The sequence below is a fragment of the Excalfactoria chinensis genome, chromosome 10 (genome assembly GCF_039878825.1).
Source record: "Excalfactoria chinensis isolate bCotChi1 chromosome 10, bCotChi1.hap2, whole genome shotgun sequence".
NCBI lineage: Eukaryota > Metazoa > Chordata > Aves > Galliformes > Phasianidae > Excalfactoria > Excalfactoria chinensis.
In genome coordinates this window covers 716,934-860,286 of record NC_092834.1, presented here as the reverse complement: position 1 = coordinate 860,286, position 143,353 = coordinate 716,934, and the positions used below count along the sequence as shown (strand labels likewise).

At 51.3% G+C, this 143,353-nt stretch overlaps 1 protein-coding gene and 1 long non-coding RNA gene across 3 annotated transcripts; both read right to left on the bottom strand.

The window, feature by feature from the left end:
- Positions 1 to 12,231: 12,231 nt before the first annotated feature.
- LOC140256949 (uncharacterized) lies at positions 12,232 to 18,683 on the bottom strand. The gene is made up of 3 exons (XR_011904885.1): positions 18,606 to 18,683; positions 13,986 to 14,079; positions 12,232 to 13,370 (listed from the first exon to the last, which is right to left on the bottom strand). It is a non-coding gene; the product is annotated as an uncharacterized lncRNA (long non-coding RNA).
- Positions 18,684 to 62,457: 43,774 nt separating this feature from the next.
- Positions 62,458 to 133,666, bottom strand: UACA (uveal autoantigen with coiled-coil domains and ankyrin repeats). Of its 2 annotated transcripts, XR_011904888.1 has the most exons (20): positions 133,541 to 133,666; positions 122,748 to 122,881; positions 122,272 to 122,360; positions 122,131 to 122,195; positions 121,214 to 121,271; positions 121,025 to 121,095; positions 120,817 to 120,923; positions 119,663 to 119,844; positions 119,174 to 119,211; positions 118,562 to 118,648; positions 117,385 to 117,492; positions 116,589 to 116,621; positions 116,010 to 116,108; positions 115,791 to 115,827; positions 114,909 to 114,958; positions 110,551 to 113,340; positions 109,794 to 109,946; positions 108,959 to 109,024; positions 108,117 to 108,263; positions 62,458 to 62,523 (listed from the first exon to the last, which is right to left on the bottom strand). XR_011904888.1 is itself a non-coding variant. In XM_072345904.1 (19 exons), the coding sequence occupies exons 1-19, from the start codon at positions 133,595 to 133,597 to the stop codon at positions 108,192 to 108,194; spliced, it is 4,296 nt and encodes a 1,431-aa protein (XP_072202005.1). In that variant the 5' UTR covers positions 133,598 to 133,666; the 3' UTR covers positions 106,386 to 108,191. The 2 variants fall into 2 exon arrangements, 1 of the variants encoding a protein (XP_072202005.1); XM_072345904.1 differs by lacking the exon at positions 62,458 to 62,523 and having other exon boundaries at positions 106,386 to 108,263.
- Positions 133,667 to 143,353: the final 9,687 nt, after the last annotated feature.

Sequence of the window (143,353 nt, the reverse complement as noted above, 5' to 3'; positions counted from 1 at the left end):
CTTTCTGCATCCCTCTCCATTTCTGCACACCCCATTAATCGTGCAGGACAACGCCAAAGGCTTCAATACAGATCCAGCCGCCCACACCAATTTGCCATTAGGATGCAGGGACAGCAGCAGGGGAAAGGAGCAAGGTGCCCACGCACAGCCCAGCAACACTGCCCTCATCCCCCTCCCATTTCTCTCCCTTATGGAACAGATGGGCCCACCAACACGAAGGCAATGAGCTGCTTTGTCGCTGCAGCACACTGTGTTTGCACTGTGGGTCACACTCTGCCCTCCGTGCTGGGCTGGACCCTGCTACCAAATTTCCTTCAGCTTTCAAGTTTATCTAAACAAGGATTTCAGAGCAGGGAAGGCAGCGAGATGCATGCTAACAAGGAGGAGAGCTGGGGGGAAGGGGGGGGCTATCAGCAGGTTTGTTTTGCTTGGGGGGATGCTTGGCTTTATCTGCTCTTGGCAGGGAGGTTCTGCAGGACGGGCTCCATCCTGTGCCTGCATCTTCCAGCAGCCAGAGGGGTCACATCATGGCACAGGGGTGGGGAAATCAGTGCCATGGGGAAGCCATAGCACTTCAGCCCTTCCCATTGGGGTGTGCAGAGCAGAGCCACACAGCAGCACCACAGCTGTGCATCCTCCTTTGTCCTCTTCGGAGCAAATCCTTTCAGGTGTGACTTTTCTCTGCTCCACAGCAATCAATACTAAAAGAAGCAGCAAGGGAAGGACGTGGGGTTTCCCACAAGGAGAGTGCAGGAGTGTGAGCAGAGCTGTGCATTCTGCCCCGCAGAGGCCACACATCCCCGTGTCTCCATGTGCAGTCCCAGCACCAAGAGCCAAGGGAGGTTTTGGGCCTGGTGCAGCCCTGTGCATGGCAATGAACCGTGGCCTCACAGCAGCAGCACATGGGCTGTGGTGTTGCTTCCACCATAAAAACTTCCATAGACCTCAGTGTGCTCCTTGGGATGCCTTTGGGCAGTGCCGGTGCTGCCCCACAGGGCCTTCCTCCCCATTTCCCCACCCTTGGCACTGGAGTGGTGAGCAAAGGGTATGGCCATTGGTAGGGCCAGTGCTGGCTTTGATGGGGAGGTTCCAGACAGGTTCCCATGGGTCGCGACCAGCACTGGGAGGGGATGGAGGTTACTGCTGGGTGCTGCTGGGCGCTGCTGGGCCAATTGAGCACCCCCAGAGCAGTGCCCATGGGCTCTCAGCCCCCCCAGCCCCCCACCTGCCCTCCCCTCCTGGGGTGAGCAGCTCAGCCCTGGCTTTTGTTGGATCCTGTCTAATTATAGATATTATATCGCAAATGGCTTTTGGGCCTGCTAATGGTATTACTGGTGTTATTCTTCTACTTGTTAATTATAACCAATTTGTTTGGGATGCCTTCCCAGTTTTCTTCTGTAATTGCTCTCCCCGTTCCCTGATGACTGTGACTCAGCAGAAACCCGGCAGTTTCGCTCAGGGATGAGATTACTCTTCATCTCTGCTGCCAAGAGGGCTGCAGACACGCGGTTGCTGCTGTGGCCTGGGGCAGGGGACCCGGGGGCAGCCCAGGGCTGCCCAGCTCTGTGCTCTGCTCTGCTCTGCTCTGCAGCCTTGCTTTGCAACCCAGTTGTGCAACCTCAGCCCTATTTTGCTGCCCTGTTCTGGAGCATGGTTCCACATCCTTGCTTTACAGCCTTGATTTGCAACCTTGTTCTGCAGCCTTGCTCTGTATCCCCGATCCCTGTGTCATAGCTGTGCTCCGCAGCCTCGCTCTGCATCCCTGTTCCAGAGCTCTGCTCCTCAGCCTTTCTTTGAAGCCACACTGTGCAGCCCTTCTTTGCAACCTTGCTTCACAGTCTTGTTCTGGAGTCCCATTCTGCAGCCCTTCTCTGAAGCCTTCTTCCAATGCCTTGCTCTGCAGCCTTTCTTTGCAACCCCTGTAGTGCAACCTTGCTCCGCAGCCCTGTTCCACATTCCTGTTTTGCAGCTTCACTCTGTATCCCTGTTCCACAGCCTCGCTCTGCAGTCTTGCTCTACATCCCTGTTTTTCACCCCTATTTTGCAGCCCTGCTCCGCAACCCACGTTGCAACAGGGCAGGATGCAGCTCCCAGGCCCGGGGATGCTCATTGGTGCATCCTTGGGGACACCATGCTCAGACCCCAGGACAGCCCCACACCCCGGGATGTCCCCAGCCCCTTCATCCTCCTGGGACCTTCCAGCAAACCCCCAGGCTTGTTGATCTCAGGAAGGCAGCTGTGGGGATACACAGGGAACGGGTCACCCTCCCTGCACTGGAAGAAACTGCTGCACACAGCCATCCCAGCAGCTTGTAGCACCTTTACTTGTGCTCACTCTGCTGGGGGCAGAGGACCCGTGTGCAACCAAAGCGGTGCAGTCAGTGGGGTCTGTGCCTGCAGGATCCCAGCACGGCTGCAGCTCTGCAGGGGCCCAGCGCAGCTCGGAGCCATCGGGGTATTAATGAAATTTATGAGTCAGAGCGAGCGAAAGAAACTGTTTTCAGCTGACTTCACTCACCACTTCCTCCCCGCTGCTCGGCTCTGCTGGCAGCCCACTTATCTTCCCCTGGAGCGCTGCCCACCTCCTCGGCCCCGATACGCCCCTATCGCCGAGCCCCGAGCGCTCAGCACCGGCGCTGAGTTTGCTCACTCACTCACTCGAGCACTCTCAAGTTGTTCTCTGTGGCTAATCAAATGTCAAAACAAGCTGCCCCTGTGATTTGGAGAGCTTTTAAACAGGAAGACATTTACCACTGATACATGAGAGCTGCGCGCGTTGGCTGGGGCCGAGCCCAGGACGGGTCGCAGCGATAGAGGCGCTGGATGCAGCTGCAGAGGTGATGCGCAGGGTGGGAACTGCTCTGTGTTTTGGATCACCAAACCAGCAGTCGGTGGGCACCAGTGCACATCCCGGTCTGCGGTGTATGGAGGTCAGAGTCCCACGGGAGGGCCGCCCACAGGACCCCCATCCCACTCAGCACTGCCCAGCCCTGCAGTGCGTGGGGAGCAGTGATGGGGTTGGGATGCCCCAGCGCACTGGCAGTGCCCCAGCATTGTCTGTGCCCCATGTGAGCACCAGCTGGAGTGTGAGGCTGAGACAAAGGGTGTGCCAGGCCCTGGCAACCCACAGCGCCGGGCACTCAGCACAAAGAGCTCTGTGCTGCCCACAGGCAGTTGTCAGGACTGGCAGCCAAACAGGAGGGAAGGGGGAGATGGAGACCGTGGGACCACAGCACTGGTACGCACAGGTGGCTCACCCCAAAACAAGCTTAGGGGACCCAAATCCATATGGTGCAGGGGCAGCAGCACCCTTTGCCCTACAAACCATTGCCTCTCCCAGCTGAATGCGTGCTGCTCTGCTCACCCTGTTTCCTGCTTTCATCCCGGTGCCTGACCAACAACAACAACAACAACAACCCCTCATCTTCCTGATGGCTTCGCAGCAGAGAGGTGCTTCTGTTGCTCAAGCTGTTGCCGGTCTGGAAATGAAGCATCTCACTCTGGAGAAGCACTCAGTCAGACACACAGCCCAGCAAATGCAGACTGGGGCAGCCTGCCACCGACCACAGCCATGGGGACACAGAACCCTGGGGGCTGAAAGGAGGGTACGGGGACATTGTATGGAGTGATAGAGGGGGGTGCAGAGACCCCACAGAGCCTGTCTGAACTTCAGCCTCATCACCTTCTGCCCTCCTGCCTCCAAATCTGCCCAACCTTCAGCTTTGAGGCTTTGCTCTGGGCTCTCAATTAAGCCCCCACCCATTAGCACTGGAGGGGCGAGGGCAGCAGCGGGTGCCCCAGTGCAGGGAAGGGCTCTGGGAGCAGACAGGCACAGGCTTTGTTCCAGCCCGAGACAAGGAGAATGCTGTTGGTTTGCTTTGAGACAAATGAATGGATTTCACTGTTTGACCAACACTCATGAGAATGCCAGTCAGCGCGGGTTTGGCAGGAGGGCTGACACTTGTCAGCTTTGGTTTATAACCGGAGAAAAGCAGCCAGCTCTCCGGAGGAGAATGACGTGCGCGCGTCGCTCTGCGTGTTTGTTCTCGGAAGAATGTGTGGCAACAGCAGATCAAGCAAATAGTCGGGACTGCAGCATCGTGGAGAGCTTTGTCAGCTCGCCGGGAAGTTTGAGAAGGGCTTCGCGCTGCATGAGGACAGCCGGGCACTGCCTGGGGCCGGGCAGAGGCACAGCGTGGGGTTGTGATGAACAGAAGCCCCTCTGTGCCAGCCCTGTGGCAGCAGCGCGGCTCAGCCCCCCCCTGCTGCCGTCACTGCCCTCACTGGGAGCTGACAAAGCCCTGTGCTGGGGAGCACATAGGGATCAGTGCTGGGGGAGCAAAGGGACCCCCCTGCCATTGGCACGAACTCCGGGGAAGATCTGGCCTCACTGGTGGCCAAAAGTCTCTATTTAAAGATGTCCCCTCGGCCACATTTCCTGTGCTAAAGCTGGAGGCGAGCACACAAGCCACACGTATACAAGTGGCTTTGGTTTGGTTTCTAAGGGCTCTCCCATCTGTGCAGCACTGGGGTTCCTTCATCCCGCACAGCCGGCAGCTCCCCCTGCAGCATCTCTCACAGGGAGTGCTGGCAATGCCCCGGGATAGGGATGTCACTTGGGCTGGGGATCGCTCTCCTTCAGGCCCAGGTAAACTGAGGCAGGGCAGTGCCCAGCCCCATCCCTGCCCCAGGACGGGGGAATGCTCAGGGCTCAGCTGTGGGATGCAGGACCACACACATCCATTGGGAGAAACCCAGAGCCTTGGCACATCCAGGCCGCCGTGATGCTGCAGCAGGAGCAGAGCCCTGAGCCTGCAAAACGGCCCAGATTGAAATGACCAGAGTGCTCCAAATGAATCGTTGCCAGCAGTGCAGTAAATCAGCCCCTCTCTCCAAGGGCAGTAACTGCCTTTTGCAGCTCTCTGGGAGCCGTTCTGATGAGCATCACCGCTGCAGGGGGAAAGAGGGTCAGCCCTGCCTGCCTGCTCCAGACCCAACTCCCTCCCACCCCACTGCAAGCACCTGTTTGGCCCCAAACAACAACATCTCCAAAATGTGTTCCAAATGAGAAGGAGGTGCCTGGAGCTGGAGCTCCCTGTGCCTCCTCTCCCCCTTCCCCATCCCAGGCAGCCCTCACCAGACCGTGGGGATGCAGCCCTCAGCTCCGTGCCCCTGCTCAGAAGGAAGGACAGCAGCCCCCAGGCTCCACGGGCTCCCTGTTTTCCCTTGGGGTGAATCCCCACTGCAGGAGAAGATTTCAGCCCCACTCTGGCTTCCTCCCTGGCTGTGTCCTCCCCCAGTTATCCCCTGTGTGTGGCAGAGGTGGCTGCTCTGGTGGCTGCCATCACAGCAGCATTGTGCTGGAAGGGATCTGCTCCTGAAAATAGCTCCGTATCATTAGTTACATCTAATTGAAGGTGTTTTGAATGCAGCCTCCACAACACACAAACCCAATGGGAAATGACATACCATCAAATGAATGCCCCCAAACCATGATAAATGGCTGGTTGGATGATGAATGCTTTTATTTCTTGCGTTAGCAGAGAACAGCGCTGTTGACCCAGCACTTATCTACACAAGCTATGAAAGGTCACCGAGATGATTGGGATGCTCCCCTCGCTCTCCTGCATCCAGGTGTGTCCTGTCTCCAAACATCCCATGCGGTGTCAGCGGTGGGGGCTGGGGGTGATGCTGAGTGCATGGGATGGGGCTATTCTCTGTCCCGCATCTCCACCACTGCTGGCATCCCACGGAGCTCCCTGCTGCTGGCAGGAGCACTGACAGTGATGGGTTGTGCAGAGGTTGGACATCACAGGGGACCTTTTTGCTCCGCTGTCTGTCTCATTAAATCATTACAAGATACTGCTCCAATAGCTCCACAACATCCACCTTTCATGTGGCTGAGCTGCACCTGGAAACAGCACAGATCCTCTGCCAGGCTCCAAGCACTCTGCCTTGATACCCTGTGTATCATTAGAGATGATTGCAGCCAGCACTCCAAGCAGCCCAAGGGGTGCTGAGCATGGAGCTGACCCACAGCCACGGCCCCTCGTCACTATGGGATGGAGCCGGCCGCATCCTGCAGCATCCCAACAAGGTGCTGTGTGCGGGGATTAAAGTCTCCTGCTTAGTGGCAGGAAAATGCAAATGCTGTTGGAACAAGCTGTTAATTGTTAAACAGTGTTATTTAGAGGTAATCATCGCTGGAACAGCTTGTACTGTGAAAATGAGGCCAAGAGTTCTCTGGTCGTGGACTCCGAAAGGGGAGAATGTGCCTTTGGATGGGCTGGGTGTAATGAATGTTATTAGCAGAGACGTGGGAATGGGGGAAAAAAGAGGAAACGAGTGAAAAGCGAGAGGAGAGGTTACAGGGAATGGCTGCAGTGTGGCACTTCCCCACGTGCCTCCCATGGATGGGCGCTGCATGCATCATAACAAGGAAAGTGGGGCAGGAGGGGGGATCTGGGGATGGAAGATGGGATGCTGGGGATGAAATAAAGTGGCCTTGCTGTGGAAAGGCCAATCCTGCAGACTCAGCCACATGCTGGGTGCTGCCCAAGCAAATGGCAGCAAGGGCCGGGCATGGGCAGCTCCACACGAGGACAGGGATTTCCCAGCTGGCTGACTGTACTGGGAGCGAGCACCCTGTCCTCGTGTCACACTGAACCCCAGTGACCCCACAGCACTCTGCAGCTGTTTGCAGGCAGGCCAGGCCTGCAGGCACTGTCACGGTGGGTTGCCCCGCAGGCAGGGTGAGCCGGCTGCACTCCCAGCTCCGGCCGTTTGCCAAGGCCAGAACCCAGCTCAGCAGCTCCAAGCCATGGGAAATCCCAGCAGGGAGACTGGGGAGCAGAGCCCAGCACTGGGCCATCTCTGAGGACCAGTACCCAGAGCCACTCCATGAAGACAAGAGACGTGTCAATCCAAGCCTCCCATCTCCTGCTGGGAAGAGCCTTTGGCATGAGATGTGCCCTCTCCGTGTCTTCATGGAGCTGCAGGAGCAGAACAAGGCAGGGGTTAACCAAAAAGGGAGTCCCAGCTGCACCATGTCTGGGAGAACCAAAGCATGTTTTAGCTTCATTAGCTCTGCAATGGAGGTGAACCCGGTCGCCAAAGCACAGACCCTGGGTCAGCCCCAGCCCCAGTATGGGACCCAGGAAAGGCAGGACCCGGCTCTGTGCGGAACACAGCGGTGGAACCCCAGGGCTCCCCCATCACTTCCCCAGACCCACTCGCTGCTTCTTGTTCTGACTCAGGGCACTCTGAGAGGTGCCTGCTGGAAAAACCCAGGGCTCTCGCTGCCATGTGCATGTAAATGGGGGGAAATGTCTGCAACGGGGGGGGGGGGGGGGGGGGGGGATCCCACACCCTGGACCGTTTTTGGGGTTCTGAACCACACTGGGATGCTGTTGGGGCAGCCAGCCCTGAGGTGTGCCCATGCTCCCCATAGCATCAGAGCAGAAATCCTCCGTGCTTTGGCACCAGAAGAAATCCTAAACCACAGCCTGGCTGAGTCAGTGGGGATTTATAGGCGTGTGTATTGGTTGTTAATATACAGATGGTAGCAAATGTACAGAAGGAATAAGCAAAGGGAAACTCACCAGAGGTGGTGCCTTGGCTGAAGAAGCTGGGGCAGTCCTCACTGGGGAGTGATCTCCAAGAGATGCTGCCTCAGTGGGATCAGCCCTTAAATGAGGTCTCAGAGGGGATGGAGTCGAGCTCCACCCCTCCCGGGAGCACAGCTCCATCACTCTCACCTGTGCTCCCACAGCTGACCCCACACTTGCCTCAGCTGATTAATCAGAGGTTCAGGCTGTGATTACCAATCTCCCATACAGCGTGCAAATAGCCCGATGGCTCTGTGTCCCCATGGCCTGGGATGGGTGCAGAGGGGGAATGCAGGGACTCCATGCTGCAAACATTGCGTGTGCACCCTCAGCTCACCATGAGGACGTGCACACAAAGGGGGACCCTTGCTCTATGGGGCACTAAGACTCGGTTTGGGCTGTGATGCTCCACCAGGCGTTGCTTCCCCGTGTCATTGGGAAGTCCTCAGCTTCCACCCTGCTATGTACAGGGGATGGGTCACATCACTGGGGCAGCACCCACAGAGCTCAGCACCAACGGGGGCTGGGGATCAGGGTGCCCACTGCGAGGCCACCCCTCAGAGCCTCCCCTGTCCCCATGGCAGTGCCACCCATTGCCCAGCACACCCCTGAAGCCGGATGGGAGGTTTCTGTTAATCAGCTACAAACTATTAAGCCGTTGGCCAAAGAGCTCTCCCGCTCCTTTAGCAAGGAATTAGGCCTCTATAAAATCAAACAGCATGAATCTTAAAGATTTACACGGTGCTTTTTAAGCAGTTTTCAGTATATTTCAATAGTTAATAAAACTAAATGCTGCTTTGTGTAAAAGGTAATAGATTACAATCGGGTGTGTTTTACTAGCACTCAGTGTGTTCTTCTAACACCTCATACGTTAGAGCTGGAATCTATGAAAAGCACTTTGTGGAGATTAAAAGCAGATTTATCACAGATGTGCCTCAACATTATGCTTGGCCTGAACCATTAGACTCCTGCAGTTTAAAGGTTAGGCTTTAATGACTTCAAGGAAGTCGGGTACCTTTTAAAGGTTTAAATAAGCAGCTCAGATAGCGATGCCGTTTACCAAACAAGGAGGACTGGCTAGGAGCCGCTCCGAGGATGCCTGAGTTACCACTTCAATGTCTGCCCCTTAAACTACTTTGAAGCAGACAGGGTAGTTTAACCCTCATGCAAATGAACAACGCACTATTTGCGAGATGAAAGTTCTTCCTTGCAAACCTTGGTGGCAGAGCAGCCCTCTCCATCTGCGCTCCCTGCGCTGCGCCGTATCCACGTGCCCACTGCTGTGTGCCCTGTGCAGAGCTCAGTGCTCAGCAGCTCCCGCAGGCACAGCAGCTGCTGGCTCCTTGCTGCTGGGGCAGTGGTGGTGGCAGCTCCCTGTGCAGCCCTGGTGACATCCCACATGGATGCTCTCCTGTCCCCATGCCCAGCTCCAGCACCCGGTGCTGCACCTCCATGTCCCCAGGGCCATGCCTAATTCCTGGTGACCTGTGAGTACCACAACAGTGCTCATCTCCTGGGAAATCAGACGCTGCTGATGTGCTCTGCAGTGCTGGGTGGAGGTGGAACACATCACAGTGCAGCTTGGCCTGGGAGCAGTGCAACAAGGTGGAACCAGTGCCATGTGCGTGGCATGGAGCAGCCCCCAGCCATGTTTGGTGCATCCCATACTCTGAGACAGAGCCGCCACCACACTGTGACATCACTGACAGTGAAGGCACATTTTCCAGCAGCAGGTCAATGACTTCCCATCCTTGCTCCCACGGGGTGACTCAGCTTGCACTTCACTTTGCTCCCGGATGCTCCCCACCTCAGTCTGTGCCATGTGGGTGCTCCTACCACAGTCCCCTCATCTCCACTTCTGCTTTCCCCTGCCTGCATTCTGTGCACTGAAACCTTCCCCAGAGAGCACCGCAGCCACTGCACGCTGGTTCCCACCAAAGCAAAGCCTCATTGAAATGCAGTGATCCTCATTACCACCTGCAGCTCCATGGCGTGGCCATGCAGGCCCATCTGTGTCCAGGAGCACTGAGATGTGCCCCCTATGAACATGCCACAGTGCATGGCTGGTCCTCTCGGCTCACTGCCAGAAGAGGGGAGATGGTTATGGAGACTTCTCTTGGCCAGCCCTAAAACAACCCAGTTATTGATCTTAATAAATACTTTATGCCCTAACAAGGTGTAGATTGTCATTCCTCCCGTCTCAAGGGCAATGACTCTCATTAAACACTTATAGATACGCTTAAAGTTTAACCCCGGTGACGCTAAGCTGGCACTCAAGGCCATGGGAGCACGGCGTGTTAACGAGGTGCTCGCACGTACAGGATGGGGGCAGGATTGGTGCCACACCCCCAGCCTGCACCACCTTGGGCTGGGACATGGACTGTGTGCCAGGACATGCACCTCCATGGAGCTGAGCATTGGGCACCTGTTTGCATTTAGTGGCTCCGATTTCCTCTATTATTTCTGTTTGCATTTTTCTGCTGGGAACTGATTTATACCGTTTGAATGAGCAGGAGTATCACTGTGCCATTGTATGGATGTTTAAATAGATCACTACAGTGCCATCCACTGCACGGCAGCACCATGTGGGTCAAGGAGAAAGCATGTGGGGTTTAAGGAGAAGGTGAGTTCACTCCATGCTGGCCTCAGCCCTTCACATCCCTCCCACTCTGCATCCATGGCACAATCCCATGCCATCCTCCTGGTGCCGGGTCCTCCTGCATCCCTGGGGACTTCTGGGTTACCATGATGATGATGATGATGATGGTAGACTAATGAAGTCATTTGAGTTGGAAGGGACCATTAAAGACAGTCAGGTCCAAGCCATCATTGGGAACATCAACATCCCCACCAGGCTGCTCAGAGATTCATGCAGCCTGGATGTACCCTCAGATCTTTCAAAATGCATCACATCAATGGGATTGGGGCACAGAGGAAGCCAATGATGAGCTCAAGCACTGGTGAAGAGCACCACAGCATGCCATCCTCCCTGCCCAGACTGGGAGAAGCGTGTTGCTGTCTTTGGATTTTGACTTTCACATCCTTCCTTGCACGCTATTAAGCAAACCCTGAGCTCTGCACATCATTTAATGAGATGAAAGGGATGGACTCAGTGATCCTGATGGGTCCCTTCCAACCTGGGGTATTTTCACTCCACGTGGTAACAGGGACATCGGCTCCCTCCGCACTGGGGTGCCCCTTCCCAAGCCCTGTGCTTTAGGAGCAGCTGCTGCAGGACACTGAGACACCCAACAGGTTGTGCAAACCCAAACGGGAGCGGCCATGTAGAGCAGCGAGCAGATTTTGGCCATCGTAAGGCTTTCATGGAGAAACCTCAAACCACCCCAGAAGTGAAGCCTCTCCTTCAAGCAGCTGCCGACATGCTGCATTTGAAGAGCGGGGGTCATTTGTCTGCTATGTTGGCCCTTCTTCATCTTCCTCATTTTCAAAGCGGTGTTGCAGAACTGCAGGGTGAGGGATCGCCGTTGTGGCCGTAGCTCACAGCCCAGCCCGTGGTCAGCTCAGGGTGCTCCTGGCTGATGCAAGTGGAAACTGCCTGGCCTGTGGTTGCAGCCTGCACTGAGCTCTCTGCTCTTTGATGGGGATCTTTGAAGTCACCCTGAGATGCTGCAATTAGCAAGAAATAACACGCAACGTAACAAGCTTCGCATTTGAAACTCTTCCCAACCAGAATTAACCAGCTTTTCCATTTTGCAATGAGTGCCTGGATTGCAATTGTGAAACATTAACCTTCTCTAACGCCACAACTTCAGACAATGAAGGAAACCATGAGGCTTCTCCAGCAACTGTAAGAAAAGAAGCACCCTCTAAAGTGCAGCTCCTCCAAATATCAGTGGGTTATTTGATGGCAGCATGCATACGTGCCACCAAAGCAAAGCCTCCAGCTGCAGGACTGCTTCTCAGCTCCATCACGCTGCACACCTTGGGAAAGGCTCGTGCCTTGTGGGAAGATGGTCAGCAGCAAGCAGAAATGGGGCTTACAATGTAACTGGGCATCTCTTACCTGTGAGGAGCTGGGAAACAGAACCAGGAGTGCAACTGCAGCTTTTGTTGGTCACCTCTGGGGATTCATCTCAGTGGCGCAGGGCTGGGGGCGGTGTTTGTGGTGATGGTGGTGTGAACACACCGTTATGATCATGTTGTTAGCTGACATTGCCCACAGGGTTGAGGTGTGAGCCATATCTGGCATTAAGGGCAGGGGTTTGTCCACTCTTGGGATGTAGTGTGTGGGAGCAGGGGCTGCCCCCTATATCCCCTCTGCACCCCAGCCCAGGAGCAGCACACCCTGATCTCCCCATGAGCTTCTGCTCTGGGAAGCACCGCTGTGCTGGAGCAGCGATGTCACATTGGCTGTGGGTCCAAACGTCCCCCAGAGGGTTCTGGCAACGGCAGTGCCACAGTGCTGGGAAACGGAGCTTTCACTCAGCAGCGTGGGTGGGAATTTGCATTGGTCCATCATTAGGCGGTAGCTCTTATTTAAGGCAATAAAGGTGCTTAATTTCATAGGGAAAACTTAATGGAGCACTTAGTTCCCATGCACTGCTTCCCTGACATTTTATAGTCTTTGAAAGCATGACTTACTAATGGGCAGGAGCTGCATCCCCACGTCCTCCTGACCCCCTCAGGAAACAAAATAAAGGCTTTTGGTAAAAAGAGCAGGTGTTGTGGAAAAGTCAGAAGATGCAAATTCTTCCTTCTCATTAATTACTGTATTTATTCCATGATTCCACCTGTTCGCATGACGTCCTTCCCTCCCCGAGACTTCTCACAGCAGATTAAAGTGCCCTTTTATCATCATTCTGAAAGGCGTTTCATAAGGGAACATTAGTTCTCCTACATTATTCTTGCATGTTATAAAAAGTGTCTTTTTAAAATATTAGGCAGCAATCAAGATTAATTTAAACCACATCAAACATGCATGGCTGGCTGGCTGGAGCGCTCATCCCTTTGCCACCCGCTGCTCCAGGCACCGCTGCTCTGGCTGCAGCCAGCGCTGGGCTTTGGCACAGTCCTGTCCCTGCTCCCACCACGGGCACAGCTCTGCTGGGACACTGACCCTAGGACAAGTGGGATCCAAGCCCCAGAGGGACTCCAGGCAGGTCCTGAGCATGGCGGCGCTGGGGTCCAAGTGGTGCCATGGTTGGGTGCTGGTTGCTGTTGGGGTCCTGGTGGTGCAGCAGCTGGATGCAGGGAAGGAAGGTCTGGTTCTTCATGTCCTCTCCCCGGGAAGGACAGACTCATTGATGGTCTCAGGACTTGCAGCCCATCTCCGCTGCAGGCGGTGTTTGGACCTTGCTGGTGTGCTGGGATATGGGAACCACCTGCATGTACCGTGGTAACTGAAAACCCCAAGCACCACCAATTCCTTCCAGCCACAGAAACTTGTAATCCTCACCAATTTTCAGCCTAAAATATTTCCATGGGAGCACAAAGTTTACAATGCTTCTAAATATAAATTGGGCCTCCTTTTTCACCCCGGCACTCAGATCCACAGGCACTGGGAGCAGTGGCACTTTATCAGCGCATCGGAGCGTGGCCATCTCCCGTCGCTGCCCCAGGGCCAGGCTCGGCTGCCTTGCTCAGCATTCCAAACACATCCTCCTGGTGGAGGACCTATCAGCCAGATACCTGAAAACACATTTTCAACTCCAGCAAGCAATTGACTTTCAAAGCTCGTGATGCTTGTCAGCGTGTCTCCTAGGGCAACAAACAAACTCCGGAGAGCAGAGCGAGCCCTGCTTCCTGCAGAAGGATAAGAGCACAGAGGTAGAAGAAGATTCTGGTTGCATTTTAAAGCTACTTATGGGCTGCACAGCAGTTGAAGGAAGGAAAAAAAGGCAAGAAGTTAAGTCTGTTTTGCAGGGTGACGTCTTGTTCATAGGATCATAGAATGGCCTGGGTTGAGAAGGATCACAATGACCATCTTGTTCCAACCCCCTGCTATGTGCAGGGTGGTCAACCACCAGACCAGGCTGCTCAGAGCCACATCCAGCCTGGCCTTGAATGCCTGCAGGGATGGGGCATCCACAGCCTCCTTGGGCAACCTGTTCCAGTGCGTCACAACCCTTTGTTGGACCAGCACCTTGCTGCCCATGTGCCTGCAGGTAGCGGGGAGGTGAGGGACCAATACCTGGGTGGGGAGAGAGAGGGACATGGGAGCTGCATTTGCTACTTTAGCCAAAATCTGCCCTAAAGCAAAACCTCAGTCCTGGGGGTTGAGTGCACCCACATCTCACAGACCCAAGACATTTGGGTTTCCAGCTTGGCTAACGGAACAGTGCCCGGACACTTGTCCCATACCTACGGAAGGGATGGAGAGGGCAGCGGGGGTGCTGTTGCTCCCAGCTGCCAACGTACCCAAATCCTCACAGGACTCCTCCTCACCCTCTCCTTTTCCACGATGCATTAGAAACGTCCCCATCGTCAGCCACAGGATGAGCACCGCTGCTTCCTGCGATCGTTAAGACATCAAACAGACACCTTGAGGAGCCGCACTCAGCGCCCGCCTCCCCGATTAGGAGCTCCCTCCCCATGCCCAGCCGTGCAGGGAGGAGCAGCTCCCACGCTCCCCACGCCTTGGCTGTGATCTCCCGTGTCTAATGACGCCCATTTATATGTCAGCGTTGGGAGAAGATTCATCTCCAGGTGACACGCATTCTCTGCCAAGTTCCTGTGATTATGGAAATCTCTATTACTGGGCTAGCCAGGCATGAATCAGATGGAAACTCCGCCGTGCTGGGGGATGAACTGAGTATCTCCGATGGGTTCGGTGGGATGAACTGTGTTGAGCCCTCGGTCACCCCCCACGGGATGGGGGATGCAGAGGGGTCCTAGTGCACTGCTGCCCCAGGACCGGGACCCCTCTGCATCCCCAGGGTGAGTCATTGGGGTCAACGGATGCTGCTGAAACTCCACGTTGAAGTGCTGGATGCGCCAGGTTATTAAAAAATAACAATAATAGCAAAAAAAAACCACAAAAACACACGCAGACGGAGGGAAAATGAACAATTGGAAGGAAAAAAGGCAAGGTTTGCCTTTATGATGCTGCCGGGAAGTGCTGACAAAGCTGCTCCTGACAAAGCCCCAGCGGGAGGGGGGAACTGTCTCTTTGCTCTGCCTGTCTCCCGCTGAACAAGGATCACTTTTAATGGGCTGAATACATACAACATACAGCTGACAACAAAGATGTTAGACTAACCTAACAAGAGAGCGAAACAGAAACAGCACACAGTGAGTAATTAGAATCTAATTAATTTGCATTTCACAAGAGACTCGGAGATGGCAGAGGGAAAAATAAATAAATAAAATAAGAAGTAAATTCCCAGAGATTAAAGGGCTCGTGGAAGGTGAGCGGAGGCACTGGGAGCAGCAAAGGCATTGGGAGCAGCCGAGCCCAAAACGCAGCGACCCACAGAGCCGGCTGGGATGTGCAGGAATTAAATGGGGGCAGGTGTGAAAATGGCAGGGCTGGGAGCAAAGGTGTCCTTGGGTCAGCAAAACGGCAATGAAAATATCCAAACGGCAACTCGTGCTGCCCGACAGCCCCCCCCGGCTCTGCAGCACTTTTCCCTCCTGCTGTTCCATGGCTCCGCAAAGGGATGAGAAGGGGAAAAGAGGATTTGGTGTGGGGTGTGCCCAGAGCTGGGGGCCAACCCCATGCGGAACCCCAGCATCACCAGCGGCTCTCGGTGCTAAGGCAGCTCCTTCCCAACATTAGTGTTTGCAATATGGTAATCTTTATATTCAACACCCTATTTCTTAACACTGGCTGTTCCCGTGAGGCAAGCGATCCCAGATCTACATAACATCAAGGGGAGATTTACAGCTTGTTTCCATAATGATGACACCAGGCAGGAGATTATGCTGTCAGAGATGCCGGTGCAGCCACACAAGCTCTAGGGAAGAAAAACAACTGTCACCCCATGGTGCGATGTGGTCGTCATCACTGCTACGGGCATCCCCAAGCTCAGGTCCTCCCAGTGCTGATGGATGGGATGGGGGACCTGGGATGAGTGATGGGGAAGCACTCTCACCTGTGTTCAACAGCACCAAGCAGTCTTCCCTTCTTATTCAGCCCCATGTTTGCAGTAAGAAACCAATGCCACAAACACGCCGAGGGGGTATTTATTTTGCTTGAAAGCAAAATAACGCAACCTAACATCAGAAAGGAGGCATTCAGCTCAGCCAGCTCCCTTCTTTTGTTGAGAATCAAAGTGGTGATTATTCGAGCAGGTTGCTTCCTGACAGCCCACCACAGTGGCAGAAAATGTACTGCAAGCATTGCACCGGTGAGCAGAGGGCTGGCATGTGGGGCAGTGGTGCTCGGGACACACTGCTGCCATTGCCCACATCCCAGTAACACTCCCAGTTTCTGGGCACAGCACTGTGGCACAGCGTTGGATGCTGATGCGTGCCCTCTGCTACTACTCCAAGCAAAGCATCTCCCAAAATACATCTCCCTGTGTGTGCGCAGCTCCGTGCTTTCCTTCCTCCACAGGAAAAAGCCCTCCCAGTGAAGCCAAAGCCTTTCAGAAGACAAACACACACACTGCTCCTTCTGAAGTCACCAGGCAGCCAGCCACCACCAGGGCAGTGGGATCCAGCCCATAATTTGCAGTGTGAGCACTCGAGCAGCGTTGCCGCAATACGATGAGGTCATGAGTCACCCAACCACCGAAACCATCCAGCCAGCCCCATACAGCACATGGCTGGGAGGCTGGGTCTGCCCTTCCCTGCACTGCCTGGAGAGCAGGGGGTTGGGATGGAGGGAGCAGATGCATCTCCTGCCCCAGGGATGATGGGGAGATGCATCTCCAGCATCAGAATCCCAGGAGCACCTGGATCCCAGCAAAGCATGGTGACAGCACTGCCTGCATGGGGCTTCCTAAAAGCTTCCTAAAGCTGAAAATGCACATCACGGGAGGGGAAGAGGTGAGGGACGTGCTGCGCAATGTGCATGACCCTGCAAAGCCCCAGATCTACCCCCAAAGATACTGCTGGAGAAGACAGCAGAGGAATCCCGCTGCTGCCAGCCCAGTCACAGCCCTGTCCTTCAGGGACGGTTGCAGACAAAACAAAGGAGATGGAAGATGAACGCTGCATTACCCTGACAGCCACGAGTTAGGCTGTGATACATCTCTACCTCTGGGATACGTGACAGATATTATTCATTGTTCCCTTCTCACTTGTCACCGTGCAATCAGGGCTGGGAACCAAGGGAAGTTCACAACTTTCCGCTGCGACTCGCCTGCAGATCTGTCAGTTGACTGAAGACCCAAATTACACAGTTACAGAGCCCAGCGAACTGCTAAAACCTGCACGCCTTGCTGCCGAGATTAGAGATTCACCGTGGTAATTATGTTAATGTTGATGTGTAGACGGATAACTGGCAGCAAGGAGTTGCTCTGAAACATCTATTTATAGATCCGGGGAAAAAAATAAACCTCTCCATCTCCAGGCAAACATATGGGCAACCAAAGCAGACAAATTAAGTGGGAGAAGAGAGGGAAAGAAGGAACAGGAACCGGAGCCAGGCGGTGCCATGGGGCTGGTGCCCATGGTCAGATGCGCACTGAGGACGCTTTGGCAGCACCCCATGCATTCGTGGCACACGGGTGGGATGGTGGCACCTCGGTGGCACTCCGAGCATTTGAGCCACCACTCCAAGGTCAACTGCTCTCCAGGAGCTGTGGATGTGCCTCCACGCTTCCCCCCTCCGCCCCTCACTGCTGTGCACACTGATGATGCTGCGCTCTCCATCTCCCAGCAGGATGTGGGATTTAAATTTGGAGCTGTGTGCTAAATTACACGGGCCGTCAGTCAACTCCTTGCGATGTTTTGAGTAGACAGATTTATACAAACACTCAACACTCAGTAGACCCAGCGCCGGTATCTTTCACACCAGTGAGGAGGAAAGAAATCAAACCTTCCCTCCCCCCCACCCTCACCATGCCAAAATTTCTCCCCGACGCCTTTCAAACAGGATCACAGTAGCATGTATTTAGCAAGGAAACAACTGAAGCTCCCTGAGAACCCAGGGAAGGTGCAGTCTGACCAACCCAAGCACAGGGAGCGAGCTTATTGTCTAAAAACCCCCATAGGAAACACTGGGTTAAACCCAGCAGGGGGGCAGAGCTCAGTGTGCTGGGTGCTTTGGGAGCAAAAGGGCCACTGCAGAGGCTCTTACACCTGAAGAGAACGCTTCCCACCCCCTTATCTATTTTTTAAAGGGAATGCTCTTTTAAATTCCTGGTGGCAAGCTGGCCCAGCAAGCTCTTCCAGGCACAGTGCTGTAGCATGCCATTAGAAAAACAAAGTGCTTTCTCCACTTGATAGCTGGCCTTTTATTTTTGGAACTGATACATGCAATCACAGTAGCATGGCCCCAGCAATTAGGAAGAAAAGTACTTTTCTTCTCCAAGCCCAATTACCCATCCTGTAATTGACATAATTATTATCTTTCTGTTTCCTAATAATATTTATTGAACACTATGAATTCCCATTCTCAGCAAAGCTGCTCCCAGAGCACAGCAATTTCCAAGTCCTGGCAGGGTCAGTGTTGGAGGAGGATCAGTGCAGGGTGTTCCTAGCATGGGGGGGGGGGGGGGGGGGGGGGGGGAAGATGTACCCAGGCTGCAAACCTCACCCTCCTGCTATCAGCTGGATAAACATACAAGATATATGGATTTCAGACAGACACAGTCCTGTATGTAAGGAACAAGGGCCAAGTGGTAGTCTTGAGGAAAGAAGGGAAATAGAGAGAATAGTCAGCCCTACCTGTAATGAAAGCAGGCACATTAAAGTACACTCAGACCTCCCCCACCCTCACCCCCACCTTCTGCTTCTTTTATAAGTTATGATAAACACCTACAAGAAAATCAAGCCCTGGAGAGACTCAACCACAGTCACACCAGGGATAAATCAAAGCCCACAGGGGCTCATGCCCTCAGCTGGAGCTTTGCCCTCAGCACCACTCACCTCTGCAACCACCCTTCCCAGCCACATCTAGCAGATGAGGCACTCCTCCAGCCCTCTGACTCCAGAACACATCACCCCCAACCACAGCTTCTCTTGCATGATCCAGATTATTTATGGCACTGATCTCCTAATCGTCCCAGTGATCTGATAGGTGGAAACAGGGAAAGGGTGGGTCAGAGCAGCTCTTGGCAGAGAGCAGCTGTGCTGGCCATCAGGTGCTGCCTTTTGAGTATCCCCCCAGATGGAGCCTATAACCATTTCTCCCTCGTGATGCTTTGGGAAGGCTATGAACAGCCTTGGATTTACTGTCAAGGAAAATGGCAGTTTCTCATAGAGATGGCTAAGAGCTACCCAATGCATAAAGCAAGCTCTTCCATTATCCCCTGGACAGACTGTTGTCATGAAGAACTGAACAAGCCAGCTTTGGTTGGGGTGGAAAAGAGCCTAAGGAGGAAGTGCTGGAGTCCCCATCCCTGGAGGTGTTCCAGAACTGTGGAGATGTGGCACTGAAGGACGTGGGTGGTGGGGATGGAGGGTGCCAGGGGGCTCAGCCCTGGGGGTTGGCATGGGGTGGCACCACATTGTGGCCCCAGCGCTGTGCTGCAGTGCTGCCCCACACAGACAATGCGCTCATTGTATCGCTGTCTGACTCCTTTCATCTAGGGGATAAAATTAGAAAATCAACCTAATTCCCAGGAGCCTTGTTAAATCAATACGACAACTATCAGGCAGGCAAGGCACAATGCAAGGCTGAGATAAAATTAGAACGAGACCCCCGGGTGGGTTGGTATCAGCTCTGCATTTCAGAATTGGCAGGAGCTTTTGCATAATTTATCAATTACAAACAATTTAATTCATCCAGAAGAACGGCTCACAGGGTACCTTTGGGTGAGCTAAACAGCACCGGGGCTGAGCAGGAACCACCTGCAATGGGGCACAAGGCACAGAACCTAGCTGGGATGGGGCTGCGTGGGCCTTGGGATGCCAGTGCCATCATGGAGCTGACTCTGCTGTTGGTAATGAGATAAACGGGACACAAAGTGAGAAAGGCCAAGGATGGGATTCGATGCTCCCCCCCGCTCAGCCCAGAGCCAAGAGCTGTGAGCGCTATCATTCCGCCCCAGCAAGGGAAACCCCAAAGGTTAAGGGTAGGTTATTCGAGAGAACAGAAGTGATAAAAATCAAAAGCATTTCTTCTGCTGACTCTGAGCCTTCGGAAGGTTATGAGGTGCTTCCTTCCTGCAGCCCTCCTTTGTTCCGCTGCCTACTGCCCGGCTGTGCTGCCCAGAGCGGGTCTCAGAGCAAACAATGGTAGTTTGTTGGGAGAGGGGAGGTGGGAGAGCATGGGAGGAGTGACAGCCCCCTCTGGAAATGACTCCTTCCCTCTATGCTCCCCCCCCCCCCCCCACCATCCTGCTCTCTTGTTTCAACACTAACTCACGCAGCTATTAGAGCCAAGAAGTTAAGTGGTGCATAATTATGGCATTGCTAATTATAATCCCACAATGAAATCAGTGCTTTGCAACGAAGGCCACAAAGACCCGGTGGTTAGCAGCAGGCCCGTTCCTAACTCCTCCAAAGTGCTCCTGGCAGCAAGGAGGATTTGCAAGGAGGATTCAGACGGGGCGAGGCACACAGCAGCACCCTCCTCCCATCGGTGCATCCCAATGGGGCCCCATGGGGGACTCTGTGGTGGTGGTATTGCCCTACAATGCACAGCCCAGCACCGGCACTCCTGGTGCAACCATTCAACCATTCCCAGCATGGCAGCCCGTGGTCGCATTATCCACACACTCCTGGATCCATCCCTATCCGCTACCATCGCTCTATGTAGCAGCCTAATAACACTCTATGCTTTATATCCTAGGTGCTTGATTTATTAGGTAATTTGTTTCTTCTCCGTAGTGCTGGCCTGCTTGTCATCCGTGTAATGGGATGATGGAAGGGCACGCTGCAGACACCAGGCATTAAAAGCTAGGCAAATATGACCCATCTAAACTTGACATCCAAAAATCGATTCACAGTAATTTTTGTGCTTCTGGCTTGCCTGAGAGGGGGGAAAAAGAAAGGCAAAAAATTACAGTGATTCACATGGGGCTGCCCTCCACGGGGAGGTGGGAGGGAGGAGGGTGTTGGGACGCTGCAGGTGGGCACTGTGGGCAGTGGGCTCAGCCTGGTTCTGATGTCCCCATATCCCTTTAGTCTACAACCAGCCCCTGGGGCCCTTGGGGGAGCTGTCCTATGGGTACAGCCCAGGGGTGGTGACTCTCCTGATGCCACTGACCTCCCCGCATCGTGCTGGTAGGAGCTCAATGCCTGCATCCCACAGCTGGGATTCAATGTGCAGCTTTAGGATGGGGATGCAGGAGGGGTCTGCAGCTCCTTCATCAGGATGTTTTCCCCTGCACGGAGCAGAGCTTTGTAACCTGAGCCACCTCCAAAGTGTCTGCAGCGGGCTGCTTAGGAGTAAATGAGGCACTCATTATAGCCCAGGCTAGAAACCACAGTGTGCTCTAATTCACACTGTCATTTATATTTATTAATGTAATTAACCTGCTCAGGTAGCTGTGCTGGCGAGCAGCGTGAATCACTGGACCGGGGACTGAATCCAGGGCCAGGTGTGATTAGTGTGCCTGGGCTGGCTGCATCCAGGCTGCGAGCACCACTTGTCCCACACCATAACAGTGGGGCAGCAGAAGACCCTACTGGGGCTCCCATGTCCTTAGGGAGGAATGGGGCCACGTGGGTGGCCCAAAGGAGGATGTTGCCTATGGCGGTAATGCAAATCTCATTGCAATACTGCAAATCCTGCTGCAATACAGTAAATCCTAAGGAGTCAAAGAGCATGCAGGGCCCCTGAGTTGCGTGGTACATGGGATCCACCAACACCTCCTGGTTCCCAGCCATGTTCCGGCTCCTGGGTGTGGGTCTCAGCGCTGTGCTCATCTCAGACATGAGAGAGGTGGTGGCACAGAGCTGCTCTGCGGTGCTGCTCCTGGGCTGCCTGGGGCAGGAGAGCAGGGATTGCAGCAGCCTCAGCCAGGGCAGCCAAGATGCAAAGGAGGATGGGGAACTTCAGACACTGCAGGGCCATGAGCTGCACCCAGCATCTCCCACACTGATAACCATCAGCTGTTGAGGGTGTGGACGACATTAGCAACTCAAAGGGATTAGGAGAGATGTGCACTGGATAAGGGGATGTGCTCACCTGGAGCTGGCCTCAGCACTGGGTTGGTTTTTAGGGTCGGTTTGCTGATATGGATCATCCTGCAGCACTTGGTGCGGCACCAGGAGTGGTCATGAACTGGTGTTCTCAGCTCCCATGGCCGAGGCAACACCACAGCATCCCCACAGTGTTGCCACAGTATCACCCCAACACACGGCATTGCTGCAGCATTGCCACCATGCCTGCAGTTTCACCACAGCATTGACACGGCATCGTTGCAGCACCTGCAGCATGCCCATAGCACAGGGGCTGCCCCATCCATCCCAAACTAAGGGCAGGAGCAGCCTGGCATGCATGGAGAAAAATAAAAGACAATTAAGGAAGCACCCAGAACACCAAGTTAATGAGCATGTTGGAAGCCATCAGCCAGAACCTGTTTTGGCACGGAGTGCCGCCCCAACGTGCCAGCCCAGAGCTCGGGGGGAGGCAGCTGCTGCCCCAAGGGCAATGTGGGGCTGGAGCAGCACTGGGTTGGTGAGGGGCTGGGAAGCGCATCGGGCAAAACTGGGGGTCACTTCTGATTTCAGCACTTTCTACTTCTTCTTTCTTTCATTCTCATATTTTTTCTTCCTTTCTTTTTCCCCATGTTATTATCTTCGTTAGGCTCTGATTTGGCTGCAGGGCCTCTCCGAGAGAATGGAGTGCGGCGTGGGTGTTACCGGCTGCTGGCGCTCCCCAGCTCCGTGAAGCAACGCCAATTACTAATTTCATGGAGATAAGCCCTTCTGAGGGAGGGGGGAAAAGAATTCTCCCAGCTTTGAAATCCAAAAGGCGCCTTCATTTCTGCATTCCACGAAAGCTCGAGGGGCTGCGGCGACGGCTCCCATCCATCCGCACACGGAGGGACAGAGCAGCACCCAGGGGGCATCGCCCAGAGGTATAGGGGAACGCAGTGCAGCTGTGCACCCACCCACGTGTAACCCCACACGCAGCCCCTTCCCCCCGCTGCTCCCACAGCCCCGCAGCACTCAGGGTCTGAGCGCGGAGGGAGAATGGCGGCGCGCAGAATGAAGCTGGGTGTAGTTTGCATTTTTATTGCTCTAGCCTCAGATTCCAGCCTACAGAAAAGGTTTCAAAAAGGATTAGATGCCATAAAACCTTTAATAATCCTCCCACATCTTACGTTTAATTATTGTTTTTACACATGCGGAGCCAACACGCCTGTAGCGAGCAATCACGTCTCGCATGCCACTCCTCCTGCATTTCTTCTCCCCTGCGTGGCTATGGGTTTCCACGGCTCCACCACCCAGCAGGGCCCATCCTGGGGACTCGCAGCTCCTCCATCCCATAACCACAGCCCTATAGAAGCACACCGCATCTCACAGGGAGCAGCAGCTCCGAGCAGTCGTGCAGGACGTGTGTATGGGGCAGAGCGGTGGGATCTGGGGGGACACTTGCAGAAGGGATGCTGAAATCACTCTTGGATGGGGATTAAAAAAAATACCCTCGTCTCCAGTTCTAACCCGCCTGCTTGGAAGGAACACGTTGTCACTCACGTGCTGCAATCAGAATGGTTACTGGAAGGGAAAATCAGATCTTTTCATCATTTGTTCATCTCGACAGCTTTCCTGAAGCCAACCAGGGCTGGGGAGGATTCAGATGTAGGAAGAGGTTAAGAGTAGAGCACATCCTGGTACCATTTTGGTACCATTTCAGAGGTTCCATTACCCCACAAAGCATTTAAAAGCAGCCCCACAGTCTCACCAAGACCAGGTTCCCACAGGACACCAATGCCAGGGCCGTAGGGACATGGGATGTCCCAGTGGTGTGTGCCTGGTGCCGCAGTGTCCCCAGCTCTGCATCACGTGCCAGGCAAAGGGAGAGCAGCTTTGTGTGGGGTGGGAAGCTCTAGGGCTGTGCTGGGCCCAAACAGGCTCCTCGTGAATGAATGGCTTCATTATTATTATGATTATTACTTATTACTTAGGTGCTGTTTCCCCATTGCCCATGGCACGGCCTTGCTGGGGGATGATTTTCACCTCGCTATTTCTGGGCTGGGGGAACCAAAGCTAGGTTGGCTTTCCTGTGCCCACACTCGACCCCAGACACATTTTGAGGCAAAACCTCATTTCTGGGGCAATGTTTCCCCATTGTGACCCTGGGGACCCCCATCTCCTGCTACCAAGGATGCTCAGAGCTGGGTGCTGGCAGCCGGCACCACCGCTACCTCACGGAGCAGCGTTGGTGCGTGGGCTCATCCCAGCCCTGCTGTGACTCATTTCTGATGAAGATGATTATTATTTTTTTCAGCAGAAAGGCAGCAGCAGGGCGGGCCGGCACCCACAGGGCTGCTCTCCCCTGCATTGAGGCAAAGATGTGCAGAGTCAGCAGAGGTGGCCATGGCCTTGTTGGGGGGAAGTGCTCCCCAAGCACAGCGCACAAGGAGTTAAGGGGCTCAGCCTGGCCGAAGGAAGCCTCCCTCAGCAGGGAAGGAAAGGACAGAACAATTCTTCATTTATTTTGGTCACAGGCAGTGTCCCATTAAAATCTTGCTGCCCGAGCTGTGTGCACATGGCAAAAACCAGAGCACCCGGCTCCCTGCGAGACAAAGGCAGCCTGTGCTCCGGAGATGTTTTATTCATGTGCAGCCTTGGAGCACAAACGAGCCCCACCATTCCAGTTTGCCTTTGTGAGATGGGAATGGCAGTGAGGGGATGGAGCTGCACCCAGAATTGCAGCTTCTTCCCCAGTCTGGCCAGCTCATTGCACTCATTCCCGCACGCCATGCAGGAGCTGCGTGCTTTGCTCGCTGTCCTTGCATTGCATGAGGGCACAGGGACAGTGCTTGGCTTCCAGCAGTGAGGAAAGGCCCCTACAAACAAAGAAATAATGGAGAAGTTGGCCTTCGCCTTCCCCTGATTGGTTCTAATTGAATATTAATACCATCTTGATCTTATTTTAATGCTCCATTTAATCTGAATGTTTGTCTTATTTTCGTTCCCGGCAGAGGATTATGCACACACGTGACATGGGGCCACCGCTACCATGCGCAGAGCCTGAGAGCCATTTCCAAATGGAAGTAATTCCAAAGGGAAAAAAAAAACTCCCAATGGAAACAAACACCTCCCAATAGAAATACTTCCCAATGGAAATACCTCCAAGTGCAGCCATAGGGACCATTGGGAGTGAAGTTCACACACAGAGCAGATCCGTGTTTTGGGGCGTGGATAGCAGCACCCCGTGCCCAGACACGTGCCTGAGAGAGGCAGAGATTGCACATCTCCAGGATGTGAATCTGCCTCCTCCGCTGTGACGGAGGTGTGGGTGGGTCAATGACTCCCAATGCTGCTCTGGGTGGTCTGGGCAGGTTGGGAGCCAGGAAGGTCCCATCCCAATGGGGTGAGTTCGTCTCTGAGTTATACTGAGAACACCATTAATTAAAACACCCTCTGTGATGGCCATCTCACTCACCGAGAGGCAGCTGCGTGGGTGGTTCTGCCCCTGGCAGGAGGGACGTGGGGACAGCACAGGGCAGGTGTCCCTCCATAACTCATAGCGTTCTCTGCACAGAAAAAAAAACCTTGGGAAGCAACAAGGCAAAGTGGGCATGAATTGGAGTGCCACCAGACCCTGTTTCCATCCCCAGCCCCAGCCCAGGACCTGAGGGTGGCCAGAACCGGTGCTCCTGTCCCCGTGCCACCTCATTTTCCTGCCCAGTCCCTCCTTGTTCAGAACTCACAACACGTTTGGTAACACTGAGGTAATGGGCCGGTTTAATCCCTCCCAAAATCACGATAACCCCACAGACGGATGCGCCAGTCCAGGAATGCATTAGTATGGGAGAGCGCAGCAAGTGGCGCTGCTGCCAGAAATACCAGAGGAATTAGCAAATTGGGTTGCAGCTCTTGAGTGAAACCATTTATTTAGGATGGACTGTTCCTTCTTGTAATCCTCTGTCATCAGCACTCACTGCGAAAATTTAACTGTGTCAGACTAAGCCGGCGTGGTAAGCCTCAGCGCTAGCTCTGTGGGCAGAGAGACTCATTGGTTGCCCAACGCTATTTGCAAGTCAAGTGCATTTCTTTCTTTGTGCTGTAATTGCTGAAGACTGCAAATGCCTTACTAAGCAGATCGAGGCGGCGGGCCGGCTGGTGCCAGGGGGGCTGAGCCTTGGCCGTGGCTCTCACCAACCTCATCCATTAGCTTCCATCCTCCTGCATGGTGTGGGGGCACACAGCCTGCTGCTCAGCCCCGGAAGGTTGATGCTTGTTGGAAAGACACTGACATGGACAGTGCTTGGGGTGTAAAAAGCTTACGGTGACATACAAAGCAGAGGCGGACGTTCCTAATGGCTTTTCCAATGCTCTACGAAGGTAACTTTGAAGCTAAAAGAGATAAGTTTAAAAAGTGCTGCAGCACTCCTGCCCCCACTGAACTCCCTGCTCCTTACTGGGGAAAACACTTGTGGAGAAGGAAGCTTAGGAGGAAGACGTAGCAGTTCCCAGGTGTGTGAAGCTTTGGGCTCCCAACCTGAGAGCATCAAGAGTTCAGCTGGGGTTATGTCAGACCTGGTGACACAGAAAGCTTTTCCCTCCAGCGCTTGAGCTTGCGTGCCAACCACTGCTGTGGCTGCTGAACTGTGTTGCACCCCAGCCTCATCCCCAGGACATCACACATCTCCTCCTCCAACCACTTCTGGATGCGCAGCTCTTTGGAAATTTGCTGCCCTCTCTTTGGGCTTTTGATGTACCCCGGGAGCAGGGTGTGTGGTAAGCATTGCTTCACCGCTGTTTGTGCAACCCCGCTGCAGATCCCTTATTATTCACGATGATATCTTGCCACTTGATATGCATAATAGCTCAGAGGTACCGTTGACTACATTTTTCCAGCGCTTTGATGTGCTAGCGATAACTTGTTTCTGTTTCACAGCCATTAAGCTAGGTGGAAATCATTACACTACATTAAGTGTAGGGTTTGTTCTTTAATCAGTGTTGTTCTGGTTCCAGGCTCGGTGTTGCAATCTGTCATATACAGAAAATATCCTCTTAACCCAGGTAACAAGTTTGGAGGAAGTCAGCAGAGCTGAGCAGGTTTTTGCCGAGGTCAGGAGCTGAGGGCACGGTGCTCCCAGTGCCTCCAGCATCCCGGGCTGTGCTTGCTCCCTGCACAGGGCCATGTGGGCACACGTCAGTACCTCTGGGACGGAGCCTATGGATCCATCACCCACGACATCTGTTTGACGTTGTAATGTCGTGTCTGCGAAAGCAGCTCAATGGGCAACTTTGTAGCTCAGGCTTGAAAGTTTAGGGTGCAAGGAGAGGTTGACCTGAACATGGAGGTTCTGGGAAAGAGGGGAGGAGCACCCAGAAGGAAGAAGCCCTGCAGCTGGCTGGGCCACAAGACACCAGAGCTGCTCAGTGCAGAGCCCCTGGAAAGCCAGAACAGCTTGCAAACGAGCGCTGTATTTGCTTTGCAAAACCTCTAACCACCCCTCCCCAGAGTATAGAGCAGAGACAAGTGGGAAGGAGAATATCACAGCCCATTAAGCCCTCAGTGCTGGGATGGGGAGGGCTGCACCCTGCCACGGATGGGGCCACGCCGCTCACATTGGCCCCTGCTCTCACTCAGTGGCTTTGGCAGTGGTGTCTCAGTTTCGTTTCCTGCTTTCTTGCAGCCTCGGCATGTTTAGCTTGGCCTCCTGCATTCTGTGACATGAAAGCCCTGACTATAAATACATTGTCCCGACTCCGAAGCCTTTGTCATGTTTTCCTGCTTTGTCCCCCGGGGAATGTCTGGTGAGGGAGCGCAAGGTCCTGCTCCCACTGCGGCTGCTGGAATCCTTGCACTCTGGGATGCTCCCCATGGCCCCGCTGATCATTGAAACACAGAGTTGCTAAGGTAGGAAAAGACCTCTGTGATCCCCAAGCCCAAGGTTAATCCATCTCACCATGTCCTTCGGTGTCACATCTCCACATTCCCTCCAGAGACAGTCACCCTCCTCCCTGGGCAGCCCATGCCGGTGCATTACTGCTCTTTCTGAGAGGACATTTTTGGATGCTCCCATGCCAGTCCAGGCAGCACTGAGCGCCCACACTGGGGCAGGCATGCCTCGTGGGGAGTAAACATGTGTATGGAAGCTGCCCATAATTACAGCCCTCATTCAGCTGAGCATCGCCGCTTAGAAGGCATCTAAGCATGTGCTCAGAGGTAATTACATGCCTAAAGATCTTCCTGACTAGGCACGGATTTCAGGCTGTGTTTGGTATCTCCTTCCTTAGCTGTGATTCAGCAGCACTGTGCTCTGCCTCTCTGGTTCTAACGACTCACAGCCATCATGAGGTGGCCACAGCGCCTGGCACTGCAATCCGAGCATCCTGCACTTCTCTCCCCTTCCTAGCTAGGAAAACAAGTCTGCTTTTGAATCATGCTGCTGATTTGTGGCCCTTCCCTCTATGCAAGTCAGCAAACTAAAGGCTGATTAGGAACCAGCTCTGCAGAGACCTCATGAAATGGCTTCCCTGACACTTAGGGGGAAAAAGAGACAGAGAGAGAAAACACTTGGTTAGAAACTGCCTTGATACAAGAAGGTGAAGCCGCACCGGGCCCTCAGCACAGTCAGTTTTTCCATCCCATTTGCATAGCAGTTCTGCTTTCACGCAGCCAACGTCGTCTGCTCTGCTCGGCGTGTGAATGGAGCCCACGGCCGCGCTGTGCTGTGCCCATGGCTGAACTCCCTGCAGCGGTGCATCCCGCAGCCCATGCACTGCCACACAGCGGGGTCAGATGCGGCCAGCAGCTGCAAAGCAGGCGGCGAATGATAAGGAAGCCGGGTTGGAACAAAGTGCCCTGGGCTGCCTTCTGCTTTTACTATGATTTCTTTAACAAATCAGAGCAGGCGTTGTCAAGAGGGGAGAATCTCGAAGCAAACGGCTTGGGGTTTTGCTGCTGAAGTTCCCCAGGGAAACACTCCTGGAGCCAAAAGGTGCAGCTGAGGCGGCCGGGCGGCAGAGTCAGGCAGTGCTCTGCGCCATCCCCTCCTGTTGTTCCACACTGTGAAGTCTTCGAGGGTTTTTTCAGCTGAGTTTCTGCTGCAGACACGTGGCGGTGCGTCTCGGTCTATAGCATGAGAATGGCAAACAGCTCATTAGCAGCACGCAGCTCGTTAGTGGGGCCGTTTCTCCATCATGTAACCATGGAGTAGAGCAGGATGCAGAGAGCTGGATCCTAGGGAAGGAGCCAGCAGGTGGGGGGATGCGAGTCCCAAGTTCATCAGCAGCCATGGCTCCTCCATGCGCCTGCATCCACTCTGCCCCACTCTATCTGTGGGATGCAGGTCACCCTCCTGGAGTTAAGGATGCTCCATTCCTGCAGCCAAACCCAAAGCTGAAGCAATGTGCTGGCGTGGTTGCTGCTCTATGGGAAAGCAAATTGGCTCAAAGGAGCACAATGGGCAGCAGGCGGCACCTGCAGGGCACCCAGGCCTGCCCTTCCCCTGCCACCACCTCACTGTGCGACCCCAGCTACCTGGTGTGAGCCTCAGCACTGCGGATAGAGTTATCATCAGCATCTATTAGCAGCAACAAACAATATCTGCTTCATTCATTGTTGTAGGCTGGATTATTAGCGCTGGAAAAACAGCTCCCGGAACACCCAGGGAGCCAGCCGAGATTCATCTGTGTCTAATTAGCAGCGGCTTCCTTCTTTGTTTGTTCAGTTCAAATGAACTGCCTTCCTGGAAAAAATAAAAATTAACAAAAAAAGAAAGAAAAAGAGGAAAAAACAGACACACAAAGCTGACACTGCTGGGAGCGCTGGGCCAGGACTGGGGGCACGGCTATGGGTGACCCAGGGCCTGAGGCAGGATGGGGCTTTCCCAAACCCACCATGCAAACCCAGGGACTTTTGAGTTCGCCTTCACGTCTCCTTGACCCCATGGGCTGGTTGTAAAAGTGCATCTGTTCTTCGTCAGCCTCAGCGTTTGTGTTCAGTTGCCAAAGGCGCTCGGATAGATGTAGAAAAGAAGCCAAAAAAGAACCCCAGATCCCAAAGCCTGAAGGTTTTTTTTTGTTAATCACAAAGAACCAAAAATAACTCAAAGCTGCGGTCACGGAGCTGTGCAGCACCTGCAGTGCCAGGACCTTCGGGGGGGAAACCAAAGCTGCCCCTGAGCCAAACCAAGGAATATGTGGCACCCAAGTGCAGGGCTCGGTGTGCTCAGTGCTAACGAGCAGTGCGGTGACAGCCCTAGGGAGGCACAGAGCATCCCTGCAGAGCAGCAGGTGCTGGGCTGGTGCACACCCTCTGCTTGCTATCGCGTCATCCCAGTATGGGAAAAGCTTCCTTACACCAGGGGACCGAGGAGATGCTGAGTGCTGGGGATAAATGTTGCTTAAGCACTTTATGGCATCTGCGAGAGTCGCTTTGCCGGGGGGAAAAAGTCACCCAGTGAGCACTGCTGGCAACAGGCAGAGGGAGGGAGGTGGGTTTGCAATGGGCTGGAAAAGGGCTGTGCTCTGCTCAGGGCCAGGAGCAGTTTGGGCCATAGGAGGCTGCATGGGGCCGGAGAGCCCCGCTGTGAGCACAGGGGGGACAGAGCTCTGCAGAGAGCTGAAATAAAGGGTTTCTCCTTCTGTGCTGGTTGGGAAAGCAGAAGTCCCAGGCTGAATGAGCCATGCTGCGCTGCTTGGCCGTGTTATTTAGCCGTGCTGGAAATGAAGGATGAAGGTGATAAAGGGTTTATTTTAGCAGGCAGCAGCCACTAACTGCTCTGTAATGCACCGGGGAAGTTCAGCTCTGCTGCCCCGTTTCCCATTCCAGTCACGTGCCCCCAAAATTGCAAATGGAGATTTGTTACATTTCATTTGTTCCTATCCCTGGGAAGCCATTTGCGATGAGTTCATGTCTCCCAGGAGGCTGCATTCCAATCAAAGTGAAAAGAGAGGGGGGGGGGGTGGAAAAAGCCACACTACGCTGAATGACAATGATATCTCACTACCGATCGTCGAGACCCAGCGGCGCTATGCGGGCCAACGCCGGGCAGCAAGTGTGCACTGGGCCAAAGCTGTGCATGGGCACGGGCTGAGCCACGGCCGTACACCCATAGCACTTCTTGGCCCAAAGCAATGCACATCCATACACAGTGCTGCGTGATGCTGCTCACCCAGCTGCAGTTGGAGGGCAAAGCGAGCTGGGAGGCACGTCGGGAGGACGGGTTCAGCATCTGCTACAAATTAAGCAGTTTTTCTCCTGCTCTTTCCCCACTCTCATTAAGCGAGCGCACGCACTCCCAGAAACCAAAAGCAGGGATGGTTGGGGTGAACTCACTCCGAGTTATTCATTTGTTTTTCGTTTTCCCTTTGTAAAAACAAACAAACAAAACAAAAAGGTATAGTTCCCACTTTGGGGCAGATTTTGTGGGCTGTGGTGCCGTCTTATTGCCTGTTATTGCCTGTTATTCTCGGGCAGGAGGCTGTCTGACATACTGCCTGCCTGCTGCTAAATGGAAATCTCCTAATCTTTGCAATCCCTTTAAGCGCTGGCAAATGAAAAGGCGGCACATTGTGGCAAATCTCTGCTCATGGGGAAGAGAGGCAAGAGCTGCCTGCTGAGATGAGGAGCCGCAGGGCTCTGCATGGCATGGGGATGTCTCCCTTTGTGCGGGCAAGAGGTGCCCCGAGCATCTCATGTCCGTAGCAGTGGCAGTGCTGACCCACAGCCCCACCAAGCAGCCTCAGGGCGGTGAGCATCGCTGCACCACAGCAGAGCCCTTCCCAGCACGATGGGGTCAGAAGTGGGTGCTCTGGGGGTGCTCCTGGCCCAACATGCATTGCCGCTGTAATGAGTAAGGAGACAAATGTGCGTTCACAGAGTCCAATTTACACAGTGACGGTCTCAGCAGAGCGATGTACTCAGCACTTCCCAACAAATTAAGGATGCCACAGAGCTAAAGCCTCAAAAAGCTGCAGTTAATCCCTACGTCCCACCCCGGGGCTGTGTGAGGCCATCCCGTCCCCATATGGAGCACTCAGGGAGGGGATGCTCAGCCCCCAAGGCCAGGTGGGACAGCAGCGTGTTACTGTGCCTGGCAGAGTGCAGTGCTAGGAAAAGGAGCCCGTGTTCATTAACCTGCACAGCCAGGAATAACAATTGCCTTCCATCAGGACCTCATGAATAAGTCGCACCATCTGATTTAGTTATTTATATCCTTCCTGCTGGTAAATTAATTAATGTTTCATTTGCAGGCAGCCCATAAAGCTACTTCTGCCTGCTCTCAAAGTGGGCACGTTGCAATGTCATCTGCTTTAGGCAGCATTCTCCCCAGGAAAGTGGCTCTGCGCTGGGTCCCCTCCCCACACAGCAGGGCTGCAGGAGCCCATTGCTTTGTGCCTTCCTCTGTGCACCATTGGCACAACACTCAGGAGAACTCGACAGCCACGGCAGAGATGTGGGACTCCCGCAGCCTTTGGGACAAAGAAGGAAAGCCAGAAAAATGAACAGAACCCCCCAAGTGCTCCAGGATGGTTCCCTTTTTGCTATCCAAGCACCACGCATAGTTGTGTGGCAGCTATACAACATGGTGCTTAATGCACACAGGCCGTGTGGGAACACCAGCGGCAGCTTCTCCCGTGGCACAAACCATCCCAAATGCCACAGACATGCCCCCACTTTTCCTCTCTACATGGGTCACCCCCCAGGCCACATTCCCAGGCAGGGAAAGGCACTGCCTGCAGCCCTCCTCTGCTCTGATTGCTTATGGCAACCTAATATGCCCAATTATATTTCAATGCAGACAGTTGCGGTTCATTTGCTTCCCCATCAGGCAGGGGCTTGCAGGAAGTATTCGAATACCAGCCACGTTTTAATTTCCTCAGGGAATGGCACATTTTCTTCTGCAGATGAGCTTGTATCCAGCCATGGGACCCCAGCAGGTCTCCACCATCACTTAAAGAAAGCAGAACTGCGTGCCCTCACATCGTTTTTTGCTTCTTTTCCCTTCCAAGGCCCATTATCTGGGATGCCTGGTTTGAATCAGGACTGTCCATGTCCAGATCTGGAGTTGTGCTCCCTCAGGCAGTGGTGCCAGCCTGGGGTTTTCCTTCGCTCTTCATTTTTGGGTTGCTTCAAAGAAAGCGATGAATAACTTTTATGCCTCTTCAATATTTACTCAATACAAGGATAAGACAGAATCCTAGACGGGATGGGATAGAATAGGATAGGGTGGGGTAGGATAGAATACAGTAGAGCAGAGCAGAATCATTAAGGTCAAAGAATCAGATCCCCAAACCCAATCCCAACCCATCCATCCCACCATGCCCCTCAGTGCCACATCCCCTCAGTTCTGGAACACCTACAGGGATGACGACCCCAAAACTTTCTCCTTAGGCTCTTTTCCATCCCAATCCTCTCCCTCTGACCCAGAAAGACGCCCCTTGCCCAACCTGGGCACAATTTCAGACCCAATTTCCTTTTTGGGTGCTGCTGCCCATAGGTAGCTCTGCGCGGATGCGCAGCCGCAGCTCACCCTGCTCTTAGCCGCTGCAAACTGCAGTAATAAAGCATGTGCTAGAGAGATGTCACTGGCAGGATTGTTAATGCGTGAGCCTAATGAATATGAATGGTCTCTTCATAAATGTAGCTTTGTGTCATTAAATCCCTTCACACCTCACTGATCGTGGAAAGGTTACTCAGAATTAAATGTAAATCACATATTTACTGGTACGAAACAGATCAGCGTGTCGTTTTTAAAAAACATATAATTTAATAATGGTGCAATCTTCCCCTAACCAGGCTCCTGTGATGGATTCGCGGTGCTCCGGCGCTTGGGGTTTGCAGGGGAAGGTGATACAGATCTCACATTATGGGCAATTTACGCTGTGTTCCCCCCCCCCTCAAACAGTAGACCTCAGTTCTTAATCACATCAGTGGCCCAGAAATGAAAGGAGTTATTTCACCCACGTCACTCCATATCATTAAAAGATTAAGGAACGTCTTCCGCTGTGTTAGAAATTAATGGGCTGAGGGCTGGTTGAGCACCCGGTCTGGGCAATGCGGGCTGCGAGCGTCATGGGGACACGGCATCCCTCCTTGTTTCTGCTCCAAAAGCAAAGGCTGGGCACGTTGAGACCTCATGGTGGGCAGTCTCTGTGTTTTGGGGCATATCGGGGGGCAGCTGCTGCATGGAGCTGCGTGCAGACGGCTCAGCCATGGATCAGGGGGAGGATGTCAGTAAGGAGCTCTGTGAGCCACCCAGCTGCCACCAGCAAAGCCCCCTCTCAGACTGCTTTAAACAGCACCAGCACGCATTAGCTGGTAAGGGAGAGCTGATTAGTAATTAAATGGCTTTTAAAAATAAAACCATTAAGACTAATCCCATCAAATTTGGAGCTTCACCCAGGCAACTCTTATTAATTATTGTCCCACCTTGCAACTTCTAAAGGCTGGGCTGTTGGCAGTTGGGTAAATCAAGGCACTCTTTTAGTGCCGTTATCCCTGCTGGGACACCCAGGGCAAACCCAAGGAGGGGCAGGTCCCATCCCTCCCCACGCACACTGCAATGATGCCACTGCTGCCATATCCTCCACTTCTGCTCTCAGCAGAGCAGCGCTGTGGGGTGAAATAAGAGCCAGAGGGAACCTGAGCAGTGCTATGGGGTGAACCCATAGCCAGACCCCATCTGATGCTGCCACCGCCTGCAGCTGCTCTGCAGTGGAGGGACCCACAGGGTTTGGCCTCAGCGCCTCATGATTTGCCTCAAAGTATCAATAATTTCAGGGTTAAGGAAACAAAAGCCTTCCTGCTTATTTGTATTTTTCCCCTCATCAATACTGGGGCCAGGCAGGCCACTTCCAGACAGTCCCCGGGGCCTACTCAGCTATTAAAGATAGAAATTATATCTTCATAACCCAGGATATTGCTGCTCGCTTATTTATGACTTGCTCCATTTCAAGAATATTTATTCTAGACAGGGAGCCTGATAATTTTCATCCAATCTACTTCTCATAGCTCAGGGCAAAAGAATGGAACAGCTCAATTGAAAGAGCACTTTCCTATTATTGCCAGGTAAGGGCAGAGCAAGCTGATCTCATTTCTGCCCTGAACTCACAGCACCACTGGATTCAGCTCCTTTTTTTTTTTTCCTGCTTTCTTTTTAATTCATCGAGGAATGGCAGCCCACACAACCACTTAAAGGAAGTACTGCATAAATCCCAGTGCAGTAATTACCCATTTGGAAACATGATGCTTTATAGGAGAAGCGGCATCGCGCCAGGATGCTCTGCACGCTACTCCTACTCCAGCTGAAATCCTCCCAGGGCTTGTAGGCAGCAGTTAGCGGCTGCAGTTGCAGGCTCATAAAACTAAGCCATTGCAGCTGGGGCACAGGAGCTGCAGCAGAAAGCTGCCGAGGTGGGAAAAAGCCATTCATGATCGCGGACCAGAGGAGGAACCAGAGGACCTGCAGCCATGGGGAGGCAAAAGGGCTCGTTTCCTCTTGTTGGCCAGCACTAATGCAGCCGCATGGGCACTGCACCCAACCAGCACAGAGCTGCGGTCCTGGATGTGGTGGGAGAGCCACAGTCAGCCCAGCTCTGTAAGATGGGTCAGTGCCCCAAACATGGGTCAATTCTCCACAAGACAGATCAAAAAATCACAGAATCATAGGGGTTAGGAGGGACCTCTAGAGATCAGCAACCTCCTGCAAAAGAGGGCTAGATTGATGCTCTATAAGGCTGATCAGTGCCTCATAGGATGCGCTGACTCCCAATAAGGTGGATCAATGCTCCATAAGACTGATTGATGCCCTGTAAGACTGATGGATGCCCTATAAGATCAGGTGATATCTCGTAAGATGGGTCATAGAATCATAGAAACAGAACAGTTTGGGTTGGAAGGGACCTTCAATCTCACCCAGTTCCAACCTCCTGTTGTGTGCAGGAACATGTCCCACCAGACCAGGTTGCCCAAAACCCCATCCAAGCCATGCTTATGTTACACCATGAACTCATCTCTCTGATAGCATGGAGGTAGACCTGAATGCTGCAAACCAGATGGACTAAACTGATAAACAGATGCAACAAAGCATTGCAATTGAACTTTCCCACTGGCTGCTTGGGAGCAAGGAGCCTGGTCCTGTCCCTGCTTGCACGGCAGCACCACGAGGAGCACCTTCTTCCACCTGCCGTGTGCCTTAAATGTCAAAGCCAACGAAGTGTTGAAGGGCTTTATTGCTTTTTGTGAAGCCGATTAGGAATATCTTCTGCTAGGTAAAGAGTAATATTGCAATGTGAAGGATCGGGGAATTTGGAGGCAGTGCTGTGTGAATTCCCCACAGAAAGCTCTGTTCTCACAGCCAGAACAGTTATCAAAAAGACAATTTAAGCAGCATTGCACTCTAACTAGCTGGAGGACACAGGAGCCGGTCCTGTACAGCAATCTTTCAGCCTGTAGTAAATGAAATTGCAGAAAAAAGAAAAAAGAAAATCAGCTTTCCTCTCTGATCAAAGGGAGGTGAGAGAGGCAGAAGGGCTGGGGTTGTGTTAGCTGGGAGCTCAGATGTGTCCCTGCCAGCAGCCAGAGCTGCCCCTTGGAGCCATGCTGTTCCCCAGCCCCTGTGGCTCACCCACAGCCCCACGCCATGCAGCATCGAGAGGATGGAGCAAACCCACGGCCACAGTGCTTGGGTTCTGCTCCCTCTTCACACAGGTGGCTCCTGCCATCCCCAGCCACCAGCAAGAGACCAAAAAGTAAAGAGGTGCACGTTGCTGCGCTACAAAAGAGGGCTGATGTGACCACTGGGTGCCAGATGTGATGCCCAAATGGTTTCTCTTGTCCTAGGGCAGGGATGTCAGGCTGCAACGTAAGCCCAGAGCATTGCCTCCAACCCTTCTTCTCGCTCACTCACCCCAAGGTGCAATCCTGTCTGAAGAACAGTGCTGGAAAAGCAGCCTGAGTTAATGGCTCTGGCAACAGCATGGACCCAGGGCAGCGTCTGCCAGTCCTTACTGTTAATGGCCATTATATCTAGGGACCACCCTGAGCTCACCCCGTGCTTTGGAACAGCAACACGATGGTCTAACCCAGCTCTGGTGAAGCCTGCGGGAAGCAGAAATCCATTTCCACCCGCTTTGATGGGAGCTGGACTGAGCCCCAGGGCTCTGAGGCCATGCCTGTGAGTGTACAGCAAACATGGCCATTAGAAAAATGAGAGCTTCCCAACTGGAAATCGCTTACAGATGCATCCAGGGGAAAATTCCCTCTATTTATCCCCTGGTCAGGCAGAATTGAAAAACACACTGCAGCTGAAGCCCCTGTGACATCCACGGGACACAAGCCTGCCTGCTGGACCCACTGCCTGCCTGCTGGACCCACTGCCTGGCTCAGGCACAGCAGGATGGTGCTGTTCATCAGCCTCACTGCATCCAGTCTGACCCACCAGCACAGAAATCCAGTCCCAGGAAGGAGCAACGGAGGCAGCAGGAGATGCCTTTTCCTGGGCTTTGGGTGCCCCAGACTCAGAGCTCCCCCAGGCTGAGTGAATTCTCCAGGAAGATGGAGAAGATCAGGCTGGAAGGAACCCCTAAAGCTGGTGGAGCTGCACTGCTTGGTGTGGCTCTGAGGAAGGCTGGAGCAGCATTCCTGTGCTCCCAGCAGTGAGCACGGAGCTGTGTCTCTGCTTGCTCCCCACTCCTTTCCCAGCACAGCCCAACCCTTGCTGACACTATTGGGCAGTTTCAGAGAACGATCCACAGGTTCACTCACACCTCCACCAAAGGGAAAGCTCACTACATAGTCGATCCAAGTAACCTTTTTCCAGAAAGTCAAATTCTTATTAGAGGCAGTAATTAAAACAATAGCAGATCAAAGCACTCCCAAGCATCTCATTTCAGGTAATTCCTCCTCGCCTTGGCCCAGCCTTTGTTCTTGTTGTTCTGAGGTCATCATACCATGAGTTCAGCAGATCACCACCCCACCATCATCTCACCAGACCGCCATCCCATCGTTACTGTGCCCAGTCGCATCCCATGCCATTTCCTGGGGCGAGCAGTTCACCAGTCACTGCCTGTGGCTGCAGGAGCACAGGGGCACCATGCAGACCTCTCCGTGCACACAAAGACAGACCCTCAGCTCCCTCCTCCAGGCAGCCTTGGAGGCAGCCCGAGCTGAGCCACCTTTCCTCCCCCTCCAGGCACTCATGCAGAGACAAATTGCTCCATCTCCACACTGCAGCCTGGAGCAGAGCAAAGCACCTCACCCTGCACGGCCAGCTTAACAGCAGCTGTGATAAGCGACGTGTTCGTCCTTGACCAGCAATTAGCAAGTGCCTGGTGTGATGAGCATCTCCTGAACTCCTCTCCCAGCTGCTGCTTATTAATGTTTGTGTGCGCAGCTAAAGCAGAGGGCAGCCTGACCTGGGGAAATGGGCAAGCTTTTATTAGTGCTGCAGATAATTACATTTAATCAGGACGCTGGCTTTTCCCACACCAGATAGCTGAACCATCAATCTTCCCTTTAATAATAAAACCCTCTCCAACTCGTTTGCATTCACTGTTCCTTTTGCAACAGCCCATTGCACATGTTATTGCCCCACCTCCCAGGGCATACTGCAGGGCATGGTGCGGCCGGCTCTGTGCCCATCTCCTCCCCATGCCCCACATCCCCTCCCGTGTCCCATTTGGTCCCATCCAGCCGAACACACATACAGCACGCAGAACTTCAGGGCAGCTCTGTGTCTTCATGGGCTCCAGAGGAATTTCTCACCTGCCGTGAACTCACACCACAAGGACTGCATCTCCATCGGGAGGCGTTTGCATGGGAATACAGAGGGCTGATTGCGTGTACGTACTTTAAAGGAAGAGCTGATGGGATTTTTAGAAATAGAAATAAATGCTTTGTGTATGCGTGTGTGGGGAAGCACAGGGCCTCTCAGGAGATAGGAAAAATAATGTATAAATGAATAACAGCGCAGCAAACATTCATCTTCAAAGCCAAAATTGAGCAGTAAAGCTACGGGTATTATAAATCCCATTTTGCTGTTGCTTGGCTGCTGCTCAGCATGGCCAGCTCGCGCCAGGATGGACACATCCATGCTGTGCTGCACACATCCATGGCCATGGTTGGGGTCAGGAGCCCCCCAGGCACGATGGGAGCCAAGCAAAGCCTGCGGTACATTTTTTCCCCTCAAATATTTCTCTCCTCGTCTAAACCACCATCTTTCATCTCCCTTTTATTCTTTTCTTTTTCATCGATTCCTGAATGCTGGCAGCAAGAAGCTCGGTTGATGGAGTGTAATTCTTGGCACATCTGTAAAAAAAAAGCATGACCCCCTTTCCCTTACAGCAACTCCCACCCCGACAGGCAGGGAGAAAAAAGAAAGAAAAAAAGGCCAATGGCCAAAAAATACAGCCAAAAATTACAGCCAAACAACCTGCTTCCAGCCAATGCCAGCCCCCAGAAAGCCAAGTAGCATCACACAGCCGTGCAGACACAGCAAGTGCCAGTGATGGAAGAGAGCTGCAGACAGTGGACATGGGGGCTCCCACAGTGAGAGGGCTCACCCAGTGGGAAAAAGCAGAAGTTTGCCACTGGGAAGTGCTTTCTTAGCAACGTCAGTATATAGCAGCTTCAGGAGAGGTTCAGGTTGAAGTTATGAGGGGTGTCAGGTGCATGACACAAGTGCTGGGTGCATGTATTGGTTGTTAATATACAGATGGTAGCGAATGTACAGAAGGAATAAGCAAAGGGAAACTCACCAGTGGTGGTGCCTTGGCTGAAGAAGCTGGGGCAGTCCTCAATGGTGAGCAATCTCCAAGAGATGCTGCTTCAGTGGGAGTCAGCCCTTAAATGAGGTCTCAGAGGGGATGGAGTCGAGCTCCACCCCTCCCGGGAGCACAGCTCCATCACTCTCACCTGTGCTCCCACAGCTGACCCCACACTTGCCTCAGCTGATTAATCAGAGGTTCAGGCTGTGATTACCAATCTCCCATACAGTGCAGGACCCAGGTTCTGGGTGAAGAACCCAAGTTCTGGGCACAGGACCCAAGAATTGGGTGAAGGAGCCAAGGTTTAGGTGCAGGACCCAAGCGTTAGGTGCAGATGTGCACTCATTCCCTCAAAAGTTCCCATCCTCCGCCTTGCTCCATATCTGGCCACGTGCTGCAGATCCCGGGGAGCTGCAGATCTTTCCAAGCAGTGCAGCAAAGGTCATTGGAGGCATAAGTAGTTCCAGATTCAGCACTGCAGTATGCAGAATGGGCCTTCCCCTTGTCGTGTTTGCAGTCAGGTTTTACACAGGGGTATCCACGGCTCTTGTTTTTTCCCCCTTTCCAAAGAGAGTGATTCACACCATATGTTGCTGAGGCTTATATCGAATTCTGCTCTTTAATGAGAGTAAGTGTGGAGTGAGAGGAGTCACCCACTCGGTAGCTGCAGGACACAAACAAAGCAGAAGCCTTTGTGCAATAGCTGCTCTGCAGGAAAAAAAAAAAACCAAACACAAAAACAAAACAAAAGGCAGAAATCCACGCACTGGAATGTCTTTCTTTTGATGTATGGTGAGAAATGAAATGATGGAGCACCACTTGGCAGGATCACCTCTGGCACATCAGCTCCATAATTCCTCCACTCGCCAAGCCCCACGAAGCTCTGCACTCACCCTGTTCTCCCACGGCTGCACCCAATGCATGGTGAGGGTCCTGCACCCAATGCATGGTGAGGGTCCTCCACCCGCAGGCTGTGCCCATTGGGCCATAACCATTTGCACAGCAGTCCCACCCTCAGCACTGCTGACGTTACGGTTCCTGCAGCGTTGCAGGCAACTTTTTTCAAACTTTCTATTTCTGTTCATTAATCATTTAGAGAAATGTGCAATTACTCGAGTCCAATTACAGAAAATGTGCAACTACTTGAGTCCCATTATAAGCCTGGATGAAATGCCAAGAACTTGATTAGAGCGAAACCACCGCCAGCCCCATATACTTTAAAAGAAAATATTGTGTGTTCTCCTAGAGGGTGAAAAGAAATCACAATTTATTTACCCACAAACGTGTCTAACCATTGCTGACAATATGGGAAATCTTTCCTATCGGCCGTAACGTGATTTCAGCGTTCCCTCAAGGAAGAGATGTCTCTCCCTTAATTAAAACAATGCCTGAACTCACTGTAACCCCCTGATTTCATGGTGAGAATCTGCTCTGATTTTTCCAGAGGGGTTACAGCCGCCCCGTGAGCTGGCGGTGGGCCCAGCCTTGCTCCCATCCATGCGTCGGACTGTGGCGATGCTGGGGCAGGAATGGCGCTTCCCATCCATGGGTCTGTCCATGGCGAGACCACGACCCAACGAACCACGCTTTGTTTGTTCAACTGCAAAGACGAGAAGAGCAATCAGAAAGGATGCATGGTTCTCCCGGGGCTCCGGCGGGACCTGGCCTCGCTAATCTTTGCAACCAATTGGCTTTATTCAGTAATCCGTAATTACACGAACTGTCTCCTATGCAAATCATAAACGTCTCAATCAATCAGCGCTAACAGCCCATCAGATGGGAGGGAGCGCGGCGCACAAAGAGCGAGCGCGGATTGGTGCCACATGTGGCTCCCACACCCGTGTTATTTAGGTCAGCATCTCCTGCGCTGCGCCATGGCGGGGAGTGAGAGGCATTACTGCTCATTAGGGATTAAGCCCAGATTTACGGCTCTTCTTAGCGCGGCCGCGCGGCCGCCAGACGCTGCCCGCCACCAAAGCGGAGGTTTTGGAGGAGAACCGCGAGCTAAGGGGCTTAGGGAGGTGAATTAACGCACCGGGCCTCCGCAGCTCATCCGGAATAAAAATCCCTTATAAAAGTATAATTTTCCTCTCGTTACTCGTGATTGCAAAATAATAAGATTGTTTAAAAATCCAATAGAATGGATGTCAATATTGGCAGGAGGCGCAATGGCGAAGTGCGCGCCAGCCTTCCGTGGCTTTTCCTAATTTTAATTAGGATAAAATTTACTAATCTTACAGGGCTTACAGAAGGAGGTTTGCCAAGAGGCCATCAATTGATCTGAATGATATTGGCTTCCTCTTCAGAGCCCTTCGCTGACTGCTATGCAAAGCCTGGGCTTTTAGCTCCTTTCTCAGATCGTCTCTCCGCAGCTTTTTTGGCATGTCAAAAGGCCAGATGTTTTTTATTTGAGAGCAAATTGACACGTTAAATTACATTGTGCAAACAGTAAAGCCAGCCATGAGTAAACAGGCGACGAGGATTCATTGAATTTTATGGGTCGCAATAATGTTTATGTAATTTAACAAATTTATGCTTCGTGTCAGCTTTACCACAAGAGTTATTCGTTCCAAAAGGAAAAGCAACTTACATCGCAGCCCCCATGTTATTCTGCCTGGGAGCCAATCAAAAGCAAAACAAGCTTTAACATGACAATTGCATAGGGGCGCGCGTGTGCGTGCACACCATAATGTATCTCGTGTAAGTTAAACACAGTCTGCGGATATTGCTCGATTTGTGTTTTTTTAATACTAATTTGATTACTTTTCCATCATCCAGCCAGAATGCAAACAATGGGAAAGGCTTCTGCCCAGCCAAGCGCCGCTCCAGCGCTGTAATACAGATATACGCTCGGCGCGGTGCTTTCAGAAGGTCATGTTGATTTTTACCATAATGCATTTTCCAGGTCCCTGGGAACCCACAGCAGATTTAGCAGGAATCCTCAATGAATCAGGCTGTCTGCACTCCCAGTGAAGCGTATACCTAGCCCGAATTTCACTGGCAATGAACCATGCCTTAATATTACAAACTCCTCCGGCTATTTAAATGCAAAATCACAGCAGACTTCGGGACAAGCAGCCGGGCAGGCCACGCTGGCAGCCTCATTGCATCGCTCTCATTAATGCATTTAACACCTCGTGGGTCCGAGGCCAGGCAGGAGGTCAGTGCGGAGCTCCCGGGGGGCCGGTGCAGCGGGGGTTAATGCAGGAAAGTGCTCCTTTTGGAGCAACGAGGCATGCTAAGCTCATCAGCCCTCTAAACTGGCATCAATAATAAATGGCTTTCCACCAACACTGAGCAATTATCAATCGCAGGGGCTGCTGTAGGGCCTGGCTATGGCTGCACAGGCAGCAGAGTGCAGAGCAATGCTTGCTGTTGGCAGCAAGGGAAAAGCCCCAGAGAGCAATTCAAGGCACCTTCCCACCATTCACAGCCTTGCTGAGGCCCCTCCCACATGCAGGGCCACCAGGGAAGGCTGCGGGTGCCACAAGCTGGGGTCACCGCTGCCATGACCCTGCCGTGCAGCACCAGGAACAGGATACAAGATTCAGTGGGTTCTGGTAAAGTGGGATTTTACCCCAGGTGAGAGCACAAGGACATCCTGGGCCCTCAGCCAAGGCAATGGAGAGCTCTGCAGCTCACCCTGCTCACAACACTGCCATCAGCACCGAGAAACCAGAGCAAGCCAGTTCAGGGCTAGAGCAGGGCCCCAGCAGCCAAACTTTCCCAAAGGTTCTTCTCCATGCTATGCATTGACCCACTTGGAGGTCCCATAGCAAGGAATGGCCCCCAGCCCCTGCAGCTCACATCCCAAGGATGATTCCCTCCTTCCTTACCTCGTACCAGCCCAAGGTCATGGCGTGCCCAGTGGCCCTGAGGTTGCACATTAAAACCACCATCACCGCTGGCAGGAGTTATGTGGTCAGCACTCAGGAGCTCCACACCATGCCCTGCAGCCCCCCAGCTGCCCACAGCCCACCAGGGATGCCAGGGGGAGCTTACACTGCTTTGCTTTAAGAAGCACCAAGCCCCAGACTGACATGGCCTGCTGGTTTTGTGAGCACGGTGGTGATGGGACCAGATGATCTTCATGGTCTTTTCCAACCTTAATGATTCTACACTCTTTGCAGACTCCCGGGCAGAGGCTCTACTGGTTCCCGCTCCATCCGAGCACAGGGACGATGCAGGCACTGCCCTCATCAGCAGGAACTGGGCTGAAACCATTCAGTATCTCAATGGCATTTAGAGCAGCCTTGAAGGAGAACTGTGCACAGGATGTGAAGAGGGAGCTAAGGTTTATTGCTGTCAATATAATTAATTTCAAGCTAATTTGAGCATCTGATTAAGTTTAGCATTACCATAAAAACTAAACTGCTATTTAAAGCCAGAGAGGGGTTTATTAAATAAGTGCTGGAATGCAACAGAAAGCAAGATGAAGGTAATAAAGTCGCTTAAAGTAATAAAATTAAGTGAATGCTTGAGATATCCTTTGATGAATCTCTCTTTTACCCTTCCCCAGTAATAGAGATTTTTCCTCCTCAGTCCTCTGAAATTCTTGTGGGTCTTTCCAAATTTCTACAGCAAGAAAGCACAAAAAAAAATTAAAGAAAAAAAATGGAACCTGCTTCATAGAGTTATTTTACTCTGAAGCAGAGGAGGAGACCCAAGGGAGAAGGCAGTCACCTTGTTGGAGCCAGGTGCTTACATAAGGGCACGCATGGCCCTGAGCACCCTCTGCTCCATCTGCCAGCAATGGCACCCAGGGGGGCTGTGGGTCTGGGGTCCTTGGGCTCACCTCCAGCCTGCTGCTGTGGGATGCAATCAAACATCAGCCCAGCGAGAGGACGGGTGGTGAAAACCCTGCAGGGCTTCTACTGCTGTGCCAGCGCCGGCCACAACAACTTGCCCTTCTCCTCCAGGTCTGTGCGTCAGCCTGAGAAAACACTTATTTACTCTGAAGGCCACGGAAGCCTTAAAATACAAAGCCTGAGATAACGCTGATAAGATCACACAGACATCCAAACTAATTTATACTGCTGTCCTAAGCAGAAGTGACTCAGTGATCGCCGGGGAGCTCTGTCCCTCGGGTGAAGGTGGCTGTTGGGGCACTGGGGCATGGCCATGTGGGGCTGGTGCTCACATCCCACATCAGCCTCTGTGCAGAGCTGCCCCAGGGCAGGGAGGATGGAGGCAGCGAGTGCCATGGCCCCACTGTGCCCCACACAGACCCCAACCCTCCTGCACCACCAGCAGGATGCTGACACGTGAGGCATTGGAGCCCACATTGGGTAGAGAGTGAAACCACACCAACGTCGGAGCTGTGGGCACACAGACCAACCTCCTGCACACCACCAAACCCTCATGCGAGACTCCCCAGCAACACACAGCGAGGCTCCTGCCAACACTGCAGCACTCAATGGGGCCCCACTGCCCCCAGCTTTGTCCCCAGGCTGGCAGAGCCCACAGACCTGGAGGAATCTCATCGTCATTCCACGCAGTTTGAACAAACACTGATTCCCATTTTGAGCCCTTCCTAAGATCTCCGCTTGGCAGCGGGCTTTGCTGGTAACTTCCATCGCAAGGCTGAGCGCAATTCAGATTCTAAAATACCACTGCGGGCTGTTTCCTTAATTGATTTCTTTTGTTCCATTCTACTCCTCAAAGATTTGTCAACATTAATTTCTATACACTTAACACTTAGCCAACGCTGGCCAACTTTTTAAAATTAATGAGTTGAGATGGAGATTGAATACCTTCCTTCCCCACCACTGCAGCAGGGAACCAACACAGGGCGAGAGCAAAGTGTGTTATCAGCATTTAATTTGTGAATCCAGGGCGATTGAAAAGCAAATCTGCCAGCAGCCATTGGCATATCAGTGCCAGCGCTGCCGTTCCTCCTGATGGGCTCTTCCTATCTGCACTTTGTAAACAACATAGCACTGTATTTCCCACAACAACGTGAGCCCCTTTGGAGATCTGTGGGTATCCCGGGGTTCGGTCAACACAGTGGTGACATCCTGCACTCACAGTGGCTTCCTGGGAAGGAGGCAGCTCACTAACACTGAGCGGGGTGCCCTTCAGCTGTGATAAAGCATCAGTAACTGAAACCAGCAGAGCCAGCACCAAACCCCACCAAGAGGTGCTCCCAGTGCTTGGACGGCAGGAGCAGGTCATGTGTTGGTTAGAGTGGCTCCGAAAATGCATTTCTGACAGAGCTCGTGTCAAAGTGCAATTACTAATTGGCTCGCCACCTAATATTGAGAAACATGCTGTGACCACCAGATAATGCTGGGATTAAACAAGATGGCAACAGCGACTGCAAAAGGCAACCCAGCAAGCAGCCTGATCACTGCTTGGGTGATGGCTCCATCCCAGCGGGGTTGGGATGTGCAGCACACAATGGGGCCTTTCGGGTGGTGACAGCAAAAGGGCAGTTTGGCACCTACCGAGTGCTGCGTGTGGAGAGATGCTGGCTGTCACCACGGAAACCGGGGATGGCTGGAGAGCCCTGCTGTCTGCCTGCCTGCTGCTGCTCTGGGGAGGGATGTCAGCAGTCAAGTGGCACTCCTGTAGCTGTGAGCTGCTCCAAGGGGTGGGGACACCACTCCAGCTCTGCCCAGGGGCACTCTGCATTCGCTTCCAGGGATGGGTTTGAGCTGCTACCATCTGGATGTGGGAGGGGATATCAGACGCTGGGGGTGGCTGGGAAGAGAGCCATGCACTGGGGGGAACTTCCCAGCCAGCCAGGGATACTTGGAGGTGGGAAGGGAGTGGGAACATCACTCCATCTCCTCTGGAGACTTAACTACCCCTTCACCTGTAGGCTGGATGCATTCACAATGCCTTACCCGCTCCTGGAGAGCTGAGCAGTGTGGTGGTGGATGCCCCATCCGCAGGTGTACCCAAGGTCAGACTGGATGATGGGCTCTGAGGACCTGATGGAGCTGTGGGTGCCCCTGCTCACTGCAGGGGGTGGGACCAGGTGGCCTTCAGAGCCAGTACCCGGTACAACTCCTGCACTACACAGGGCAACGAGCAGCAGGAAATCACACAGGGTTCACCCCCGCAACACAGAAAACCTCACATTTCTCACTGCTAGCAATGCTTTGGACAGCTGATGACAGGAGAGGCTGTGCAGCCTTCACAGGTTTGGCACAGGAGATGCTCTCAGCACTTCGGCCCCAATCTGGATCAAAACCCCAAAGCAGCCCCACGTAAGGCTGGGGCAGTTCAACCCCCCCACCCCCCCAGCCAACCCACTGCACACACACAAACCTCCCCCCCTCTGCTCAGACTTAATTGCATTTATCCGTTTCCATTTTTGAAACAACGGGGAAGTTAGCAAAAGCAGAATACTTAAGCACAGCTAGTTCGCAGCAATATAATTCTCTTTAATCTTTTAAGCATTTGACAGTATTTGCTTGAAAGAAGGAGCAACAAGTACATAATTATTGCACTAATTAAGCTGCCAAAACACAAGCATGCTGCAAGAGCACCTTTGAAGCAGTGAGCTCTCGATTCATTAGCATCTGCTGTAAGCTTATTAATCACCTAACAGGCAATTAGCAAGCTGTTACTGTTTGAGACTAGTATGTAAATAAATTCTTGGGTTAATTTCTTCCTCTGATAATAAAGAAAACATTATGAAAATTAGCTAAGCGACAATGTAAATGATCTTGACTGTTAATTATATGATGGTGTTACATATGCGGCCGCCGTACCCGAGATAAGGGATGCACCTCTCACTTTGCGGATGGGTTTAAAAATAAAACTGTTGACATAGGGAAGAGGGAGGCTTTCTGCATCAGAGTCACAGATGTTTGCCTTTAGCTAACCAAAACGAGCCGCCAAACAACTGACACTGCAGAATTAGCAGCCGGGTGATGTGCAGGCAGCAGCACGGTGTGCACAGCTCAGTGTGCAGGGCATGCAGCCGTGGGCACAGGGCCACCCTTAGCACAGGGAATGGGCACCCAGGACTCTGTGGGGATGAACACTGTTGGAAGTGATGGGAGGTCAGAAGCAGAGCCCCGCCTGCATCACACTGACTGCTATTTCAGAGCAGAGAGTAGATTGTTACTCTCCCCATTTCCAATTTTCCCATCATTTGGTGACTCGGATGAGATGATTTACCTGTGAGGCCACCCGTTACCACTGCCAACACAGGCTGAAGGCATCGATCCATTATTTGCCAGAGTAACAAACTGAGGGCTCCCCTCTCCCAGGGCATCACCTCCTCTGCTCCCATTGCAGCAACATTTGCTCATCCGCAAGGATCTGCCAAGTGGGGCAGCTGTGGGCAGAAGCACAAACCCCACAGCAGGAGGAGCCCTGCCTGTGCCACCAGCCCTGGGATGCAGGCACAGCCCTGTGCTCACATCCCAGCCCAGGCACAGCACACTCCCATCCCCAGCTGTCACAAATCTGCTCCACCACAAGCTCAGCTTGACAGCATTCTCTCCCCAAAATCCTCCCCACTCCTTGAAGCGTGCTCCAGCCAAGCAGAAAACTAATTACAGCGCGCCGTGCACCCGCTCGAGTGAGGAATTACCAGCAGCAGAGGTTACTTAATAATCTTATTAATTTAAACTATTTTATCACTATCTTTTGCCCCATCGTTATGCACACAAAAGGCTGAATGTTTCACAATTAAGAGACTGAAACAGGAAAAAAAAATGAAGATTAAGTGAGGGACGAGGTGCTTCCCAGCATCCCCGGGCAGCATTGAGCTCTCCATCCTCTCCTCCAGCTCCAGTGCCACCCCAGTGCCCTTTTATAGGATGATAGAATGGCCTGGGTTGCAAAGGCCCACAGTGCTCATCCAGTTCCAACCCCCTGCTGTGTGCAGGGTCACCAACCAGCAGCCCAGGCTGCCCAGAGCCACATCCAGCCTGGCCTTGAATGCCTGCAGGGATGGGGCATCCACAGCCTCCTTGGATCCCGGGGAGGAAAACAATACAGATAAAACAAAAGCTGTGAGTAGTTCAGTTCCAAAAGATCATTTTCCATTTCCAGAAATGAGCACCAGAGCTTTAGAACCACGGTGTGAAAGCAAAAGGACAAGGAGGGAATGGCTTGTAAATGGGTCTTTAGTACAAGCAGTGCTTCAGTTTTATGGTCGGTGGCTGGAGATCCCTTCAGAGCAATGTGCTAAGAGGTTATTTTGGATCCAGCTTAGAGAGCGCAGCAGTTTGGCCCATTAAAAAGTAAATTTTTCATGTCAAGAAACAATCTCCTGCAGATGGAGCGCTCAGCTGTGAAAAAGAGCAAAAAATCTGGGTCAGGAACACTGCATGTGCACAGCAGCTCTGCAAAGAGTTCCTCGTTCCAAAGGGATCTGCTTCCTGTGCACATCTCCCAGCACAGGAGCAGGCCCAGCAGCACTGCGCTGTGTGCTCCAACCACCTGTGGCCATCCAGCCTGGCTCTCCAAGGCCCCATCTCCCACCATGGCAGGCTGGCTGCTGCTCCAGCATGGCAGAGCGGAGCTTTGCTAAGGGCCTGGTGATAGATGCGCCTTTGGCTCCAAGCAGCTCCAGCCAAAACCATGCTCCATTGCACATGCAGCACCCAGCTGTGACGCACTGCAGGACGGCTCCTCTCCTGCCCCGTGTTTTCCCTCTGTTCAAACACAGATAACTCCTGCGAGCAGGAGCCACACAGCATCCCTGTGCATCACCTCCTCTGTGTAAGGGAGATACAGCCTGCGGCAGCAAAAGCCGCTCGCTTTGAATCCACCTTCACTAGAATAACACATTTAAATAATAAAAGAGCTCATAAACGCAGCATTGTTTTTTAAAACCATTAATTGAAGCCATCAGCAGCAAAGTGCTGCTCCCACAGCAGGAGCCTGTGCCAGTGGTGCTCAGAGCCGGGAGGAGCATTGAGCAGCACCTCAAGCAGGAAAATGAGAAAACATTCAGCACAGAAGAAAGGTTTGAGTGGAGCAGGGGGGCAGTCGTTGGTCAGGAGGTGCAGACCCCAGAGAGGAACTGGGATGCCACACTCTCCTGCACCATTCCAGCACCGCATCCCTCCCTACAGCATTCACCAAAGCACCATCCATGGGTAGGGATGTGCTGAGCCAGCCCCACCACTCCAAGTCCATGCACCAGTGGCTAAGTGAAACGTCCCCATCCCCAGGAACCCTTCGTCATTGCTGCAGAGGACACCAGGGGTTGGGTGAGACAACAGCAAGGAGGCAGCAGCCCAGAGCACAAGGCAAGGGCTTGGTGCAGGAAACAGCTTTCCATCATGCCCAGCAATACCAGGCCGGCAATGGTTGTGATACAGCCACTGCAGCACCAGGAACACCACGGAGGAGTCCTGCTTAGTGCCCCAGAGGGAAAGATCGGGTGTGGGTACTTGGTTCTACCCAGGGGCACAGAAAGCCTCAGGAAGAAGGGATGTGCTGCAGTGCACAGTGCCTCACCAGTGCCCCACTGCTCGGGAGAGAAACGGGCTTACCAGACCGAGGATTTTCTTTTCCATCAGCTTTTTGAGAGGAAGTCCCTTGGGCAGCATACTCCAGGAGGAGCCATGGATAGCACGCAGCCCAGCTGTGAGCGTGCTCCTCATGCAGGACGCAGCACAGCCTCAGCTGCTGCGCGTTGTAAATCAGCACAAGAAGGGAGAGCATTCCCCAGCAAACACGCCGTAAAGTTTCTCACCTGCAGAAGAGGGAGTGCAGAAGCTTCAGAGCTCACCGAACGCAACCCCTGAGCCGAGCTGTAGCAATGTGGCACCCTGCACCGGCGCTGGCCGATTCCTCAGCCCTTCCTACAAGAGCTTTTTACTCTCCATTCGTCACAGCGGTGGCCGGGGCTGCTGGAGAGGGGGGGAAATGGCCCAGCGCCGCGGGCTGCCCTCCCTCCTATCACCGCGTGGCCGCTGCACCGCCCCCTGCCCGATCCCACCCCGTAGCGCCGTCGGCGGCTCGAAGCCTGCGGTCCTGTGCGGTTAATCCGCTTTTGTAGCGTCACAGAACGGCTCGAGGTGGGAGGGTCCTTTAAAGGCCACCCGGACCCGCTCCCCTGTGATGAAATGGGGGCACCTACGGCTCCAGCAGGTACTTGGAGCCCGCCCAGCCTGACCTCGGGTGTGTGCAGGGATGAGGCACCCGCCGCATCTCTGAGCAAGCAGAGGAGGGTGGTAGGTCAGTGTGATGCACACCGTGCCCATGGGGGTGGGCATTGACAGCGGCGTTTTTGCTCTGTGTGGAGCCTGGTGGCAGCAGGAGTCAGAAACACGAGGGCAGTGCCACGATGGATGCGGCCACCTCAGCATTTCTCTCCCTCCTCAGTCACAAGCAAAGCATTGCCCAAAATGTTGTGCTACGTCAGATCTGGCCGAGTGATACAGCTGCCCAAAGGGGCCTTTGGGGGCAGTTCTGTCTGTGCTGCTCTCAGGGCTGTCTGGCTTTCTTCCAGCTCCGGAATAACAACCCCAGGCCTATCAGGTTAGCTCGATGTTACGTGCTGATACACAAACAAGAGCTCACCTTGTCGGCTTTAGGAATCCATCAGTCTTCGGTGAGATAACGAGGGCCGGTCTCTGGCATTTTTTCCAAGATCTACTGATATTCTGAGCTGCTCTGACCTGCAGGCTTGATTTTGCAGGCAGGCAACAGAAGACTTCAAAGGCAGAAGCCCTCATCTGTTAGGAAATTCCTCCCAGTACCCAGAAGCTTTTGGCACAACGGTGCTGCCAATGAGCCCGAGCTGGGCAGGGTGGGATGGTTTCAGGCCTGGGGCTGTGCTGTGGGGCTGCTCGTCCCCATCCCAGCTCAGCACTGGGCAGAGACACGGGGCAGAGCTGCGGTTCCAAAGGATGAGACTCCGAGCCAAGGCTGTAACCAGCGTCACGCTCCAGCTCCCATGCACAGAGCCTCCCCGAGCTGCTCAGCATTCCCCGACACGATGCAAAGCAGAGAGAAGAGCTCCATCATGCCGACTCCTCGGGGACTTTACCTTGGATGCCCCAAGCGGAGCCCAGCTCGCTGATTGGAGCTCAGCACAGAGATGCAGTGCGGGAGCACAGATTGTGCTACGGAACCGGAGAGGGACTGAGTGTTTTCAGCAAATTACCTCTGTTATGAGCCTGGCCATAAAAATCACCTCGCAAGTGAATTTAGCTTTTCCTCTCTCCATGCCCAATCAATTAGCACATGAGTAATACCAGGCCCATTAGGGCAAACCGATGCCGGGGGTGTTATGTCATCTGCTATAGAAATGATTGCTTAATATACCAGTTGGCTCCGAGGAACTCTTACCCATCGCACAACCCTCTGAAATCGATAGCAACAGTCAAACTATATTGTTTCAAACAAGAGTACTGCTGGGTAGCTAAGTAAGCTCAATATCAGTGCTTGTGATCTCAGACACTTACCGGGCTATAAATAATACAGAGGAACAACAGCAATGGAGAACATTCTACCCAGAAGACGGGGCTGGCACAAGTCGTACAGGGAGGCAATGCAGGGTGCAGGAGGGCAGGGCTCAGGGCAAAGTGTCCCCATGGTATTTGGTGTCCTCTGCAGCTCAGCAGAACGAGCCCCTGCTGCTGCATGCACGTCCATGCACACATCCAGCTCCCAGTGCTGCAGGCAGCAGCAGGGCCACCGTTGCTTTAAAATATGCTTCACAAGCCAGAAAGGAGCAAAGCGCAATGATGAAGGTCGACCTAAAGCAGCTGGACGTGGTGTCATTGTGGGTCTGTTACAGCCAAGCTCCGTTTCCATCACCTCTTCCCTCTCCCAGCATGAATCATCACTGGCTGCTGGGGCTGGACAGGAAAGGCACAGGGAAAGGCTGGAGCCGGTGTGATGGGACCATGTGGCACCAGGCAAATGCTTTGCTCCGGGTAGGGAAAGAGCTAAAAGCAGAAGGAGGAAAGCTCCTCTGCTTACCCTGGGGATGGGAGTTCACATCATAAGCACAGGACAAAGCACTGCTGATATTGGGGCTGCCAGAGGATTTGAATGGGATTGGCCTGGGCTAACAAACTGTGGTCAAAGCTAATCTCTGATTAGCTATACTGAGGAGATTTAATTTAGTTTAAAGCCTTACCTGAAATGCAGAACTGGGTATTATTGCATATCTGACCGAGGCCGCTGTGTACAGCTGAAGTATTTATAGTAGAATTAAAACCTCTCTGAATGCAATCATCCAAGGAGCAGCAAAATTGATTGCAGCGGTGCCGCTTCCAAACATTCGGAAAACATGAGTCAGTCTCCAAAATGTCACAAGATTTTAAAATGTAATATATTTTGTCTTATTTTTATTTAGTTTGCCAGAGCGCTGCTCAAATTTTCAAGCTGCAAAAGGTTGAAACCTGACTCTTGTGCTGAGGAAATGGAGATTTGCACCCAACGTGATTCAGGCAGCCTGGGCTTTAATAAAAGGCTTCTGCAGCACCACTTCCCTGGGAAATCAGAGCGTAGGGGAAAAAGTCGCCTAACTAATTCCTATTAGAGGCGAGCTGCTCTCTCCTCATCTCCTGTGAGTGTTCTTGATTAGCTAATAAATGATTAATTGTGCCAAGAAAAGCCGGCTCCTTCACCTCCTGCTTTCATCCACCCGCTGCCTCCAGGGCATTTCCAATGTCACAGCAGCCCCTGCAGCCCCCCTTGGCCGTACCAAGACCCCCATAGCAATGGCTTCCTTGCTGCAAGCAGGGCTGGAGGGGATCGAATGCATCTCCACGGCCACAGAGCACGAGCACCCTGTGCCCACCCTGCCACCCCCATGTGCCCACTGCACCATCCCCCTGTGCCACCCAGCTGTCCATGTTGCCACCCTGAGCCCACCCTGCCAACCCCGCGCCCTGTCCCTCAGCCCAACATTCCCTCCCCCTGCCTTCATCCCGTGCCCAGCAGTGCCCTGCTGCCCACCTCAGAGCATCTTCCCCCTGCTCTAAATGCTCTGTCATTTACCTCTGAGGAAATGGTGTGCATTGATGCCACGGGAAGCAGCAGGCACATCTCTGGAAGCTGTCGCTCCTGACAAGTGCTCTATTTTAATGCTCCGAACAGCAATTTTTATTCCAGCAGTATGTGAAGGCACTTAGTTTTCTATGCAGTTTTTACTTTTTAATCTCATATACTTCTTGCTGGTGTCAAAGTGTCACCATTTAATAGTCTTACTGGGAAAAAGAGTGTTTCAGATCTTGTTCTATAGTCCACATTGTGAATACATTAGAGAACCACTGAATGATTTAAGAGGGATTTTTATACCTCTGAACACGGAGGCAAGGCTGAAGCATGCGGGTGTACCGGGCCCAGCCTCACAGTGAGTGCTAAAGAGCCGGGCAGCCTCCCCTCCTGCTCCAGCCTCTCCCATGGCAGTGGGGTTCCAGGGCACTCCCCCAGGAATGGCTCACATGGTGCTGCTGGCAGAGCCCGGATGGGGAGCATGGTGCTGGCATGGGGCTCTGCCCAGCACCCCCCATATCCCCTTCTGCCTTCTGGTCTCGTGCTGTGGACATCTCTGAGTGCTGTAAAAGATGCTCCCCTGGCACTTCTGATAATGAGAAGAGGAGCAGACCGTGCAGCTGCTGCACATCAAAGCGCTCCTGCCCAGCCCTGCTGCCTGCAGCAATGCAGCACCCTACAGCCCCATCAGCACCGGTCCCAGCTCCACCAGCAGCCCCAGGTGAGCCCAACCCAGCTCTCCCAGCACACACACTGTGCAACACAGGTGCAGGAGTGCACACTGCAGCCGACAGCAGTCCTACATTGGAAGTACAGCCCAGGGGTTGTGGAAGGCAGCAGCAAGGATGGCGATAATGATGATGATGATGTTGATGATGATGTTGATGATGATTTCAGGTATCATGTGTGTCCTATTTTCTCTCAGCAGGATTTTGCATGGAAGTCCTGGGTTCCAGGTGTGGTTATTGAGATGTGCAGCTGTGGGTTGCAGAGATGTGCATCCAGGACCCAGGGACTGAAGCAGCTGTGTGAGGGCAGAGGAAGGTCCTTGCCCTGCACTTGGGTCACAGACTGTGGAAGGAAAGGAGACAGAATAAAGTCCTTTCTTTAGAAAGGATATTTGCAAGGCATCATTTGCCCCCGGTTAGCATTGGCTGCCATAATGATGCAGCTCCTGAGATTACCTGTCAAGGCTCTGTGAATTTTAAATAAAAGGTAAAAGGGTTTAACTCGAATACAACACCTCTGTGCATACAGAAATAGCTCAGCTGCCGCTTCCCTACAGAGGCAGGTACGATCCAGACCCCGGATCAACACAGAGCATGGCTGCAAATCAAGGGCCAGACATGATTGCAAACATATTCCTCACTCTTTCCTTTCTTCTGCTACAAAGGAGATGGGAGGCACACATGGGCTTTGCTTACATCTCATTTCAAACAAAATATACAAGCATAAATAACGCCGGCTGACAGCTGGAAGGTTTCTGATCGCACCGCAGAGGAGGACGGCAGCTGAGCTGCTCTGCTGCAGCCACAGCCACTGCGGGGCACAGTGAGCATCACCCTGCATAGGGGCAGGGCTCCCAGCCCAGCCCAGTGTCCCCAGCCCCAGGGTGGGGAAGGGGGCTTCAGGAATGGGGATTGCCTTCCCCCCCCAAACACCCTCAAGGAAATGGGCATAGTTAGGAAGTTCCCTAATGATGAAGTGATTTATGCTCAAGGTGAGTATTCGGCCTACACTGGCTGGAGTCATAGCACAGAGAAGCCAAAGAGGGCCACGATGCAGAGCTCAGCATAGGTGCTGTACCCCCATAGCAACAACAGCAACCCCTTGGGGTCTCTGTACTCCAGCAACGGGTGATGGCATGGGTTGTGCCACCGAGGGCTGGAACCCATCCCTGCTCACATGCAGAGCAATCCAGAGTGTGGGCACTGTGCATCCAAACAAAGCACAGCTCCAGGAGTGATGGGGACCGGCAGGAGCTGCCGGACCCTGTACTTATTGATGTGGCACCCATATTAATGTGGCACCTGACTGGATGACGGCGATGTCTTTTTAATGCACCCACATCTGAAACCTGAATGCATAATCTCTCTATTACACGTACACGTAATACATATACGGCCTTCCGGACGGGGTGATGGATGTGCACATATTACATATGCAGAGGTTTGGGATCCCGCTGCACAGTGGGCAATGATTTCTCTTTTCCACAGCTATTTATTTGCATAGCAGCCGCTGCGGATGACGAATACAGAGCGCTGCGGTCAGGGCGAGACCGCTGCTGAAATACAGCCCGGCTTCCCGAGCCCGCTGCACCATTAATTATTAACTCGGTACAGGAGATTTGCCGCTCTCCCAGCACCAGACACTAAAATAGTTCCGTACATAAAAGAGCATTAAGTGAAAGCTCGGGCAAAGCCGATCGCTCTGCACAGAGACGTCCCGCTCGCAGGACCTACTGCTCAGCAGGAAAATTTACAATCCTTTAATTCCATTTACAACGCGGCAACACAAAAGGGAGCTGCAGACAGAGGCTGCAAGCGGGGAGAGAGGTGGGGGAGAATGAAATAACAGGGCTCCAGGGGAGCGGGATCGTCAAATTCCAGCCAAGCTTAAGGGAGAAAGCGCCTGTTGGGCACCACCGTGAGCCTGGAGTTGTATTGAGTTGTAGAGGTTCCATCTTGTCCCTGCTGCTGGCTGAGCACGTTGCACATCTCGGAGCAGCTCCCCGTAATTTGCTTATAAATAATTGACTTCTTGGCGACGGAAGCCTCTGGAGGGTCTCCCGGTTTATTCACAACAAGGTACCTCGGCCTGCCGTGCAAATTAGCCCTTTCAAACCTGTCTCATCTCCAACAGAAACGTTATGAAGAGTGATTTTTTTTTTTTTATCCCCCGTAATAACCTTCAACTAACCTTTAAACTGAAGTGAATAATTTAAATCTTATTTTCATATCAATGGGGGAGTCAAGCCAAGCAATTATCTTTTATCTGTATACTCTGTCGTCAGCGGGAGGCATAATAAAGTTTTCCCAAGTGGGCAGAGCGAAACGGGAAAGAGAGAAAGAGAGAGAGATGCTATCTGACGGCATTAAGGCAGAGATGAATTATTCAGCAAGGAGTGCAGGAGCTGCAGGACAGCCCGGCTGCCTCAGCAGGCAGTGGGAGCAGCCATACCCACAGGGTGCTGGGGGGAATGGAAGAGGGAAAGGGGATGTCCCGCAGTGGGGACGGGCTGACATTCCCCCCTGGGCTCATTAGGATGCTGAGTCCCACCCGAGTCCCACCAGACCGCCTGTGATCTTCTCTGTTAAAGCGTAAAATCCCACTCCTGTGATGGAGGGTGCTGACAGTGGGACCGGTGATGCTGGAGGTGGTTGCAGCCTATGGGTGCTGCCTCACCCACCCGCACCTGCAGCTCCATGCTGCTGGCTGTCACTCAGTGCCCAGGGGCAGCATCCTGCACAGCTGGGGCGGCTGCTTCCCATGGCACCGCTGTGACTGCACCATAAGGGAGGTGGGGGGGTTCTGCTCTGCAGATCTGCGGTGTGAGCAGAGGTTGAGGGTTCACTGATCCTCCAGGAAAACCAGCGGGTCGGAGCCACTCGCCTGTTGCTCCCAATGGGTGAAAGCCTGGAGTGATGCAGGGCGGGCCCACGGAGCACTGCAGCCCACAGAGAGCTGCTGCATGAGATATCTCCCTGTAATCTTTTCACTTAAACCAGTGATTAAACAGATCTGACAGACGATTAAACAAATAAAGATTAATGAAACAAGCAGAGGAATCAAATCTTGATGGGGGAATAAATGCGTGATTGAAAACAATATTAGGACAAATTGTTGAAAACTGATGGGGAATGCGTTGCTTTTGTCTCAACAGCATTTGTTGTGTTCTCACTTCCTTGCAATCAAAATATTTGCTCAAACCAAAGACAGAGCTGAAAAGATGCTCAAATGCAACCAACACTACCCGTATTAGCAACAAGATCTGCACGATGCCCCGTCCTGGAATGCCAGCACCCAACGCAGCACCCAGTGGTGGTACCCAAAGGCAAAACTCAACAGCAGCACTAGGACAGGGATTTGCATTTCTGTCTGAGCAGAAGCAATGGGTTTTAGAGCTGCAAGTCTTTTACTTTCATCAATTTTGCATATGGAAAGATCATGTTTGCTCTAAATAGTTTTGTTTTTAAAGCCTCTTAAATTTTTGAGATGAAAATAACAAAGAGGGGATGGGGAGGAAGGCCGCACCAGACAGACTGTCACAAGGCTGCAGCAGCCAAAGAGCAGAAGCAAACTCCATCAGCAGAGCAGTTAATTAAGAGGGGAAGGAAACAAGGTGCCTAACGCAGAGATAATTGCTCCTGTTCCGCTGCAGCACACACTGCCTGCACACACACACACACACACACCAGCACATCCCATCTGTGGTCCCCCCACCCAGAGCACCCTGAGGATGCTGTGCTGCTCATTGCCCAGATTTTGCCTTTTCATTCAGATGATGCTCTCAGATAAACCTGACTCAGCAGCAGAGGATGGAGCCAAAAGGTTCAACTTGTGCTCCTGTGATGCAGCAGAACAGGACAGCAGTTCAACACGACTGCAGATCCACATTCCTAAAAGCTGCACAGCAAAGGCTCTGCCACCACCCCAGCACCACCACCCATGGCTCTGCATGGCCAGCACAGTCAGTGGGACCAGCTCCCACTGTCCTAAAACATGGCACAAAGAGGGAGACCATGCTTCCCTCACAGAGCAGAACCAAGGTGTGTTGCTCCGTGCCTGGAGGACTCAGGATGTGAATGGCCTTTTGGAAAGTTTGGGCTGCCAGTGTTCTTTCTGGGGTGGAAGGAAGGGCCTGAAGGAAGATGGAGGTGTCAGTGGGTCGGCCTGCTCTAGTGGAACGCACCATGCATCGCATCACACCACATTGCATTGCCTCAAATCACATCACGTAGCACAGCATCACATTGCACTGCAGCGAATGGCCCTGCATTGTATTGCATCGCATTGTGTTTCATTGCATCACACGGCATCACATCACGTCACAGCATCTCGCATGGGCGCAGCAGTGCAGCCAGCAGCAGCTCTCTGCCTGGCGCTGGGGCTGCTCCTTCCATCAGCAAAGCAAGCCGTGCACTCCGTGTCCCGCTAACCCCACTGCATGCAGCCCCCAGCCCTATGGTGGCTGGGCACCTCAGGGAGGGTACTGGCATCAGCAGCTGCATCAGAGAATCCACTGAGTCCATGACATGAATTCCAAGTCTCCCTCTCACACGGAGCCGCCAGAGCAGCTCAGCCATGCTCCTATCTCTCACTCTACCCCCCTTTCCCCCCCTTTTTTTTGGAGACTCATTACTATATTGTGGATATTCTCCACTAAAGGGCATCTCTTTGAATGCATTTGCTTTTTTATTAATGTGTGCTAAGACAAGTCAAGCCTGATTATCATGAAGACAATTGCTGAATTCCCTCCTGGAGAAATCTCATCTAGACTGTGTAGGCGTTTTAATTTCAGAGACCCATTAATTGGCACAATTGCTTAAGCAGCTGCTTTCCGTGTCATTTTAGGACCACTTTATGAAAAACAGAGCTTAAGGAAAAAAAGAGGGAGAGAGAGAGAAAGAAAAGATAAAAAGAAAGAAAGGAAAAGTATAAGACAGGCTGGAGCTCTCTGCGTGGTAGCATAATTAATACAAGGAGCTTCCTTTGGGTGGGAAAGTGACAAAAAGCTGCTCCAGCTCCGCACCGTGGCACATGGCTGCTGCTCTCCTGGGCTGTGTGTGCTCAGGCACAGCATGGGATGGGATGTCTGGTGCTGCCTTGGATCCGTTGGGTTCTGGAAAGTAACAAAAAAAAGCAGAAGGAAATGGAGAAGGCAGCTGGCAGGGATTGGCCACGTGTATTTCCTGTAGTGTGAAGCTGCTCTCCCAGCACATGTCTGGGTGCAGAAGCTCCTCCTGCCTGCACGGATGAGGGATGGGCACAGTACTCTGATGCCCCCTCCCCAGCCCTGTGCCACTTCCCCTTGCCCCTGGAGTACACCACTGTAGCCCCACACTCCTGACCTGCAGCATCTCCACGTCTCCAACCTGCAACATCCCTACACCCCCAACCTACAGCATTCCCACATCCCCAAACTTCAGCACCTTCAGTGTCCCCACATCCCAACCCACAGCATCCCTGTATCCCCAACCTGCCGCATCCCCATGACCCCAACCTGCAGTGGCCCCATCCAGTGAGCTGGGCTCTCCCACAGCCACGGCAGCACATGAGTACCCAAGTATCTCCAGCAGCACACAGAGCTCCCGTGATGAGGTTAATTATGGAATGGCTGAGGAACAAATCCTTCACTCCAGGAGAAGTGGCCGGAGAGAGCCGGGTGCTCTTCTTTGCCATAGGCAAAAATATACATTTCCCCTTATTAATAAATAAAGCCATATCAATGCCCTAAATTATCAGTGGAATATATTTGCTAACCTGAAGCGATAGTAGGAACAATTACTTATTAATAAAGCAATAGCTAAATCTAATTACATCCCCATCAGATCCTGCAAGTAATAAAACCACAGTTGCCTCGCGGAGCCGGGGGACCTCCTGACCCCAAATCAAAGTTTAAACCATCCATCAGCTCCCAATACATTCCCAGCACATCCCGCAATTACCATCACCTCCGCTCCGCTCCCTGGCAGGGGCAGGGGTCACCCCATGCACTGCATGGCTGTAAGCTAGAACAGAGCCTTAGAAATCTCATTATCCTGTTAACCATACATTTATCTGACAAGATAAAAGAGACTAGGTGACCAAGCTATCATTAAAGATTAATAGAAAGTATAAAAAATTCAGCTGCAACCAGCATTACTGTTTAGTGCCTGTGATAGGCCTGACAGGATTATTAATCAGGCAGCCAAAAAGATTTAGGTCTTTGCTCTCGGTTTTTCATTTTAAGCCTTTCGTTTCCCCCACGCCATAGAAACCGCAGGTCAGCGCCGGCTGCTGCTAATTGGTTCTGCGGGGTTTGAATGGGAGCGACTCGGACCAATTATAGGATCACCGGGAGCTGCGGCGACAATGCAGGCTGGGGACGCCGAGCTGTTTACCAGGAAGCCCCCCCTCCCCACCCTCCTTACCCCCTCCCCCGGCACAGGGCTATTAATAAATGGTACAGATCAATGCCGGCATTAATTTTAATAGAGGGCTACAAGGATCGCACCGGTCCCAGGGTGATTTTCCCCTCATTCTTAATTCCATTTAAGTTTAACATGAAAGATTCCCAGGTAACACCTACACAGGAAGAAACGAGATTTCCCTGTTTTTAAGTCTTAAGTATTCTTTTTATTCTGCTTTGCTTTTTCCCTTTTGATCATAAATCAATGTCCTCTCACAAGTTTCCCTGCAAGCCACGTCTGCGAGCAGGCTGTGCTGCGCTGCTCTCCGTTCCTCCACCTGTGAGAAAGAAAAACCAATAAATTAGGGAAGGGATTTGTGAAACCCTGCATGGGGAAGAGAGCCTGCTTTGTCCAGGGAGGGGGTTTGGGATCCTCTGGCTATACAGGGCTCCATGCCTGCCCCCATCCCTCTCCCCAACCCCATCCCCATTGCCATCCCTGTCCCATCCCTTTCCCCATCCCTCTCCCCAACCCCATCCCCATTCCCATTCTCATTCCTCCCCCCATCCCCATCCCACCTCCTTTGCCTTTGCCACGTTCCCCTTAACTCTGATGCATTTTTAAATAAAAAATATCACTAAAAATGTTTTCAGCCCCTGTTGGGACATCTCCAGAAACTGGTCAAATCCTTTTAACATCTCCTTTCTGTTTTCCCACAGAGCGATGTGGCAGCAGGAGCTCAGGATGGGGAAACACTGGTGGTAGGTGGAGGTTGGACTGGATGATCTTGGAGGTCCTTTCCAACTTTGGTAACTCCAGGATTCTGGGATGGCTAAACCCATCACTGCTCTTTTCCATGAAAATGGCACAAACCAGAACAAATCGCTTTCCTGTAAGAACTACTTGCATAAAAAATCAACGGTAAAACACACCTTGCTGTAAAAGCCCTCCAGACACCCAGCAGAGCCCTGCATGCTTGAAGTTCAGCCCAGAACCAGGCTGGCAGAGCTCAGCGTAACAACCCTTCCACATGGCAGCACATGCCATCCTTCCCGGGCTGCCTTATCTGCTGCAAGATCACATTTAGAAGCATTTCCCCCCCCCAGATTATCACACTTCCAATCGACGCAGCACATTGTCTAAGATCCCACAGTTGGGCAATTAATTGTCAAACATAACTGGAATTACACAGAGATCAAACCGGTGCCGCGGAGGTGCTGGCAGAGGGGTGCGTCAGCAAAGCCCTGCATCCCCACAGCCTCCCAGCAGCAAGGAAAGGTTGGGATGGGCAGCACATCTCCCAGCCCTCAGGTCTGCCTGGTGCTGCTGGGCTCTGTGCTCAGGGTGTGCAGAACAGCCCGTGGATGGGCGCAGCCCCACGTCCTGCAGCGCTGCTGCCATGTGAGCAGACGTGCGTCTCAGTTCTCATGGTTTAAAATATATTTAATAGATGCTTCCACACTTCGCTGCTGCTATTCTGGGCATGGCGGCTGGAGTCGATACACAGGCTGCTAATTGACAGATCAGCTCGTGAGCCAAAAGCAGAGTGGTGTCTGCGAGAAGACGTGGGTTTCAATTGCTGATCTGCCACAGCACCAGTCACCAAACCACGGCCCCATAGCATGTCGCCTTCCATGTCACTTTGCCATGTTGAGATGCCATGTCACTGTGCCATGTAGCCATGTCATGGAACCATGCCATGCTGCCTTCTGTGTCACTGTGCTGTGATACTATGCTATGTCACCATACCATGTCACCATACCATGCCACCATACCATGTCACCATACCATGCCACCACGCCATGACACTGTGGCTCCTTGCACTGCAGCATCCCTATGGATGCCCTCACACCATGCCAGGCTTACAGGGTGTCCGAGCTGTGCCAGCACTCACCAGAGATGTCTTCTGATGCTTTCTGAAGGGACAGTGCTCACAGACTTCCCCACTCTTCCATCTGGAAGAAAAAGGCATTGAGACAAACAGGGAGATCCGCTTTTATTTGCATGATCTTTTGCAGTCAAAAGCAAAAAAAAAATGGTGTCATTAAAAAGGGTTTCCTAAGAGCTGGTATGCTAACAGGGCTCTGAAGAACCTGGTTTGCATCCAGCCAGGAACTGCAGTCGTCACTGCTGCAACCAAAATAAATCAATTCCAGTTCTGCAGGATGAACACGGGAGGCACGGGCTGCTCCGCTCCCATCTGCGGCGAGGTACAGCTGGGCTTCACGTCAGCTTTGAAGCTCACAAGGCTGAGATAAAAGAGAAATGCTAAAACCTCGTGCAAGCAAGGAGAGCTGGATGGTGGGAAAGCCAGGCTGCAGTGCATGTCTGAGAGCTGTCTGTCTGTCTGTCTGTCTGTCTGTCTGATGTCTTCTACCTCATCACAAGCAAGTGTAAGGCGGAAGCGTGACCTCCAGCACAGGGCAGCTCAGCTGCACTGTGCCCAGCAATGCAATAAATGCTCCTCTTGGAGCCGAGGCCACATTGACTCCACCCGGTTTGCATGAGCTTCAGAGCAGTTTGGGGCAAAAAGCTGTGAGCCTTTGAAAGAGCATTGCAGCTCTGTAATAGAGCGTGAAGCCAGGCGGGATTCACACGAGCCTGACGGGTTCGGCAGGGGAATGTCGGGAGAAAAGCAAATCCAGATTGATAGAAAGCTCCATTCATCTCAGGGGGATCCAAGCCACAAAGAAATGGATCTAAATGTCAAACATTCCCTGCGCTTTGTGGCATTCCGATCCAGAGGGCTGGGCAGACCCACTGCACAGATGAAAACCAGGTGCAGAGAGCTGTCATGAGGTGGACTTGAATGACGGGCGCAAAGCCTGTGGGTTTCCAGATTGAGGGTTTAATTTCAGGGGCATTTAATTCTAAGTAAATCCATGTGATTCTTGCCTAAAACATTCCATGGCATCCTATGGAGCCAGGTTGGCCGCTCACCCCTATCTGGATGGCAGTGAAATGCTGTGGCTGCCATTAACACATCAGCATTCACCAAACCACTTTCCCGGCCCAATGGCTGCATTGTGCAGACACCCTGGGCCACCAGCTGCCTGCAATCCCAGCAGCAAATGCAGCTGCTGCCAAAGGTGGCACCCAACCCCAACCCCCAGAGCTTCCGAGGGAGCTCTGAGATCCTATTTGGCACCACGGTCCTTTTGCCTCTGTCAGTGCTTCATGAACCAGTGCAGCACAAGCCGAATGCACGCTCACGGCATCCACAACCCTCTGCATCCACAGCTTTCTGCAGAGAAAGCACAGGACCAGGGGGCCCACATGGAATCATAGAATGGCCCAGGTTGGAAGGGATCTCAAGGATCATAAAGCTCCAAGCCCTCTGCTGTGCGCAGGGCCAACAACCTCCATATCTAATAGCAGACCAGGATGCCCAGGGCCCATCCAACCTGGCCTTGAACACCTCCAGGGATGGAGCATCCGTAACCCCTCTGGGAAGCCGTTCCAGCACCTCATCCCAACTCCTCATTGTTCACCAACACTGAGACCTAAAAAAGCCATTTTTCAGCCAACACTGTAAAGCAAAGCTGCTGCTTTCTTTCCACAGGGGCTCGGTGCCTTTGGCAGAATCTCTTTGTGTGGTGGTAGCTGGAAATAGTAGGAGGGCAAATCCAAGCTTTTTTTTTGGGGAGATGTCCGAGGCTGAGAGGAGATAAGGTAGAATGAATTGTTTCCTGACATCAGCTGATGGAAAGCCTGCAGGATGCAGCGGCCCCAATCCTTCCCCTGTTCCTTAGGCTGTGCTGGGAGAGGAGGATGGGGAAGAAGAGCCTAATGATGGTGTCTGCTGATCATCACCGCGAGAAAAATGAACCGCTTCCCTGAACCTGAAAAATATCAAACTGCATAAATAAATCTATTTAAATTATTAATAAACGAATTTACATTCGGAGCCTGAGCAGGAGAATTAATTTCATTTCTTATGCTAAACTGGCCAGCATGGCTGATGACTCAAGAATTAAAAGATGCAGAAATGAAGGGAAAATGAAGGTAGGCCGGCTCCATCAGAAAAGAGATGCAAAGTGGGGATCCTGGGGCCAAACAAAGCCCTCAGTCAAAAGCAAGAGGACCGAAACCAACCTGCAAGCCCAAAGCCCTGGGGGAGCCTGAGGCCCCCTTCACCCCCACTGCCCATGCATCCCATGTCTCTGCCGGCACCTTGGGGGACAACAGCTCTGAGTGCAGAACCCCATCAGCTGGCTGCTCCCAGGGCAGTTAATTAGGAGGTGCTCCCAGCCCCTCGCATTCCTCCTCCATCCCTTCCATTGGGAAAAGACGTTCATGACGGATTGCTTATGAAAACCCACTGCAAAAACAATCCTCTCCTCATCTGCCCTCTCGCTGGAGCCTGTCTGCAGTCCTTCTCCAGGATGTATTGTTATTTCATGCGATGAGACATTCCAGAGAATGAAATAAAATAAAAATAGACATTTGGAGGGGTTTTTGTATGGCTTCTTCACGGCTCCCCCCACTCTGACTCCTGTGAACGCACTTGTCGGGCTGATCCGCCGGCGCTGCCGCCTCGGCTGTCCTTGTGCCGGAGACACTGCTCTTTTAAATTCGGTTTCTCAGAATTAGAAGAAAAACTTGGCAAAGCAACAATAGGGGAAAAGAAATATGAATAATCTCAGAACAGAAATTGCATTATGTGATGTGGTTGCCATGTGGTTAAGTCTGAGAGAGGATCATGCGAGCGCATTGTGGGAAAATTGATAACAGGCTGAAGAGTACGGAGGGTTCAGACCGGAGGGCTGCAGTGCCAACCCTGAGCCGGTGCACAGAGCTCAGTGCTGGGCAATGGGATGGGGATAGGGGCACCTGCACTGGGGTCTGCAGCCGCCGGGGTGCTCAGCTCCAGGATGGATGGGTTCCCTCAATAAACCCCAAAATCAATCAGGGTGTCACACAGCCCATTTCTGCAGCCACTGGAACTGCACCGAGAGCTGTGCCACCCACCCTTGGCTAAGCTGTCACCCCACGTGCATCCTGCTTCATTGTGGACAGTGCCCACAGCTGCCACCACTGTGGGTCTGTGGCCACACTGACCCTAGAGCATCGCTCCCAGAGTGCTGACCGGGGAGAAACACGGATTTCAGATACGTTGGGATTCAGATGGTTTGGGGGAAGTAATCATGAATGATGAAAGCGAATTTTGCTCCCCAAACTGTGTGAGCTGTGATCCATCCCCCGCCCGCTGGCTGTCGTGCTATGGTGGTTTGAGTGGGAGGAAAGTCAGCACTGTCAGCTGAGCGGCAGGAAGCTCAGAAAGCGTGGGGAAGTGCATGCACACACACTGAAAAAGGGGTAAATTCTGTGAAATCAGATCGGTAATGCAAATTCTGCTCTTTTCTTGCACCACGGCTTGCTGGGAGCATGCACGGCGCCATCAGCCCAGCGCAGCACAGCAGAGGGGGAAGCCCATGGTGTGTCCCATCAGTCCCAGCAGGTCCTGCCCCCACCCAGCCCTCTGCAAAGCATGCAAAGTGCGAGGAGGTGAGAGAGGGTGGCACTGCAGCTTTTGGGGGTCTCTAGGACAGGAGGGTGCTGGGGCTGCTTCATTCTGGTGAATTGCTGCTGCTTTCCTGGAGGGCAGGAGGGGATGGAGCATGCAGGATGCTGTCTGTGCACTGCTGCTGCTGTGTGCCTGCGTGCTCTGTGAAGGACAACTGGAGAGATGGGGCAGAGGGGAGGGTAGCAGTGGGCTTGGGGTCTGCAGGGATAAAACGGGACCCTGGACAGTATCCAGCATCAGAGCCCCAGGACAGCCAGGGCTGAGTGCACACAATTAGGGAGCAAGAAGGACAGCGGGACTCCAAATCCTAATTTGGCCCGATGAAAGCTTAGTGATTCCAGCTTGATGACTGCAGGAATGCCCCAGTTTCCTCATTCCATAAAGGCCCCACTTCCAAGGCTCGGGTTGAGCGGACACGCATGGTGCTGCAGCTCCAAGGGGTGGCAGGAACAGAGCGAGGATTTCAATGGCTGAGGCACAGAGAAGGATTCCTGCAAGCAGACGAGCCAGTAATCTAACAAAAGTGTGGAATCAGTGTTTTAATGAGGGCTTCAGAATGAGTAGCAACCTGGTGGCACGTCCAGTGGAGGAGAGCAGCTATTTGAAGGGAAGCAAAGTAAAGCTTGTGGCCATGCAGCACCAGGTCCCTGCCCCTGAGGTGCCCCTGCACTGGGGCTGCACCCCCACACTGCTCCCATGCAGGGTTTGTGGATGGGAATCACACAGCAGTGTGGCTCTGGACCAGCAGTGCAGAACGCTGCTCCTCTCCCAGAGCTCATTGTGATGGCTGCAGAGCTCCATCCCTGGAGGAGACACACAGGAATCCAGCTGATATCTGCATGCAGCTCTGGGACCTGTAAGGCTGCCTGTGTGCGGGGGGAGCGGGGCGGCTGCAATGCGCACAAGGTGCTCTCGTCATGAAAGCATCTTTTGATTATGTTATTGCAGCTATCAAAATATTGCAGAGTTCAGAGCATTCCACAGGGATCCCCGCGCTCTTCAAAGACCAGAGGACCACGGCTGAGGAAAAAGAAGCCTTTAATTACGTCGGCTTCCAAGCTTGTTTCTGCAGTGGAGTTCCTTTAGAAAAAATAGCTTTAATGAGAAGAAACACATATGGCCCATTGTTCAAACACGGAGAGATGAGGCTGACTTTTTTTTTTTAATAGGCAGCAAGTTCCTTTGGGTCTCCTGGAGCTCACACCAAGGGGCTCCGCACTGAGCAGCCCCAGCAGCAGGGCTATCCGTGGGGCAGAGCAACTCCATCCCAGCCCCATCCCACCCATCACCCCATCTGCTCCCTTTGCAGCGCTCTCCTCCTCCCCTGCTCCTTCCAACCACGCAGAGCCACGTGCAGCGGGATCTCAGCACGGCCATCCTCCACGAACGCACTCATTTCTCTCAGATGTTCATTTGAATCCAAATGCGAGAGCTCACTTTTCCCACAGTGTAAATAGCAGGGCTGTGTATGACACCACAGAACGCACGGGACGGCCCCACATTTCAAAGAGCATCTTGAGCACATTTTACTAATAAATAATCCTATCTGGCAAATTTAATTAACGGGCTGCAGTGCATGGTGTAGCCTGCTGGATAGAGTATCTCCATCTGATCTGCGATGCTTTTAGAAGCTTTAAGTATTAGTAAAGAGTGTTTTGTTCGAGAACTCACAAGAGACGATTACAAATAATTGCCAAGAAGGGTGTGTGCCTCATTTCAGTGACTGTGTATTAATAATGATGAAGGATTCAAAAAGAACTCATAGCCATGGAGCACAGCAGCGGTTGCTGCCCCTTGTTCCCATTGCCACCCCTACAAGGGATGCTTGGTGCGATTCAGGCTTCCCAGCCCCGGGAGAGGAGGAACTGAATGGAGGAATGGAATGGCCAATAGGAGACAAAACCCACCAAGGAATCCAAACCCAGAAAAACCACATGAAAATTATCGCACTACAAAGAGTTTCTTCTGGGAATGTTTCCCCATTTTTCCTACCTGGGAGCTATAGAGTGGGGTTTCCCCCCTCCACTTCTCCTAGGCACTGGGATCTCTGTGCAGGATACGAAATCCACAGCAGCCAAACAGTGCACATTCCCTTCCAAGATATCAAGGCAAGGAAGAGAGAAACCTCCTTTGAAACGGCTTCCCAGGGCAGAAGGGTACGCAAAGAGCAGCACTATGGATGCTATATGGTGCTGCAGTGGCACTGGCACCATCAATTTCTTTACACCGCTTGTTTTCAATGACAATGGGGAAGAAAGGCACCGGTTAGACATCCAGCATGCCTTTCTCAGGCTGCAGACAGCAAGAAAGAGGCATCACAGTGCCCAAAGGAAATCTCTGTTGGGACCTAGAAGCAGAGATTAGAAGGGTGCCCACCGATGCCAAAAAGCCCAGCCTCTCAGTCTGGGAAGGACCCACCCCAACCCACAGGAGCTCAGCAGCAGGATGGAGCTCAGCTCAGCAGCCACACAGATCCCCCACCCATTGCCATCTCCCCGTGGAACTGGCAGCAATAAATCCTGCCCGCCGCAGGCAGTGCCATGCCCCCTCATTTTCCATGAGATCCGCACGCAAGGCTTTGGCTCCAAACATCTCCTTTTGATTTCATGGGGAAGGAATGCTGTGAACTTCAGCTTAGAGAACCAATTTATTTCACGCAATTTCTCCTCCTCGTAGAAGCAGCTCTGTATTCCAAGCCGTGATTTTCCAAAATACAAGCAGCAGTTAACCATTGGAGCGGAGCAATCCGCCTCCGCCTCGCTTCCCCTATTGCTGCGTTGCAGAACTTTGCTTAAAAATGGAAAGGGGCACCTTTAAAACTTTAATACCACGTAAATGTTCCAGTCTCGCTGCTGCACCAGATCGTTCAGCAAAGTAGCTAATTAAAAAATGGCTGCTGTGATGACAGACTAGATTAATAGTTTTTGAAGAGCAGCCAGTGCACCAACTGCTCCCGTAGCCATGCTGAAAGCTAATAATGTAGAAAATTCTGCCAATTCTTTTAATTCATGAATATTTAAGCCTGTGAAAAATCTGTCAGATTATAGCACTTTTCTGGTGATTTTCTGCTTAAGTACATTTATGGGCAAATGCCAGTTGCTCAAGAAACTTCAGTGGAATGCAGAGACTTTTATTGTCTGCATCGCCAGAGCCTTTTTCCTCCTCCCATCGCCTTCCAGCAGGTGCCAGGATCGGCCATAGGCACAGCGCTCCCAATGGTGCCCACCGGGATCCCAGGCAGGGACACCCACCTGCATGGTGACAGGAGAAGGGAGGAGCAACAGGTGATTCCTGTTAGAGAGCAGTATGTACGTGTACATTTGTGTAAGAGCACAAGGATCCTTCCAGCAAGGATCGCTCCCAAAGCTCCTCAGGGGATGCACCCAGGTCAGGCGGCCTGCAGCAGCATCCCCAGTCCTACAGCAGCAGGCAGCTCCTCAGCTCACAGCTCGTCCACAGCCCCGTGACTCACCTTACAGCTACTGAAGAAACAATTACAGCAGCTGGAAGCATAACCTGCTCAGCCTTCCCTCACAGCACCAAAGGCCAGAGCTCCCCATGCCTGGTTCCTGCACAGCTGTTCTCCAGCTTGCCACGGTAGGGATGCTCTTTTCCATGAAACTGGGAGCACCACGTTGGGTTTTGTCTTGTTCTCCCAGCAGAATGGATGGAATGGTTGGTAAGGGGCCACAGAGCTGCATCCCCAGCAGTGCCCACAGCCTGAGGATATCCTGCATCCCAGCATCCCCGCGTCACCACTGAACTGCTGTTCAGCTGCACCCATGTGCAGGAGGACCTCATTCCAACGCACTTTGGGACGCACCACGTGTTTCTGTGACTTTGAAACAAGAAGAAAAGAGGAAACTCCAGCAGAACTCAGAACAACCACAAAGCTGAAAAGAGTCTCTCATCCCAACACGGCTGTTATGGAGGGAAGAGAAAACCTGCCCTGGAGCCACATGCTGGGAAAGGTTCAGGTTTTTAAACTCGAGCTCCAAGTGTCCTTCATGCTGCCAGGTCACATCAGCCCCCTAAACATTACACAACTCCACAGTGTAATTAACTGTTTGCAGGGTCTGCAGGCTGTTTGTCTCACAGTTAGGAATGGCTCCTCCAAAGCTCTCAGGTTTGGCACAACAGCTCCTCACACCCAGGGATGGCACATAGCCGGGCTGTGCCAGGACAGCACAGAGTGGAATGGAGCAAGAGGCAGCACCCAGCCCTGAGCAGAAGGTGGGGGCAGGAGGTTGGGGGCCCAGCAGGTTTGGGGCTGCCCCATTGCAAGCAGAGCAGCAGCGAAACTTCCCCTTCCTCTCCTCACCACCTTCAGCCACTCACAATGTCACTCCGTCTGAGCAAGAAGCAATTATGATTTAATTACCCCGATGCTCTTCAGCAGAATTTTTGGCTTCTGTAGCGCCTCATTTACCCTTCTCCTCTTCACCTGCATTTGTTCTGCGTGGTGCTGCTGCCACCCGGCCACGGCCACACAGCCACCTCAGCCCCAGCCCCTGGCAGCACCCACACGGCGCAGGCAGGGCACGACGGCTGCTAATTCATAAATATTTAACACCCAGCTCTGCTGCCTCCTGATAGCTTTTTTCCACAGTTTCTATTCTCATCCGTATTCCACCCCCTTCCCCTCCCTGACGGCCCTCCTCGTTTTTTTCCCTTCCTTCTCGCCAGGCATTAATCCAAGTGCTGAGATGACTGTTTCACTTCCCTGCTGTCATCAGTTGTTTTTATCTTATCTGGGCCGTGGATGCCAGTCAGCAACCCACTGCGGTCTTTCCAGTTGAGTCCTGACCTCCGCAATCAGCCTCAAGATGTCCTGTAACGAGCAGATACAGTTACTCAACTTGTCCATCAGCACTTCTGGAGGGGGGAAAAAAGAAGTACAAACCAGCAAATGGTGGCACGAGGCAGAGCTGCGGGCTGTGCTGCTCCCTGCACTCAGGTGTGCGTGCCCCAGGCACTGCATGGCACCAAGGAGCCTCTGCAAACCAGGCAGGAGTTCAGGCTGCTTGTCCTCCCGCCTTGAGGAGCAGCAGGAAGATGCAGACTGTGCTCCGTGGGGGTCACGCTCACCCATTGCCCCCAGGCAGAGCCCAACACATGGGGGTTGTGTGCTCCATGCCCACGGTGCTGTCCTGCACATACAGGTGCCCACATGTGCTTGGCTCTAGTGTTCAGCAGAGGGAAGAAAACTCACCCCAGCAAACAGAAAATTGCCACCTCCTGCACCCCCGAGCACAGCCGTCCATCTGGCCATCTCATGACACCACGGAGGGCAAAGTGAGGCCAGTGCAGAACCAGACCCACTCTATAGACATCACCCAGCATAAGAATGTCCTGTTGGATTTACCCGACACGCGCTCTATCAACATGCTCCGCTCCAAAGTAAAAGGGCTTTTAGTTACAGCAGATTGGAGGGGGGTGTGGGGAAAGAGAAGGGATGGATTTGGGCTCTGCCAGCAGTTCTGGTTGCTTTTGCATCAACGTCTCTATTTTCTAAGGGAGGATTTAAGACCTCGTTGTGTACGAGCAACCGAGACAGGAGAAACTCGAACGGGGAGAACCGTAAAAGGTTGCAGTGAAAAATGCTATTAGTCTGCATGAAATAAGATTCTTCCTGGAAACATGACACCGAACATAGAAGGGAGGGGGAGGAAGAGCTGTAAAATGGCTGCAGAAAAAAAGGGTTACAAATTAAATATGATAAAAAGAACCCCTTTGAATGAGATCTTAATTTAACCTCAACATCATGACTGTATATTTCAGGAAATTAATCCCTCAGCCTGCAATAAATCCCAAGGACGGTACGACCACTTATGGTTCAGCAATGAGCCATCGCTATGGGTTGCGGATCCTGCAAAGCCATCGTGCCATTGCTGAGGGATGTGCAGAACGACCCAGCTCTGTGCTGTGCCCACGCAGCTCCAATTGCTGTGGTGCTGACCTGTGAGCCAACCTGGACCCGGAGTCACATCTGTGCAGTGAAGGAGTGCTGGGAGCTGCCTATGGAGCCGTGCACCCCAGCACTGCACCAGCACCAAGCACTGTGCTGCTCTCAGTGCAGATCAACCGTGGACAGAATTGCAAACACCAGCACCTCGCAGAGCCCTCCCTGCTCCGCCACGCTCTGCCAGCTTGGCACCCGGCTCTACCACATATGCCCCAAAAGGAGGAGAGGAGCTTCTAATGAGTCGAGACTGTAACCTTGCTCTGAGAGCAAACATATGCCACTGCCGCTCCCTTGGCAGCAGCACTTGGAGCCGGTTGCTGGCACTTCCATTCGGGCTGCAGTCACTTTGGGGCTCTCGATAAGGAGCAGACAGAGCAGGTGAGGAGCGCTGAAGCTTTGTGAGTGTTGGTGAGCTGCTGGCAGAGCTGCTGCAGCCCTGATTCATGTCAGAGGTGGTGGGATGCGTGAGCAGCTTGATTCCTCCTGGGGGAACATCCCTGTGCGCTGCTAAGGGTATTGTTGAGTGCTCTATGGGGTAAAAGGCAGTGCATCCCATGGACCCCACACACAGCCCTTCTCCAGGCAGTGCGAGGCTGGGAAATGCCTTTTTGACATGAGCAAAGTTCCCTACTGAAAAATGAAAAGCCAACTCCAAGAGCATCCTGGGAAGCACCGTTATGAGGGGGGAATAGCCACAAGTGTGATTACTGCTGGGGAACGGTGAACAGCGGGGCAACATCCCCAGCTCTGCACCCCACACCAACCCAGCAGGAGGAACCCCCGGCAGCAGCCAACCCCAGCAGCACGTTCTCTATGGCTGCGGTGGGACCGCAGCACCGATGGAGGATCCCACCTGAAACCACTGCATGCAATGGGAGGAGAAGCGGGCTGGGAACGAGGGGTGCTCTGCTTTCTCATCAGCCACCAAAGTTCCCGTTTGCTGCACAGCCCCGTTCCCAGGCTGCTCGTGCAGTTCATGCTGCAGCGGATGCTGTGGTTTGCTCGTCTGAAATAAATTGTGCAACAAACTCAGCCCAGCACTGAGCAGCATTAGCTGCAGCAAAGCAGCTCTAATAGTGCCGGTCCCGTGCGTCCCGCTGGGGGACTTTCAATTGACAGAGTTACAAGAGATGAAATATTCAGTAGGATTAAGAATTTGGAGGAGGTGGAAATCAAAGTGAGAAAGAAAACAAGTAAAAACAGCTTAATCTAGCCTTCTAGCACTAATTGTCATTGGGATTCAGGCTAAAACAAACACAACAAAACGAGCTGCCAATTTGAAAGGGGAAGGAAGAGGGTGAACGCCATTCCCACCGCATCGAAAGCAACCTTTTATCTCTCCTCCACCGCAGACAGCAGCACGTGGGGCGCGGGGACACGCCTGGGACAGCCCCAACCACACCAGCAGGATCTGAACCTCTCAGTGCCGGGCAGGGCTTTAGCCAAGAGGTCATCACCCACGGCACAAGGACTCCAATGCAACATCACCCCAACGTGGTATCGCTCCCACGCAACACTGCCCCACTGCAACAGCAACCCGATGTGACACAACACTGACCCCAAACCGTGGGTGCCCCACACAGGAGGAGCAGGGCAGCTCTCTGCCCACACGCTGCAGGCGAAGGCACCAGCGAGGCAGATTAGCTTACAGCCGAAGCGGAGTTATCCAACACTGCAATTTAAGTTGACAATTACATGGTAACCGACTTGCACACAAAGAGAGGCTCTGGAAGTATTCCCAGAACGCAGAAGTCTGACAGTATCCACCCAATTTGTTGCAACAACAAAGAATACTGGAATATGTCCTTTCATTTGGCAGAGCACTGTTTTATTTTTTTTAGGCTAGGTGGAGAAATTTAGCCTGCTATTTAAGGAGCTTGTTGTGCCTTGAGAGTGACAAGCCAAGAGTTTCACTAGAAAGCCAAACTCAAACACAAATTGCATCCTGCCACCCGTGAGACTCAATTGCACTGAGGGAAGGAATTTGCAGGGCCTCATCTGCTGCTGGGGTCTGCCTTCCCAGCCCTACAGAGACATCACTGGGGCCTTTCATCGCTCCTTTATACGTTCCCCTCTCGTTGCACAAAGGAAGAGCACGTGGATTTTCTTTCTGAGCATTTCCCCCATAGCAAAGCCGTACTGTTTGCGGGTGTTTGTGCCCACAAAAACTAAAAAGGAGATTTGGTGTGATAGATGATGATATTTGCGGGCTACGGAGACAAAGTCTTTACGGAAACCTATGGCCCCAATGGGGTAAAGCCAAAGGAACCCTGAAAGCAGGAGACGGAAGTTCATCCCAATGGAACAGGAGGCAAGCAGTGGGTACACCCGTGTCATCGAGCCCTCAGCCCCTTCCCAGCACCCATGTCAGAAGGTCAGCAGCAGAGCCATCTCTTGGGACTTCTTTTTTTCTTGTGGCCTCACTTCCGGTGGAAATCAGTCAGCTTTCCATTGCAGAAACCTCAAGCCATAGCCACACTTCTGAACCAGCTCATTGCTGTCACCCTTCCACAAACCACTTCCTTCCTGATTACCAGCAGTCGCCCCGGCATGATGAAGGTGATGGAGCCCTGCACAAGGCCATGGGGAAGGGCTCAGGGAGCTCCTGTGGCACGTGGGCAGTAAAAAAGCAGCAGTGAAGATGTAAGGTGGTGGTGGGGCACAGCAGGGCTGGGTAAGGAGGGGCAGCCAGGCACATGATGGGGCACAGGGAATTTGGTTGCACTTGGGACAAGCACGGACCTCACTCCTGCTTCATCAGCAACCAGGGCAAAGCTCACACCTGCCTGCAGATGTCATCGACCCCCACATGAGGAACAGTCCTTCTGGGGGGCGGTTGGAATTGGGCTTCTGTGGCCTGACAGAGCCAGCAGGTCACAGCCAGGGGGGCCCACATCTGAGCATATGGCAGTGGTGGCTGAGGGCAGCCCTGTCCCATCCCCACCACCCTCACCTGCTGCCAGCCTGGCTCCCTGGATTTTCTCCCCAGCTCAGTTCCTGCACAAACAGCAATGGTGTTTCACAGCCCCCCCAGGCTGTGGGGCAGCACCGCTCTGTGGGGTTCCACTGCGGTTTGCAAACTGCCTCAATGCCTTCCCCTGCCAACTCTGTGCTCCAGGCCTGCAAAACCTTCCTGTCTGCCACAGGCCAAGCAAAACGCAGCACAGCCTTCACAGAAAGAGAGGTGGGAAAACATGCTGCTTTCACCCCAAAACAACCACCTTGATCCTCAGATCCATGAGGACACAGGCAGAGCCTGCAGCCATCGCACTGACAGAGCAACTCCTGCATGCTGGACACACAGGGCTGCAGGGCAGCGTTTGCTCATTTCATGGGCAGGATTTACACATTTCAGCACCAGGCAGCAGCGAGGCCCCAAGAACCATCCCTGGGGTGCAGGGCCGTGTTTGTACCGAGACGAGTTCTCAAAATGACTCACCAGAAACCAGCCCTGCTCTGGTGAGGCCTCAAGCAGCCGCAGACCGGCCCCCTCCCATACTGCAGTTCCCACATCCCAGAGAAGTGGGACTGCCATCCCCACCTCCATCCCCATAACCATCCACAACCCAACTCCATCCCTACCCACATCCCCTCATCCTGGAGGACCCCCATCTGCAGCCATGGCGAGGCAGGAGCAGGACCTGCTCTCCCTACAGGATCAGCTCCAACACAACTGCTTCCAGCCCTCACACAGAGTAGCACATCCCCCAGGCCAGCACCAGGCCACAGAGGTTTGTTTTCTTTAGAGAGAATCCTGGTTTGAAGGAAAATAATAATAACAACACAGAAAAGGAAAAGAAACCACGGCCACATCCTGCCTTAAACTGCTGCTCATGATGTGCCGCCGCGGCTGCACGGAGCAGCTCTGGGGTGGCAGTTCTCTGCTCACCAAGTTAACACTTCAGCTCTGAGTCAATGGGCTGAAGCCGCAAATCCATTAGCTTATAAGCACGAAACCACAGCGAGCCGCGGTGCTCCTCGGGGCCACGTGCGGCAGCACCTGCCTGCACTGAGCTGGGACAGCACTCAGCAGCGCAAAGCGGAGCCCCTTCCCAGCACTCCCACTCGGCAGCGTGAGATGGGCTCCGTCCCGGGCAGGGGCTGCCGTGCTCCCAGGCACCGCTTCCCACAGCTGTGGGGCCAGGCGGGTGCAGCTGCAGGTAACCCTTCCGGCACGCGGGGTGTTGAAAGCCGGCGCTTTTCCCCTGTGGGTTACTATGCGTTCAATGTGGGTGGCTCGTGACTCACCAGCTCCGTTTCAGAACCTACAGGTGCTGCTGGCATGGGAAAAGGCAGCAGCTGGGCACCGGGAGAAGGGGAGAAAGCCCCAAGCTGGTGGAGGCCCTGCAGGACACTGAGCCCGGCTCCCCACAGCTCCCCCCACGCAGCCCCAGCATCCCCCGTGGGAGGGGGCTGTGCACAGTGACACACAGCACTGCTTTACTGCCAGCCAGGGCTGCACTCTGCAATTAAGGGGAGAAAAACAACGACACAGGAGGAGAATGTAGGAGAGAAACAGCCCAGTTCTCGGGGGAGATGTCATCCGCACAGTGGAACTGCCCTCTCGGGAGCTTTGATGGCTTCTGAATTGTTTCACTGTGGCACTGCATCACTGGGGGAAAACCTGCACCAGCAGCAAAGCCACATCCCAGTGCTCAGCTGTGAGCAGGGATGCTCTGCGCCCTCTGGAGCAACGTGGGCATCGGGAACCACAGGACTCAGTCAGAACTCAGGGCCAGGTGACAAAGCAGTGACAGTGTGCCCATGCAGCTGCAGCACAGCACACACCACAAAGCAGCTCCAGGCCCTCCCTCAGGGCTGCCCTGCCCCACACAAACACTGTCACCTCTGAACAGCAGCGAACAAACCTGGCTCCATGGGCAGCCAACCCCTCCAGCACAACAACACCCACCACAGCAACCCCCACCACCCCGTCCTTCAAGTTTTCACATTGCAGCTGGCAGCACCAGCCCCCTCCCCCCATTAACTTTTTTTGCACCATCATTAAAGCAACCCAACAGTTTATACACGGGTTTTTTCCCTCCCTTCCTTCTCCTGTGAGGTTCTCACTGTAATCTGCCCTGAATATTTAACGTGGAATCCCTCGTGAGAGCAAGTAGTGTTTTTATGGGCATTAGAGGCAAACTCTCGCAAAGAAGAAGTGGTAATGAGTACCCCTGAGTACCCTCTCCATTTCACAACCGCCTGTGTTTAAAAACGAGCAGGAATTGGGCAAGTGGTGCTCACAGGGGAACGTGGCAGCCGCCCTCTCCCAGCGATGCGCTGCGCTCCCAGAGCCCGGCTCATGCAAACACCACTTGTTTATTCCAATTGAAGCCGACACCAGAAGCGCTCCGGACCCACCTGATGAGTTTGTGTGTCCTGCTTTATCTCCAGCTCGGATTCACGACACCTCTTTAATTTCTGAGGCCTGAGCAGGGGCTGGTAGTGATGTTCCAGCAGCTCTGTGGCTGTGTGCACACGTTCCCCCATGGCTGCCATCACCACGCGGCGCCGAGCAGCTCTCATCCCAATTACACGGGACGAGCTCGCAGGAAGCTTCTCATCACCCGCGTGCTTCTCTTTCACAGCCCGCTCTCTGCTTTAACACAGCAGGCACGCTCCCTCTCCTTTTCAAAGAGAAAATATTCCTTTTCATTTCCAGAGCCCTCTCCATCATCACCCGGAGCAAACTCTGCACGGAGCTGAGTGGGGATGGAGCGGCACACTGAGCAGTGCAGGGAGCTCCGCAGGGCCCAGCCCAGCACGGCTATGATGGTTGGGCACAGAGGCTCATCCACAGTCATGACATGGGGCAGAGGCAGCCCTGCAGTGCTCAGCGGTGCAGATCTGAGTGCTACATGGAGCAGCAGCCACGCTGATGCAGAGGATGTGATTAGTTCTGCAAGGCTTTGTGGGTTGATCAGCACAGTTCAGCAGGGCCAGAGGGCTCCCTGCACCTGGATATCCCGTGCAGTTTCGCCTTCTTTTGCCTCAGTAGGAGCCCATACATAATTCCTCACCTACACAACAGCCCCAACAGCAACCACATTATCTGCACAGTCCCAGACAGCCACCACACAGCCTGTTTGCAGCCTGGCAAGTTGCATGGCTACTGGTAAGCACTGGGAGCTCAAGGGTGGCCATGGCTGCACCCAGGGTTGCAAGTGGGCTCTGAGAGCAGCCCCAGCCTGCAGAAACCCAGGAAACAGCCCCGGGTTCCCTGAGCTCACTGCCATCCCCACCCGCTGTGCTGCAACAGGATCAGAGTATGCTATTAAAATAATGTCACGTTACCTATCAATAATAAATGACCAGAATAAATTTGCTGCTCTGTGCTTAATAACCCGACCAGATTTCCATTTAAACATCCACACAGCAATGGCTTCTCACTGAGAGCCTCTGAGATGAATGCAGTGCCGTGTACGCAGAGAGCCTGGGAGGAACTGCTCATGTTTTACTGGGAAAGCTTTTGTGCCTCTGCAGGGCCAAACTGCAGCAGAGAGAGGAAGAGGAGCCTGGGATGTGAGATAAACCCAACATCAGCAACGTGCTCCTGCAGGGATGCAGCCTGAGTACCTCCTCCTTCAGCCACCAGCTCCATGCACTGCTGCAGAACCCAAATGCCAACAGGACCCAGCAGCCAACAGGACCACAGGTTTTCACACCAGGGATGGCTTTGTCCAACAGAAGCATAGCAGAGCAGCAATGACACCAATTGAGGGATGCTCCCTTGTCACAAGAGGCAGTCTCAGAACCTCCAGATCAAAGGATGGAATCAACCCACCTGCCCCCATTTGATTACCTGGAGGAAACCTCTCCATTTCTGAGCCCACGCTGTCCTTGGAGATGTTCTGCTCTCTCCTGGGTATGTTTCAGCTCAGAGGACTCTGGCCTCTGTGCTAAAGGTGCTGCAGGCCCAAAAGGTTGTGCTTTGCAGGTGTGTGCTCCCAAAGGATAAGTCCACACAGAAAGAGCACCTGCTTTTTTTCAGCAACTTCTTATTGCAACACTCATATAAAGGCATTGCAATAGGGAGACAACTCAGAGGGGGATGTAGAGCCATGGGAAACTCCTCCCCTTTGGGAACTAAAGAAATGGGACAGGTGCTTTGAATCTCAGCATCACCCACACAGCTGCACTGCATCACCCCAAGATTAACCCTTAGCAACAAACAAGTTTCTCCTTGGTGGTGCTTGCTTCTGGCTGATGGAGATGGGTATGTGGGAGTGACTTTATCTGCTTGCTTTGTGCATGAGTGTAAAACAACCCCAGAGGCAGCACACACCTGGCAACTAATGGCTCTGAGCCCCAGCACTGCACCCCAGCTGTGTGCACTCCCTGCACTGTAGCCCATGCAGATCATGTCCCATGTAGCCTATGCAGACTGCAGCCCAGCAGCCCACTGTGCCTTTGTCTTTTGCTTTTCAAACGCGTCAAAGCAGACTGCTTCCCTCCCATGGCTCTCAGATGTGGTTGCCTTGTTTTAGCCCAAACTTCCCAAAAACAAAGTTTCAACCCGAAGCAGACGTTGACCACAGAAAGCTTTTCCCCCTGAGCAAAAAGCAAAGTTATAAGCAACAACAGCAACAAAAAGGATTTAATAAAGGGTAATATTCATTATTTTTGTGCTCAGAGCTCTGAAGCAAAACCACCTTCTCAGGGCAGACATCCTCCAGCACAGCCTGTGTTGGTGCTGGCTGCCTGCTGACCAAGCACAAGAAGACTGTGCACATTTTCCCCTCACATGGGCACAGCTGCTTTGCCAACCCCCCATCATCACTTCCACTGTGAGCAGAGCTTTAATTTGAAGTGGTCCTCAACACCTTCGAGCTCTTTGTTCTTCAGATCTAGAAAGTAATTAAAGCTGGCTGTGGAAAGATTTCAGATTCCTTTTCTGCTTTTATTGGAAACCATGAGAGAAATACCACGGAGCACAGAAATACAACACAGCTGCTCAGCAATGGAACTGTGAGGAAGGAGCTGTGCAGCACACAGAGTAACAGCTGCACTAAATGACCAACAACCAGCCTGTATCCCATGGCACGGCCCCAGTGCTCACTGCCACAAGCAGTGCTGAGAGTCCAATGGAGGCATCCAAAATAGGAGACATCCTCAGCTCCCATCATGTCACCTTAATGGCAGCATAAGAGGTGAGAAGTGCCCAGCCCAACACAGGGACAGGCTTACATGGTGCATCTGCTGAGTGCGCCCAGGAGATACCCTGCATCCAGGAGACATCACTGTACCCAGGAGCCATGGTGTGCCCAGGAGACACCACTGCATTCAGGAAACATTGTGCCCAGGGAGAAGCCATGTGCCCAGGGGACTCCCTGTGTCCAACAGGCACCACCTGCACAGCCAGCCCCAGGCGTGCAGCCCCGCGGCCCAGGGGAAGGATGTTTCCCCTTGTGTTAAAAGTTACTGATCTGAAAGGCCCCGCAACTGAGTGCTCAGAACAAAAGGATTTGTATCAATCAAGAAATGCAGCCTGTGAACAATGTATCAATCAACATGGCTTCTTTGGGGCTCAACCAAGGCTGTGTGGAGTGCTTAGAAAAACACGATTCACCTCCAGTGTTCTTGTTAAAATCCACTTCAGTTTAATAGACATCAAGTGCACTGATGAGGAGCATCAGGAATAAAGTCTTAACAATATTAATCTGACTCTCTTTCTAAAGAGTAAGCTGATTTATTGTGCTCTAAGCCTAAGGAAGGATTCAGAATGCTTTCTCCACCTCTCCCACTGGGAGACATGAGATGTCATTCACCTGCACTTCTGGGAGGGCCACTCAGTGCTGTGTGTCCCAGTGTGCAGAGCTGGGCATCACCCCAGCCCAGAGGCACAGGGTACAGGGCCCATTAGGGACTCAGCCTTTGCATGGCATCTCCCTGCTTGCAATGAGGCCTGCTGTTTCAAGGCATGTTGCAATGAGGCATGTAAACAGATGCATGCTGCTGCCTCCTGCAGGGAGGGGTGCAGGGAGCACGCTGTGCACCCGCCAGCACACAGCTCCTGCTCACTGCAACAGGCCAGCACTTGTGCTACCCGCATGCATCCTGTCCACTGAGTGCCACACTGTGCATCAACCTGCCAGACAGCTGGATACACACCTCTCAGCTGTGTGCCCACCCGGTGAGCTTCTTGCTTCCCTCAGCAAAGGCCTCTGTAGGCAACTTGCATCAGGTACAGCACCATTGCATGAGGCTGCAGTGGTGCACAAAGCAGCACCCACAGGCTGCAGTAGGGATGGACCAGGAGCAGCAAGAGGAGACCACCAGGGTGAAAAGTGATCTGCACACACAATTAACAGCCGCTTTTGTGAGCACCTGCTCGGCTTAATGAGATGGAGCTGTCCCAACAGCCACAGAGCTGCAGGGGATGGAGTCAGCCACTGCCATGGGGAGCAGGCAGGAGCTGGGAGGGGAGGGCGTGGTGGAGACAGCAGCCATGGAGAGCTCATTAACCACCCAGATGTACCCCGAGCGTCCAGTGCTGAAGTTTAATTTAATTGCAGAGAAAGCAATAAACCTTTCTGGCCTCGTAATGCAGGCACTCAGTTCTCATTACAGTTAGCCTCACGTTGTCCGTGTGAAAAGCAAGAAGGAAAAGCAGCAAGAAGCAGAGATGGCTGTGGGCCATGGCTAATGAAAGCCTGCAGTGCCCTGCCCTCATGCTCCAGCTGGGGGCTTGCAAGAGCTCCCATTGCTGGGTGCAAGGGGTGAGCAGCCTGGCTGTGTGCCACGTGCTGCAGGAAGATGCTTTGTGACCCCACACCGTGGGCACTGAGATTGCCATGGTGTAAATTCAAGTGCAGGTTGAGGCTGTGTATCAGCATCACAGAGAGTTGGTAATGAAAGGCCAAGTAATTTGGGAAGCACTGAGGTTAAGGTGGTGCTGAGGTGACTTAACAGCAAGAATGTCAACTTCTTACAGGGCCACAGGGTAACTAGAACAAACACAGCCAGGCCTGGAGCAGAGCACGGCAATACTCAGCACTGAGCAGGAGAAGAGCAGCCAAACCTGGGTGTTAGAGGGCAGCAAAGGGCCCGGAGCACTGCAAGAAACATCGCTGCTCCCCAGCACCCAGCGTGAGAATAAAGGCAAGGAGAGATGTTACTCACTCCTGAGCTCATGGGTGTAGGCAGGGCTGAGACTGCTGAGCAGTTCCCAGGTGCTGCTCCTGGAGAAATGAGGCCAGCACTCCTCATTACCTTCAGGTCATTGGAACAAACAACAGCAAGCATGTTCCAGCACTGAGCCCATTGCCAGGACAGGGCATGGGGAGAGCCCTGCGTCCCTTTGCTTCTTTGCCATCCCCTGGGAGGCTTGCCAAGTGTCTTCTGCTGCTGTGTGCAGGGCAAGGCAACACACAGCCTCGCTGCAGTGCCCAGGAGCCCCTTCCTGGCTCTTCTCTTGGGTACTGTGCCTGGATGGTGGGGAAGGAGAGGAGTTGTGCACCCCAAGGAGAAGCCTGCTGCACTGAGCTGCACCACGCTGAGCACGGCTCAGCACTGGGACAGAAAGCACCCAACACTGGGCTCCTGAGAATCGCCTTTATTAACCTCACCTGCGACCCTTGAGGCAGTGGACAGCAAGCAGCACTTCTGTGTGTGCACGGAGGGGCTGAGGGACACAGGCCATGTTGCAGGGCAGCAATGTGGACTCTCGCCCTTTCTCCCACCCCAGCAGCACCCGGTGCCAACTCAGATGCCAAACCTGGGTAAAACACACACTGAATTCTGGGGAATGAGGAAATTTCCATTTCAATTCAAATACAAATTAAACTCAGAGTTGTCATCAAAGAAAAGAAGAAGATGAGGATCAAAGTGATGCAACACTCTGGGAAAGGAAAAGATTAAAGAAAGTAAATTGAACAAGATTTTAAAGAGATATTAAAAGGTGTTAATGCAAGCTAATGCAGCTAATGAAGAGAAAGGGAGGCTATTCAATTAACATGTGCAGCAAGGAGCAGAGAGCTTTCCACACCTCCGCTACAACATCAAAGGGTGGATGCTACCCCTTATTAAAAGGGAACATGGAATATTTAAAAGGAAGAATAGATTAAAATAGATTCCAGATAATTATGTCTGCCTCCATAATAGCAACAGTTTATCATTATATTCCAAAAACAAATCTAATAATACGTGCCACATACCGCGGTTAGAAGCACTCTTTGAAGTGCTGCAGAAAAGCAGCAATTAACCCGACGCACAGACGGTCTGCGGGCTGGCTGTGTGCTGGAGCTGCACTCTGCACTGCTCTGAGCCCGCCCTGCTCCCACCCAGCACCAACTCTGCTCACCCAGAGGGACACAGGAGACCCCAGCAGAGCACAAGGATGAGCCAAGAGCCCTTTTGTTGCCCCATAGGGTTCGGGTACAGCTGGGTGCTCGGTGCCCATCCCGGTGCTTTGCACACTGGGGTCTGTGCGCTCTGGGAGGTGTCTGCTTGGGTTTAAGTGATAATTAAAGGCAATTCTGGTGTTTGCAAACACCTCCAACTACATAATGAAGAGTGCAATAGAATTGCCTCGGATCTGGTGGATGCAATGCGGATGGATGCGCTTTACCAGCAGGGAATGCTTGTGCAGCAGTATGCTGGTGCTGGGGTTGTGTTGTCACAAAGCAGAAGCAGAAAGAGAACTGGAAAGTCTATGCCCTGGGAAGTGCCTGTGCCCAGCATGGGTGCAGCCAGGGCAAGGCTGGAAAACACAGCTGGGAAGAGCTGTTTTTCTGCAGGCAAAGTGTTTGCGAGCTCCAAACTGGAATCCCATTGAGAGGCCATATGTGCAGCATCTCACTGCATCTTTCAGTGCTCCACGGCATTCCCTGTGTCCCACTGGGGTCAGAGCTCTGCCTGCAGCCACTGGGGACATCCCCGGGGCCGGATCCCCTCCCGCATTATTCACTGCTCTGCAATGACTGCAGCCCATCCCTGCAGCACCTCCCAGGAGATGCTCACAAGGCAGAATCAAACACCAAAGCTTTTGGAAAGTTGTTTTCTTTCTGGTTAAGGGGAAAAAAACTGTGCAACCCCTCAGGCCGGATGTCTGAGGATTAGCATCCATGTATTTTTTGTCTCCTCCGAGGGGCTCAGCACCACCCCTGGCTCCAGGAGCCTCTGGCTGCCACTCGCATGGCCCTGGGCATGGAGGAGCCCACAGCGCCTGCCCCAGGATCTGGGTGCTGGGAGACCTGGGCCAACTGCTTCTGCTGCTGCTGGAGCTGCCGCTCGGTGCTCACAGAACATCACGGCACTTCCTTGGGTTTGCCTACAGAGAAATGCTGCAGGGAAGTTTCTGCTTTGGGTTTGGTTTGGGTATTGCTGCTCCATTTGATAGGGGTCACAGAACGCAGGCCAATGTGGAAGCGGCCCAACTGCAGCAGATGCCGAGGGGATGCTCTGGTGTGCAGACCCCGCTCTCACACCGCATCTCTGTTGGTGCTCAGCAGCTCTCTGCTCACACAGGAGCACTCCATTGCTGTGCATTTGGTTTCTCGTACCAGCTCCCTCCCCTGCAGCACCACTCTGCGAGGGGCTTCTCCACCCAAGTGGGTGCTCCTGTAGGTCAGGGCACTCCAGCAAAGCAAACCTTCACTCTGCTGTAATTGAGCATTTCCCCAGAACAGAATTAGGTTTTGGAATGCAGCTCTCAGCCCGACAAGCAGAGGAAGGCTGGCTAAGCGAGGGCACATAAAACACACTGAATTAGCACAGCTCATTATTTCAAGTGCCAGAGGATTTTGCTGAAGAGCCGCAGCAGCTCAATGGCACAACGTTAGGCTGCTGACCCGCTCACCTCCAGCACAGCAGCGCAGCAGCACAGCAGCTCTCCATGCAGCAGCACCACGCACTCAGTTAATGACACACCGGGGGCATCCCCTCCTGCCCCACTGTACCCCACGCAGCACTGCAGAGCCTCCACCAGCCCAGCACAGGAACCCTCCTCGCCCTGCTTGGAGACAGCCCCGCTTTGGGATCCTTTTGCAAGGAAATGTCAGCTGCGATGAAACATTTTAATTTTCCCACGGGAGATGTCTAAACAAAACATTAACATTTTGACTTCAAATGTCATTTTGCTCCGCTGCAGCAATTAAAAACAAAATGACATTTCAAGTCAAAACGTCGATTCAAAACTGAGGGGTTTTTTTTTGTTTTATTTTAGAAACCAAAATTGTATTTCAAGGCAGAGAGAGCAGAGCGGGGCTCATTCCGAGGGCTGTTTGCTCCCGGGTTAGCTGAGCAAACTCCTTCAGTTCCAAACAAGCGGATCCAAGAATGATTCTTCATTCAAAAACAGGCAGCTGCTGCCTGCCAGGGGTGGCTTGGAGGGCTCAGTGCCGGCTCCTGGAGGTTCTGCTTCCCCACCTGCAGCAGGGCTGGGGCTGAGCCTGGTGAGCAGTGAGAACCAGACCCAAGGGAAAAGATGCACGGCTCCTTCTCGAGATGTTCGCTTGGCACTTTGCACTGGGATCGTGGTCAGAAGATTGCTGCTCCAGCAGAAACAGAGCCGAACAAAAACTCCCTGAGCAATTTACCAGAGGAATTTAACATCCTCGCCTTGCCTGTTTTGTTCTATACATATAAAATATTATTCTATACGCTACACAAACACTACGAAGCCGCTTCATCCCTAAGCACGACGCGGCCTTCCTCTTCCAGCTGCACAAACATCTCAGCACAGGTTGAGCTTTCCCCAGGAGGGCTGCGGCTCTGCTGCACCTCGTGGCACACACAGAGCCAGAGGAAGATTGCAGGCTGTGACGGTGTCAGAGGGAGTATCCTGTGCTGGGATTTAAGTACTGAATAAGCAGTTACCAGAACAAGTGACCGTATGTTGGAACCTGTGCAAGTGTTCACAATGAACTTGAAACCATGCAGAAATCCCTGGGTTGGGAGCTCCAGGCCTGGGCTATATCCACCACGGGGTGTGCAGGGCCAGCTGCCGGGTGAGCACAGCGTGCTCCTCCCATTGCTGAGCCAAGGCTGTGAGAAATCTCACTTTGCAGTGTTTTCATGTGAAATTCAGTCACTGCAGTTGAGCTGGCTGGGGCTCGGGCTGCACAGGAGCTGGTGGATCCCAGCTGTGCTCCTCTCCTCACATCCACATCACAACTGCACAGCCAGGTTTGGCACCGGTGCTAGGAAATGAGCAGACAGGGGACAGCCTCTGGGAGCAGCACCAGCTGCATTTTGGTGCATGTGGAGCTTTGAGATGAAAGATTGCATCCACGTGGGATGACACAAGTACATACCATGCAAGCTGAAAGTCCTTGGCAGAGCAGATAGAGAACCCTGAGGAACATGGAGGCTCTTGGCTTGGCTAAAGGCACCAGGGTGCACAATGGGGCTGGGGCTGCCACCACCCTGCCTGGCTGGGACATCTCCTGTCCCTCTGGCATCATTCACTCATAATTATCCTATGCACAGTAGCCTGTAGCAGTCCCAGTGATCCCTGCGGCCTCTGGTCAGTGGGTAACCTCCTGCTCTTCCAGGAGCTGACCCAGAAGGGCTGCTCCAGCCCTCCTACATCTCACCAGACTGAGGTCCCTGGAGATGACACCTGAGGGACACCTCTACAGCTCTGCTGTTTGGCAGTGGGGCTCAGGTGAGCTGATAGGACAGGTAATGGGCACTGAGGTGCCTGGGGATTGCTCTGTCAGAGGCACACACACCTAACAGCTTCTGCAGGGTTAGATCACATGTGGAATAGGACCTTGGTTTCAGGTCTGGATGCTCACAGAAATAGGAAAGCTGTATTTAGACGCCGAAGTCATTTTGAGGTTGAGTGAATGTGGTTCCAGGGAAGCTCAGAGCTCGGCTGTGGATACACGCAGACATGGGATCGCTCCAGAGAAATCACTTATAAGGCAAGGCTGGCAGCAGAGCAGAAACAGCAGCCGGGAGCTGCGGGGAGGTTTGCTGGAGGCCGCAGGGAGATGGTGCCAGGCAGGGAGAGCAGCCTGGCCCCAGCTCCCAGCCCAGGCCCCGACAACAGAACCACATCAGCAGGTGGATGACGGGGCAGTGAGGCCAAAGCACAGCCCCAAGCACAAAAAGATGGGGGAGGTAAAACCTGTCCTCACCTTTGGTTGTACCCTCAGCTCTCTGAGCAGGGCATAAAGCAGCACAGCTGAGCCCAGCACTCTGCTAACAACACCACCATTGGAGGGCAATGGCACCCAACATCCTGCATCCCCCCTGGGACCTCTGCACAGACCTGACTTCGCTGCAGCCACATTCCCACAGCCCTGGGACCGGGCACAGCAAGGCACCACAGGCTGAGAGCTTCACCCAGCATCACCTCCACCACAGGGGCTGGCATGGGGAGCTCTGCAGATTTCCTGCCATTACATTGTGTTCCTTCCCCGTGGAGCGAAGTAACTGTCACTTTGCTCTAATTAGCCAATTAGGTCCCCAATTAGCTGATGTAATTACTGCGAGGAAGTGATTTCATTGAAGACAAACCTTGCTCCCGCAGCAGACAGTGCCGTGCGGGCTGCGGGGCCGGCGGAAGCGACATGGGGAACAAACGTGGCATCACCCCCAGCTCTGAGCTGCAGAGCTCCCCATCAGCAGCGTGTTCTTTCAAAAGAGATCAGACCATCTAATCAGCACCGCTCCATCTGTCGAAAAGGACGAGGGGAAAAAATTAATACTGCTTATTTACATTTTTTCCCCTTTCTCAGCGTAACTTCTAGATCTAATCAGCGCCAAGCTGCGCTTTAATTGGAAATATATAGCAGACGTGCATTTCCCTACAGCCCATTTGTTTCCTTATCAAAAAAACCCAACGTCAGTCGGGCAGACAGGACAGCACGCTGCGTCCCAGCACTCCCCTCCTGCTCCCGCCCGGCACAGCCGGTCCCATTGGGTCTTTTGCCTCTATGGAGCAGCCATGGGGTCGGGCACCGTGCTCTGCAGTGACAGCTCCATGGGGCATGGCAGCGCTGGGACTTTGAGTGTGACCCAGAGTCTGTGCACCCCACGGCTGCGGGAGGAGGCCGAGAGCACAGCACGCTGCCCACAGCGAGAGCTGCTATCGCTACGTGGTGATGGGGAGAGCTGCTCTCCACTGAATGCGACTCGACATGCACAATATCTTCCCCAGCCCTCCAGCAGCCTTAGCTGTAAAAGTCTATGCAGATATTGTGACCTTTTAAGAAGGCGCAGCTCTACGAAGTTTAAATAGCACGCCACAGAGACTCCCAGGCAGACAACTCGTGCACTGAGCGCTCACAGAACAGTTTCCAGGTCAGCAGACATGGAGGAAGGACAGTGACCCTCCTTGGGGACGCAGGGTGAGCCGTGGCCTCAGGCAGATGGCACGGTGGGGCGGCAGCCTGGAAGCAGCACTCGGTCGGGCAGCGTCACTCGGGGCTGTCAGTGCTGCACAGCACAACGCAGTTTGTTAGCGACGATCCTGAGCTGCAGTTAGCAGCCAAAAGCTGTTAAGTGCTTGAATTCATCCACACTAATGAGAAAGGGTACGAGGACAGGGATGAGACACCCAGTCCTCTCCGCAGAGCTCCCTATTAGGGCTGCCAGCGATGCAGGAGCACAGGCTGGGTCAGCAGAGGACGGCGGTGTTTGCACTCCTCCTTTCCCACAGCCCCGCTGCTGGCTGAGCCTCAAGAATCCCCCAGACGGACAAATGCTAACACATTAAACTGCGGTCTATGTCACCTAGAGCACTTTGCAAAGTCTCAGTGATCTGCAAATAATTAAAGGAGAAAGCAATCAATCTTGTTGTTCACAACAGTGATTAGCCCGGGAGAACCCAGCCTGTAATTCTGCAGGCAGAGGGGGAAGCTGCCACGCACATAATGAGAGCCGCCGGGCGTCACAAGTTCAAGGACCACGGGGATGTTCTCCGGCTGCGATGGGGATTTCTTATCGCTCACCGAGTCTGTGACATCCTGTATTTCACGAGGACTGTGCTGAAGGAACACAGAACCTGCTTTGCTGCTTGTCAGGCACGGCCCTGCCATGCAGGCACATCCCTGTGGCTCCTCTGGGGGTGTGGGATGCGGTACCCAGAGCATCACTGCTGCAGGCTGCTGCGGTGAGTGGTCCTGCACCTCTTTAGAGGGGCACACAGAGCCTCGTGCACACAGCTGCAGTGCATTGCAAGAGATCACAGCTGTGTCCTGCCTTGGGCATCAGCCTGCAGAGCAGCACGGGGCAGGGAGCAGCCACCAGCACAGTCACCTGCTCCACTCCACTCAGAGGGGCGGGTGAAGCATCACCCTCCAGCCTCATCCATCCCACAGCAGATCCCTGCACAAACACAGCTCTGCTCCTCGCTGGGTGAAAGAACCAAAGAAACCCCCCGCAACTAGGAGAGACCAGCATATGCACATATGTGGGTCTGTGCAGCACTTCCTACCCACCTTCTGTTGTGCATTTGGATGTCAGACTTTGCATCTGCGGCTAAAGCAGCCCACGGTGATTCAAAAGTGATTGCACAGCATTTCGTGCTGGGTTAGGTGGAGATTTCTATTTTGTGTATCGTTACAGCAAGCACAACGGTGGTTTCTCAGGCTTGAATCTAACCTTACCACAAGGCGAAGGGGAAATTGCAATTATTTGTTGATGGTTTTTCAAAGCCCTCATCCAAGCACAGCGCACACACAGCTCCCCTGACACCATCACCACGCAGCCCATAAACTTCCCAGGAGCTGCCAACAGGAGCTCGCTGTCTCCGCTCCGCCGCTCGCCCCACCACCTGCCTGTGTCTGCCCAGCACAGGGAAGCACTGCTGCCAAGCCACGGCCCGGGAACTGTGGGAAGACTTGGCTTGAAACGAAATCCTATTTCCAAACCAAACTTCAAACCAAAAAAATGGGAATAAGGCAGCAAGCTTTTCCCTCAGCCCCCCACGGCTCAGAGCCGCTGGCAGCCAGAAGGCAGCAGCCTGGGCAGGTGAGGATTTCTGTGCCCAGAACCAAACTCCAAAGAAACCCCAAGGAATTCCCACCAGCTTTCCTAGGGCAGACACGTCGCCTCCCTCTGTCCCCACACACCAGCACAGCGCCTCAGGAGCAGCGCCCTGCATGCTGGGGAACGCATGGATGACTGCTCAGCTGTGGTGAGCTCAGAACCAGGACTCGTGCTTTTGGGCCCCTGTTGGGGTTCCCTTCCACAGTGGCACCACTGGGGCAGGACATGCAGGCAGAGCAAGCAGCATGGCACAGGCAGGGAACAGGAAGCCCCCTCCAGGATGGGCTCCTTCCTCCTGCTCCCAGGGAGGGGAGGGGGAAAACAATCCAGAAGAGCTCTGTACACAGAAGCAGCTTTTCCTCCTGCACGGCAAGGTGTGCAGCCTGGAGCAGAACAAAGGTTCTGGTGTGCTGCTGTTCCCCAGGAGGATCTGCCTGGCTGCACAGGACAAGATGAGACAAACAGAAGATGGACCAGGAACCACCAAACACAAGCAGTCGAAAGGCAGGTGAGTTCTCACAGGAGTGCAGTGCCCACAGCTGCAACCCGGACACCCAGCATACAGACATGGCTGCTCACACTGAGCCAACAAGCAGTGCAGGAAACCTCTCAGGGGCTTCTGTGCCCTCATAAGGAACGTGTGGCCCAGCCTCAGAGGATCCCCAAGCTCAGTACAGAGGCTGGGCTGCAGACACAACGCGACAGCACCAATTCACCCATGGGTGCATCCCATGCCTTCCCCACTACGTGAGCACTTTGCAAATGCTCCCGGGCAGGGTGGGCACCCGCTGCCTTGCAGGAAATGCAAAGAGGGATTTGCATATGTGGCTGAAGCTGCTGGGAGCAGAGCTGCTATTTTGCACCGGGCAATGAGAGGGGCCGTCCAAGCAAGAAGGGCCCAGCTGCAATTAGACAGACAATTTTCTGTCGTGTTTTTGTTGGGAGCATTTCACATGCCAGGAGTCTCAAGAGGCAGAATTCATGCCTGCGAGGTTTTGCTTCTCAGCCCATCCCTTTGTGTGATACTTAGTTTAAGCAGTATCTGAAGGAATCAGTCTCTCTTATTATCAAAGCCACAAGCCATCTGGTTCCACTTTCCTAGGGAAAGGGAATAAGGGGAAATCTGGTTTCACTTGGGTTTTCCTTCCCTGGGTTATGGTTTGCTCTATGTTTAATGTTGTTACTGCAATATGATATTTGGGCAGTGGGTGGCCTGTTTCCCCCATTTGAAACTAATTTACAGCTTTGTCTGGCAAAACTGTTGCTTCCAATCAATTAGCACTGACACAGAAATTAAACCATCCCGGGGTCCTGACACATAAGGAAGCAGGTCCTGGTTTGCTGGAAGAAATCCCCTGTCTGGGGGGAGCTGGTGGCTCACCCTCCTTCCACGGCAGTTGGGATTTTTATTATTAAAGATCCAGAGTGCATTCTTAAAAGAGATTTAATAGGCAAGATGGAGCTCTACCATGGATGCTATTTTTGTTTTACAGCCATGACCTCGTTAAGGAGATGGACAAATGAAGCCAAAAATGGAACATTAATAAATAGAGCCTGAATCCATCACAAACACCCACTGGCATCTCAATCGCTCCTTCTCCCAAAGCAGCTGAGGGCTCCCCAGCACCTCTCCCCTCTCCCATCCCTGCCCCAAGCACAAACTCCCTGGGTACCGCACCATTCCTGGCCCATTCCAGACCATTTCCCACGGCTTTGGCTCAGTGCTACCCACAGACATCACAAGGGGACCCAGCAGCAGGGAGCTCAAGGTGCCAGCTGTCCCCCGGCCCCAGAAGACGCTGGCACAAACAGTGAGACAGAACAGGAGGCAGATCAAAAGAAGGACTGATGGCATCATACGTCCTGGTGTGGAGCACAGATGACATTGGTACAAGAGGAGCAGCTCTGCACAGGGGAAAAGAGACATGAGCCTGCAGAGGATGGGAGAAATCAAACCAAGCCCTGGATGCTGATAGCCAGCTGATGGGCATCATGGGGCACTGCCTGCCCCAAGAGCCCTCAGGGTGCAACCAGGATGGTACCTACAGGTTACACATCCCAGGGCTAGAGAACATTTTGTGTCAAGAGTGCTGTGCCAGGGCCCAAGCTTGGCTGGAGCTTGCACTTGGAAAGCTTTGCTTGCTTCAAAGGCAGCAATCACAGCAAAGGAGTGTTTTGGCTCTAGAGATGGAGGATGCAGATTTCCTGGAGAAGAAAGGCTGCCCTCAGACAGAGGGGAGGCTCCACCACAGCACAGGGCACCCCCAGGAGCAGAGCAGGCAGGGCAAGCACCAGGGGATGCACCGGTTTGCAGGGAGATAGCCCAAGGCCCTGGGTTGCACACACCGAAGGGCAGGGCTGGGATTAGCCGCAGAGCGGTGGCAGGGTGCTGGTAACACTGGGCAGGCTCACTTCCTCACATCACTCACCTTCACTCTGTGCTTGTGTTCAGACAGCTCCTTGCACAGTGCCGTGGCAGGGCATCTGTGCAGAACATGGACTATCCCCCCAGCAATCACAGAGGGTCAGTCCCTGCAGCTCACAGTCCGGCCAGGCTGCCTTCCTGCTGCCACCTGGCACCCCCCACCGCTCTGCACCACCAGCACAGTGCGGGAAGGGCAGCTCAGCCCTAAGGGCTCTGCTGAACATCAGCCTGGACCTGAGCCCTTCCGACCTCTCAGCCTTCCCTGCACACAGGCCAGAGCATGAGCTACACACCACTGCTTTGAGACGCTGCCATTTGGCACCAGCCCTGCACAGACAACTCCTGCAAGAGCTCAGCAGCAGCATCTCTCTCCTCAGCCCCAGCAGCTGCTACAGACTGGGGTTTCTAAACCTTCCTTGAACACCCGGACCCTCAGCAGTGCTGCAGAAGTGCACATTGTTTAAAACAAACCAGAACAAAACAGCCTAACCTCTCTCCCAACAGGAAGAAAAACATTTTTTAAAGTACTGAAGTTTTTACAGCTGGTAAGAGACAGCAGCGGGGAAGGCTGCAGGGCAGTCCCGTCAGCAGATTCCAGCCAAAGGAAAAGCACAGGAGAGAACCGAGCCAGATAGGAAACAAAGATGAAGAGGACGAGATAAAAGAGAGAGAGCTGACAGTCCTGTGCCCGTGGAGGAGGGCAGCAGAGCCTCATAGCTGGAGATGCCCCAGCTAGAGCTGTGAAAATTCCCTGGCTTTGAAGACCAGGTCTTCCTGGAGACACACAGCTCTAATCCACACTCCTGAGTAATTCTCTCTTTGGCAACACATCATACCCGCATTGATTCAAACCTCAGGGCAGCTGTACTGGCTTTAATCTAGGTTTTATTTTTGTAAACTACAGTTTCAAGGAGAACGCTCACAAAGTGGATCTGGGGATGGGTGGCAGGGAGCAGAGCCAGAATAGCTAATGTCTGCAGTGGAAACACTTGCGCTTCTTCAAGAACAGGGACCAAATGTGAAAAGCTTTGATCCTAAAAAGCTAACAGCCCTGTCAGGGAGAAAAGGGGTCAAGCTCTTCCACTTTTGCTGGGGCAGCTCCCTCTGCTGTCTTTGCTCACCAGCTGTTACTCAAAGACGCACGTCAGTTCCAGATGGGCCCGCAGCAGTATTTCATCAACATGTGGTCATTAGTCTCCTCTGTAAAGTTATCACCTAGGAAGAAACGAGTCTCCACAGAAACCAAACTTGAAAAGGAAAATGCCATCCCCGCTGCCCCATTCGGCAACCAGCTGGGGAGCCCACAGGATGTAAATTACATCCACAGCCTATAGCAGAGCCAGGCTCAGCCCCAGCCTCTTGAACCGCTCTCCCTTTCACGTGCTGCCTGATCAGCAAGCAGTCAGCAGAGGAATTTGCACGGTGGGCACGCAGGGCATGGCAGGACAGCTGTCACCGAGCACGGTTTGATTAATAAGAACCAGGCCCACACGGGCTGGTTGGGTACTACCAGTGCCCGGCTCACCCAGAGCAGCAGCCATTGGGTCCCTGCTTCCTCTGAGCAGCCCCAGGCAGCACCAGGAAGAGCCTCTGGTCCCAGGGACACTGGAAGAGGTTTCATCCCTTTCAGAAGGAAAAAAGCACGTGTCCTGACTGTACAGCCAATGGGATGGAGCTCATTGAGCACATCACTGCAGAGATAAGGGAAAGGTTATTTCAGCTCTGTGACAGCCGTGAACCAAGACAGAGGTAGCGCTGCTCTGGACATCCTTGTTTTCTCAATGAAACAATTTTGAGAGCCTGTCTGGCTGTTCTCAGCTGTAAGCCAAAGCAGCTGACGCTATTAACAGTGTTAAACGCTCTCAGATAGAGAGATGAAAATGTCACGGAGGCTGTTCAGAACCAGGGGACACACTCATACAAGAACAGAAACACCAGCCAGGACGGGTAGGCGAGCCAGCATACAATATCTTGCACAAAAGACAGATGGTGGACGCACATCTCCTTTCCAAGTCCTTGTCTGCACAGCTTTCTGCTTTCTGCTTCCTTGGCTTCCAGCAGCTTTTTTCTCTCCGAAGGGTTCAGGACCCGGCTCCAGCAGCGCTGCAGCCAACAACACAGGAAAACCATAAAGAATCTGCACAAAAAGTGGCAGCCTTTTCCCCACCCAAGTCTTATTTTTGATGCTTCTCCTGCCTCGAGGTAATATTCTGCACCACCTGAAGCAATAGGTTGCTGTAGCAATTTCCCCCACCCCACACAGCACAGTCGGTACACGTTTCCCTTTGATTTTTGCCAACTTCCCTGTATTATCTTCACTTTACTTCTGTGCTGCTGAGCACAGCACTCCCTCCATCAGCGCCGGGCTCTGGCACCATCTGCAGGCAGCGGTGCCACCCGCAGCTACTCCCCAGGGGTAGGAGCCGAGGTGCAATAGGGAGCAGAAGGATCCTGAGCCTTTTCTTGTGTAAGCACAGCACAGCACCCAACTGATAACTCAGCGCCTGCGCCAAAGCGTGCTGCAAAATGCAGCGTAATTGCCTCTGCCATTAACAGAGAATCACTCCATTGAGCTCATTCAGGGAAGCCAAATAAAACTAATAAGAGCATATATATATATGAAAAGGGCAGTGCGGTGCTCAGAGATGTCAGCAGAGAGCTATCTCTTGGCATTAGCCAACCCCCATTCCTATTACATTCAGTGTTTCACGAGCCTCTAGCTTGTCCATCCTCCCCAGCCCGTGGTAAGACACAGCAGTGCTGTTACCATTAGCACTCAGATGGTAAGCTGAAGCAAAGAGGGATTTGGAGACCAAATCACTGCCTGCCCTCACTACATCCCGAAAGCTGAGCATCTCTCCCAGCATCTCTGCTCCCCACAGAGAGATCCGCTGCCATGGGAGAACCGGGGCTGAATGTTCAGCTCTTCCAGCATCAGGTAAGCAAATATGAACCCCAAACATCTGACAGCATGGGCTCTGCACACATGCACACCTCACAGCAGCATCGCAGTGCTCACAGGCCAATGCAAGTTCAGCACAGTATTGACAAGGCAGGGCTGAAAGATGTCCATGAGGTTCAGCCAGTCCCAGAAGGAAAAGAATGCACCACCTTCTTGAGCACGAAGTCCCCACAGCAAGCCCTGTACAATCATTTTTTGTCCCAATACCACTCTAGCCTCACGTCTGAGCTGCAACTAAACAGGTCACACGTCGATACTTGGCCTGAAGACGACAGCTGGGGGCTATCTGCCCTCTCTAAGCCTCTGCCCACAGCTGCACAGCCCACAGCCAAGCCCCTGGGCAGCACACTGCCACCAAGCCCCAGGCCCACTGCTGCCCTCCTGCCCCAGTACAACCGAGGCTGAGTCCCCCCCCAGCCAAAGCAGGGATGGGCTCTGCAGCACTGCTGGGAGCACACAGCCCTCCCTCCACCAGCTGCCTTCTCGCTCACACCAGCGCCTGGCTCAGCCCCTGCTGACAAGCCACTTATCAGCAGTTATCAGGTCTTGGCTGGAGGTAAGGGAGTTTATTTCCTATTCTTTGGAGAAGGAGTCAGCTGTGATAGTTACAGGGTAGGAATTGTGGTGAAAAGGAAGTACTGGCATGGAGACAAAGAATTCAGGAGGTGGGGAGCGCTGGAAGGCCGGGTTGGAGCAAAGAGATCAGGGCAGCACAGTGGTCAGATGCAGGGTGTGGAGTCGCACAGGCAGTGAGACAGCCCCCAGGTTCGCACAGCTGATGGGAAGCCCAGCTCCCAGGCTCCGGGCCAAACCCACTGCGGAGGGCAGATTCTGATTACAGCAGCTCAAACAGGCAGCAGCTCGAGCTCACACAGCGCAGTGGGTGGGAGCTGGCGAGGGGAATTCTTCACCTCTCTGCAGCATGGCAGCACTGCCTTATCTGCCAGCTCAGTGCCGGTTAAACAGCACCTCCCACAAGGCAAAAACAAACAAGCTGACATGCTTCTGAAGAGCTCTTGGCTCCGGTTTTATCGTGGAATGCACTGAAGGTTTAACCTTTCTACTTCTGCTTTTCTGAACACCTGTAAGCGTTCCCTCAAGAACCTACTCTGCATAGCTCAGTGCTGAGGAAATTCCACATCTGAGACCCGCGCCATCCTGCTCTACCGGCCCAGGTCTCCTTCCAGCGTTAGCAGCACTTCAGTCGTTGCTCTGATGCTGCCTTACAAGAGGCAGAGCGCAAGCAAGGAATGGAAAAAGCCTTCACCGCTCACAGCATTGCCCCGAGAGGGTTTGGAAGTAACATCCACGGCACGATGAGAAATGCCGTGGGGCTGGCATGTTTCCTTCCTGAAGGCTTTGCAAAATGCACTTTTTCTGCTGCGCAAATCAAAGCCAGACTCAGCATCAAACGATTAAAGGTTAACTAAGACTTCAAACAAGCGCCGTGCAATGGGTCGTTCTCCTACGGATTATGGAACACAAAGTAGCCCTCGGTATTAATATCTGCATTTAATTACGGCCGTGTCTGAAGGTGATGAGCAGAAAAATACAGGCTTTGTTACAGATGTGCATTTCACTCTGGAAATTCTTTGGAAAGAAAAATATTGCTGCACCTGTTAGGCACCAAATGCCAGCCATTTCTCAGCACGATGGGGCAAGCGGCCCAAGCTGAGGGCGAAATGAAGCTGGAGTTGTTTTAAAGTAAGCAGAAGAGCCTGCTAAAATAGGGCGCTTTTTCATTCGATGGGAAACAAGGTCCGCTGGCTCAGGATGTGAGGATGCAAACACAAAGCAGGCTGGAAGAAAGCTCGCTGAAGTGTGCTGCACTGCAGTCGGGCTTCTCCCACAGCTCCTCCAGAAACTTGGCCACTAGAAAATGAGCGACTGATACAGCGCAGGGGAAAGCAACATTCCTCCCCCTGGAAACCACCATCTGCTTCCAGACACATCCTCTTCACGCGCCTCTTCATCCCTCACTACAGCCTAATCACAGAAGCCTTTTTAATTAAAAGAGGTGGCTCAACGCATCTTTTTCCTATTGATCCGGAGTCAACAAGAAACCATAAACCAAGAAATTAAAATAATAATTTATAGCCTTTGGCCTGACTGCCTGTTAGCTCTGTTTGCCATATTGTACACAATGGTTTCCTGCCTCTGCCAGTATATAAACTCAATACAAGAGCTCCAAAAAGGGAGAGAAGAAAAAAAAAGAAAAGCAAGCCAAACCCCCCACACACAGCCCTATAAGGCTTCCTCTAGAAACCAGCTCTGGGGAAGGTTTTCAGCTCACCCTTTGTCTGATCTGGGGCCAACCCTCGGTTCCAATCATAACAGAAAACAGTGAAGATGAAAGGCCAAACTCCATTTCTTTCCAACTTGAGCCAGGTGTACAGCTGGCACCAGCAGCCTCCAATGGTAACGTGTTCCAGTGAAGACATGTTAAAGCAATAAAAGGAAAATGAGTAACATGTGGCTAAAAACATCTATTCGTTTCACTTCTTTTCTATAAATGAATTTTCCCAGGGCAGTGGTTGGGGGTTTCTTTAAACAGCGCTCAGTTCCACAGGCGTTACAGGGTTTCCAAGACAGTGTGATCCCTCTGAGAGGTTTGAAATGCCAGCAAGTATGTCTCTTATAAACTAATAGGCTATTATTTACAATTGTGAGTGGCTCAAATAGCTGATTTAAAACCTTCAAATGACAAAAATTCCTCTGAGGCAAGATGCCAAAGTTGAGCAAACAATTTGTACGGTATGTTAAGTGTAGGGGGAAGCCATAGAGCTTGTAATGAAGTCGTGTCTTGTGTTTCCAATCAGAGGCAGGCAGGACGAAATGCATTATGGCAAGCTACTGAGTGCAACAACAAACCACGGGGGGTGGGGGAGGAGGAAGGGGGAAGCAAGGTTGGATTAAAATATAATTTCTGTGGCTTGTTGAACAACATGACGTAGCTAGTCCTTGGTATGCAGAGGTTGGGTGCTTGCAAAGAGCACAGAGCCATCTGCTGCTCATCAGATTCCAAAGCAATTACAGAATCTGTGTGTTTCGATTGGTTTTTGTGGGTTTTCCCCCCCCAATTTCTGCTGCCTGGTCTATACAGCAAAGCCCACAAGCAACAGCATGAGAGAGAGCACTGAAATGGGGGCAACCCCCAACCGACGTTTCAGAGCAAGGTTCAGAGAGCAGCTGACATGATGGAGCTGAATGGGAAAGCAGAGGAAGATCTCACAGAGACCATCGCCCCCGTCAGACTGCATGAGGCTGCCCACAAGGGCTGCGGGTTTGAGGTTTGGTTTTGGGGAGGGGGGTTGTGGTTGGATCTCTGTTTTGAAATAAGAACACTGATTCCTCTAAGGACAACAGCTGTGCTTCCAGACGGCAGCTGATGCCTCGCCCTGGGAACAAGCTGGGATGAAGGCAGGGTACGAGAGGAAGGTGCACAGAGCAAGCACTGAAGGCGCTGTACCAGCTTGCTTCCAACACACATGGATCCTCTGTGCATCAGCGTGGGATTGCTAAGAGATAACAAGGCAGGCTGTGAGGAGCACACCCCGAGGAGATGAAGCTGAGTCACTGCCAGAGCCCTGGGAGAGCCTCACCACCCAGAGAGCAGTACGAGCATAGAGGAATGCAGGCAGCAAGCACTGAGAACAGCGTGTCTGTGTTGAAGGGCAACAACGGTGTGAGACCACAGTAGTCCCAAAGCAGCCAGAAGCCAGAACCCTTGAATTAGGGGAAGACATTGCCAATAATTCTAAGCATTCAAAAGTCCTTTTTTCCCCCTGAATTACTTATGGAAATTCTCATTTCACGTCTACGCATCTCTTTTGAAAGAATGCACCTCCCACATCCTCTCCACCCCTTCAAGCCATCTAACATTTCCATAGCAAGCACCAGAGCGTTTGAGAGCAGTGCCCACACGAAGGCACAGAGGAGAACCTCTCCTTCACAACGCCTTTTGGCCAGCTGTACACAACGTGCCATACAGCAGGCATCTTCCTTCCTAGCTAAATACCCAGTAGCACTCAGCCATCCCAGACACAGTAAGGCAGCACACCTTCCTCCTTGCTATTTGTCACTGCTTCAGACACTAAACTGTTCCAGGAGCACAGGTGAGTCAGTCTCACAGATGAGCTGCAGCTGAGCTGGATGTTGGCTTGCATGGGGAGGGCACAGGGCAGGGTGCTGTGCAATTCCACACTCACCAGCTCCCCTGTCCCTGAGGATTCTACGTTGAGCCCCAATAACTCAAAATGGCCCAGCTTAAAGCCCTCTATCTTACGACCCAGCTTCAGAACAGTTGTACGCTCCTATCTTCTCACCTATCCCCCTAGAGCACGTTCCCAGAATTACATCGATGAGTCACATAACGTGTTCTGCCCTGATGAGGCAAGCCAGCTGGCAGAGTCCACATCCCTTCTGCAGCCCAAGGAAAACCCATCTGCAGCAATTTTAATCTCTCCCGGGCATCTCTATTTCAACAGAAATTCCAGAGCACCCCCAGTCAGATGGGAACACACCCGATAATGCCTACCCAGGAATGTGCTTTTGTATCGAGGCAGAGCCAGAATCCTCTTGCCAGATTTCCCTCCCTGGGACACTTGCTGCAGTTTATGGCTTGCTGTGTCAGTGCAGAGTATATGCTATCAATTAAGAAAGTCAGCTGGCACAGAAGAACCCGGAGCCACAGGGCAGAACATCTTTGCCAGAGCCTACAGGCAGAAACTCTGTGAGTGCATTTCAATTAGATGTATTTGAAACTATTGGGAAAGAACACACCTTACAGAGACAAATGCAATAAGCAGCTTGATATGGCACACAAGATGCCTTATTTCTCCCCAGCAGCCCAGTGGAAACTGGCTGAATAAGCAGGTTTGCTAGCCAGGATCTCGAGCCCTTCATGATTCTTTAGCTTGCCTAGAAAACATGAGCCATCCCCGCCTCCTCCTGGTCCCAGGAAGGATGCCAAGAGCCAGTTTCATTACCACAGGGAAGTGCCATCAGAATAACCATGTGCCCAAGTGGGCTTTTGTCACATCCTCCAGAAACTGCTCAACTCAGCAGTGCTTTTTTCACGAGCAGCAAAGTGGAAAAGCACAGCGCCAGACCTCCATGGCAGAAAACATCTCTGAATCTCAGTCGGCCTTGAGAAGTGAGATCCTCCTCTTGAAAGGAAAGGAATAAAAGCTGCTGGCAACGCAACAGCCAGAGACAGGGTCACTGAAGGCCTTCTGTTAGCAGTGCTTTAATGGAAGAGAATAGTTCACTTGGAAGGGACTTTCAAAGACCACCTGAGCCCGACTGCCTGCCCTCCTCAGGGCTAACCAAAAGTTCAAGTACGTTATTGAGGGCATAGACCAAACGTTTCCCAAATGCTGGCAGCACGGAGCACCACCCACCTTGCCAGGATCCCGTCCCAGTGCTTGGCACCCTCACAGCGAGGCAGTTTCTCCCAGCGCCCAGCCTGAACTTCCCCAGCACAGCTGAGCTGCTGCCACGTGTTCCACCAGGGAGCAGAGCCCAGCACCCCCCTCTGCTCCCCTTCCTCGGATGCTGCAGACAGCAGCAAGGCCACTTCTCAGCCTTCCTTTCTCCAGACCAAAAGCACACTGTAAGCGTGCAGCTCAGATACGCTGATCCAGTAGAAACTCCCGGTTCAAACACATTCCAGAAGCACTGGCACGTTAACTTTGTCCTGTTAGGCTCTGTGCCCAATCAGGTAACCTCTGTCCTCAGCCTTGCCTTATCTGATTGCAGAGAAGAGGTTATGGCAGAGCAGGCACCATCTGTTACCCACAGCTGGCACAGGAACCACAGCACCAGCCTGAGCTCAGGACTGCCAGTTCCAGCTCGTCTGACAAACACGATGACAGCATCACAGTGAGGCAGGCAAATTCATGCTGCCAGGTGATCTGATGGACCAGACACAGGTTGTTAATGATCACTAACTCAGTCAGAAATGCTTGGAACGTGGCCCACGGTGCAAAGCTATTGCTGTGAGTCCTGCCAGCCCCGGGAGAACATCAGCGCGATCGATGAATGGAGCAGCTCTGCCAGAGGATCGGCAGGCTAAGAGCAGGGTGAGATGCAAAAGGTGGGGAGATAAAGAGCAGAAGAAAAGAGTCCTGACAACAACAACCACCTCACGGGCTTCTTCTTCCAGGCTAGCAAGGGGCCAAGATGCTGCCATAGCCCACATCCTGGGTACAACCAACAGCCCCATGCAAGAGAGTAACCTCAACACCCTCCTCACTCTTGCAGCTGTCTGAGCGGCCTGGCAGGGATTAAGAACAGACACCTCCTAAAATACCCCCACAGCACTGGGATGTTTTCTGTTTGTTTGTTTTCCTCCAAAGGTCAACTCAATTAGAACAAATACAAACATCCTTTTAAAAAAGCAGCCAGTCAGTGCCAGCGTTTTCAAAGGCACGAGTACTTCAGAAGCAGATTGGTTTATTTGTTCCGTGTAATTTACTTTAAAATGCGTCCCTGGATTCCCCATCAATTGCATTTGAGATATTGCAAAGGTGACCTGGGAAGTTTCTAAATCATGTGCTTGATAGGAAGCCACAAGCAAGGCTTCAGGCAGAGCTTACTGATGAGAATGGGGGCAGGAGGGCTGTGCTGGTGGGTGTGGAGGGGGCTGTTGTTTCAGTAATCCCATTTCAGCTGTCCAAGGTCATGGTTCTGGCAAGGACGACACCAAATGCCTGCACACAGCCTTGCCTGCGTGAGCTCCAGAGAAGCATCTATAAAGCAAAGCAAGAAAGCCATACAAGCTGAAGCTGGTGATCTGTTGAAGCACCGATAATTTTAAAGCTATAAATCACTCCTCCTTTATCCCCAGCAGAGTTCTTTGCTCAAGAAGGGCTCAAGAGAATAAGCAGATTAAACACTCAGAAATTAATATGCAGCTAAGTGCTCCCACACAATGTCACATCCTCGTCCTCTCCCTCAGTCCCAGGCTGACGTGCAGTGACATCCCGCAGCACTCCTCCATCAGCACCAAGCTATGGCACAGGGTGACACTCGGCACTGGTGTCCCAACACAGCCTTGGGATGGTGGCATGCTCTGAGTGCAGCCAAGCATCACTCACCCCTGCAGGAGGCCTGAGCTCATCTCCCCACCTCTTATTTACAGAGACAAGCAGGGATTTCAAGAGCTTTCCAGATCCCTCTTTGGCCCATGGGGCATCACCCCCTCCTCTCAGCTCACTTTTTACCCTCACTCATGACAGATCTCCTGCCAGGATTCTGCACAGCTGCCCAGAGCCGTGAGTTTCCGTACCGCTCCCCACGTAAGCCTGAAGTGATAGGAACCCCATTACCCTTTAATCAGACTCCGCTCCTCCCGCTCCAACCTCCTGCAGGTTTTTGCTTTTTACCAAAGAACTCCCTTTATCACAGCTTGCCATTAGTTAAATGCCCCATTGATTTTCTTTATACTTTAGCAGCAGTAGGACGTGACAGACTCTTTAACAACCCCGGGCTAGATGAAGCTGCCGGGATAGGGTTGCCACATTTCTGCCTCAGATTTCTTGTACGAAAATATGCACGAGTGCCAGAGGTCCCATATTTTCTGAGTGCATCACGCCCACTGCTTGCATGTGTGGATGATAACACAGCACCTCCAGAGAGAGTCCAACAGCTTGAGAGCGTCAGACTTCAGAGCTGAGCTATGTACACATAGTTGTCATTTATTAGGATTTATGGGAATTTGACAACTGTGAGCTTCAGATCAGAGCAAGACGTGAGCAGCCCAAGATGCCTCAAACATGACAAGGTCAATTTTTTTTTTTTCCTAGGCAGAAGAAAACAAACACATCATTTGAAAACTCCAGGCCCTACTGGAACTCCTAGAGCTCCTGTAAGATCAGCGCTATGCTCTGTGCCTTAAGTCTGCATTCCTGCAGCCAAACATTCCCCTGTTGAAAACCTTCAGGTCCCACTTGCATTCAGCAGCAATCCCTGCTCTTCCAGCTCCCTGCCCCACAGGGCACGTGGGAGCAGCAGGCAGCTCTCCATCACTATGCAGTTTGAGAGGGACTCCAGGAAAAGCAATCTGCTCACCTCACCCTCCATGGCAGAACGCAGGCACTGCTGCAAGGCGCTGCAGCTGATCTGTGCCCTGCAGAACTGCAGCTCCATGCTTAGCCAGGAGCAGCTCCAGGCACCCTGGTCTGCCAGGCCTGTGCCTTGCCAAGTGCACTGAACAAGTCAGGCCCATTCGTTTTGAAGCTGTATTTAATGTGTCAGATACTGGCATTAGAAAGCACTATGCATGCATCATTTCAGCAGGCTCCCTGGAGCACAGGCAAGTATCCCAGAGTAATTTTCACCTTGTGTTTGAAATGTAAGAGGCAAGTGCATGCACTTCCCTTTTTCTTTTCCTGAAGCGAATGAAAGACTTCAGCATTTCTTCCCATGTTACACTGTGAGATTCAGCTGGGAGTTTCCATGGTTTTCCAGCTTTACCACACGGCAGCAACTTTGCATCTTCCCCATCAGACAAGCTGATGCTGCATCTAACTCCAAAACACATAGGATTCCAGCTTATTAAACACTACTCAACAGATCTCCATCTCTTTAGTATCACCCCTCACCACCCATCCCACCACTTCTTGTGCATCCCTGCAATACCTCATCAGCATTCTGCAGTGCCTCCATTCCAAGTCAGGCCCATAGCACTCCATGGGGATTTCTTAAGAAAAAGCAAAGCAAAAAGAACAAGCAATCCTGTTTGTTGTACTTGCTTGCAGCGAGTACATCACTTATAACTCCTTGGCTCCCCACAGGGACACACAGGGCAGCTCTTGCTCTTCCCCTGAAGCTCCAGCCTTTCCCATATTCTGAGAGGGTTTCCATTCCATCCACAACTGGACATTTTTCCCCCCAGGGAAATCCTCATTTTTGAGGAAAAAAAAAATCCATTTCACTCCTCCCAAATCGATCCTCCATCCCCTCCTTCAGAGGAAGGCCAAACGCAGCTGCATGGTCAGAACAGCATTTCTCATTGCAAACATTTTCTTTACAGGCTTTTTGAAGCCAACTGTGCAGGAGTTCCCAGCTCCAAGCCCACACGTTTCCTAAAGCTCAAGAGCTGTTCAAGCCTTCCATGACCAGAACGCACTGCAACTTCACACCAGCCTGGAGCGTCCTCACACCCCCGAATAATTCCTACACCCAACACAAGGAACCTCTAACAGCCCTTCTGACTTTTGCATATACTCTCTAGATTATAATCTCCAGCTCAATGCCCTGCAGTGAATTTTTTGAAGCCATCACCACCCCATTCTAAAAGCATATTAGCAAAAGAGAGCCAACACTTAATGAAGTGCAAAACTAATAATGAAACTACTCACTAAATGATAACAATCATTTTCGTGTCCAATTTTCCTTCACAGCGTATTCCTTTCCCATCATCCAAGATACTCTGTAAACACAGAAGTAAATACTCTTCACAGCAGAGTGCTGGCTTGAAAGCCAAGTCCAACAGCAAAGCTTCAATGGAATATGCTTTAAATGCTCGACATCTTTTTCACTTAATGCAAAATCCATCTGATCTAATAGCTGTGATTGAATTATGTGTGTGTTTTTCTTTTTAAAGTTAATTTTCTGAGCTGGCAGAGCAATACGCGCATTAGATTAAGAAGGCAGTAATCTCTACAAGCATTCCAGGATTCAGACATATTTCCAAGTCAGCTACTCAGAAGTCATTTACCCACTTTAAAAAGGGCTGCTACGTAACAGCAACATTCTGCCAGCAATCAATTATAAGCTGCTTGTAACGCTGCCTTCCCGTTTCATGTAACAGATCGCTATCTCTCTCGTCAAGTATCCCTCAAACCTCTTTAATGCATTTCATTTGCATCTGACATTTTTGTGACCTCTCATTTTCTCCCTTTCATTTATCAGCGATGTTTGCCCACGAACATGTAAAATGGAAAGCTGCCCGCACTGCACAGGCGATACCTCCTGCTTGATTATACCAAACACGTGGATTATCACAGCCATGGGAATTGTGCTGACAAGCAGACACAGCCTGGACTTTACGTTCACCTTCATGATTCAATTGAACCCAAAAAAATCTGCCACACGGCGTTGCCAAGAGCTGCGTCCGTTCAGTTTGAGCCGACACGTTCGTACAGTATTTCAGTAATCCACACCTATTTAAACCCCCAAACGCAAAGTTTCGTTTCTTAGTTCCTGACACGCTGTGATTTTACAGCATCATCAAATCTAAGGTAACAAAAGAGTATTACTGGTATGTGCCAGCTCAAACATGCTGCATTGACTTGCACTGTTCCCGAGGAAATTCAGTTCCTCATTTCTAGGTCATTCCTCACCATCTTGCATTCCCTCCTCCCCAGAGGACACAGGTAATCAGTGCATCCCAGTGCAGCTCCACACCTGCCTGCTGCCATCACGCTGCCACAAGCTCTGCTACCACTCCTCCAGAGGAAAGCCCCTCAATGTGCACATCTGAGCTGTTATACAGAAGGTTTTATTTCAGCCCCAGGAGCTCTTTGGGTTGTGGAATAGCAGAAATGCTGCTGCAGGAAGCAAGCGGAGATCAACAGCAACACCACTATCCTTCAGTAAGCACTGAACTGCAGCAGATCAGATGGGGTGCAAAAGGCACAGAGGGCTCTGAAACTCTTGGCACACAGTGAAGCAATGGCACACCAGCACTCAGGTTTCTTAGATCCTGCGTTCAGGTGATGACCCGTCCTGAATAAAACCATGACAAGAAGCCACGAGAAGCCTACACCAAGCAGAAGAACATCTGTAGAAGTGCTGAGGCAATTATTAACACTGAAGACTCAAGAACTCTGAAAAGACATGGAAAAAATACCCTAGCAGACATCTGAAATATAGATGTGACTTGGGATTCAAGAGCGTTCAGCCGAGTTCGATACCCTCCACAACCCAGACTATTTTGACAAATTATTTCCATGGCTTTACCTTTCACAGAATGGATCACTGCAATAAAAGAAGAAAACATTTTATTAATGCAATATAGGAGAAGTTTAGAAAAACATACATGGAATTCCCTCAATAAGGAAACATACGGTATCAAAATATGCCAGAGTTAGTATATCAAAACAGTCACTTTCTCTCTAATAAGAGTTTCAAGTAATGCAATCATAAAAGAATTTGGCTAAAAAGTAATGTGCATATACTGAGATGCTTTCTGTAATAGTCCTCTAAGAAATTAAAGGAAAGCAGCAGTAGATCTGTTGTACTACAGACATATTTAGTAAATATATTAAGTGTATTTATGTAATATAGCTGTCCTGCACATCCATCACTTTGCATATCCTCTTCTATGTGGCAATTGTCTCTTCAACTCTATGAGACTGCCCAAAAAGGGACACAGAAGGAAACAAATGTAATATCACTGAAAACAAAGACCTAAGCCAATGAAATAGAGCTTGTAGGGGAGCCCAATTAACATGAAGCAGGGAATTCAGCACTCCAAAATTCAGGCCTTGTTTTTCAGAGAGCACAGAGAAGGCAGCTTTGTCTTCTCTGCTTCAGGCTGTCAGGTTCTTATTTGCTAGTTATAAACAAGTGCTTCCAGCTGAGTAGCACGAAGTTAACAGGGCCATGGAGAGTACTTGCAGTACTTGCACTATTAGAACACCAGCTTACATCTTGTTTTTGAATGACTTTAGGTAGCCCCAGATTTCATATTTTTTGTTACAAAGCTCACACATGGAAATATCATCCTTCAATTAAAAAAAAATATAATGAAACCTTGTTTTAACAGGTAAATTCCAGGCAAATAAAAACTCTCATTTCATTCATCATACTATTTGCATCTTTCCCCATAAATTACCAGATTATAGTACATCATTTACAGTTAAGAGGAAAATAGCTTAAACTTTCATGGAATAGTGTTTGAAAATCCAGTAAGTGAATTATCTCAGGTACAGCTTGCTGAGCTGCTCGGTCTACACCCATATGATGGCTAATGAAGAATGAAATTGTGTCCAAGTAGAACTATTGCCTTTAAAAAAAAGGAGTTGCTCTGCAAACCATGAAATTCCAGTCCTATCCCTCAGCCTACAGCAATCAGTTCCACAGAGGACTCATTACAAGTCTCTTAAGTGGGGGACAAAGGTTATTTTGATGGAAAACCCAATTTTTAAGTCTTACTGGAAAAAAATAAAATAAAAAAAGCAAAAGACACTGCATCTTCAGATTTATTTAAACAAAGCCTATAACTTGGCCAGCCAAGTTACGGCACATACCTAAATACCTTCCATCTAACTCTGCAGCCGACTTACTAAGCACATTGTAATAGTCACCATCAGTTCCAGTTACAAACAAAATACCCACTCTTTTGGATAAGAGTTATTCAGCTACAATACTTAGCCAAGCTTATTTGAACACCATTTATTTTCAACCACGCCATGAGAGTTCAAGTCATAGGATTTAGCTTCTGGGAACAGGCCTTGTTTTAAGAAGTGGTCAATCAGACATCAATTATTTAACTACCATGTCATCATTTTGACAGTCAGCTCGTACACCAAATTTAAAGTGTATTCCACGTCTTTTAGGAACCTACTGAAAGGAGCGCCAGATCTGAGACCTTGTAGCTCTACTTTACTGCTTTGGAAGAAAACATTTTGGCTTCATAAGCTGCTTCATACATGGAGTAACTTTCAGGAATTCCAATTACAGCCATAGTAATCAAAATAACATAAAACTCACAAAGGTTATCACTACCGTAAATCACAGCACTCCTACAAGCTGCAGCAGCCTTCGAGAGCAATGGCACTAAGCATGTCAGCAAACAAGCCCCTGTCTCATTTGAATGATCTGTAGTAAAGCAGCTTGGACATCTTCATCCATGTGACCCTAGAGCAAGCAAACACTCAGTTACAAAGGAAAACAAACACGACTCACAAAACATCAATTATACACAGACAACATTAGGAGGGTCTTCGAAATTGCTCAGAAGTCACAACTCATATTTCCACCACTGGACAACTCTGAAGTCCTTTAGGAATCCTGATACCGTTTTCTCATGAGAAAAAGAACTGCCTGCCCAACACAGCAGCATATCGTATGAAAATATGTATGGGCAAAAAAATACATCGTTCTTGTTCACTGGATGCCACAGCTTGCTCTTGTGGCAGTCCTACTTTTACGTGCTTATGTATCTGAAGCCACAATAGTGAAATCAATTGCTTAGCTCTTTGTTCAGAGAGAAGCACTCAATAGACCTGCATTCCATTTTCCAGCTTTAATGTGACTTCCCTCCAGCATTACCTGGGATAATGCAGAATTAATACATTCGCATCACCCAACACCGTCACCTCTACAGCTACATATAATCACACTGGAGACGAATGCTAAGAGGTCAGCACTGCAAGACTGCTGTGGTATTGCTTTTCTTTTCCTGGATCGTTCAATTCTAAATTAAACTCTGAGCATGAAAACAAACTTGAAATTAGCATCATTTACATAAGATCTTCCAATATGATGGCCAGAAATATCTTGAGAACCTATAAATTCAGATGACAAAGTGTCTGAGCTTGGGACTGTCATACCTGTACAGCACTAAGAAGATGCGTCCGATAAACTGAGACTACCTCTTGATGCTGCCTTTTAGCATCCTGTAAAAAGGAAGACAAGGAGATGAAATCAAACTAACATCTATTCTTACCTTACTCCAAGTTTCTGGGTTGGGTTCTGTGCACTAACATCTAAATACTAGTCAAAGCAAAATGTCAAGGTTAAACTTAGCTACACTCCCTCCATTAATCAAGAAAAGAGGGAAATTTTCACCTTACATTTCAGTTCTGTACAGATTCACTGACACCTAACTTTGCTCACACACACAGCTTCAGTCACCAGCTTTAAGTCACAGAAGCCACTGACATGCACGTGTGTGTACAAAAACTATATCACAGCTCTTACTGTGAAGCGCTCTCCTCTACTGTTAGGTCTGAACGATAAGCAACACACTTCCCAATGTTTGCAGACAAAGGAACACAAAGTTGACCAAATCCATTAATAAAGGACCATCTCACTTTGTTTTAGAGTGAGAAAACACACGACTGGTCTTTTTCCATACAAAACATGAATCTAGAACTTGCACACAGAAATGGTCTAAGCATGAACTATGGCAGTATTTCCTGTTTCATCTGGAAGAGCTCCTAACACTGCTACTCCTGTGCACAGAAGCAAGCAGACAGGCTTGCAGACAGAAGCAAAGGAGAAAGAAAGAAGAAAAGCATACTTACAAATACTGCTACTTCTTCCCAAAGCCTGAACTCACAACCAGCCCCAGTGTCCTACTGACCATACATGCATTTTCTTCTATACATAACCATCACAAGCAACATTCGTGCATTTCAGACAACACCTTGCACAATTACTTACAGCTAGCTGTTGTTGCAGTGTTTTTACTTGGTTCTGGAGCATCTCTACCTGCTGGTTCTGCCTCTTTGCAGGAATCCCACTGGTGTACGTAAGCTGAGACAGGCCATTAAGAGCTTGTTTTAATCGTTCCACATCATTAAGCAGCTCCGTTATCTTTAAAAGAAGCACAAACTCATTTAAGGAGGCCTCACTTCCTGAAAAAGTGTTTTGTTTTTTAATTACAATACATGAAACCAAGGCAAGAATAGTTTCTGTATTTAAAAGAGAGCTATAAACACTCAGGTGACCAATAACCAGTGGAAGAATGAGTTCTGTTGTATTACACCAAGCTATAGAAGTTATAGAGCTCACCATCTCATCACAAATTGTGTGCCCCCGGTGGCGCACGGTGTTAGAACCGCCGCTTGCAACACCAGTGCCCGGGTTCGAATCCCCCTTGTGGCGCAAGGGGTAAAACTGCTGCTCTGCTACACTAGAGGGCTCGAATCCCGGGAGTTGGACTCGATGATCTCTAAGGTCCCTTCCAACTCGCACTATGATACTATGATACTATGAATACTCTAAACCAACAAGGAATTAGAAAAACTCAGCATAATGCCAGAGATACCTGGGACTTCTGCTCACGGGTTTGGGTCAGTCCTGGGTACCAAACACCCAGCACACAAAGCCATGCTTGAACAGCTAAGCAGCTACATCTGACAGAGCTCACTGCTATCACACTGAAGAGGCTTGGCCCATTAAGTACCTGACAGCATACCTTGTTATCCTTGGCTTCCACCTGCTTTGCAGACTCCTGTATTCTCTTCTGCAGGTCAATAATTGTCATCAGTGATTTATCACACCTCTCCTTCTGCTCCTTGATTTCTTGCTCAATACTGCAGCTCCGTAACTGGAGCGATTCCTTCTCATCTTTTAAGGAGCGCTCGCTCTTCTTAGCTTGCAAAGCCTCCTCGCACGCTTCCTCATACTTCTTATTTACACTGGACAAATTTTCAGCTATGGTATTAATTTGGGCCTCCAGAGCACTCTTCATGGAGTTGTATTCTGATAAGTCAATCACTTCTTTGCTCTCCAGGTCTGTTAGAGCTTGTCGGTTACACTGAATCTCAGCCTGCAACTTCAAGATTTCCTCGCTTTTAACTTGGCTTTCTCCTTCCTTCTCTTTCAAGCTGTTTTTTGTTGCTAGGATTTCTTGTTCCAGCATTTCTTTCATTTTCGTATATTCTACCAAAGGCACTGAAGACTTCTTCAGATCCAACAATTCCTGCTGCAGTTCTCCTACTTTCTGTGTCTCTTTATCGTAACATTCCTTCTTACTTCTGAGAGCTTCCTTTAGATCCTCTATAGTGTGCCCAAGAGCGTTCTTCAACACATCAATCTGCTCCACAGGCAGATGCTGACTGCCCACAGGAGCCTGCACAGCGACACCCTGCTTGGCGCTCTCTTTCAGCTCATCTTTCTCATCTCCTTTGTCTGTATATTTCTGCAGCATCTCTCTCAATTGCTTGTTCAGCTCCTCCATTTTGCTTGCAAACATCTTTTCCATTCCGTGGCATTTCTCAGCAAGGACATAGTTTTGCTGCAAGTCATTCTGGATGGACATAATGCCCTTTTTGAGCTTCCCATTCTCCTCCTTGCACTTCCTATTTTCCTCCTCACTTTCTTCACACTTCCGCATCTGTTCCTGCAACTGTGCTTTTAATTCTTTCACTGTGGCTTCAAAGCTTTGTTCTTTGTCTTCAAAGGAGGCAACTGGGGCATATTTTGACTTAATGCATTCCTGAATTGTGTCAAGTTCCTTCTTTTGGGCTTCAATTTCTTGGTGTAACTGCAAAATCTCTTCCCGACTCCTCTTATATTCAGCAGTAATTGCAGCATTGTTTTCCTGAAGCTCTCGCACACTGTTATTCAAAGCAGTCACTTTAGCATCATGCTCTTTCAAACTTATACATTCGCTTTCTAATTTGTTCTGTAAAAGTTTCACCTTATTTTTCAAAGCCCCATTTTCTTTATCTACTCTCATAAACTCCTGCTTTCTCTCTTCGTTCTTTTCCTTCAGATCTGACAACTCCTTATTACTCTTTTCCAGTGCATTATTCAAAGCGGTTTTAATCTCCTCATGTGCTGCAGCCAAAACGTACTGATCCTTCACAGACTCTCTAATGGCCGTGTTTTCAGAGACCAGTTTGCACACTTTTTCTTGTTCATCGCCATATTTTTTCTGAAGCTCGGCAAGCTGCTTTTCAAGCTCAATGCCATTAGATTTTAAAGCTTCCATCTCTTCTCTGTGCTGCTCTGGAGACAGGTACACAGCCTGCAAGCGCTTCATGTCTTCACTTAAGCTGTTCTTCTCCACCAACAAACGCTCAGCTTCTGCTTTGCTCTCATTATATTTCCTTGTTATTTCAAAAAGCTTTTTGGTCAGATCACCAACAGTCACATCACTTGTTTTCTTCAGTTCCTCGTGAATTTTTAAAGGCACATTCTGGCTTTTAATTTCAGTTTTTAATACTTGGATTTGTTGCTTAAGCATCTTGTTATCAGCCTGAAATCTTTCCAGTTCCTTCTGCAGAGTCTGATTCTTCTGTGACAATTCAGAAATCCTTTCCTCCAGTTCCTCCTTTTGTTGCTCGAAGCCACTCCTCATTTGCTCGTGATCTTCTGGCTTCACGTGCTGAGCAAGTTTAGTTTGCTTTAGCAAGTTTATCGGGGGGTTGGACTCGATCTCTAGAGGTCCCTTCCAACCCCTATAATTCTGTGATTCTGCGATTCTGTGATTCTGACTGTCAGATTCCCTTTTCAAAGCCCAGATCTCTGCCCGCAGTTTTTCACACTCTCCCTCAATCTCTGCTAACTTTCTTGCTTTCTCATTCACTTCATTTGACAGCGAACTCTTCATGCTTTCAAATTTCTCTGAAGTTACAGACTGTGCTAACTTTGCTGCTGTTTCTCTGAGCTGCCCTTCTATCTCCACGACATTTCTTTCCCTTTTATCTCGCTCCATCTCCAACTTAACAAGTTCCTTCTGCAACCTCTTCTTTTCTTCCACCAGCCTTCCTTCATCTCTCTTAAATTCTGCCACTAGCAATTCATTCTGCTTAATCTGGTTCCTCAGCTTACCCACTTCAGCTGAGGCTCCTTCGTACTTTGTTTTCATTTCTTTCAACTGATCCTTCAGCTCCTCTGCTAGCTTGCTGTTTCCCAAAGCAGCTTCATTAGTCAGGTGATCTTTCAGAGCAAGAAAGTGGGTCTGCATTTGCTTAACTTTGCCTTCTGAGTCAAACATCCTCTTCTGCACATCTTTTAAAGCATCTTCCAATTGTTTTATCTGTCCATCTGATTCCTCCTTGGTTCTTTCACACTCTGATGCCAAAGCTTTACATTCCGATACCTTGTGAGACAGTTCTCTCTGCAATTTGCTTATTTCTTCTTTTGCTGCACCATAGCAAGTCCTCACGTTGTCAAGCTCTTTCTTTAATGTTTCCCTCTCTGAACTGGGTGACTGGTGAGGCAAGGACAGCTCCAGGGGTCTCAGCATAGACCTAGACTGAAGATAAATCAGTGTAAAAGCAGATGCATGCTTACAAGTGTGACAAGTTTTATCCTCATGCATTGTCATATTCATAACTACATTAAACCTATGCTTCTGGGCTCCCCAGTACAAAAAAGACAGGGATCTCTTGGAAAGAGTCCAGCGGAGGGCCACAAAGATGGTGAAGGGCCTGGAGCATCTCCCCTGTGAGGAGAGACTTAGGGAACTGGGTCAGTTTAGCCTTGATAAAAGAAGGCTGAGAGGGGACTTGATCCAGGTTTATAAACACCTGAAGTGTGGGAGCCATAGTGGCGAGGCTGGTCTGTTTTCAGTAGTGCGTGGGAACAGGACTAGGGGAAATGGGCTGAAACTTCAGCATAGGAAGTTCCACACGGATGTGCGCAAGAACTTCTTTACAGTGAAGGTGACGGAGCACTGGAACAGGCTGCCCAGGGAGGTGGTGGAGTCTCCTTCTCTGGAGATATTCAAGACCCACCTGGACGCCTACCTGTGCAATGTGGTGTAGGGAGCTGCTTTGGCAGGGGGTTGGACTCGATGATCTCTAGAGGTCCCTTCCAACCCCTACAATTCTGTGATTCTATGCTGATGAGCATAACATTTTCTGAGATGTTTTGTTTCCTTAGTGGGTTTTTTTTCCCCTTAAGAAATACACTGATCTATTCCTGCCCGTATCATGTCAGCAATAAAAGCTCTGATTATACTTCTAGTTATTGCTTACAAGTCAGACCCTGCTGATGTTAAAATGAATGTACTGTACCTGTGTTTTATTTCCCATCATTATTCACATCTAATCATATCTGCTCAAAGATATGTAAAGTTACTCTAAGCGTGTCCCTGCCATCAAACATGAAAACAATGATAAAAAGCACTGGGACATACCAAGTACACCACAATTAACAGGACCTTCGCTCCACACTGACTGAAGAAAACAGTCACTTCAATTACTACCCAGTAAAGAATGTTTTAGAAGTTATTATAAAGTAAGAAGCCTCACTGTTTTGCTACATTTTCTTCAGTACCAACCTTTACTTTGCAGCCAACCATCGTGGCTATTCCATAGCACTGATTTGGTCACGTTCCAAGCGCTTACTACTTTCAGGTCACTTCCAGACCTGATCAGCTTAAAGCCACTTAATTCTGACTTGGGATAAGGTTTGAATTTCATTGGGTTCTTTTTTTTGCTTGGTCAGTTTGTGAAGGTAGCTATCAGCTATCGGTCTGCTATCAGCAAACAAAATGGGCAGGAAAATAGTCTAGATTTTAACTGAATTTAGAGCCAGAAAAAAGTTAGGGAGAGGAGAAACAACTGCAGTGTGCACTATGACAGCTGTCCCAGGCTTCTGTTGGGCTCCTTTTTAAGAATGCCCATTACGGACCATTCAGTGCTGATGTCTTTGCAGCATTTACAGCTATGTCATATACACAACCCTAGAGGGCACCAGCAGTTAATAACACAGCAAGGCCAGTATTACAGAAACAATTTAATAGGTGCACATTTATAAGAAAATTTAGCTTCCCCAATAATAACCATCTCTGAATTCCAGTAGTAAAATATTTATTACCTGTGATTCCACGGCAAACACTTGACCTGGCTTAAGTAAATCTTCCTTTCCTAGATTTTCAAAGCAAATAGCATTTAGTTGAGAAACAGTTGCACAAATCCCAACAACTACGTTTTTCCTTCCCAGTTGTATTCTTTATAATGGGGCTGTGCTACATTGCAGGTTGGTGTTCAAGTACCTGGTATTAAAACACCACTGATTAAATTAAGTAAGGCAGGAAGCCTGGACAAACTCCTATAAAGGGAAAGATAGCCCTGCCAGCCCAGGCTGGGCGCTGCTTTGCAAGAGAGCCATGAAGGCTGCCTGGAATTACCTGTGAATAGAATACAGCATGGAAAAGTATCCTTTTGCACTCCAGATAAACCTTCCAGGCAAGCAAACAGTTCTTGCTGTGTTTCACAACAGATTCAGTAATATTTTAAGCTAAGCAAATGCAGGACAGGCCTGCAAACAAGTTGGATGTGAAAGATGTCCATTTCTGGAAACAGAATCATTTCTAACAGAAGAGTAAGTTGAAACACTATTCTTAAAGTTGTCTTCAAACTTCCCCTTGCTGAAGCCCTCACGATGACCACGGCTGCCTTGTCCAGCAGAAGGAATGCACAGACAAGCAAGAATTTGTGGTGTTTAAGATATGAAGAACAGAAGGGCTCTTGAAGCAGAGATCCCACTTGGTTTGTTTTTCACATCATTAGAAGACAACCCAGATTTCACAAAAACAGCCACGTGTGAGTCTTAGCTGGGTGCTACAACACCTCAATATCTGTATTTTGAGGCAGGAAGTGTGGACAGGCATGTTAGTCGACAGCAAGGACAAAGAAGAGGAACAAACAGTTCTCTAACATGGCATGTCAAGCTTTAGGAGTTAACTGCAACACTTACTGTTACTGAAGTTACTTCCAGATCCCACTAAGTCAACCTACAACAGATAAAAAAAATAAAAGCTGAAAGTTTGCACCGAATTTTTATCACATTTAAGCTAGAGATTAAAAGGCAGAAAACTTTACATGAGATAAAACTCAAGACTTTCAATAACTAAAGATTAAGTATTGACTATAGTAAGTATCTGCTTTGTATGGCACTTCAAATCAGTTCACATACTTCATAATGTTTGAGTTTAGCTTTCAGAGCTTCAATAGTCCTCAAGCTTTCCTCCTGCTGCTTTTCCTTCACAGTCAGGATTTTCTTCAACTCATCTTTCTGAAAGAGAACAGAAAGTGCTAAATAGCCGAAGCCACGAGGATGGCCAGATTCATAAGATAAGTAGCTTTTAAAAGTGGTTTAAAGAGAACTTAATCAGCACTGAGAGAATACCTCAATCCTTTACGCTAAAACTCTGCTACAAAACTACATCTCTACAAGAACAGTCTTGAAGGAGTCAAGGAAATAGGTATTAAAATCACGTGCAATAGTTTCATTAATGCAATGCAAATAAATGGAAGTCACTACTTCAACAGATGCTTACAATACTACGACTGCTTTTAAGGTGAAATAAAGATCACATTTGTAGCAATGCAAATACCATACAGCTCTACGAACTGATTACACATCAGCAGATACTTCTTTTAACATTTATATATAGCTTTCCTTTCCTCCATAGCCTTAAATACCATCTCTTAAACTCAAGAGTCATTCTCCCTATTCCGTGGTTCTATTAGACATTAAGGTGATATATCGTACCTCATTTTCAAGATCATCTGCAAACATTTGTTCCTGCAAAAATAACAAAAAATCCCCCCACAAATCATTGTTCAGTATTGTTTTTAAGGGGCTTACACACTACATGAGTTGATGAGTCTACCCAGCATCCAATCCTACATGCTCCCAATACAGTGCCCACCTTGCACTGGCCTAACCTCCAGCAAGAGAGAAACAAGTAAGGGAGCTGACAGAACACAGTCTCTTGACACACATACCAGAAGAACAGAATACATTTTTGTTATACATCCCCGAAGCAGAACAGAACTTCTCGGTAAAAAGCTGTTGATTTTAGAACATGAATATGAAGAGGCAGAGGAGGAGAGTTGGGAGTGTTTGTTTTGAGGGGGAAAAAGCAGGGGCAGTTTGGGTTTGGTTTTGTAAGAAACTTAAATTTCAGATAATGAACCAAAACTGACAATCCGTTTTCCCCTCCACTTTTCCCCCAACCGAAGAGTCTGATGGGTTTGTTACTTCAAGTAACTGCTGGAAATTCAGCAATGGCTCTGATAAGCATTCATGCACAACAGCTACAAAACGGTAAGTTAAGTTTGCATTCTGAATTACAATAGACAAGACTGCCTTGTGGTTCTTATTGAGTTATAAAATATGGCCATAAATGCTACTGCTCAACTTTACGAGGAGCAGAAGACAAAGGTGCAGCATCTCCTCACATTTTGAATGTGACTACAGACTGAAGGTCCTTGCAGCACAAGAAAGTGAGAGCAACACCTACAGAAGTAACGTGCAGTAACCCTGTTAAGACTAATGGTGTTACCTCAGTTAACTGCAGCTGAAGCCCGCTGATTCTATCCAACAACATCCTTTGCTCCTCTTGCACTTCTCTCACCCGATCCTTCAAATCTTGATTTTCTAACTCCAATTCCTAAAAAAAAAGAAAGCAAGCAGAATAAATACACCACATTCACACAGGGAAAACTAAGGAGTTTGTAGCAAGAATTTTAACAGTCGTTAATGACAACAAGCCTGGCTTAAGAAGCCCCTATGATTTTGTTGCCTTACTTTAGCTCTGCCTCATTCTGAAGTTCACATAAGCACAACTTTCAGGGTCTCCAAGCTTTTTGTCCCTAGGTAACTCCTCATGTACATACAGGTTTTGAAAGTACAAGCAGAATAAGATTACAATCAATGCTGAAAGCACTCGAGCAGCTTTCTATTAACATGTAACAGTAATTAGTATTAAAACAGGTCCTGAAACCCAGTGTATGTATTGAAAAGGCCTCACTGGTATGAAGCATAGCAACTTGAATGGACTTCTGTTCCAGCAACCACAAGAGTCACCCTAGCAATGCACAGAAGATCACTATATGGCAATTATAGGTCTTCAGGCCTGCAGTCAGCACAGTGCTTACATCCAAACAAAACCCATTAACCCACTGCTAGATAATCACCTTCTGAATAGTGGAAACTACTTCAGCTCAAAACAGAAGTGCTGCATTTAGAGGTCCTAATCCTTTGTAATAAAAAGGAATTTCAAATACCCCAGTGGGTTTCTCCCCATAGCTTAAAGGGTTACTTACCTTTTCATAAACTGTAATGACACAATAGGAAGATGAGAAAATTAATACCAGTTAGAGCAATTATGATGCAAGTTACCTTTAGAGAGACAAGCACACAGCTCCCAAGAATGTTAAAGCATCTTCCCGTTTTGTGACCCCAAGATCTTACTACAGGTGAAAGCAGTAGGCACCAAAAGTTAAGAGATGGGTAAGAGCGACCCTCACCTCATGTCTTAGAAGTATTTATGACAAAGAAAAGTGTACAGCTTATCTTCATAATTGTCACTTTACTCACACAATTAAGTTTTAAGTAAACAGCAATATATGTATGATCTTCCTAAATGGAATTGCTAGTGCTTAATACCACATCTTGCCTTTTATTCCTGGTTCATTATACATATGGGAATACATAAGTCAGAAACTATTCTTGTTTACCTGAGCATTAAGTTCCTTCTGATACAGCTTGACATTCACCTCCTCCTGTGCATGCAGCCGATTCCACTTCTGTGACATATTGTTCATCTGTTACAGCAACATTAAAGCATTAATAGATATTCCTGGCGCATTCTGACAACATTTATCCAGGTTCCATTCCAACATCCAATGGGGCTTGGGGGTGGGAAGAGGCAATACTAAGCAAATCTGCACATCAAGTATTTTTCAAACAGAAATACACATGCCACTTAATTAGAGTTGAAAGCAAGCTGATTTCATTCCCCCCTGATCACATCCCTTTGTAAAAGCATCACATGCCCCCAAACTACTTGAGGGCACAACATGCTTCTGAAGATGCCCCAGTGAGACAAAAACCTGCTCCTCATTCAGCCACAGCTCACTCAGCTCATTTTCAGCCCCAGCAGCAAGAAATTTACTGGAAGTTAACACAGACACCACGCCAGGCCCTAACGCTGTAAAATCATTCTGGGCTTCACCCCACACAGCAGGAAAATAAAAGAGAATAAGTGTTACAGAAGACAGAAACTTCACTATTTATCCTCCCACGCCTCCTCACAAAGCAGCCTTAGTGGATACCACAGTAAGCCTCACCTTTTGTTCAGGCTGCCCTCTCTTCATGGTATCTCTTGCTAGAAAAACAACACAAAAGATGAATTTAAAGAAAAACTCATTTCATTCATACTCACACAAAGCATGCTTTGCAAACCCTTTCTCAGGAGGACATGTAAAGAAATAGTTCCCCTCTCCCCAACTTCGGTTAAAAAGTAAAGAAAGCATTTCACAGGTACAAGATCTTCAATAAAGAAGGCTCAAGAACAGCTATGATCAGTACTGCAAGACCAGTAATACCAGTACCCTGTACCTCATCACAGCCTGCATTAGCTTTAAAGGCTTTACTACAGACAAACAAACAAGAAAACAAAAATCTCATCCTCTCCACCCTCCCACACAGGCTGTTTATCTGCTGATTGTTTAAAGGACTGCAGCAGTCCTCTGAAGAGTACATTCAATTCACAGTACTGAGAGGATGCACAACCCAAATGAAAGAGTAACAGCGCGCAGTAGCAGCCACGTTCATACCTTTGCTGGAATCCTCAACGGCAGCTTTTATTAAAGCCAAAATGTCAATATTGTCACCAATTCTGGCATAGTAAGCACAGTCATGACCGAGGCCATCGACCAAACTAACATCCGCACCATTTTTGAGCAAAACTTCTACCGCGTCCTTGCAGCCATATTCACAGCCTAACATTAGGGCCGTCCTGAGGATGGGGAGAAAGACTGCATTCAGAAACTCTGGGATCTTATGCTTTCAGAGGAGAGCTCAAAGAAATAAGCTCACACTTATGTCTACAGTGGAAAGTTAAGTGAAGGAATCTTTCACTTACCAAGAGAGGAAACCAAACATTAAAAAGTCATTTAGTAGATAAACATTTGTAAAAAGAAAAACACTGATAGCGATACTTTCATAAAACCCAGCACAAACCAACAGCTTTGAGAGCACCACCCAGGTACTTTGAGGACTCTCGTGATTTTTGGCTTACTCTGTTTACATGCAAACATCAGCAGACACAACAAACATAAGAGGAAGTTTAGACAGAGTTCCAGCACTGGAACCCTGGCAATGCCTCCCAAACAAACATTTACCAGCTTCAGAACACACAGTGCAAGCACCCATGCTCTGTCTCCCACCAGACTCAAGTCCATTAACCACCAGGAAGGCGTCCTCCAAGAAATATCCAGCAAAAGCAACAGCTCGTTAGATACTCCCTTCTATCCCTCCTCCATGGATACAGAAAGAAACATCTCAGGCCCTTCCAGCCCCTCAGAAGCCCCAGGGGGACTCAAATACTTGAAAAAAGTACTGCTTTCATCATGATGTCTTACACATCGGTCTCAAAGGGCAGAAGTTGCAGCAATGGACAGACAAACTCTTAAAGCAACTAATTGCCATTTCTCTGCTGGGCACCAATGCAATTCTTTCCACTTAGGTCCATTTAAATGCATTTTAAGTGCAAGAATAAGCAATAAGAAAAGCCAAGTTTGTTTGCATTATTGCATTGGCACATAATTTCTGGACTAAGTCCCAGGTCAGAGGGTTGTGGGGTTTTTTTGTTGCTGGGTTTTCTTTTCTTTGCTCAACATAACATTCATTCTGCAGCCTGAAAGCCAATGGAGAACTTCCTACCCTTGAATGGTCAGCAGGCATTCTGAGCACACTTGACATGCATTACCTGTTTTGTTTGTCCCTGACATTGATGTCTGCTCCTCTGTCTATAAGAAGCTGGCAAACTGTGGGGCGACACATCTGAGTGGCCAGCACCAGTGGTGTCCTCCCATCCTAAAGAGGGGAAAAAAGGAATGAGAAAAGGGAAAGGATGTAGAGAAAGCGCACACAAGGATACATGCTTGCACGAGAGGGAGGTATTAGCAACAACTTACCCCATCCTTTGCATTCACTGAAGCTCCGTGGTCACACAGGAGTTGTATGCTAGAGGAACAGTCTGACATAGCTTGCAAGAGAAGAATGAAGAGCAGGTTACACTGCTGAAGAATTAGGCATATCTGAAACCATGCATTATAAAATCTAGATTTCATACTGCTGCTGGGAGAAAAAGCAAATTCTTTTACCTGCATCATGAAGAGCCGTTCTTCCTTGAAGATCCACATTCTCTGTTGGACAATTGTACTGTTAAGACAAATAACCTGTGTTATTAACTTCCATTCAGATCACACTGAGAACATTTGAAAGGTTTTGAGGTTTTCACTGAAGCAACACAGAATCAACGCAGCTAAAATGTACCTTTGCAGTTTCCAGGCACACTGACATACAAAGAGTAGCTGTGGGTACACGCAACTCAGTGCTTTGAACACACACTGTTGAAAAATTCTATAAGTAAATTGAGGCTGCACAAAGCAATCACAAAACCCATCACGGAGTTCTCACAAACTTTCAAGTGATTGCTTACTACAGCTAAGAACCTCTCAGCTATTTGTCATTGCTTCTTTGCTACCAGTATCACCAGTAGCTGTCACTCTACACAGGATGTACCAATTACGACTGCATGCAGACGTGTGTCAAGTAAACCAAAGATATATTAAAAGCTCATTAAGATTTCAGTTTAAAATAAATGAAGAAAACTATCACACCCCAAAACAATTCCCATGCAATACTGTTTCATTAAGGAAATGCTGGACATAACTGCCCATTGTTTCAAAGCAAACGTTTCTCTTGTGCAGATCTTTCAGCATCATTGTTCCTATAAGCAAATTGCTTCAGGAAGGGAGCACTAATCTTTAGAAGATGCTCCAGTTCACTTTCTTTGAAAGGCAGAAACTTTGAACTGCTGTGAAGAGGCAAAAGGATGATGCTGTTTATCTCCACTTCCACACTTCCAGCCATTCCTGTTTTCTCATATGAAAAGACATTTTCTCCATGACTGTCAGGTTTGTTTTTTAAACCAGAAAAAGCAGATTATCTTAAAATTCAGACCCTCCCCTACCAAAGGAATAAAAGCCATAGCAAAGGAAAAATTCTACTTTCATACCTGCAATAGCTTCTGCAGACATAAAGCATGTCCATACTTGGCAGCCAGATGCAATGCGTTTCTACCTAGAAAGCACCAACATCAGTTCAGGATCTATTAGGAACTTCAGCAAGTTGCACTTGAGCATCTGAGGAAGCATACCTGCAGCATCAGTGGCTGTGATATCAACTCCGTGAATGAGGATGGTGTTCAAGCAGTCCAGATTTCCCTTTGATGCCACAACATGGAATCTAAATAGAAAAGCCACGCTTAAGTGAATCTGTTTTATTCACAAAATAGCAATATTAACCAAGAAAGTCAAAGCAAATGATTGTGTGCTTCAAGTCCATCCTCGCTGCTAGAAGTTTGTATCCCCATGATCTACCCTTAGTTCAGATTTCTGTTCAAGGTGATTTCCTCCTTTTCTCTACTCTCCATTTCTTCCACTGCAGATCATAAGCCACATAACCTCTTCTTTGTTCAATTCCTCATTAAAAGCTTGTATAAGACTAGCGTAGATGAGGCAAGAAACTAACATGCACATTGCATACACATATATTCACATCAGCTTCCAAAGTATCAGAAAGACTTGGGAATGGAGCGACTTCCCCATCACCAGAGCACTGGAAGTTACTTACGCAGACCTCCCTTCCACATCCAGCTTAGTGGGACTGACTCCTTTTTTGGCAAGGATGGATGAAACCTTTTCCTCATCGCCCCTCTCAGCTGCTTTCATTAACCTGTCATCATACTTGTTCCAGTCTGTATTCAGCTGTACAAAAGAGAGCATTAGAAAAGCAAGTGAGCTTGTGGTACAGCACTGATCAGCTAAAGCTGTTCCAACAAAACACTGAAGCTCATTACTGGGGGGAGGGATTAAAATATATATATATATATTTCTGCTTACAAATGAAAGTCATCCTGTTAAATTGTTTGGTCATTTATGTACAACACCACAGCATTCCAGTCGGGCTGTCAGCATTGAGCACACTGCTCAGGGACAGCCTGGTTGACTCGCTCTGATCCTTAAAGGAGAATCTTTGGGTATAAAACCACTCATCCTGCTGGGCTTCATCCAGAAGGGCCTAAGACTAAAGTTACACACAGTAGTTCCTCATAAATTTAAGGAAAACTCAAGATTTTCAGATCTGTGGGTAATGAAACTGACCATCTCTCTTGGAGCAGAGGCTGATCAGCCACAGGACTCACAGCACAGTCCTTCATTAACTGTCTCAAGAATGTTTCTCCTAATGCCCCATTATTACATTTTAACCTTTCCCTCCCTCCCCTGACCCCTTTCATCTCCAAAGCTGCCTCCTGGACTCACACCCCTTGGGGAAGAGCATCAGTTCTCCTCCCAAGGCAGTCAGTTCCTCTGGCTATAGAAAAACCTGGGGGGGGGGGGGGGGGGGGGGGGGACTTCTTGCTTATCTTCACTGCCAAACATTTACATTGTGATAGTCTAAATAAAGCAGTCAACTGTCCCGTGTCTCTGTTAAATATCTGTCTGTGCCCCAAAGCTTACAAGCTAAGACACAACAGGAACAGATAAGCCAGGAATGGCAAGCAGCAGAGCCAAAGACACTACAGCTGACCACTTCCAATCTAAGCAGCCATCTTCAGCATAAGCACCCAGTAGTCACAAAATATGATTTGATAAGGAAGTGGGCAGATAAAATACAGCTGCTACAGTCCTTCCCCTTCCTATCAGCCCTTTCATAGTCCAGGTAGAGCAGAGAACAACGCAAGGATGTGTCTTGTGGGACATCTGAATACAGCAACAATTACAAAACACGTAATCAACAGCAGACTTGAGTTTCTGTGAATTCAGCAGTCAGCAACATGAAAAATATGAACTGAGTTCAGCCCTTTCCAAACTAAGGTCATGTTTATCAAAACCAGCTGAGCCCCACAGATTTACTGACAGTCACGCTGCTTCCATAACAAAAAGAACGATGAAAGAACATCAGAAACGAAATGTTGGGACCTTGTGTTACCCCACCAGCTCACACACTGCTCCTCCTCCAAGCACCATTCCAGCCTCTCTCCATGTACCTTGCCAGGGAGGGAACCCCCAACACAAGCACATTACACATGCACAGAGATGCACTGATTCAACCCACTGCATTCGGTCATTCTTAAAAATAGACCTCCAAGAAGTCCCAAAGGGCTCCCCAGTTTTAACACCAAACAGATGCGCCAATCTGGCTGCTCAGGACTGTTCACAGATCTGCAGCTTAGCTGAGCAGGAGATGAACAGCTATGAGCTGCACAAGAAGAAAATTCAAGGTTTATAGCTTCAAATTGCCTGCAAATACCGAAGCCACACAGAGCACAAAGAAAGCACAGGTCGGTCATAAGCACAGCACTGCACAGATGCAGACAGTCGTCACCCCCCACTTTTTCCTTGTTTGCCTCCAATTTAGAGCTGCGGGTGACATCCTACCCACAGCACTGCACCTGCTCTACCCACAGCCAGCACGGCCCTTCCCAGATGTTCCACAAAGTCTGGTGACAAAGTGAAGGCCAGCACTGCTCCAGGTCCCCCACTGGAGGCTGGAAGAGCCCCGGGCAGCCACATGGGCCCCCAGTAACCAGCAAGCACAGGCCCACCTCACAGCCAGGCAGGCTTTGCTGGCTGGAAGTGATGAAGGAAGTTCAGAAATGAACACCTACAGCCACCAGTGCACAACAAGTCATATGACAGCATTACAGCCATAATTACCTTTATTTCCCATTCCCATAACATGACTGTGGTAATCACGGAGCCTCAGCAATGACTTGCTGAAAGTGACACGCAGTAATAGAAACAGACAGCTCTCAAAGTCACACCCACAGGTGTTTCAACAAAGTGCAGCACCATTGTCAGTCAATTAAAACATTAATTAGTTACAAGCCAAGCCAGCCCAGCACAATCAAGCCCCCACAGAGGGCACACCATTGGTCACGGTACGAGCTGCAGGCACTGCCAGCAGGGAGAGCAGGATTCCTCCAATGCCTGACAGGGCTCCTCTGCTACAAGCCCCTTCTTGTGCAAGCGATGTTTTAGTTGTAACTACTCCAGAAGCTGCACATCAAGCTCTGCCCCCTCCAAGTTCTTTCAAGTATAACAATGTTTCACGTCCTTAAGTGATCACAGTGCAACATTTGTGTCCATGCTCAGACTTTGAGTTTCAGACCTGCAGTTTGCACCCACCAGCTCAAACTCAATGCAATACACAGACAACCCACTACTACGCACCCCTCCCTCCCACTTCATCAGTCTTCAGGTAAAGATTCTGTCGCTGTTGCGTTAACAGAAGTACAGCTTTCCTTTGGTCACTGCATCTAAATTATGCCAGTTTCCCATGATCCACTTAACCGTTATCACCTGCACGATCCGCATTCACTAAATCCCACAGGAAGAGTTCCTGAAGATGAACACAACTCATTCAACTCATTCATTCATTAGCGAGGAGTTACAGAATTCAAGCTTTTATGTTTCTGTGGCTGTAAGGTGCTGCCAGCAATAGGAAATTAAGGATACTTACCGTGTCTTTAGTTGCACAAGAAAACCAACAAGTCATTCTAGAAGGCACAGCTTCTCACTGCCAGAAGTGCCCGCTGTGCCTCGCATCAAGCCACGAGCGGCTGCAGCTCACCAAGCACCAAGCAGAGCGGGTTGGAAGGGGCTCTCACACACAGATCCTCTCCCCCACCCCAAGCTCATTTTGCTCCATCCTTCGCTTAGCTGGGATCCCCAGGTATGTTTGCTGCATCTTCAGGATCCTCCTCAGCCTTCATCCCTCCGGGCTGACCGCAGCTCCGTGCCGCAAAGCCCGCAGCCGACTGCCCAGGGATCGCTCGTGTGTAAATACTGCCCAGCCCAGAGCGTCTTGTCAACAGCACGCAGACAGTCAGCAGCCCAGATCTATTTTCTGATAGCAGAGCGATGGAGAGCAATAGCTATTAATACATTCCCTGCATGCTCGTGCCGTGAGTAATGTCTTTGGGGTTTAATGTTCACCGAGCAGACAAGCACGCACCGAGCTGCGCTACCACGTCCTGTTCCGCAGACACAAACACTCACTTTAAAATAACAAACACATTAGTCAAATTAACTGTCGGCTGACATTAATGAAGGTCATGCTTCTCACCACTAATAACACAGAAGGACTGAAATACCAGCAGGAGTCATTTTTTCCCATTCCACCACAGCGCAGAGCCAAAACCAGCCCCGCCATCAGACTTGAGACAACTCCGACTGCAGAGCAGATGGAATGCGTGATCCTATTTTGACAGAAATTTAACCCATTTCAAATTAGAAACCACACATGCCTCCGCTTCAAAAGGACACCTCCTTGCACAGTGATGGAAGCCATTCTGAATAGAAGCGGGTTTCAGCTTACTGCTGCTGCCAGTCTGTCTCCCAACGCGTTAAATGAGAGGAGTCGCGGAGGCTGTCAAAACACTCAATAGACAGCATCATGTTTAACAGTAGGGAAGCTGGAAGTCTCCTTCCACAAGCTTTGCATTTAACCAGAGATCTCCTGAGTGCTGTATTTAGAGGGCTGGGTCAACATTACGGAGCACTGTTTAGTCTGCAGGGGAGACAAACATGATGCAGAGCAAGAAAGACCACAAACACACAACACAGCCCCCGTAGGGTACTTGGAAATAACTTCGAAAGGCTTTTCTCAGAGGAGCCCCCTGTCACAGACAAATCACACCTCCTCCTATTTGCACTATTCACCCTTCCCCAGCCATTTTTCAGCTCCTCTGTGCTACCTGCTGGGAGCAGCACTGTGCCTCACAGCACCGCCGTGTTCCAGAGAACATTCCAGGGCATCTCTGCAATTAGCCTTCATGTGACAAAACCGCCCCAAGAACATTCAGTGCCCACGGGAACGACCACATCATCTCAGAGTTATCCTGAGCAGAACCAAGTCTGTCTCCTCAAGCTAAAAGTGGCATTCTGGAAAGAAAATAAATACATTTTATGAGTGGTGGCAGCAGCAAGAATACCTACACAACTGGAATCGGTTTGGTGAGAACCCACACAGTGCTGCGCTCCCCAGCTGAGCTCCCTTGCACAGATCTGCCCAAATCCAACTTGTGGCAGCACAGCTGTCATGGCTCCAGGAAGAGCAGCCCAGCTGCAGACTTGCACCAGTGGAGTTCCCCTCCCGGCAGCTCCATCTCTGAGAGCTCAGAGGGTGAGAAATAAAGACCCGAGCGTGCAGTGTGTGCACTGTGTCAGAGACTACAAGATGTACCCCACAACACGAGAACTGAACCAGCACAGACGATTTCTCCTAGCCTTCAGTCAACAATTGAAGCTTCCTAGGCCAGAGAGATCCTAATTCTTTACCTAATAACTTTCAATTAAATTCCCTATTATCTAGTTCTTCATGGTGTGCAAACAAGCTTTTAGCATCCTCAACATCATCCAGGACGGAACCGTACAACTTCACTGCACACAGCGTGAACCACCACCTACTGTTCTCCCTGAACCTGAAGCCTTTTATCTTAGAGATAACATCACTGATGGGAAACAAAGCTGCTTTCCCTCACGAAGCTACAGCCCGTCCTGCAGCTCTCTCCAGGCCAGCACACAGCACTGCTGCACCCTGCAGTGCTCAGCGCAGCAGACAGACCCTCACTGCTCCACACCGCACACGGTGCGCACTGAGAAGCTCAGAGGCAAGATTTGCAGGACCCTGTAAGGTTACGACCTTCGGAAATGAGCACATTCATCACCCCATCATCACAATTCAGGATCTGAAGATGAGAAACCAGTGAGAGCCCAGACAACACCACCAGAGGGATCTGCAGTCAGGCACTCAGCACCCAGAGCAGCAGCTTGCTCCTGTGCACACAGACACGTCCTGCCCTTAGCAAGGGGCAGGGAAGGGCACACAGCTGCTGGCAAAGGAAACCCTGGGGTACTGTCAGCAGTAATAACTGTGATCAGCAAAGAAAACACTTGTATGCTGCTGACAACCAGCAAAGCAATTAGAGAAGGTCATCTTTAAAATTTGTTGATTGATAATGACCTTATCCAGGTGTTCTTGCTCCAGCAGGGGGATTGGATTAGAGGATCTTTCCGGGTCCCTTCCGATCCATGATGCTCAGTGATTGTGTGATACAGATTCTATTACAAGTAATCAATTCATCAATCTATTTTCACTCTCCTGAGTGAATGCGGCAGCCAGCAGCACACTCACAAGAGCTGCATGCCAGCAAAAAGCCCACAGAAGAGGTCTGGTCATCAGTGTGAGCACGATGTCATACATACAATGTCTGTCTTCCTGGCAGAGAACCTTCAGTTCTATACCAGCTGCCATTGTGCTCTCATTTAGCACTTCAGTCAATCAAACGCAGATGTGATAACAGCCGTTCAGTGCTACCCACCCATTCTGAAATGCCACTCTTTACTACACTTTGAGCACAGGTACAGCTTGTGTTGGCCAGTGTGATGAAACAGCTCTCAAGTCCAAGACGATACTCTTCAAAAGTTAGCAACAACGGATGCCATTTGTGCAGTGCAGCATATGATTGCCTTACAGTACAGCTGAACAACAGCACAAGTTGCCAGCTGCCAGAACAAAGCGCTGCTCGAGAAGCTCCTCTTGTGCTGGGAAGGGCTCGGCCCAGGTCTGCTCACAGAGCTGTCAGCACAGCCAGCAAACAGCTCAGTTCTGTGAAGCACACGCAGCCCTCGGCCACCCTGCAGCTCACGTCAGCACTAACAGCTGGGATTCAAAGCAGACCTTAAACCTTCCAGCCTGAAAGCTGCCATAAACCTATGAAAGCGAACACGGCTTCTCGTCACCACCGAGTGAGGCTGATAATCCCATTAATGGAAAAAAAATAAACGAGGCACATCCTCCCCTAATGCCATTAGGGCTCGACTTAAGCACATAACACACATGGAGGAGCAGGGCTCTGGCAGCACGCTGCCATCAGCGCTTCCTGCAAGCTGCCACAACACGTGGGTGCTCCTGGATGATCTCTAGAGAAAGACACAAAGATGATACTTTCATGTAAATAGGTATAGAACCAAAAGCACAGCTTCTGGTGCCTGAAAGGCCCTTAGAAATAAGAACTCTTGTCAAAGAGGGAAAAAGAATCACTGGGGCCATCTGTCACAAGGCAGTCGCTTCCCCAGCACAGGTTTTCCTGCAGGGCAAGGAAGACGCTGACTGATAACAGCGACCTGAGACGTGTGTGTGTCACAGAGCACAGCCAGCAGCTCCTGCATGTCCCCCTGCTCAGTGCAGGGGTCAGAGTACAGCTGCGATTCAGTGCAACATGTGAACAGACACACCCTGGGATTTTACACAGCACCGAGCGGCGGCTTTTGAAGCATTGGGATTTATTTCAAAGCTGCACAGACTGTTTGTAGCCTCAGCAGTGCAACCTACATCCTCCCAGCCTTGTCAGAACCACTCACCAGGTGTCACCCCTGAAGGATGGATTCCCATCACCTCATGCCATCCCCATCCCGCAGGCTTGGCCTGATCCACTCTGCCCAGAAGATGCCACACATACAGGGCTGGGGAGAGGGATCAAGTGTATTTTATGAGCATGTACTGCTTATCAGCAGCACACAAACTGCAGTGAAGTGCTCAACTCTGCACACAGCTCCAAAGGATGATCAGACTGCTGGAAAAACTGCCAAATAAATAAGGAACTGGGTTTTATTTTTAAACACGATCTCCTTCACATCTCATTGCCAACAACATGCAACCTAAGTGCACGGTATTGATGAGCCAGCCCCAGCCTCTCAGCCCCGAGCTCCAGCTCAGCACTAACAGAAGTGACCTGACCTACCCTGTGCTCTGGAAAAAAGCCAGAGCTGTCCCAGCTGCACTTCACAACAAAGGCTGTCAGGTCCCTTTCACAGTAAGGCTGGGGGCTGCCTTTTGTGCCGACACCAAATGCACCCTTAACGGCAAGGAGAGCATCAGTTTCCACCACAAAACCAATGGAGCTGGGAGCTCACAGCTCAGGGCCTGCAGTACAGCTCTGCCCATGGGAGGAAGAGGCATTTCCCTTTCAAATGGGACAGACTGAAATGCAGCTGCCATTAGAGCACACAGGAACCCCCCAGACTTCCAATTTAAGATGTTCTCTAATTGCTACACTCCAAAATAACAAAGCCTTGATACAGGCTCCTTTCTAAAGTTGCCTGAAAATCACAACACACCTGCACAGCGCTGCACCACAGGGCTTGGCTGAACCACAGATTGCTGCTCTTGAATCTCATTTCTTCATAGGAACCACAAGCATCACACAAACAAGCACAAGATTCCATGTAACTAGATGCAAATGAAGCACAATTTTCTTCCAAGGAATGCACACACCAGCACGAGCCTTAACAAAGCTTCTCAGAACCCAAACATCCCCTAAGAAATAATCACATTCAGGCTCGGATTTGACATTCAAATGTTCCAGGGCTGATTGCTGGCAGTGGTGCCTGAGGACAGCACTGTGAAGCCGTGCTGGGATGCGCACAGAAGGGCTGAGTAACTCAGCTCCAGCCACCAGCAGCAGCACAGGGAACGTTCTGCTGAGCAGGCATTGCCACAGGCACAGCCACAAGGGCTTTGTCTGCACAGGGCAGGGCTGTGACCAAACGCCATCAAGGTCTTGTTTGCCCTCAGAGCGATGCGTGCCACCAGCAGCACAGGTCTCATCCCACTGGGGAGCTGAACCCAAGCAGAGCAAAGGGCTCCTCCTCACACAGAGGGAGGCATCCATTAGTGCAGCAGAACGCGGCAGCATCCACAGGCAGGAAAGCACTAACACAGCCTGACAGCCATCCCTAACTACAGAAGTTGGTCAGGTACTAATTTAATAACCAGGGACTGTCACGCCAGGATGAGAGCTCAGATGCCTACCTTTGCTTTTCCCACAATGGTTTCCACTGATTACATATGACGTTCAGGGTTTGCTAGTATAATTCAAACAACCTGAACATTACTTTTCCCAAAGCAGAAAAAAAAACAACCAAAGTTTTTGCAGGGTTTTTCCACTTGCTCATCTTCATCACCCGAGGAGCTCCAGGCAGCACTGCCAATAACTGAAGCACACGCATTCCTCACATGGGCTGCCCCGACGCCTCACCCTCCAACACCAAGAGCCTGGAGGAGCTGCAGCCCTGCCCAAATGGACTCCCACTGTGGGCCATAAGCAGCCCTGACCACCACACACCCCCCCATCCAGAGCTCATCACAAAGGACAGAAGGGCAGTAAGCCCCAACACTGATGTAATGGACAGCATGTCCAGTAAGCAGAACTCACCTCTGAAAGCTGACCAGCAAAGGTCTGAAACAGAACAAGGAACAAACCTTTCCCTGCACACCTTCTCCAGGAAAGCTCAAGGAAAGCCAATCAGAAGGTATTTCTGCTGAGCTCCTCGTGCACGCAGCTACAGAAGGAATTCCTCTCTTTACTAGAAGAACTCACTTCCTAGCTCCAGCCTGGCTGACAAGCACACACCCACACCAGCATTCCTTCTGGAAGCTCAGAACTATTAGCAGCACACGCTGCCACCCAGTGCGATCCACTCCATTAAGTGCAATTCATCCCATCAGAGCTGCTGAGTGAGCCACTGTCTGTGCACTGCAACCTTCATGGGCCACAGGATCTGCTACAAAGCTCCCAGCCCACAATAGCACAAAGACAAGCAGCATTTGTCTCGCTATTCACAGGGCTGACGTGACCAAGCAGACTGCTCAGGTTATTTCCCCAGCAGCCGCCAGCTGGAGCTGGCAAAACCAGGTAATTCATTTCTCAGATGCAGCACCCCGAATGATGGTGAAGCTGGTAATTACTTCCTGCATTTTATGGCTTTCCTTCATTATGGGACGGGTGGCAAAGCCATTCCCAAAAGGTCACCGTCAGAAAGCATTAAGGCACACAACTGCTGCCTTAACCTGAAGGAAAAGGTTGAGAAGAACGATGAAGGGATTAAGTTTCTCTCCACCCCCCCCCCCCCCCCCCCCAGGAAACAGCGCTGGGTGGGAACAGGAGGGAGGGCTGAAGTTTCTGAAACAGACAGCTCTTTTTGCACTGCTTTCAAGCAGGATCCACACCGCCCAGCCTGGCAGGATTCCCACCCACTTCCCTCCTGCCCCAGCAGCCAGGAACAGAGCGGGCTCCATCCGAGCACCTCCCTTCAGCCTCACCATTAACAGCCACCCGCATGGAGGAACACAGGAGGAACCCCCCCATATAGAAGCAGTGCATTGGAGAAGCTGGTGGAGCGACTGTGTTAGCAAAGGTTGGAATGAACAGATAAGTGAGCACAGCGTGGGGACAAAATCCAGCTTATAAATGACTTGTGCTAACGCAGATTTCCTTCAGGTATCCCAGAAGGATTTCAGTTCTTAGAAGTGCTCAGACTGATCAAACCTACTTGGAAAGGAAGGCTTGTCGAGCCTGCTCCACAGCACTGAAAAGCCTCCACATGTACCCAAAGCCGAACACAAATGCTGCATCACTTCTCAACTGTTTGTTGACATTTAATTACTGCGAGCTTACTTTGAAATAACAAACAGTTCTAAAGTATAGGACGGCTAATGAAGAGCACAGAGCAGTGCCAGCCCACACGTTACAGATTATCATGACAGACATCTGAATCACTGCACTGCACGATGTGCTCACACACCGAGCTGTCATCCCATCCAGGGAGTTGTCGGCAGTTTACAAGCCTGACTGCCCGCATAGCTTTCAAATGAACTATTCTCCTCAAGTCACGCTTCCAGGTCTAAGACAAACGAGCAACAGCGTTTGAGAGGAATCTAATATCGTAGAAGATGGCTGATAGGAGCCAGCACGGCGCATCCAGCCGCCCATTGCCGCTACTCCAGGCGGCCAGCAGCACATTCAGCGAGCGGCGGGACGGCAGCGAGGAGCCCAGGAGGGCAACAGCCTGAGCGGACTCAGGGCTCAGGTTCCTGAGCGGACTCCTAGGAAACCATTCACCGAGTGATGGCAATGCACGCTCCGCCTGCAGCGCCCAGAGCGGCCCGCAGGGACGGAAAGCCATGGAAGGGCCGGGGGCAGAAAACAGCGCCGGAGCTGAACGCAGAGAGCGGGTCTCTGCTTCCAGAGCTCTGCTGCACCGCAGGCAGCACCAGCCACGCCGGGCACCGCAGGCACCGCGTACAGGGCACGTACAGAGCACATAGAGCGCACACAGGGCACACACAGGGCACACACAGGGCACACACCGGGCACACACCGGGCACACACCGCAGCCCCCCGTTCCCCCCCTGTTCCCCCCACGGCCGCCCCCCCCCGCCCTCCCCAGCGGCCGGACACGCGCACAGCGGTTCCCAGGCCCGGCCGCACAGCCCGCGTTGGGGACTCGTGTTCAGCCCCAGCTGCCCCGCCACGTCCCCCGGGACACCCCCAGCCCCTCCGGTCCGGCCGGACGCACCGCGCTGCCCGCGATAACGGCTTCGTGCTTCCTGAGGCGGGACTTGAGGCTCTTCATGGCGCGGCCCCGGGCGGGCGGCACCGACCCGCCACGCGCACCCGCCGCCGCCACGGCCGGGACAGCCGCGCCCCCGCCCGCCGCGGCACCTTTAGCCCGTAGCCCCGCCCCCCGAAAGGCGTCCCGGCCAATCGCCGCACGACCTCGCGGGCGCTGCGGCCAATCGCCAGGCGGAGAAGAGGTGGGACTTCCTCGTTTTAAAGTCCTCCTGAAGGGGCGTGGCGCGGAGCTGCCCGGCCAGCAGGGGGCGCCACGCCGGGACCAGGCGTGAGGAACGGGGCGGCCCTGACCGCCCATGGCCGTAAGGATGCGAGTGCGGGACTCTCATGCTCAGAACGTTGTTAGGGCTCCCTTCGCTCAGGAAATGACCTTTATGGCAGCCCCTCCTGTCAGGAGCCACCCCTGGCTCCGAGCATTAAGAGCAGCTTCTCCTTGGGAAGCCAGCACCATTGCACAGCACAGGCAGCACCAGACCTGCAGCAGTTTAAGCTATGGCGGGTGACTTGGTTGGAGTTCTTTGGACCAGGAGCAGCGCTGCGTTACTGCAAAAAATAATAAAATAAAATAAAATAAAATAAAATAAAATAAAATAAAATAAAATAAAATAAAATAAAATAAAATAAAATATAAAATAAAATAAAATAAAATAAAATAAAATAAAACCAACGTTGTTTCATTAGCAAGAAGTTCTCATTGAACCTTTTGGTTCAGCCTTTCAAATAAGTGTGTGTGAGCACACAGGAACAGCAGCAGCTTTCTCCTCCTTCCACCAACTCTGCGTCGCTCAGCAGAAGCTCCCGTGCAGGGAAAGCAGCTTGAGAAGTAATTCATGGCAGCATCCCATTGCTGAGACACCACGTGCAGCATTTCCAAATGCCCAGCTACAGCCCAAGCAGTTCCTGTCTGCTGATGATCACACGTGGGCATTTGCAGCACACAGCTGGCTCTCTGCTCTCTCAGCATCCTCGTCAGCTGCCCTCTGCTGCAATCAGGTGAAGCCTGCTGCAGTCCCACCGTGGCTCTCAGTAGCTGGCTCTGAGCAGGGCGAAGCAATGAGCCAGAGAAGCAGCAGCTTATTGGGTGCTTTGGGGTTTGGGGTGTTTTGGGGTTTGAGGTGTTTTGGGGTTGGTTTTGTGTTGGTTTGTTTTACTTCCCATCGAAGCAGAACGTTCCCAATCCAAACACCATCCTTAAGTCGCGGTGCTGCGCGTGTCAGCACAAGAACAAGATGTTTCATGTTAAATTACAAGGCACTGAGTTGCACATCTGACTGGCATCCAGGTCGTACCGCTCCAGGAGGGCACGCAGCACGTCTCCCCATCTCAGCAGTCCGTGGTGCAGCCCTGTTGGCCTCCCTGCTCTGAGCGCAGCCCCTGCCCTGCAGCAGGCCGTGTCTCAGCCCTTCCCCCAGCCACAGTGCCAGAGCTGCCCCTTGGTTCTGGACATACTGCAGTCTTCTTCTCGTTTGCTCCCCAGATTAATTAAAGCTGCTGTTGCTAACATTGCTGGCATGCAGTTCCCTGTACATCACGGCTCTCCTCAGCCCATCTCTCTGCCTGTTGGTTAGATACACCACTGCTCGTTCTGCAGTACCAGCGCTGCTCCTGCTTCTTGGCTTCTGGCTCCTCGCTCCCCACTGCTCTGGACAGACTTTCTCCCCATTCTCTGCTGTGAGATGAGCCGACACGAGCCAATCTGCTGTGCCCTGCATTTGCTTTGCTCAGGCACATGCGAAGGGTGGTGAGACAAGGTCACTTCTCTGCTGACAGAGTCCAAATGTAAATTTGCAGCTCCTGCTGAGTATTTGTTCCACCATCTTCCCAATTCCACTTCATTTCTTTCATCCTTTATGACTTCAAACCACAGGTTCCTTTGGAACAATGGCTGATGCTGACTGTAGGCCTCCTCATGCACTGACACACAGCGTGCTGGATGTCCATTACATGCTCACGCCTCAGTAATGCTGTGTACCCTGCAGCCTTTGCCCACACTCCGTGCTGCCACGGGTGGGATTGGCAGAGCGCTGCTGGGCCCGGCGGGGCGGCACACACTGATGCACACTTGGTGCCATTTCAGTGACCACAGCTAAAATCTGATGGAAGCAAACAGCTGGTGCAGCTCCGGAGCTATCGTGCTCCGTATCTGTTCAAACATTTCATTTCGGCGACAATCTTTGCCTGTTGCAGCACAACAGAGGGCACATTTATTCCAGCAATGTTGGTGCGATAAGTACTGAGTTAATGGCACACAGACTTTGCTGGCTGGTCTTCCAGCAGGCCTGGGATCTAATTAATCTCTGGCAGGTTGCTCTGAAACAGAAGCAGTGTTGGCCTGAGCATCTTGCAGTCAAGACAAACTAATCGGAGCCAAGTTGCACAGCGAGAGGAGGAAGGAGCAGCTTCACCACGGTGGGGGCTTTTCTGAGCCTTACGGTGCCAAAGTCTGCCTTTGTGCTCCACTGGAAGAGCAGCACCGACACAATTCTCTCCAGCCTCAGCCAGAATTCAAAGAGCAAAACTGGAACGGGTAACAAAGCCGCACAAAGCTTGATGCTCACATACTCCACAAATGTAGGTAATACTGAACTGACACGGAGTTTATCAGCAGAAGAGACAACAGAGCTGCAGATTTCCGTCTGGCTGTTATTTGCATGCAGGAGCATCTCATCTCCCTGCAGACACACAGAACGCTGCCCAGGGTGCAGCCTCGGTACAGGCTGCTGCATGGTGATGTCACCAAAAAGGGCTCTCAACAAGTTTTGCTTCTCAGCTACTTTAAAAGATTTATAAGATAGGGAAACAAATCCATTGGAACACACCGTACCCTCCCCCCCACCCCCAGCAGCCTGCAGCCATGGCCATGCAGATCCACAGCACCTGAGCCAGCTGCAAAAAGAGACACAGCTACAGATAAATGCCAGCAAGCACGAGGAAACGTACAACACACAGCCAAGGAGATCCCGTGCTGAAGGTTTCACTTCACTCCTTTCACACTCTTTTCTTGTGGGCTCCGAGAGAAGGAGAAGGGAAGAATCCGTGCAGCCAGTGCTCACACGCTGTGCTCCTCAAGCTGCCTGGCACAGCGCCGTGATAAGGAAACAACAAGATTTGTGCCAGCTTCTGGGGAGCTGAATTTAACAAAAGCTCAGCTGCCAGTTTGGCGGCTCCCGGTGCTTCCAGCAGCTCAGTCAGAGCAGAGCCTGCCCAGCACTGCAGCGGGGAGCTGCCACAGAGCACGGCCTGCACTGAACCACCCCGGTGTGTGCCCAGAAGGGCAGCAATGGGAATGGGAAGATGTAAGGTGTGGTATCTTGGCTAGTCAAGCCTTGCTGAGCACCTCTACAGCTCAGAGAACACACTCATGTCTTCAGGTAAGTGAATGGCTGAGATGAGGCAGACACAGATTGCTAGAGCGGCCCCACTTGGAAGGGACCTGAAGGATCACGAAGCTCCAACCCCCTGCCTGGCACAGTGTCACAAACTGCATTAACTGAGCAGCACATTCTAACAGGTGTGTCAGCATTTCCAGCTAAGGCAACAGATGATGCACAGATTTCAGTACTTACCCCAGCTGTGACTGATCTCTGTGTAACACACACTGTGCTCACACTCCAGGCTGTGAGTGCTGCACAACCAGAGCTAGAAGCAGAAGTGGGTGTAAGAGAGCACCAAAAACTCCTCACCTTCACACTCACTTCGGAAAGCTGTAACCAGTAATTAGACTGCAAACAAAAGAGGTGTTTTCAGCTATAGGAGCAATCAGCTGTAGGAGCAATCAGCTATAGGAGGCAGGAGCTTCGGTCTGATAACACAACACCTGCAACTCAGAGCTTATCAGGCAGCCCCACAGGCTGCCACAGTGCCCTGAGCCAACCTGCAGAGAGCAAAGCATCAAACAGAAACGCAGCTCTGTAGAATACACAGCAAGCAGAGCCATCTGAATGCTGGCAGAGCTGCAGACAGGTCTTCAGGGAGACAGCGCTGTCTATAGGGAATAACAGCACAGAGATGCTGGTCTGCTCTCAAAGAAGCTGCCTCCAGCAGCTGTTTGTTATTAGCACACCTCTCTCCGTCCTCCTGGGATTGGCTTTGCTGGCTGCCTATACTGGAGATGAGCTCCTAAGCAACACAGGTCGTGGTTTCCAAAGCTTTAGTGATGGAGTCAGAGGCAGAAAGGAAGCTCTCCCTGGGGAACAAGAGCCTTGTCCTTGTGTATGGGCTGTCTGGGGCTGGGCCATCAGCAGCTTGGAGCCTTGTTTAAGCTCAAATGGATAAAGAGTGAAACCGGAGCCCCTTGACCATCAGTATCCTCACGCTGCGTCTCCTGGGAAGTCCTGGCAGCACAGGAGAGATCCCTGATTCATTTTTAGATTGATGAGGAGCAAAGGAAGGCAGGTCTCAGGTTAGCAACCACCCAGGCATGCATTTGCAATGTAATAATAGCAACTACAAAGCTTCCCAAAATAATCCCAAGCAGCGGTGTCTCCCAAAGCCAGAGGAACAGCACACAGCTCTCAGCCTCACGGCACAGCTTCATTAGCCCTGCTGTTCCCAGCCTCCATCTGCTCCGAGCAGTGGGAAACCAACGCGGTTTGAAGTCCTGCCTTCTGCTGAGATAGCAGCTAAACCTGCAGCGGCAGAACGTGGGGCAGCCTGGGGGAGGAGGCAGAGCAGAGCAGAGCTGCAGCAGGGCTGGGGTCGGAAAGGCTGCAGGAGCCTTTGCCATGTGTGGACCCCGGGATGATGCACACCAGGAGTGCCTGGGGAGGGCGATGATGCAGCTCCCACACATGAGGCTTCTGTGGTACTCTGCAAAACACATCCTCCTGCACGTGCTGCCCCTCTTGGATGCTGGCTGAAGGCAGATGTGTTACGAACATCCTGTGCATGGGATTCAGGTCTGCAGGGGAGTTCTGGCTCGCACCGCTCAGCGCTCTGCACACAAAGCTGGGAGCCGGCCCCGCACCGGGCAATGCACCGGGCAGTGAGGGGCAGCCTGAAATACCTGTTTGCTTCTGCAGCCACGAAACCTGAGCTCCCTGCACTGCAGAGCCGCTCCAGGACGGATCTTCTCCGAGTCTTTTCATTGCAAGAGAAAGAAAAGCACCCGTGACCCAAAGCGCCCCAGCAGCCTCAGAACTGCTCTGATGGGAGGCGTTTCCTCTCTCCTTCCACGTTCTTTTCCGTGCTGCAGGAGGCAGAGAGGACTCAGTGATACCGGGCATGTCTCCTTCAGGACAGCATGTCAGCTCCAGCTGCTATCAGTGAGACTGCAGGGCATGTAAGGTGTGCCCCAGCTGCACATATATGGAGAGAAGCTGAGTGGTGCCCAGTTTTGCACTCAATTACTGTTTACACAGATGAGGCCTGGAGAGAAAGCTCGTGTTGCCTGTCCACCCTGACCCAAGTACCTTATTTAGCATCCCTGATAATGGAATTTGGGCTACTCTCATGTGGGTTAGCACAGCTGTCAGACCATGTGAGCTCTTCTCCAGCTGAGAGCAGCAGCCCATCACTCAGACTTGCTCTGTGTCTGAGCAGGCCTGGCAGAGCCCTTGTGGGCTGAAGCCACTGAGAACAGCTGTGTTGGGCTGATCCCACTGGGGTCAATCCCTGAGCACGAGAGTGCTGTCTGTTCCCTATAACCCTTCTCCTGGATAACGGGATCTCGAGGGCAGGCTGATCCGAGGCTGGGAGAGCTGTGGTCAGCAATTGGTACAGAGCATGGGAGGCAGAAGCACCAACTCCAATGAGTGCAGCACGGCTGGGGATGGAGCGCTGGTAACTGCCATCCCATAAATAATGCAGCTAATTTTACACCTGCGCTCATCCTTCAATGCTAGGAATTCAGTGCAGATAAACCACGGCCTAAAATTAGAGCAGCTTACAGACGTGATCTTTAACGTGTTAAAAGTAGAAACACATCAGTGGATGCGCTGCTCTCAGCTCTGCCTCTCCAGCCTGTTTGCACTGGGGGTCGGGAGGATCACAGCAGGCACCGCTCTGTGCATCTCCTGCTCTGTGCATCGCCTGCTCTGTGCATCTCCTGCTTTGTGCATCTCCTGCTCTGTGCAGCTGTTCCATCCCTTGGGCTTCTGTTACATCACTGCAGCAAGGAGGCAAATCTGTAACCCACAGCAGTGTGTGGCCAGGTGGAGGACAGGCTCTGAAGGTCGACCTCCTGCTGTACTCGTTGTGACACACCAGTTCTTCATCAGAATGAATTCAGGTGTATCATTTAATCTCCCAGCACAGGGGAAACAACTGCAGCATGTGTAACTATATCTGTGTGTGGGGTTCGGGCCCAGAGGTGCCTCAGCTGCATAAAGAGGAGAGCAGCTCCTTTAGGAGAGCAGACCATCCATTGCATCAGCAGGGAGTCGGAGCTCCATGGCCGTGCAGGGCCAGCTGCAGTTACAGCAGGACCATCCCATCACTCACCTCCAGAGGCGGGCAGCTGAGGTCACAGCAGCCACACAGGTTCAGCTGGGGCAGGGACAGACATCAGAGCAAATTACGGGGGAGAGCATCTACCGAGAAACTCCCATGAGAAAGAACGAGCACGAGAAGCAACTCCCCAGCCGCTCCCAAGGGCTAATTGCAGAGAGTAATGAACTAAGAGACACACGGGGAAAGCCCAAAGGAGTCATTAACCCTCGGTGGTGGGAGGAGGACCGGTGCCCTCCCTGCAGCTGGGTTCAGGCGGAGCCCTGGGCTTCCCGTGGGGCAGGGGCTGCTGTATGGCAGCCCGGTGACGCTCAGCTGGGTGCGGTGCAGTACCTGCCCTGGGCTGGGCTGGCTGCGGATGTGGGACATCAGGGCAGACCAGGGCTGCCAGCTGTGGAGCTGAGGCTGGAGTGGCACCGGGATGGCCCCAGTGCTCCTGGTGTCCCCTAAGGCTGAAGGCAGAGGAGGGTGCAGCTCCTGAGCAGCTTTGCAGAAGGGCAGCAGTGGTTCCTGAACCACACAGCACCACCATGTGTCTGTGGGCAGCGGGGGGCCAAAGAGTTACATGCCCTTAAGCTAAGCAAGCAAATGAAGGAGGGAGAAGTCGACCACCTGAAACAGCCTGTCCTCTCAGCCCTGTGTCCCCGAGACACCCGGCGGGCCCTGGGGGGGGCACTGTGCAGCCACCAGGACCTGCTCTGAGCTCCCACAGGCTGTGTCAGCGCGGGGCTGCCCTGGCCCTGAGCATCCTGCTGTGTCCAGACTGGGGACTGAGATGGCCCGACCTGGAGCAGGGCTGAGACTGCAGTGCTGCTGGTCCCCATTGCCTGGACACCCACATGTCACTGCGAGTGAGAGGCACGGGGAGGGCAGGGAGAGAAAAGAGAGCCTGGAAAGATCTGTGCCCTCAGTCCAAGAGGAGAAGGAACAAGGATTCCCTTCATACACCAGAGAGCCTTCATCAGAACAAAAGGCAATCCTCCTGCTGCTGCTAGCAGTGAAATAATCCCTTCCTATTTGTGTTTGGGTTCCCATGCACCAGCTCTGCAGGCAGCTGCTGTGCCATCAGTGGGGTCCGCCTGCAGCCTGGCACGTGGAGCCTGACCCTGCAATGCTGATGCACGCGTGGGGCAGCAGCACAGTGCAGCCACCAGGACCTGTGCAGGATGGCACAGGGCACAGTGCCTGGGGCGACTGCAGGTGCTGCAGCTCAGCCCAGCAGAGCTCAGCAATTAAGATAAGGCAGATGAAAGAGGAGGGGAAGCTTCATTAGTCCCAACTCAGAGAGCTGGGCAGCTGACCATCAATCCCTCTTGTTTATACAGAAAGGGGCCAAGGGTTTTCCACTCTCCACCCAATTAAAAAACAAAAGCTGTGAGCAGAGAAGCTGATAACAGCCCGGGGTGGCCTTGTTGCCCCCAGGCTGCTCTGCTTTATCCTGGGGGCTGTCGTTGGGAGATGCCGTGGTTCAGGTGTGCAACATCCATCACAGCAGGGACTCAGCAAAGCACACGTGGGGCTGATGCAGGGACCAGCCGTGGTACTGCAGCAGAGGGGTCACAGACCTGACAGCAAGAGACAGTGTCGTCCAGCAATAACAAATGCTGCAGCAGGAGAAATATTCTTGGAACAGCAGCGATCTGCTTTGTCCGGAACCTGCCACACTTAGAGACCAGCTGATATTTTGCCTGCAGTGTATGTAACACAGCACAGTCAGAGCCCTGCGCTGCCAGGGATGCAGCAGTGACTTTGTCTGCCCCATCCTGAACCCCCAGCACCACTGGGGAGAAAAGCTGGAGCAATGGGCACAGAGTGAGGCCCAGACTCCAACACGCCTGGCACAAAGTTCTCCCTGCCCCCATTAAAGCCTTTAGCACCATCACAAGGCAAACAGACCTTAACAGAAAGGTATGCGTGGGCATGTCCGGGCATCCAGGTGCTATTGCAGCCTGATGAGGCAGCTAAATGCCTTTGGTGAGGCTGTTGCGTGGCAGCGGAGGGCACTGGAGTTGAAGCAAGGACAAGCGGCCAGCACTGCTGGCAGCAGCAGGAAGCGATCCCACACTGCCCATCATTGCTCATCCTGACACAGAAGCTCCTTGGGGATGCAGGGCTGCTCTCGCCCTCCTGCTCTCATTAAGTGACGCTCTGCTCTGTCACAGCCTTTGATCTCTGTGGGCACTTGAGGCGTGCAGCAGGGAGGGAGCACCTCTTTGGTTCTTCCAGCTCCAGTAATGACATCCTACAACAACCCTGGGAGGAAAAAAGATGATTGAGCCGCGCTCCTGAAGGACAGCTTTAAATAAACTAATTAGCAAGCTGCCTTCGTTTCTGGATTTAGCAACCCTTCAGTGCAAATTAAAGGTGACGAGCAGCATCTGAGCTGAGCCATGCGTGAGCCTCGCAGTGCTGGGCACTCCTCACAGCCCTGTGGACGTTGGATGCTCTGCAGCTGCAGGGTGACGCCATAGGAAGGGCTGGTGCCACCACCAGCCAAGGGAGATGTTTGGAAAACATGCCGAGTGCTGCTGACAGCATTTCTGCACGTGGCCAGAGGAGAAACAAAGCCAACACAGCCAGGGTGCTCTCACACAGGAGGGAAGCTGGGATGAAACACACATTGGATTTAATGAGCACATCTCCAGCCCTGATGGTACCACTCAGCCACAGCCACTGCCAGGGCACAAAGAGGAGCCCCCCAGCCACACACAGCTGCAGAAATGTGATTAACTTGGACAGAAGCTGAGCAGGTTTGTGACACCCAGGAAGGCAGCAGAGCCCAGAGTGCCTGCAGGGCTGCAGGAGGGAGGTCTGGCTCTTAAAGGGCTCCTGGATGTCCTTGAGGGCGATGGGCACTCGGTCAGCAAGCTCTGCAGATGCTCCCCACAATTTTTTTTCACAATTAGTAACAATTAGCAAGTTAATTAGTGGGAGCGACTGGGGCAAGGCTTCCAATCCCCGTGCATGTCAATAAAGTGCATGTAAATCCCTGTGAGCCCTCACGCAAAGCCCATTAATGGTAGCAGGGAGCCACACATAAACTGAAGGGATTGGGCTCAGGCTCTGCTGGGGGCAGCTGAGAGCTCTGTGTCCCAGCTGAGCGGCTCATCTCCTGCAGGGGGATCACAGCCACCATCCAGCCCACAGCAGGAAGTGAAGATAGGCAAGAGGAGGAAGAAAAGGTGAATTTAAACAGATTTCACTACTGCCTTCATAGCAAGTCTTGTGTTTTTAATGAAGAGATCCACACCGTGCATGCCTCTGCAAAGCACGACTGCTGCCAAGTACCTGCACCTGCTCAGAACTCTGC

Excerpts from the sequence above, each read along its gene's own strand:
- UACA (XM_072345904.1), bottom strand. The coding sequence starts at position 133,597 with ATGAAGAGCCTCAAGTCCCGCCTCAGGAAGCACGAAGCCGTTATCGCG. Across the intron at positions 109,025-109,793 it reads CACTGCAACAACAGCTAGCT|GATGCTAAAAGGCAGCATCA; the intron begins GTAAGTAATTGT and ends TCCTTTTTACAG. Across the intron at positions 108,264-108,958 it reads ATCTTCTTAGTGCTGTACAG|GGTCACATGGATGAAGATGT; the intron begins GTATGACAGTCC and ends TGCTTGCTCTAG.